Source organism: Rhyacophila brunnea, unplaced genomic scaffold (genome assembly GCF_057557595.1).
Source record: "Rhyacophila brunnea isolate RB1 unplaced genomic scaffold, BYU_Rbru_1.0 scaffold_2, whole genome shotgun sequence".
NCBI lineage: Eukaryota > Metazoa > Arthropoda > Insecta > Trichoptera > Rhyacophilidae > Rhyacophila > Rhyacophila brunnea.
Window position 1 is genome coordinate 49,095,111 of NW_028232859.1, and position 120,633 is coordinate 49,215,743.

At 34.8% G+C, this 120,633-nt stretch overlaps 2 protein-coding genes across 2 annotated transcripts; both read left to right on the top strand.

Moving 5' to 3' along the window:
• Positions 1-61,928: 61,928 nt before the first annotated feature.
• On the top strand, positions 61,929-69,231 carry LOC147072458 (uncharacterized). Its single transcript, XM_085947238.1, has 4 exons — positions 61,929-62,286; positions 65,117-65,304; positions 66,116-66,279; positions 67,169-69,231. Exons 1-4 carry the CDS (start codon positions 62,027-62,029, stop codon positions 67,451-67,453), a joined length of 897 nt encoding a protein of 298 aa, XP_085803364.1. The 5' UTR covers positions 61,929-62,026; the 3' UTR covers positions 67,454-69,231.
• An 8,139-nt stretch (positions 69,232-77,370) lies between these two features.
• Positions 77,371-117,912, top strand: Cand1 (Cullin-associated and neddylation-dissociated 1). The gene is made up of 20 exons (XM_085947228.1): positions 77,371-77,579; positions 77,703-77,872; positions 78,814-79,027; positions 81,747-81,881; positions 82,501-82,658; positions 86,818-86,980; positions 89,185-89,479; positions 90,467-90,770; positions 91,064-91,269; positions 91,346-91,512; positions 91,589-91,717; positions 91,810-92,110; positions 105,478-105,787; positions 105,900-106,098; positions 106,190-106,309; positions 109,175-109,312; positions 109,809-109,997; positions 112,455-112,698; positions 116,075-116,221; positions 116,557-117,912. Exons 1-20 carry the CDS (start codon positions 77,538-77,540, stop codon positions 116,685-116,687), a joined length of 3,762 nt encoding a protein of 1,253 aa, XP_085803354.1. The 5' UTR covers positions 77,371-77,537; the 3' UTR covers positions 116,688-117,912.
• The last annotated feature ends 2,721 nt before the right edge of the window (positions 117,913-120,633 follow it).

Here is a 120,633-nt window from a genome sequence, read left to right on the forward strand (position 1 = left end):
AAAAATATACCTGCAATACTCTCAGTCATGGAACACAGAAGATGGTAGCAAAACACCCAGTGATGTTCCTAAATTAAATGCCGCCCCAATTTTTCTACAGTATTTTAAATCTCCCTGTAACGACTCAAATACCTCTGTCATAAGGAATCTGTTCTATGAATATATAACAAAAAAGACCTTTACGATAATAGGTACATATGAAATTAAATTAAAAAAAAAAACTAATACATAATATTTATTCGCTTTTTATGTTACTATAATATAGAGTTTAGATGTATCTATAGTCTAAGGTTTAGACTTAAGACACTTACCCAAATCAGTGTAAGGATATATTCGATACCCAACTTCTATAGGGAAACAACTCAAAATAGCTTGTTCTAAGATTTCGTCGTTACCACTAAACTTGGCAATACCTACACAGTTTTGTTATTTTTACTCATGTGTACTCTGCTATTATTGTACAGTAGGTCTTCTTCTTCAACCATGTCCGATCCTAATAGGATCATATGGGCCTCCACAGAGTAGAGGTTTGTATTAACAGATTTTGTTTTTACGAGAAATGGATGTCAGCCACTTGCTCGACCTATTAGGTCTATACCCTGACCCACACACATATTGAAAAACAATATGTGTACTTGCCAGACCCAGGATTCGAACCTGGGATCCACGGCATGATAGTCCAACGCTTATGCCGCGCGGCCACCGTGGGCGCATGTAAAGTAGGTACCTATATCAAAATCCTTAGTATGTTCGTGGTTTGCATAGTATGCGACATGTTTCCCAATCACAAGACAAACAATTCAAAACACCAACAAAAGCTCACAATCAACACACAATCATTATTATGGTACCTACTTGATTTAGATGGGTATGCACTTTATAATTACTATGGTTTTATAAATAACTATACTAATAAAATAAACTAATATTTTGAAAATAAATTTATTCTTTCAAAGCCCTCAAATCAAAAATTACATGTGCTATTTATTAGCTATTGTTTATAAAACCTTTTTTGAGACAAAAAAATCTCTTCCTTGCGCAACAGTTTTGTGAATTTGAGAGCAATAAATCTTACTGACAATATTTTTTTCAATGCACAGTAGATAGGATTCATTGTATTATTATTCAATAGCAAACAGCTTTTCTTTGCAGAAGTTTTGTGAAACAAAAAATATGAACTAACTAGGTACTTACCTAAGCCTACCTATATTGATTTAGTTCAAAGGACCGTTTTACTGTGGTTATTTTAATATCCGCAACAATATATTTTTTTCCATTAGCTTTATTTTCTGTATAACATGAAGGATTGATATAGATATAGATATAGATATAGTTTAGGAAGGTAGGTACCTACATACGCGTATTTTTTCACTGCGAAGTATTTCTGTCGAACTAAAATCGAAATAAAAAATAAAAGTAGCTCCTCATAACATGGGTCTATGAACGTTTAAATTTGTTCGTTATCTCTGATGAAGATGCCCATAGACGCAAAAATTGTACAGAGACCACTGATACTTTAATTTACTTGCACAATAGCGATATAAAACCTCCTCGGATGTATATCGCTCCATACCCATGGGAAAACACCTCGTTGATTGCATACCATCTAATATCAACAGGTTGACTAATGAACGGCCTCGATTATCTTGTGATGTATTGTCAAAACTATTAATGCGCCAAGCCTACCTATGTAAAGTTAGCTATTCTATATTCTATATTTTACGCGATCGTCAATCGGAAAATTATGATTTTGTTTCTCCCATTCATTTCTTTCCCGTTTCATTCCATAAAATATTGTGACTTCCGCTCCCATATTGATTACAAATGTACTCAAAATCAAAACTATTTGGAAACCTTAGATTATAGAAAAAAAATTGGGAACCCACGATTTACACTCTTACCAATCTTATCCAAGTCAGCTAAGCTCTGTGGTTGATACCAAAGGGTCGAAAATCCAAGCCTTGGTAGATGGATACCTACACTGATATAATTTAATTATTCAAAAAAATTAATTAACAAATTAACTATTTTTCACTATAATATTATGTAGATATTTCATGTGTTTTCATTGAAAATCAAAATATAGCAGTGTATATTACAATTATTAGGTACGTAATAATTTTATGTTATTATCGTTATTATTAGTAGGTACCTACCCTAAATAAATGATGTATCTTGTGATTTTGTCTTCAAGCAAAAAAACTTGTTAAATATCACTATAGAATAGAATAATATAGGTACTATTATCTCATATTGTCTTGAAGAAAACGGAAGAGAGCAATAAATGTAAGGGTCAGGGAACTCAGAATTTTTTCTTTTCGGTGGTAAGGGTCCTTTCTTCAATAAAAACTGTATTTTTTATTATCAGACACATGGGTTGTCTAGAAATGCATTGTTAGGAAAAAATATACCTAGATGCATTTCTAAGAAGAAATTTGGCTTACTGTGGCACTCATTTGTATCGACATACGAACTATTGACAGGGGTAGTTAACGAGTAAAATCATTGTTTAATAGAAAGATTTTTTATATATTTATATACCTACTTACCAATTTATATTCTCAATTTCAACACATTCTGAACGCCATATTAAATATTCTGATGACGGTCGAGAATTTTACGAGCATCTCGCTTTCAGAATTCTACGAGAAGGAACGGTAGATTTGAGGATTCCACGAGACGGAACGGAATTGTCGAGGAATTCACGAACCGGAACGGCGCACCGGTGCGTTCCGCTCCATTCCGAGCGCTGTTAATAGTGCAATTGATGTTTTCTATGTAAATATTTATAGTGTATTTTCCAAGTCTTTTCCCATTAAGAAGTCTTCGGGTACTTCGCGCAGCTAACCTAAATGGTTCACTCATAGCATTATTAAATCCATTGACTTGAAAGCCATCTGTCATAAACGATGGAAGCGCTCGAAGTGCCTGAATGATTATGGTGCTTTCTCCGATATGCGCAGAAGAGTTCATCGCGCCATTGACGCTGCTCACAAAGCGTACATTGAGAAAATTTCCTTGAATTTAACCTCAGACCCGAAAACTTTTTGGACGTATGTTAGGAGCTTACGTAACTCTTCTGCACAGCTATCGTCTATGTCTTTTAGGGGTAGTGTATTGCATGGCTATAAATCCATCGCTGACGGTTTTGCTGAATATTTTAGGTCAGTTTATTCCACGATTCCACCAAAACTTCAACCTCAACCTGAATACTTTTCATCTTCTTGGCCCATACTAAATATTGGTCCTCTGGATGAGTCAGATATGAAATATGCTTTCTCTAGACTATATCCGAAATCCTCAGTAGGTCCAGATGGCATTCCTCCATGGCTATTAAAAGGATGCAAAAAAACTTTTAAGCGATCCTTTGTTGTATATTTTCAATCTATGTTTAAGTAAATCTACCTTCCCTGAATTTTGGAGCTTAACTCGTATACGACTGGTGTATAAAAATGGCTCGGTATCTGAAATAACTAACTTCCGACCAGTGGCTGTTCTCTCTGCACCGGTCAAACTATTTGAGTCCATTTTACATAAATATATATATACACATGTGGATGGTCAGCTGACTGACGCTCAACATGGTTTTCGATCTACTCGATCAACAGTTACCAACCTCATGGAGTACACTGAATACATATCTCGTTCACTAGACAATCATTGTCAAGTTGGTGCAATTTATACGGATATGTCAAAGGCTTTCGATCGAGTTGATCATGATATTCTTTTAACTAAACTGAGTGCAGTAGGCGGATCTATTAATTTTGTAAATTTTTTCAAATCTTATTTTTCGCATCGTTGTCAATATGTCGAGTACGCTGGGTGTGCATCTGAAGTCTTTCAAACTCTTTCAGGTGTTCCCCAAGGATCAAATCTTGGACCAATTATGTTCCTCATATTTATCAATGATATAGTTAAAGCCATGGATGGAGTAGAATTTTTACTTTTTGCGGATGATTTGAAATTATATGCACCAATTCGCAATGAGTTGGACTGTTGCATGTTACAGAGAAATCTCTGTTCAATTGAAAGTTGGTCAAAAAAGATTAAATTAGAATTTAATACTGAGAAATGCTTTTGTATTACTTTTTATAGGTCAAGAACTCCGATTAAATACAATTATATTATGTCAAAAAATTCTTTAAAACGTCAATCTGAGGCGAAAGATCTTGGGATAATTTTTGATTCTTCATTATCCTTTCACTCACATATAACTTCCACGGCTCTACGTGCGAGTAAGCTTCTAGGATTCATCATGCGACAATCCAAACCATTCAAGAATCCTAATGTATTACGTACACTCTACGTCTCATTAGTGCGTAGCATTCTTGAATATGGGTCGATTATCTGGTGTCCTTATGAGGTTTCCTATAAGCTTATTTTAGAACGCGTCCAGAAGAAATTTCTTCGATGTCTTTATTTTAAAAAAATTAACTATTTTCCTTTCGATAATTCATCAGATGATTGTTTTCCGACTGCCTTTCTACAAGGCATGCTTACTTTTCACTCTCTTGAATCTCGTCGGTCTCTTCTGCTGTTGAAACACTTTTGCCTGTTATCGCGTGGGATGGTTTCCAATCCTGGTGTCCTAATGAATTTGAATTTCCATGCGCCTGTCAATTACCTACGTGGTCGCAGTCATGATTTATTCTGGATTGGAACCGTTTCCTCGTGTCAAGCCTATCAGGCACCATTAGCGAGGGGTGCAAGACTAGTAAATGCGCTCCCTAAAGACATAGACATTTTCAATGATGTACTTTGCATTTTATTTTTGAAACTGTATTTTTCTGTATAAAATTGTATATTTTTCGTTCTCAAAAATTATATTTTTCTGTATTAAATTGTACTTAAGTATGTTTTGATTATTTATTTTTTTTTGTTATTATTATTGTTATTATATATATATTTATTTTTCTATATTCTCTTCTCTCTTGTGAGGGTAATGTTTGACTTATAATGTAAATCTCATGTTGTGTACGTCTTGAATTTAGATTTGTTATGTCCACAATGTTTTGTATTCTTAAATAAATAAATAAATAAATAAACATAGCGTACAATTTATATAGAATTTAGGTACTCGTAAGTAGATAAGTATCATGTCGTAACTGCGTTATTATCATATGTTTGATACCAATCAAAATCAAATTTATGTTCTTTTTTTTAATTTAATAAAATTGGAACATTACTATCTGCAATGCTCCATGGACGGGTCTAGGACGATTTGGCGCCGGAACAATTGGACGCCACACAATTCGAAAATAATTAGACGTTGAGTACTTATAGGTACTTTTAAAAATATATTTAATATTATTATTTATATTTAAATAATTATATTATGATTTAATAGTTGGTGAGAATTTAAATATGCACACGTAAACAATGATTTAATCGTGCATATGTTTAAGTTCCAACGAAAAAAGAGTTTTTTTTATTTTTATATAAAGCCTTAGGCATGGTAATTCTCAATCGGCAATAAAAAAAACATTATGTAAAGAGTAAAATGAATCAAAACTACTAAGTAGTATATAGAAACTGATTAAAATTCCTCGTCTACGTTCTGTATACGTGTCTACGACAATGCGGCGTCCAATTTTCCAGGCGTCCAGTTGTCCCATTCCCTCCACGGACAATGCTATTTGATCTCATTTCTACACGACCTTCTCTTTGCGGCAAAATGTAATAAATGTGCAATTATTTACATGTTACTCTAAAAAATACTTCACACTTGCGTTAATTAAAGCTTTAACGGCCCACATGCTCAGCGTACGTCAAAATGGAGCTTTTATGCTATTTTCAAAGCATGATCCTGGACATTTTAAACGTTGTAGATAATCTATTTACATAATTATGAAGCCTTATTATCGTTTATATTTATTTTAAACATTTGATGACTGCATAAAGTATTTTTATTACATAAAATAGTATTCTTTTAAACCTCTCGCTCTAATGTTTTAGAATATATTAGTCATATTTCAGTACGTACCTAAGCGATTTTTTTTTTAAAACGGTACATGTTTAAACACGCGTGTTACCATTATCTTACTCCCTACTTCATTTATCGTTTGTCAATTTATGGCTACGGCCGTATGTTGTAGCTTAGCCACTGGTAAATGCCAATAGAAATGGCGTATTTCAAAAAAATACTACCTTATTCTTAGGTCAATAATTATTATAAAGCAAACATTATTCGTAGAATGTTTATCACATTTAAATGGTCAAAGACATAGCTTATAATCAGTATCTTTAAACGTATCTTTAAATGTGTAAATCTTGCCCATTTTTTGAATAATATAATGCCTAATTCTTGTCAAATTTGGGATCACAGAGATTATCAATATAATTTTTATTGTAAACATTTCACTATAATAATGTCGACATACATTTTACTAATGGTTTTACAAATGCTTTTAAAAATTAATAAACATAAAAAATCATAACACCACTTCACATGGATAATATGACTATATTCTAAAACATTAGAGCGAGAGGTTTAAAAGAATACTATTTTATGTAATAAAAATACTTTGTGCAGTCATCAAATGTTAAAAATAAATATAAAGGATAATAAGGCTTCAAAATAATGTAAATAGATCATCTACAGCGGCTAAGGAATGTCCAGGATCATGCTTTGAAAATAGTATAAAAGCTCCATTTTTACGTACGCTAAGCATGTCTCCCCTTAAGGAAATTATATCATCAACCAACCTACAAAAATGAACGATAGATATTGAACAGTAAGTAATTATTAATAACTTGAGTTGATGATTTAGTTCACTAGTTAGAACATCAGTAACTACTCAATAAGCGCTGGATATACAAATTGATGATATTATTTGTTGTAATATAATATTGCAAAATGCACAATAAACAGTATTATGTGTTTTGCACAGCCTACCGCCATAATATGAAATTATCGATTTTTCATTAATCACAAGCTGAATAATTATCGCTGTAATATTGGTTAATTGGTACGTTTGAGTTGAGTTAGTTACTACCTAAATAAAATTCTGTATTTTTTTTAACTAATAAATGAAGCAAAACACAAATTGAGTAAATTATTTCCGCTTCTGCAGGATCGATGAGTGATGACTGATGTCACAAACAATCGACCGCTTGCCTCTCAGGTGTTCCGTAAAATATCTTTTGTGTAGGTCAACAGAATGCCTTGATACGTCCCTGACTCTGCTGTCTGCTGTCGGATGACGGTAGGCACTTCCGAAGGTGGAGACGACTGACGAGGTCTCTAATATTTTTTAACATTGTTACGTCTGGTAATAATGTTACCAGGCAACACCCTGCAACTTACACAACACCTAGGTACCTAGTGAAAAGGTTTAAGTCAGTGGTTTCCAAACATTATGTTACTACGCCTCCCTTTAAAAAAAATTTAATCTTGGCGCCTCCCCCCTTTATTTCATTAAATAATACAAACGCCCTTTTAAATAGTCAACAATGTACTAATACAAAAATGAAAAAAAAATAAACAAAGTTTTACTACTTTATATTAATTTTTAAATTAATTTGTTTTTCATGCGATGAATGTGCTTGTTTATTAGCACAATCAATTTCAATAATAGTCAATCCAAATTCATCATCGTTCATTGACAAATGGATACTATCATGGGCCCCACATCCTGAAGCGGGCCCACCTACCTATCGCTGAGGTTAAGGGCAGTGTGGTGCTCTAATGTAGTGTTTCCTAAATTATACACGGGGGTTATCATATAGTATATCAATCATCACATAGGTATCACATCAAATTGCAACGTCCAATTACACAGCAGCGCCGCAGGCGACTTTTTTCACTATTTATAAAATAATGTGAAAAGTGCATTAGCAAACTAGCCAAGAACTCAGTAAATAGATTTTTGTTTGCTTCAATATATCTGCTATCAATATTCAACATGGCGAACTTATTTTTTTTTGTAATTTTAATTTCCAAAGCTCCATTTTTTATGAATGCCTTCACTTTGTCTTTTTAAATCAGTGAATGCATTACTGGTCCTTGCATTGATTTATTCACTCATTTTTTTCAAAATTTCAATCAAATAGACAAGTTTAACCACAAAACTATCGTTCCTGAACAAATTTGGCAAATTTCAATATGATGATTTTACCCTTCTATTTAATTTTTTCACGAGATAGCCAGCGCGCTTCACAATAGTATAGAAGTGAGGTATTATAAAATTAGTTTCCATATTTTCAGACAGGTTTGCAAACAACCTTTTATTGGACTGTTTTTTTTATGTTGTTTATAATTAGCGGCCGTTTTATAAAATATACGTTTGCAAACTGAAAACCTGTGGCTACATTAATTGTGTTAAGCTTTTCGCGCCTCCCTTTGCAACACTCCGCGCCTCCCAGTTAGGAAATCGCTGGTTTAGTACATGAAAAAAAACGTGATTTTGACATGACAGTCGAAAAGTGTAGGCATGTAAAAGATGATAAAAACGTTCATTGAGTCATGCAGGTGTCGATGCAGTGCAGTTCAACGTGAGGCGACCTCGTTGTTGTTCTAGTGATTTCGGAAGATTTTGCTGACAATGTTCGTTTAAAGGTTCAAAATGTGCGACGGGATGGGAGCATCAGTCTGATAACATTTTAAACACCAAGAAAAACGACAGTAGGTACACACTTTTTACTGTGACGTCACGTGATAGTAGGCGACATGCACCTCAATTTGATCAGAACTTAACTGTCAGCGATTCCCAAAACCTACAAGTGGTTGAACGTAGAATCATGCGAAAGATGTTTGTCCCTATCTGCGAAAATATAATGGTAACTCGTGACGTCGCTATTATAATCATAAGCTCTAGAAGCTCTTTGAAAATCCAACGCCTGCAATGGGCCGGGTAAGCATCGAGAAAGCAAATCATGCTGATCTAGCTAGAATAACTGACATTCCGTAGAGGTAGGCAGGTCGAGAGACAAAAATTTACCTGCGGCGCTGGCTGACTTTGATTACCCCAATCGTTGATGGATGTATAGGTAGGTATATTAAAATTTAAAATATTTTCAATGTATCTAATCAAATCATAAACTGCAGTAGGTACATAGATAATAAATTTACATAAGTTGAAACTGAAAATGCTAGGGTGCGGTACTTTGAGGCTGTTTAAAGGTGGCACTGTCAAGAGCAGACATGGGCAACCTTTCTGGAGCCAAATTATCATTGTCTCTCTACTCTCCGAGACAAAGGCCAAACTGAATAGATTTTAGCAAACGCTACAGTACCTAGTGTAACGTTTCTTTTTTTGTAGGTACCTATAGCCGAATTCCTTTGAGATGGTAGTCATTCGTGGATCGTCCGCTAATGTGGAACTGTCATAGTTAAGTCGGCTTCAGGGAACTCAGAAATAGTGGGAACTGAAATACCTAACGGGTGTGGAGAAGCAGGCAACCAATCTCGAGTGCGGAAGAATACGGGATAAACTTAAACACGTATCAAGAATACGTGATATGTCGAATACTGGCAACTGCTCTCGGTTTATGCAATGACGCTCAATTAATAGTGGTCTATTGAAGGTTGCAACACATACGTCTATAATGAGTGGTTCATTTTGGTAGGACATTGGGATTTATAGCGTGTCGGAATTCTATTTATTAATCATTTCTGTGGTCGGCTTCGACATAATACTAAACGTGATTAGATTTTCAAATATATCTGAGATATTATGGAAAGGGCCCTCAAAAACTTATTGTACATAGTATTCCGAGGTGAGGGAGGCTCCAAAATAGAATGTGCCCAGAATGCTAAAGAGGCTCTGACACCAACAATTTCTCACTAAAAAATCTGCTACGATACCTTCACAATAGTAATAAATCTTCTCTATCATACAAAACGATAGGCTTAAATCAGTGCATCCATTCGACGTGAAGATCTCTTCACATAGTTTTGAATGTCCGTTTTGTTTTAGCTATACTACTTAAATATATTATTATATTTTTATGGAATTGGATCATTTGTTTTTTGTTAATTCGCCGTGCTCATCTCTCCCATGGGCATTTTTAGAAGTCTTTGTAAAATCGATCATCGCACGCTTGAGTGCGTGGCGACCCCAGTTTTAGGTATCTGCTCCTGAAACATTTCCAGGTGTAAAAAAACTGCTGATGCTTCACACCAAATATAAGGTTCCATCATAGGTACGCTCGATTAAGGCCGAGTGCGGTGCAGGCATGTTAGTTTGAATGAGTCTATGTTTGAGGTGTTCAAAAAGTTCGTTCCCTATTCTGACATTCGACTCAGATTTTAACAATAATTAAAGGATTTCCAAGGATTCCGACTCCACAGTGTGCCGCGCTTGCCTTCCCTGCATTGAACGCAATCAGGTTTCCGCGACGTGTTCGCTGCGGCGCACCGAGTCAAGTGTTGCCACATGACATTTTCAAAATACAGTGCATTTTTTGTTTTTTTTTTTCAAAAATACTATCAGTAGATGGTGTTACCAAAAGAAAAAGCAAGGCCCTGGTGCCCGACAGTTTCAAATTCCAGATCAGCAATTTAACAACAAAAATATCCAGCTCCCCTGTAGAATGTTTAGAACCGCTGACTTACACGAAAATATTACAAATAACATTTCGTAAACGGTCATTCAGAAAAGATACATCTTATTACCTGGCCCGCCCCGAAATGTTTTTCCCGTTAGTCAGTGACCTGCCCCTTTCTCTTCCCCTCCGTAGAATAGACCCGCCAAAATTAAAAGATGCTTTTGAAAAATAAAATCAGTTCGGACCTACCTACCAAAGCGATAACATGAAATAAGTTTCACGCCAGAGGGGCGCGAGGCGTGCCCTCGTGCAATTAATGGCGTTCCCGACCCATTTTTAAATCAATCGTTAATAGCCCGTAATCGTTGTAATACCAATCGGTGACTCGCGCAAAAATCCAACGAAAGTTAATCAATTCCCTAGTGAGGGAAAAAGTGAATCAGTGCTTAGTGCGCGGGATAATAATGATAAACCGACCCCTAATATACACAGTGCGGTGACTAATTTAAGACCTCTTTAGATGTAAAATGATGTAATATTATCAATATTTGCTTATGCCCTAGCGTAAATAAATGTAGTTCCACGTGGGACTGTCAAATCAAAGACGTGTTTTATCTTGGATTATGTATCCTGATGTCCACACATGACCTGCAACCCGAAGTGATGCCGGATCCGCACATCTACCCAGAAGACCTGTGAGTTCATCTTTCCCCCCGGTATCAATGGATTGATGAAAATATAAAAAATCGACAATCTTTCATAATTAATACAATATGTACCTTATATAATGACCTTTATTTAATGTAAATTTAAGATGATACATCAGTGAAATGGCAAATAATATTCAACTATAGGCGCGACAAAATTTTGGACTCGCTGGCATTCAGAGGGAGAACGTTGAGCTGGGAACACGTCAATTTGTTTCGTGATGGCAACGGTGGTATTAATTCTTAAATCGTGTAAAGATGACTAAAAACGTTACCCATTTACTTGAAAAAGAAAATATGTCAATGAATATATTATTATTGTTACTAATAGAACAATAAACAGAACATTAATGGACGCATGTTGGATTTATATGACAAATTATATTTCGTTCGGCATGCGTCATTTGCACCCGCGACCCGCAATTCGTGCATCGCCTAGCCACGATCTTTTTAGACCGTGCCTCAACTGAGGTATAGCCATAGTATATTTAATGAAAAATCATATAATTTTCTTATTGTCCTGACCGAAATATTAGTATAGATGGCAACACTGCGCCGAGTGCCAAATGCCGGCCACTTGTGCAAATTCAAATAATTAGCGCTGTCACTGTGGCCGTCGCTGCTAACCATATTTTATCAATTGAGTTGATGTTGATGAGTTCTGTGTATGAAATATTTATATTGGCACACACTTCTTCATATAATGTTCAATTGTTTAAATAATGATGCTTCAATCTGTTTGTCAGCATCCTATCTTTTGAAGCCATATTAAATATCAAATAATATTTTCTATTGTACCTACATATATTCTGAGAAGATATATTATTTTTTACAATCAGTCTGCGAGGTTTTAAAAATTGCATTTCTTCGTAAACTGACTCTACGCTCGAAATTACAATATATATTTTTGGATACTGCAGACGACGCAATCTAAGTTGCCAATATTGTTGTCTTAAATATAGTCGCGAATCTTACGCGGGCTTACGTTTCTAAGTATGGTTCTGCATCGCGGTCTTAGATTGGGTCGCCAACAGTGTCCATCGTGGCCCCCAAAAGGGGAGGTCTGCAGGGCTCTAGCCGGGGGGCCCGAGCTTAGGGGGGCCCGGCGTGGAGGTTCGACCAATTCAGTGAAATAAATAAGTACCACAAATTTCACGTGTAGAATTTTATTTTATAATAATGTGTATTTCTTGACCAATAAAAATGGCTATTTATCCAATATAGTGAATGTTTCTTGACTACCATAAAAGCGGATTGCGATCAGGGGCCCGATTTCCTAACTATCGTCTGGTGCCACACGAGACGATAGTTAGGAAATCGGGCTGCTGTGCTTTATCGTATATCGAGTGCCGACAACTCAATAATTCGAGGATTAATTGTAACCTTGCAGAACCATTGGTCCATGGCCTTCCGTGGAATACCATTTTGCGGAACTCTACTATAATATAACATCAAACTCACCGTAATCTTGTCGATAGGTAGGGGGCCCGCCAAACATCCTGGCCTGGGGGCACTCTTCAGGATGTGGGGGCCATGGTGTCCATACATACTAATACGTCATATTATTTATCAGGTAGTAAATCTACGGAAAAGGCAGAAAGCCCAGAACGAAACCATTTAAAATACGGTCAAGAAACGTCTAGCTAAGTCGATCTAAATTAGCTCTGGATACTTTGACCTCCGGATGTCCGGTCAGTGACCGATGAATGAATACAAATTTAATATTACAACTTTCGAGAGCAATAGCGGTTTTCTATGAACCAGACGATTCGATGTGATTGCTTCAATAGAAAGTATCCACATCAAAAATAATTGAAGCATGAAAGATCCTGATAACATTGGTGTATTGTGATAACTGATAACAATGTAATACGTCATATTATAATGGCGGTTTATCGTACAGGTGATACAGGTAACATTGTCACAGGAGTGCCTTCAAATCTGTCAGTGCCACAGACCTTCGCGTACCTAAAACTACCATTTTTTAGTAGATTTCGTGGAATATGCCTCATTCTCAGTAGATGACGAGTAGATATATCAATTCAGTGACGTCCCGTGGGGGTAGGCAGATTGAGCGTCGCTTGGGGCGGCAGTTACTCGAAGGGCGACAAAAGAATCATTAGGTATAAGTATATAGAAATAGGTACCTAAACTTATATCTTTCAATTAAAAAGTTCAGCTCACTGGTTGGAAACAAAATATATTAATAATTAACATAAAAGGTTTAACATGGCTGTATTTTTTTCGGGGTTGCGATGTCTAGTTTACTTCCTTGACGTCACGTCCTTGGTGACCAGCAATGACACGTGAAGATTTGCGAATTATATTTGAATTATAGGTAGTTGCATACTAACGTAATTAATGTATACACATATTTTTACCAGAAACTTGCGAGTTTCGAAAGTTGTCAGGAGTATTTTTAAATGTATCTGAAACCGTGGACTTGCAATATTGCCGATTGAAGTAGAGATGGCATTTAAATTAGATTTAATGTTAAGTATTTATTTTGTTAGTAATGTACCAATCCATACAACACATTTATTAGATATTGGAGTCATGCAAGGATGATAAAAAATACTGCATAAAAAAATTGGGCGGCATTTTGGCGCTGCCTAGGGACGTCACTGTATCAATTTAAAGATTTTTGGTGTATTTGTCTGTTTTATATAACCGAAAATAAATAATAAAATAGGTAAACAGGTAATTAACGAATTTCAGACAATTATTTGCAACAAAAAATGAAAGGGAGCGGCATTCTAAGTCTGCTTAATTTTCCTAGGGACGTCACTGCGTTGATGGTGTTTAAAACCATGTTAATTCAGATGGTTCCTTCTGCATTACGCTTACGTCACAGTTTACGTCATGTCGGTCAATTTCATTCCCAGTATCTAACCATTAGTAAAATTCACTATACAGATATGGAGCCTACCATATCAGTTAATCCTAATCATCGGTCTAGATTAAGTTATAACGACAAGTCCAGTGAAAACATCTCACAACAACATCATAATTTCAAATCGGCATTTTATTGTAATAATTCAGTTAGCCGATTATTGATAAACAATAAAGACCCCATAGAATTTAACAATACCTTGTATTTATAGATTACAGTCCAACAATTGTCCAAAATTTTACGTGGGGAAAACTACGAGGAAATTAAATATTGTAATTTCAGAGCACTTGACAGCCAAAGACTAGACGAGGCTACTCGTACCTACATCAACATATTATTTTGCGAACCATTTATTAAATGAAAATCATACATTTGAGATGTATTAAAAAAGGTGCAAAATTTTATTACTTTACAATCGTACGGGTGATTATAAATTATTCTACCAAGAAATATTAAAGATAATTAGAGCACAGTTGCAGAGTACCTATCCTGATCGACTAACCTTTCCCAATAGTCTATTGCGATATCCAATTTGAGTCTATACATGCGAGATATATGGTATTGATATATATAACTATATATATATATATATCATCATCAGCCTGTATCTATCCACTGCTGGAGGAAGGCCTATCCAAGCTGATTCCACTTCTCTCGGTCCTGTGCGTTGCGTTGCCACGTACTTCCGCAGAACTTTATCATTTCATCAATCCAGCGGCCTCTAGATCTACCTTGCGGACATTTGTACATCTCGAGTACCACTGGATGACTAGATTTGTCCAACGATTATCCCTTTATTTGTTTAACTAATACTTGTAACTTTTTTTAAAGCCTGACAAGAGCCTGACATTTTGGTAAAGCGATTGCTGCATTCAGTTTACCGATTATGGATTATTAATACCATTGCCGACTCAGGTAAGAGATGGCGCTGTTAAATATACCCATTGTTATTTTTTATCAGTAACTAGTTACTTATATTATTGATAATTATTCTCATTAGTTAACTCCATAAATTTCCAATACATTACCCAGTGCCGTTGTTTTCCCAGTTAGTGACGATTTATACACATATGTCCTATTGAATGTATTATTAGTAATTAGGTACTGATATATTAAGCTATTAGCTATGGTTTTTACAAACATTTCAATTACGTATTCATATATTTTTTTTTTAATTTTTAACCTAAGTACTAAAGTTTTTACATACTTTATTGTATACATCATATAAGTTAGAATTAACTGTATTCGTTGTCAGTGTGTATTTACCATTAGTGGTGTACGCGTAGTGCCCGAAGATGCCGAAAGGTGAAACCCGGGTCGTAAATATGTTTCAAATGGAATAGTACAAAACTTAAAATCCATTAGAATTATTAGAACTAGAAATCGTTCATATAAAAAGAGAATTGCAAAATGCAATCAATATTTTTTTTTACGTGGAAGCGAAAAAAAGCGTGTTACTCTGTTACCCAGTGTGCGACAGGTAGTCTGTAACACTGATAACTAAAGAAAACAATTTTTGCTAAGTGTGCGCGTAAATTTTGTGGAAGACGGTTTTTTGTCGAAGGTAAACATTTCTGATATAATGTCAGATCACGATATTTAATACGTTATTAGTTTGGTATTTTTGGTGATATATTTTTTAATTAAAATATTTTTAATTGCTCATTGTTTATAGTGGTGGTAAGTTACAAATTGATAAAGTTAAAAATGTAAGTACTTATCTATTATAAATTTCGATTGTCAACACTTTCAAAAAGATTGTGTTTTTGATTTTAATTCGAAAATAGTATGTTCTGTGCGCTATAAATTTTATATTTTCTGTTTTAAAAAATATGTTTTAATAATACTACACAGCAGTGGCGAAGGGTGACTTTTGGAAAGAGGTAGGCTGTGGAGATCTGATAAAAAGAACACACGTGTCAGATATACTTACGAGAAATAAGAAGATAATACAATATTACTATTAATGAATAGGTGCACCCTAATAACAACGACACACTAATTTAATGAAACTTCAAAAACTCACTGATGACATAAAATTAAGCAATCAGTTTAAATTAAGTACGTATTTTTTCAAAACATTTATACACATCAAAAATCATTAGAGAAAAGTTATTTTTAAACAGTCTATATCTATTAATATTCGATTAAACACCATAGAACTTTAATTTTTTAAATTATCTAAATATTAATTATTTAGTTTTAGGCTCTGCGATCGGAGCTTACGTTAGTTCATACAATTCGATAGACTGGGCGGGGGGCTACGTGACGTAAAGTACATATGAAAAAAATTGAGAACTATTTGAAACATAATCCGACTTCTAAAATCTTCTTCCGAAATCTTTATTTACGTCAAGACAGATGGCGCGCTGTGGTATATTTTTTAAAACCTTTGCAGATTGTTTTCATACATTCATACATTCCTACACATACGGCATCTCTCGTTGGCAAAATAAATTATTTTATAGAATATCTAATCAAGTGATTATATAAAAAGTCAATATGCAATTAAAACATAATTTTCTTATGAAGGTAGGCTTCAAATAATCGCCTAGTATGGAGTCTTCGCCACTGCTACACAGCCCACAAAACAATGAGTAAACAGAAAACAGTTTTTGATTTCATTTAGTCTTCTAAGAATCCCAATTCTACTCCAGAGAGCTCAAATAAAATTTTCAAACAATGGAGGAATCAAGCCGTGTCTTAAAAAGAGTTGCCAATTATCACGGCTCTCACAAGGAGGGGGGGGGGGACTGACAAAACTCTAGCCTGGGGGCCCGGTGTGACGAGTCGACCAGATAAGTGAGATGTGAACACATGCCACAAACTTCCTACACACTCCTTACACAAAAGTCGCCTGCCGCGCTATTTTACTATGACTTTTTAAAATGTGCGATGAAATTTTTGATTATTGTGTGTCTTAATAATTCCATAATTCAAGTAGATGTATTAAAAATACAAAAAATGCTAAAAATACACTGAATACCCTTTATTTTACCTCAATCACCATTTGGAAAATGCTACTCTAGACCTAAAGCATCACACTGCATTTATGCTTTGCGATAGGTAGGGGGGCCGCCAAAGATCCTAGCCTGGGAACCCGCTTCAGGATGTGGGGGCCATGCCAATAAGACAACTATGTCTAAATGTAAATTATGAAAATTTGATTAAAATTATAATCAATACGGATAAGATTGTATTGTGTTTGTGTTACAATCGATGAAATGCAAAGACCCCAATGTGTAATTTATGGTGAAGTTTTGACGAATGATTCATTAAAGCCTGCAAAATTAATTCATCATTTGGGATCAGAGAATCTAATCGTTAAAAACGAACCTATTAATTATTTTGAAAAATAATTACCAGCATTCGACGCACAAGAAAAGTATTGGAAGCTCCAAATGAATATAATTCCTCAATAAATGTCTACAATTTCAAAAGATTTAATTAAGCCTTAATTGTGGTTGGTGGCTGTATGCACTGACGAATTTCGAAGGTGAAACTGTTTCCATCGAAGTTCTGTGAGGAATTCCAATTTATTTTGCAGGTCTTCCGGGTATCCCGAGCGTGCCGAAGCACACGTCCGCCGATGCCAATAATGTTACCACAGAGTTATATCAGACACAATGATTCATGCTTGCTGTTAATCATGTTAATCACGACCTCAGAACAGATTAATACGATATAATTGGGAAAGCCAGTCGCCATGGATCAAGGCTCTCAAGTTTATTTCGGTTTACGATTTTGGTCTTCAAGCCATAAACCCTTAGGAATACAAAGCCCCCCGAATGTTCTCAAATATTACATATTTATATTGAATGCGCGTTTCGTTTATATGACAACCTGTGTTTAAGTATATCCCATATTTCCCCATAGTCGAGAATTTAAACGTGTTACAGCGTCACCCAGAAACAGTGACGTCCCTGGAAAAAATGCCGCCCCCAGGCAGTACCAAAATGCCGCCGCATTTTTTTATTAACTAGATACTTTTTATCGTCTTTTCATGACTCCAATATCTAAGAAATGTATTGTATGGATACATTACTAACAAGATATATAGGCACAACTAAATCTAATTAAAATGCCATCTCTGCTTCAAAAGACAATATTGCGAGTCATTTAAACATACACCTGACAACTTCATAAACTCGCGAGTGGCATATTTGGATAAATTTTAAATTAGGTGTGCACGTGTCATTGCTGTTCACGAAGAACGTGACGTCCAATGACAGCGGAAGTAAACAAGACATCGCGAACCCGACAAAAAAATAAAGCCCTGTTAAAACTTTTATATTACCTTTGTTTCCAACCAGTGAGCTTAGTTTTTTTAATGGAAAGATATTTCTTTTATTTTATATAGATTAATACAATGCGACTTTTTTTACTATCCATAATACATATTTGTCGTGTATAAAAATGTTACTTTTCATCATAATTTAAGAATAGGTAGTTGGAGACCCCCTAGATATCACACGACCCATGTGCTGGGAACCAATGATACAGTCTTTTATTATAGTGATCATAAAAATTACATTTCGTTTTGCTGTGCAGTAGGCAGTAACTATAAAGGGTTTTGAAAATAGACATGTCCGTAAAATGTTAATCATTAAAATAATTATATTATGTACTTACCTAAATATTGTATAATCGAACCTCGAGAAAAACAGTTTTATGGGTACTAATAGGTACATAATTTTAGCAAAAATCTTATTCATTAAGACGGTACTTCGGTGAAACGGCAAATAATTTTCAACTATAGGTGCGACGAAATTTTGGACTCGCTGGCAATCGGAGAGCGAACGTCGAGCTGTGAACACGCCAATTTGTTTCGTAATGGCGACGGGGCTATTAGTTCTTAAATCGTGTAAAGACTAAAAAACGTTACCCATTTACTTGAAAAAGAAAACATGTCAATGAATATATATTATTTTTACTAATAGAACAATAAACAGAACATTAAATGGACGCATGTTGGATTTATATGACAAATTATATTTCGTTCGGCACGCGTCATTTGCACAATCGATATAATACAAGGATTGTATTTCAAATCAATGTCTAATGACGATATGGTACAATAATTATTATGTTGCCTTTTGTCTTCAAATTATCTCACTTAGTTAGCCGATCCGCCACATCAGGTTCCCTTTAGCCACCCGCGCCCCCAAGCTAGAACCTTGTCAGCCCCCCCTCCACTTTGTGTGAGCCATGATTCATCCACTTACTACTAAATTACAGAAGAAAAAATAATGAAATATACTTATACAATTTTCAAATAGTTTCGCCAGCCAACTATCGGTTCGACATCACTGATATATAAAATCATAAAGAGGACATTATTTTTGATCATTTTTTTCTTTCACCGGCTGTTGTCAATACAATGTAAAGGCATATTTAGGGCCCGAAATGGGCCAAAGCACAGCGACAGTTTGTAAAATCCTCGAAACTATCGCTCCGTTTGGTGATTTTTTTTAAATGTCGGTCTAGTAGGTACGTAGATCACTCACGTATAATTTTTCAATACGAATTTCGTCCGATGCATGGAAAAATCATAATGTATTTATCAATAATACATTTTTGTGTTATTTTGCCGTAAAGATTTTTTGGTGGATTCCGTTTGTTCAACAAACATTGTCTTCGTTGTACGTTGCAACATTTAAAATAATAATGAATGGTTATTTAAAATAGTGAAGTTTTTTAGGTTCAAAGAGATTGAAGACCAGAGGAGTCCAATCTCTTTGTTTAGGTTGCTATTTTTCATTTTTTTTTAATATGCATCACTCTCTAATAAAAATACTTAACAAATTAATAATATATTATAATGGTCAAATATAATCGACTTAAAAAAGATGAAGCGCTTTTAATCTTAAACTAGGTTGCCAGTAAATCAACGCGTGGTAACCAAAGCGTTAGGCCCGTTTCAGACGGTGTCCGGTACACTTTTCCGTCGGCCGCTACATTCTCAAGCCGCCGATACACTTGTTTTTATTACCGCAGCCGGTTTTGTGTTCTAATTTATAACGCGAAATTATACATTGACGATTTATTGATTATGTTCATAAACATAATACAAAGGCCGTTTATTCGAATACAAAGGCCTCCTATAATATATCGAGCGCGACACCGGTGTCCCGTCTGAAACGGGCCTTACTCTTGTAATAATAAGTTAATCTATATTATATTTTTAATCACTACATTAGGTCATGCGGCTTGGTGCAGTAGTGTAGTGAAAACGGTATTGTAGTAGTTGGAGCGAAATCCCAGGCTTTGGGAAAATCACATAATAAATAAATTGTATTTAACCTCATCGAGAATCGTACCCAAGGCCCCCGGATGAAAAGCCAGTGTCTTATACCATATTAATTATTTAATTTTATAAATACGTACACGAATTCATGTTAGCATTAGTTGTTAAATTCATTAGGTATATAATATCTATCTTGATTTATATGTCTGTAACGTAGCATAGTTTAACACATTGAATGCATTGAACCACCGCCATCTTTAGATTAATAAAGCCTGAGCATAACTTTTTGCACAACCAACGAGTGGTCCACTTTTCAGCTGTCAAAATCAGATCCCAGATTGCTTGATATATTGATTCGCCATTTCTCGTTTCAAATTGAATTATAAAAAAATCTCAAATCAAGTATATTAACTATCGGTGTTATTAATAAATAAAATACATTCCTATTATTCATCAGCTGTCAAAGTCAGACTAGTCCTTCACACAAAAACCAGTGGTAATATCGATTTCAAAAAAATATGTAGCATTGATCTATGCATTACATTTGTAGAAGGTGTGTTCACGCTAGTGTATTATTTATCATGTAACTTATCTATTCAAACCAAACCATTCCCTGTGTGAACACGACAGACGCGTCAGTATGAGCACTGACAATGAACAATGACAGGTAATGACAGTTCATACTTAGACAACAACGGGAGAGGCGGAAAAAGTAGGACCAATCGTTGTGAATGTAACGGCTTTCTACTTCAGTCGGCAATGATTGAACACATTGACAAGAATGTTGACAACTTTTCTAGTAATCAATAATAATATAAATACTAATTATTGGGAAATTTCAATTGATGGCTACCTACTCACCAGGCAAGAATGTCGATTTTTGAGTAGGTTTGCTGAAATTTAATAAGCGTTCGTTGGTATCATATTATTATTTGTTAAAATTAAATAGTGTTTAATCAAATCACACATTTTGTGGAACGAACTGGTTTAAAAGAGTTTTATTACCACGCACGTAGTCCGTCTTCAATTTCATGGTCGTATTTTATTACACAATATGTCTTATATTTAGTGCATATATCCCTATCCAATTACCTGTACATATTCATTTATAAATACAATATAAACAAAGAGGTAGGTATGCTTTAAAATAATTTTTATTCTTGCCACCAGAGGTTGTGATTGTGATCGAGAAATCTCGACGAAACGAAGCTTCTTCAATTCGCCAGTAAAAAAAAAATTAGTTTTGAGTTTAAAAAAATTAAGATATTCATTGATTTTCTCAAGATATTTGAGAAATCATTAAGTACACCAATCTCGAATTCTCGAGAAAAAAAATATTCTCGAATCTCAAGAAACAAAAAAGGTTGCGAAATCGCAAGCTTTGCTTGCCTTGCCACATAGAGAGAGCGCGAATCAATGGCGTAGCTACTGTCCAACAAGAAGATTTAGGCAGCAGCCGGAAGGCGCTGTTGTCGACTAAATGGGAAGAGCTGGTTCGTTTATAATGGAAGTGCGATTAAAAATGGGAGGAGCTCGTTAATTCACAGTTTTAACCCGTAGCCAAGAAGATGTTGTTCGACAGTAATTAAGATAATTCTTTCTTCCGAAAAACCAATCTCCAGTGAAGTGAAGACAAAATATGTATGGCATAACTACCTATCTTATGTGAAATAAGAACCACTTCAGTGGGTCTATTCTATACCTATCGAACACTAACTTGATAAATAGTATCAAACTTAGGGTAGGTTTGTATCAAAATATTAGCACTTATTGTAACAATTACACGAAGCTGGTTTTTATTGTTGCAATAAGTGCGATATTTTAACAGCAGCAAGATAGGTGCTGTTAAAATATAGCACTTATTGCAACAATAAAAACCAACTTCGTGTAATTGTTACAATAAGTGCTAATATTTTGATACAAACCTACCCTAAGTTTGATAATATTTATCACTTTACACTTTAGCGGTCGATAAGCATAGAATAGACCCACAGCTCTGCATTTGAAAAAAACGGAATGAAATGTTTCAAAATGAATTAGGTAGGTATTCGTTAATTATTACTGATGAAATGTATAAAAACTGTCGAATGCAGTCTTCGTTTTTATGAAAAAGTGCTTACGGCGAATTCTTCACTGAGCCTTTTTTAAAGAGGCACCTAGCGGAAAAATACGAAGCTTGCAATTTGAGACATTTTTTTGATAATTTACAATTTCAACTGTATTAATGAATACATATGTATCTGAAAACATTAAAAATAAAAATATTTTTTATTTTAAGTCAAAGACAAACTTACAATTGTAAAAAATGTAATAAAATGTGAATTTGTTCTATCGGTCCGCACCCTATTATTACATATATTTTATGGTCATATTTATTATTAAAATTTAGTTTATTAAGTTTTCTAAGCATCACCTAAGCGATTTTTGACAAATTTATAGTTTTAATATTTTTTATATCTATTTTAAAAAACATCGATTTTTATAAAAAATATAAATGTGTATAACTTGAAATCCTTTTTATTTATATCAAATCAATTATTTTTATAAATATAAATAAAATATTTATATTAATATAAATAAAAAGGATTTCAAGTTATACACATTTATATTTTTTATAAAAATCGATGTTTTTTAAAATAGATATTAAAAATATTAAAACTATGAATTAGTCAAAAATCGCTTAGGTGATGCTTAGAAAACTTAATGAACTAAATTTTAATAATAAATATGACCATAAAATATATGTAATAATAGGGTGCGGACCGATAGAACAAATTCACATTTTATTACATTTTTTACAATTGTAAGTTTGTCTTTGACTTAAAATAAAAAATATTTTTATTTTTAATGTTTTCAGATACATATTTATTCATTAATACAGTTGAAATTGTAAATTATCAAAAAAATGTCTCAAATTGCAAGCTTCGTATTTTTCCGCTAGGTGCCTCTTTAAAAAAGGCTTAGTGAAGAATTCGCCTTAAGGCAAAAGTCTTTACCTACCAGAGGCACCTAGCGGAAAAATACGAAGATTGCAATTTGAGACATTTTTTTGATAATTTACAATTTCAACTGTATTAATAATTAATAAATAATATATAGTATCTACCTGTCTGAAAACATTAAAAAGAAAAATATTTTTTTTATTTTAAGTCTTATTTTAATAAACTTACAATTGTAAAAATAATTTGTCAAATGTAATGTAATGTCTTATTATTAAGTAGGTACATATATTTTACGGTCATATTTATTATTAAAATTTAGTTTATTAAATTTTCTATGTTTTGTCGTAGAGGTTTTTGACTAATTCATAGTTTTAACATTTTTTCAGTATTTCAGGTTATAGGTACCTACCTACCCATTTATATTTTTATAAAAATCGATGTTTTTTTTTAAATATTAAAACTATGCGTGAAATAAAATCTGGGTAACAAAAATGCTTCATTGGCGGTATTGCATTTTCACAGACGAAATTGCAACAATAACTATCTACGTAATCGATAATTATAGCCAATCATCGATTCTACGTATTATAGCTCTTCGTTGAATTGTTAATATAATTTAATTATATAACAACAGTAAGTTATAAAAATATTCTTTATTAAAACTAGTTGTGATTTGCTTAAACCATGCTGAAAAATCTTACCTATATAAAAAAAAAACAGTCGAAACAGGAGTTGCCAAACCGTCGCTCGAGAGCAATCGGTAGCTCCTACGTAATTGACGCATCTTATACAGTTATTGTAGTGCTGTAATTGGCCGCCGGGAGAATTGGACGCAGCATGGTTGAATTAAATGCGCAAAGGAATATACGTACGTAACGATTTATTGGAGTAAGTAAGCAAATCAGTTTAATATACTTCTATCTTCTCAGTAGTTGTACCTTATACATTTCGCGCTTGACACATTTTAAAATTATATATACATTTATTATTATTATTATTATACATTATATTTACATTTTAATAATTAATCAAGCCACTGATGCATTCAAAGTAGGTACAATATTATATTACTTACTATTCGTAATACAGGAGGACCTCGACTTTCGCACATAATTGGTTCCTGAAAAGGTGTGCGAATGTTGAATGTTCGAAAGTAGAGGGTAGTAAAAAAAAATTAAACTGTGTGTATTTTGAAATATATATTTATCAAGTAAATATAAGATGTTTAAGAGACATGTTTAAGTGGGGTTTGCGGGTGTTTCCCTTAAAAAGTTATCAAGAGTTAACTGTTTGCCACTCTTCTTTTTCTTATTTTAAATAAAATATTCTAAATGGTAAATCTGCAATATTGCTTAACTGCTGGCACGAAATGTAAAGTGAACCAATCTTTTAATATTAACGCAGTAAACCCAGGCTTTTTTATTTGATTACTGGAAGCAATTCTTTATCCTTCTTTTTCAATGCTCTGGGATTTTCTGGTTGGTAAATTAACATTGGCATCAATTTTAAATCACCAGCCAAGTTTCCACCAAGAAGCAATGTCAATCGGTTTTTAGAAGGTTTATGCCCAGGGGCAAGTGATTCTTCCTAAGATAAGAATGTACGACTAGGCATTTATTCCAAAATAAACCTGTGTCATCTACATTAAATATTTGGCTAGAGGAATATTCTGCATCTTCAATAATTTTGGATAATGAGGAAATAAATTCTTTTGCAGCATATTTATCCGCATCAACCGATTCTCCAGTGAATTTAATATAAACCAACCGTTACTTGCTTGAAAAATCGTGTAAGAATCTTCTTTTTCTAGCCTTCCAATCTTTGTACAAACTAAGAGCCTTTGCTTGAATAATTGAAATATTCTTTTTGATGTTGGTCGTCGATCCATGATGACAAAATATTTTTCCATTTCATCCATAACTATGCCGTGTCTTTTGGAAACAGCCTTTAAAGATAATGTATTTCCACAATTTTGAACGTATTCCTTAATTTTATTTTTCAAAATTGAACATATCGTAGCAGACCTGTTTGTATCATACGAACGTCCGATTGAAGCAAAAGATTCACCGCAATTAGAACGTCATGTGAAGTTTATAAGTCCTTGATTTCTTTTTGTTCGTATCAACACTGCAGTTTTTCCGTTTCTCACTCATGTTTATAAATTTTTAGGGTGAAATATTTCAAATGAAGAAAATTAGCAAAACGCACAACATGACACGCCCGCACGCGCTCCTGCGCAAGACTATATCAGCTATCCCAGCTAGCTCACAAGCAAAGTGACGGGTGCGAGCAGGATGCAGGTGACGCAAGAAATGCACTTGCTTGTGAGCGAGCGAGAAGGGGATATCTTAACCCCACGGCCAGCGCGACGTTTTAAAAAACGATTTTTTTTGAAATGTGCGAAATAGCGAATTGTGCGAAAATCGAACGTTCGTAAGTCGAGGTCCGCCTGTATAATAATAGTTAGTTTTATTTTTCTGTATAAAACTATAGTTATGTTTATTATCATTATTATTATATAAATCTCATATTGTGAACGTCTTGAATTTAGATTTGTTATGTGCACAATGTTCTGTTTTCTTAAAAAAATAAATATTATATTGAAGATACTTTTTTATTTATGTTAATACATACGTTTAACTGTGCTGTTTTAAACCTAGAAGACGCTGAAAGAATCAAATAGTTGTTGTAAATTTAATATAAAATCACGCAAATATTGATTGAATTGTAAAATATATTTAATTATAACGACGAAAAACTTCCTTTATTTTAATAAACATCGTAAGGCATAATAATTCTCAATCTACATCAATATTATAAAAATTGGGTAGGTAGGTACCTGTCAAGTAATTACCTAAGTAGTTTATCAATCAAACTTTTATACTTAGCAGATAGCTTACTAAATATTTTGTTTGTAATTTCAAATATCTTAAAATACGCATTTATGCATAATAATATACATGTTTAAGCTTTATTATAATATTAAGTCGATAAAACGCTGAAATATAATGTTATTTTCATTCTAACATCTAGCATTATTTTTAATATTTGTTGTAAATATAAATAAGTACCCATGTATAAACAATAAATTAATTGATTATGCACATCTTTAAGTTCTAACGAGGGAAGAATTATTTTCTTTTAATAAACATCAAAAGGCATAATAATTATTCTCAAACCATATTAAAAATGTGTCATGAAATGTAATGTCGGCGTAGATGTAGTGGCGTCCAATCTCCCGGCGGCCAATTGGGCCGGCGTCCGATTGTACCGGCGGCCAATTACCGGAGGCCAATCGCCCGAGGCCAGTTCGCGGTACCAAATCGTCCTAGACCTATTGTGAAGACTTCAGGGACGTATATTTTTTGTTCACTTTTCCCATAAACTTAACTCTACGATAAAAGATTCGTCTGCGGCGTATTGTTCTTCGGTTTTGATTAAAATAGTAATATTATCTTAATAAATAATATAGCCTCACATTTTTGATATATAAGTAGCTCTCAACACCATAACGTTGGACATTGAACACAAAGTTGGCATTATTTAAAGTCACATAGGTATTTTAATGTTATTACTTCCTACTACTGTATTGTTAACCAATTCATTGTATTATTCAGACATTGTATTAATTAAAATAAAATATAATAATGTGTACTTATTCCGTATCATTTAATAATGATCAAGACCGACTTCGTCCGCGTGAATTACGTTTTAACACCTTCGTCTTGGCTCCTTTGACCGGTCTGGTTCCTGTGTAGTGTGTACTGTGTATACCTATAATGTAAGCATAGCTTGCACGACAATTATTATTTATGATTTAAAAGTAGCTCGCATGCTTATTGAGTTTGGAGACCACTGGTCAAAAGAGTTTTAAATACTTCATGATTTCTCAAGGTAGTATACATGGGACAATATCTGCAATTTCGACTGATAATTTTGGTGATTAAACATGTTTAATAGTCATGAAAATTAAAATGAATATTGGTCGCAAATTGAACCGTGGGTTGAATCGAAACTAAAAGTTTGATTCTTTTGAAGTTTGGTATTGGTTTGTTACCAGTTATCATATAGGAAGAAAGTATCAATACTTACAACAAATAAGTCCAGGAATGCTGCTGCAGTATTTTGTTGAAAAACAATAATTATAATACGACAGTAAATTAATATTGTCGTGCAGTATGGTAAAAATCATGTATAAAATGAGTACTTATCGGAATAATTTATTTCAAAAATGTAATTTGCGTTACAAAAAAACCTCACATATAAATATAATAATGTCCTGTAATGTTTGAGACTTTCGCGGTTGTTTGTTATTGTATTTATAGATTTTTGTGTTTTCACCGGGTGTACTTCTTCCTTCTTTTCTCGATATTTCGGGCTGGTCGCAGATGCTATTATCAAAAGATAATATGTCAATATGCCAAATGAATATCAATAAAAACTCTTTACGATCAAGCATCACCGATGAATATTGTCAAAACGATTTTTTTCCGGTACGGTACATGTTCAAACACGCGCGTTAACATGATCTTACTCCCTACTACATGTATCGTTTGTCAATTTATGGCTACGGCCGTATGTTGTAGCTTAACCACTGGGAAATGCCAATAGAAATGGCGTATTTCAAAAAAATACTACCTTATTCTTAGGTCAATAATTATTATAAAACAATCATTATTGGAAGGATGTTTATTACATTTGAATGGTCAAAGACATAACTTATAATCAGTATCTTTAGAATAAGCTTTAAATGTGTGAATCGTGCCCATTTTTTGAATAATAAAATGACTAATTCTTGTGAAATTTGGGATCACAGAGATTATAAAATATAGTTTTTTATCGTAAATATTTCACTATATAATGTTAACGTTAATTTTACTAATGGTTTTATAAATGCGTTTAAAAATTTATAAATCTAAAAAATCTTACCACTAATCAACACCACTGCACATGGATGTACTTACTGAAATATGACTATATTCTAAAACATTAGAGCGAGAGGTTTAAAAGAATACTATTTTATGTAATAAAAATACTTTGTGCAGTCATCAAATGTTTAAAATAAATACAAAGGATAATAAGGCTTCAAAATTATATATATGGATTATCTACATTCTATAACGTTTAAGGAATGTCTAGGATCATGCTCTGAAAATACCATACAATCTCCATTTTGACCTACATGGCCCACGTGGACCCTTAACGGTCGAAATAATTATCTACATCATTAGTGTCCGTTCGTGTCGTCCACGCTGTCTCATCTTTTGACATGCCGCATCGGAATATTAGTGATAGGCCTGTCGTGTCTTACAATGCCGAGAGGAGTGGGGACAACCTGTTCAGAAGGCTGTTCAATAGCCAGATTATCCGGATCACGATCCTCAGCCATGAGGTCCTGACGAAGAAGTAATATTCCGTTTATCTAAATATATTGTATTGTTTCTGTTTCTGGGCGCGTCTGAGCCCGAAATACCTACTTCAAGAAACTACTCCAGTCTCCTCTGTCTCCAACAAACTCATCTTACTGCCTTAGCGTCAGGGATCCTGTCTCTCTTTCTACGCAGTCCAACCACCGCAGTCAAGGTCTTCCGACCCTCCTTTTCCCTTTTAGTTCAAAGATGCGCATATTATTTGGTAGTTCGTTGTCTTCCTTCAATCAGATATGGCCTCCCAACAAAGTTGCTCAAGTTACACGGTGGACGACGGCGAATCAGAATACAGCACATGCATATTATTATAGTTCATGGCAGTGCTTTCCTCACCAGGCGCTAGGTATATCCAGCTCTCTAATATTTGTTAGATAATTCCCAGAATTCCGATTTATATGTCAATATCGTTATGTGGATTATAGGTACTTATATATGTTTATTTTAGATATCTTTTAGAAGAATCTTGACCTGAAGTGTCTCTATAAAGTGTAAAATACAGTAGAATTTGTTTGCTGGAGTAATTCGTTTTCTAACTTATTGGTTGGGTTTTGCTTTGCCATTGATGAAATTTGCCATTGATTGTGAATAGTCAATCCAATCCCGAGTCAAAATTTTGGGATTATAATTTGACGATTCCGGGATTGACGTTTTTTTTCGATAGTTAATATTTTTTTATTTATACAAATAGCATTGATAAAATCGGTCAAAAATGCCTAGTATAATTTATATTATTTAAGATATTTAATGTTAATATTGTGTACGTTCAATCTTGGAAATACATGGGTTAAATGGAGTAAATAATATTGTAATATAGATAATAATGTGAAAGTAAAACAGTTTTTTTTATTTATTTAAAAAAGATAACATTCATAAAATTCGGCGTAGAAACAAGTACCTGCCTGCACATCCGTGGCACTGTCGGTTAGACGCCGTTTGCGTGCCAGAACGTCAGTGGCGTCTAGCTGGTTAAATGAACGAATTTATTATTTTTCTTATGTTCTTACGATTGCGTATGACAACAAAAATGGTTATTTATTATCCGTGAGCATCCGGCGATTCCCCCTGTGACATGTGGAGGTACATACATTTCACCGATATAATTTTGTACACATACTTATTGATTGTGATTGATAAAAAAATCAATCCCGAAGGTTTCGGGATTATGTTTACTAATCGCGGGATTCATATGTATCGAAAATTTTCCGGGATTGGAGTCCCTAATCGTGAGTGATGAGATTAGAGGAATCTCGCTAGCAGGCATGTAGGTACATATTTTATTTTTGTTTGATCGACTTGGAGTCATATTTCCTTGTCAGCTCTTTCCAATTTTGTAAAGGTATCTTTTAGGACGGGTTTCGATCTTGCCGCTACTATATCTTCGACATATCAGTGCGGATTGCGACGGTCTCCTCGCTCGAGCTACAAACAGTGGTGAGGCGCGACCCTGGCTGTGCACTCCCAAAATGGAAATAATAACGTCTAATAAATCAAACAATAAAAATGTTGCGCTCACTGAAAATAGGCGCTGTGGCGATTATCCTATTGATGGCAAGAGTGACGGCAAATCTGCGACCGACTCAAATTGGCGCTTCGCAGTTCGCTAAGCTAAAATGTTGACCTGTCACTGTCACCCTCTTGTCAGATGGTGCTCATTTCACTTACATTACAAGGCACACTATTTATTACAGTACACCCTCGGACCTACGTGACTGGAGTCATCTTTCATCTCTCGGCAAGGTATTGTGCCCACGTGGTACATACTTACTTATTATTTTGTCAACAAAGATTGAATGGAGCGTCAATCTATGTTTACTTTCAAGATGCTTCCAAAACAAAGGTCGGCAACCCTAGTGGCAAACGAGCATAATATTATTTTGGCTAACGGTACATATGCCATACATTATTGGTGTAAATTTCAGAAAGGAAACAAATTTAATCATTTCGTAATCGGTAAGCATAAAAAATCAATCAAACATTCATATAAATTGCATAATTGACTAAACAGCAATAATTCGCTACCTACCTCATTTCAATAAGAAAGCAACTCAAATTTTCAAAGTTTTGTGTCAATAATGCCATTCGATGTAGAAAGGTCTTCTCTTTATAATTCAGCAAAAAAAATCAAAAATTTCTTTAATTTGTCATAAAATCGTAAACCCTTTCTGAGGTTAATCTTTTTTTTTTAGAATTATGAATAACCATATCCTTGCTTTTTCATACAGTAATTTTTGAACAATCACAAACACCCAGGCTTTGAGAAAAACACATTAATGTTTTGTCATGACCGGGATCGAACCCAAAACTCTTGAGTGGAAGGCCAGCGCCTTACCCACTGTACCACGAGAGCCGATTTCGTTACACCTATTCTGAATTTTATAGGTTACTTCCTTAATAAACTGTAAAATTTCATTGAGCATTGCTGAATTCCACTAAACTTAATATTAAAAAACACACACTTTAGTGAAAATCAAGGTTTTAAAATCTGTACCCGAGAAGCATACGGATGCAAGTCCAAAATTTGGAGAAATGAGTTAATGATGACAACTTATAGTTAATGACCATGTTTATCAGTGGCAGAGAGATGCAAGTCCTATCTTAAAGAATAAAGGATTTTCAATGATGTATACGGATGCAACAACCATAAATCATTAGAAGCAGAAGGGTGTACATGGACTTGCATCCTTATGAATCAGTAAAATCAGTTGCATTCCGACTCAAGTCCAATGTACATCCGTCTGCTTCTATGGTAACTGTCTATGCTTTTGACTTACGCATCATTATTGATCATTATATTCTTGTTTCTTCTCAAAGAGGAAACGCAATAGGTACAAAACATGTCCCAGGGTGAGTACATTTTTCATTTATAAATTTTGGAAAAAAAACGATGTTGCCATATGTACTTAGATCTTTATACTGTTACACGTATAAATATAATATAATATATAACGTATAAATAAAATATACGTATAATGTACCGTAGCACGTACAATTTTCAATCCATGCAATACTAAAAATATTCTTATTTATGTACAGAATATTCTGACTGAAATTGAATTGCCTTCAACGTCGAAGAAATCCCCGGATCAAAATTCAGCAAGGCTTAAATTAGTTGATCCAATATACGACTCTGACTCTGATAAAGATCCTGAATAGACCATCAATAGCTCTACCAAGTCGGACAATAAACACTTTATTATTCCCCCGGTTCATTTAGAAGAAATCCCCACCCCCATTCGTTTAGAAGAGACTGACAATCTAATTTTGGAAGAATCATCAGCTCAAAAGAAATCAGTTGGGAGAAAACGTGTGATTAATCAGGCTAAATAGAAAAGACAGCGGGTAAAAACCAAACACCTTACAGGAGTTCAATACAAGTCTGCTGTTAGCAGTAAGTGGATACCGGCCAAAGCATTGAAAAGTAGATGCAATCAGCGTTGTCAGAGAGACTGTAATTTGATAACAAACAAATAAAGAATTAATGTACACGAGAGGTTTTGGAAAACGGAAAGTTGGGATTTACGTCGTCAACTTATTGTGTCATTGATAGATATTGAAATCATTGAACGATTACGGCCAAGGAATAATTTAAAGCCGATTATCAGAAAATACACAAGATGTTATTTTTTGGTTGTAGGGATGAATCAAAATAAGATAAGAGTATGCAAGACAATGTTTCTCAACACTTTTAATCTCAGTGACAAATTAGTCACCCTCGCAATAAATAAAAAGCTTCAGTGCACGGGCTCGGTTCTGCCTCCAGATGGTAGGGGTCGGCATCCCCCAGCAAATAAGCTGGATGATAATATTATCAAATCTTTAGTCAGTCATATCATATCATTTCCCAAAAATATATGGGCACTCATTTGAATGTAAGCGTGATTTGAATTTAACCAACTGTACACAGAAATGCATCTTGAAAATCATGCAAAAGAATGGCTCTACTGCAAAAATTTTAATGAAAAATTCAGGTTGAGTTTTAATCCACCAAGTAACGATACCTGTGATGTCTGTGACCAATTTGTCATAAATTAAAAAATGCAAGCGAGACGGACAAACCAAAGCTCGAGGAAGAAAAAAATTAACATATCAACGAAGCAAAATTACGATACGATTTGAAAAAGTTTCGAGCAAAGACTACATCTTCTGAAGTCATATTAATGGTTGATATGCAGAAATGTCTTCCCTGTCCGTTTTTTACAAATGCCCAATCATTTTATTTAAAAAAAATTGTGGGTTTTGAACAAAACTATTCTTGACAGCACAAATGAAAAGACATATTGCTGTATGTGGAATGAGACAGTTGGTGCCAGGGAGGCAAATTAAGTGGCGTCTTGTATCCTTAAATGGATATATGATGCCATGGGAGATGATGTGGAAGAAATAACTATCTGGTCTGATAACTGAATATGGCATCACTTTATACTGGTTCCCAATCACATTTTGTCGTACGAAAAAAGAATGTTAATGGTGAGGATTTCCTATTATACACAGTGGTGTAGCTGCGAGCTGACGCTAATATGCCGGGAGTATTATTATACAAAAACACTTTTCAGCTAAATTGTTTCAAACAACTTGCCGTAAGAAAAAAAAAGAGAGGTGTTTTGACTACTCCAAGTATAATATGTGAAGTGAATAACACCGCTTAGTTTGCAGATCTGCAAAAAATGTTGCAGTGGATCCCAGAACCACTGCACTTTTTTTTTACAAAAACTTAGCTCACAAAAATAATATGCCGGAGTATCCTCAATCGGGTGATGAAGACATTGAAAGTCAAATATTTGTTTATGAATTTTTTGATTTCTTAATGTTAATAAAAAAAACTTTATAATTGCATCGGAGTTCTTAATAACCTATAATGAAAGCTTTCTAACTTTTCATTAACATAACAGTATTATACACACATGGATCCTGTAGATCAGGATCTACAGGATCAGATCCTGTAGGCACACTAGTGTGCCGCGAGACGTTGCTGGCTGTGCCCCGGCACATTTTTCCGGTAGAAGAAAAAATCAAATGTTTTCTATAATATAGAATACTTTGTGCAAACGCAGACGCAGATAAGCAGAAATATTTTTTTTTTTGTAGAATATGTAATCGAAAAAATATTTATTTTTAAGCACCTTTATTTTCTACCTCTAAATGTATTCATCTTTTTGGTATCTGGATCGGCACCCAAGAACTCTTCGCACCAAATAATCGTTAAATGGTTAAGCAACTGCTACTAACAGTCATGTACTGCCAGTCAATTCAGTCAAATTTTCAATTTCATTTTCAAGCATAAGGACTCAAGTCCACTGAAGTCAATACCTATATTTTTAAATATTTTTTTTCTATGTCTTCTACATATAAAAAATCAAAAAAAAAACACAATTCTTATTCAAAATTAATTGATATTCATAACTTATTTTTTTTATCAATTTGTATAAATATTTCTAAAAGTTATAAGAGCTTAACATAAAATAAAATAGTTTTTTGGCTCTCCTGAACATTTCATGTTTTGGACTTGCATCCGTATGCTTCTCGGGTACAGAAATTAAAACGAGAATTTATGCAAAAAATTCAAACGCCATTATGTTGGAACAAGGTTTTATGAGTGGTTTCCCTATTGAACTATGGTATCGAATTATTATTATTGTACTGTCTCAAATAATTGAAGGGGGTGCAAAATCCTTCTGGTCGTCGTTTTTTTTCAAAAAGATTTTTTATTGTGGTTATATAATATTTTGTTCTCTGAGGTGTTTTCAAATTATTTATGTTCAATAAAGAATGTTAAATTATTAAGTCTTGTGAATTATTCGTTGAATAAAAAAATAGTTTAAATTCTTCATAAACACACTAGATTAACAACTATTATGAGTACCTGCGTACATCCGTGAATCAATAGAATTAAAAATAATAACTCTATATAATGAGTATGGGCTTGATCTGTATATAATTATTTATCTACATTAGGCTCTGTATTTATTTTTGCTCACTAGCTGCTCAACACCCCACTGTCTCTGGTGCCGCCAGCAACGACCAGCCTGGGAAACCATTGTTTGGACATGTCATAAGGAAGCCATCTTACTTATTAACTGAAAATTGACAATGTACCCCCGCCCTATATAATATGTTGCTCGAAATAAACGGCACAATCGGCTCTCAATGGATTATCATCTAGAAGTGGGACAAAACTATTATACCAGTAGGTATAATACTGCGGTAACAGAACTTATATAAGTCAATATTGTGTGTATCTACGTATAGATAGCAGTTTGGTATATGTACTTAACTAAAAACATGACCTAGGCACCTAGGGCAGTTTGTTCAAACGAATTAGGTTACAAATTAGTGTGCAATGTAGAACCCATACAATAAAATTTCCGTGCATCTACCAGCTAACTACCTACTAAATAATTACAAGATAAAAAGAACTTTTTATATAAGTACCACGTTTTTAAATTTCCTGTTGAGTCATATAAACTTGACAATTCTATGTATTAATAATTTAGGACAAATAAGGCAATTGTCAACAAATATTTTTTTTGCTATTTTGCAACAAACAAACAAATATAGAATACTGAAATGTCATTTTGATTTCCATAGTAACGCACGTATATATTAATAATTTACTTGCTAGGACCACCCCCTTAGCAACCAATAATAGTGGATTAGATTACGGATTTCTTCCGAAATAACTTTTCATACAAAACAGAATTAACTGAAAATGAATTCAATTCTACTTAAAGATGGCTAAAAGTATTAAAAGAATGCATTGGCATCGTGTTCTGATATATTATAAAAGTTTCAAATGTCTAGCTAGCCGGTAAGTTAGTTAAAAATCGATTGCAAGATTTTTACTGGATAAACAACCACCGGACAAACAAGAATACGAGCTAATAAAAACGTGGTAAAAATAACTGGTCAATAGATAATTATTTTACTTTCAGTGTTTCGATTTCACAAATTCGATGTACCTATAGGTATACTGGAAAGTCTGGAAGCCAGTGACGTCCCGTGGGTGTAGGCAGATTGAGCGTCGCTTGGGGGCGGCAGTTACTCGAAGGGCGGAAAATAGAGGAGAATTATAAGGAATATTTATATAAATAGCTGCCTAAACTTAGTAATAACGGGAATATCTTTAAAAAATCAGCTCACTGGTTGGAAACAAAATATATTAAGTAATTAACATACCTACAAGGTTTAACAGGACTGTATTTTTGTCGGGTTCGCGATGTCTAGTTTACTTCCGTTGTCCTTGAAGGTCACCTCCTTGATGACCAGCAATGATACGTGCAGATTTCTTAATTATAGATAGGTACATGCGTGCATAATTTAAAAATTTTCAAATATTTTTGCCAGTCATGAATTTTGGAAGTTGCCAGGCGTATTTTTAAATATATATGAAACCTAGGACTCACAATATTTCTATTGAAGCAGTGATTGCATTTAAATTAGATTTAGTAGTAAGGATACATTTGTCGTCTTAGATATATTAGTCATGAAAGGATAATGAAAAATACTGTATAAAAATAGGGCGGCCTTTTTTCGCTGCCTAGGGGCGGTATTTTGTCTGGGGACGTCACTGCTGGAAGCAGCACTAACGTTACACTATCATAATATTTCTAGTATACTACAATGGGAGGAATACATTACCATCACGCCACGTACGCTCACGTGCTGTCACGTGGAGAAATTTAGTCTATGGTTTCGTCATTCTGCAGAATATGTTGAATAACCACTATCTTCATAAATTAAATTATGTAAAATGCCAACTCGAGTAGTTCTTCGGGTAACGAAAAGGAGATCAAAACTGTTATGTAGAAGCTTTTGCAGTTATCGATCAACATAACAAAAAAGCAAAAAAAGCATGTTATAGATCCTAGAAGCATTGGGTGAAGCAATTATTGGCAGTCAAAATTACCAATACCCGTTCTTGCGCGCGTTTTTAGTAAACATACTTATACCTACTTAGTGATATTTAAACGTCTAACAATAAAATTCTTAAACATACTTAGATAATTTTGAAAACATTTCTGAAAACATATGTTATAACCAATAGAAAAAAACTAAAGTAAGACACCCCGCAGGAATCGAGCCTGCATCTCTCGGGTATCGCGCCCACACACATAGTCCACTAAGCTAAATGAGTCATACCTACTTAATTACGACAAATTTTAACTACCTATTGGTATTTTTATTTAAAACACTATTTAATTTTGTACTTATTTTTATTCCAATTGGTCCAGGAACATTTCTTATTTTAGCAGCAGTACCTATTGTTTAAAATACTAATTTGCTCCACTAGTGACTTTGTAGATGATTCTAACATTTCAATTGTGTTTACCAGATGCCCAAATTTTTGGGTTTTGAAATTGAAAATTGAAATCTATTCAAAATATGTGGTATATTAAACCTAGAATATGTAAAAATGTGTAATTATCAAAAAATATTTAAAAATAGGTGCTAACAAATAGTGCTTAAATGTTTCAAAATTGTCTGAAACAGATAGATATTTTGTTATATTGTTACAATGTTACAAAAATTGTTAAGCCTAGTTATAACCAATAGAATTTTTTTTTTTGAAAAAAGTAAGACATCCCGCAGGAATAGAACCTGTATCTCTCGGGTATACTTAATTACGGCAAATTAAAAAGGCATATAGTTAAAATTTGTCGTAAAAGTTAAGTATGACTCATTTAGCTTAGTGGACTATGTGTGTGGTCGCGATACCCGAGGTGTAAGTTTATTCCATATTTATCCTTACTGGAGATTTAAACCTTATTACAACACACCCATAAGGAAACTCACTTCCCATTATATCTGTGTTCCTTAGTTGAACCACCACATAAAAGACTAGGTCCAGACGGGTCTAGGACGATTTGGCGCCGGGACAACTGGACGCCACGAAATTTAAAAATAAATAGACGTTAGGTACTTATAGGTACTTTAAAAAATATATTTAATATTATAGTTGGTGAGAATTTAAATATGCACACGTAAATAATGATTTAATCGTGCATATGTTTAATTTCCATCGAAAAAAGGGTTTTTTATTTTATATAAAGCCTTAGGCATGGTAATTTACTATCCGCAAAGAAAAAATATTATATCAAGAGTAAAATGAATTAAAACTATTAAGTAGTAGATAGAAACTGATTAAAATTCCTCGTCTACGTTCTGTATACGTGTCTACGACAGTCCGGCGTCCAATTTTCCTGGCGTCCAGTTGTCCCATTCCCGTCCAGACACTTCGTGCAATTTCTTCGCCAACTTTCGATAGAATCAGACACGACAATGAGAAGAAGATAACGTCTTAATATTCTCAAATCACAATATTTAATTAATTGAAACTTGAAACGTATAATAGCACCTACTCATAAAGTAAATAATAATTTTTGTTCAGTGTTTGTCCCATTTTTTTTTAAATTAGGCTAAGCTATACTTGACCGAAGGACAACGTTCATTACGACCTACATTTTCGATTTAATTCTAGAACGAGAAAATTGCGGTTTACTTCATCGAATCATTCGAAACAAAATTTGTAGAGCTTATTGCAAATTGTTTCAAAGAATCGATGACTTTTATGTGTGCAATAAATAATTGTCAATGTTGAGAAAAGTAATAGGAACTACCTACTTGCATTAAGTGCAATTAATTATTAAGTGCTAGCTACCTCGTACTGGTATGAGCAGGTAGGTACATACTACAGGCCAGTAGCGTTACTAGGGCAAATGTCGTGGTGATTACTAATTTTCATAATATCCCAGTGTGAAGATAAAATGTAGATTTTTTTTTTATTTATTAAGACGATACATCAGTGAAGCGGCAAATAATTTTCAACTATAGGCGCGACGAAATTTTGGACTCGCTGGCATTCGGAGAGAGAACGTCGAGCTGGGAACACGTCAATTTGTTTCGTGATGGCGACGGGGGTATTAATTCTTAAATCGTGTAAAGATGACTAAAAACGTTACCCATTTACTTGAAAAAGAAAACATGTCAATGAATATATTATTATTGTTACTAATAGAACAATAAATAGAGCATTAAATGGACGCATGTTGGATTTATATGACAAATTATATTTCGTTCGGCATGCGTCATTTGCACCCGCGACTCGCAATCCGCGCATCGCCTAGCCACGATCTTTGTAGACCGTGCCTCAACTGAGGTATAGCCTTAAGGAAGCAAGCAGTTACATTTTGAATACAAAAATATGTTTAAAAAAGAATAGTGAAATTATATTACAACCAACAAAGTTTCCATGTATAAATTATTATATATTATATAATAACAAGAATAAAAAGTGAGAAAGTAAGAAGAGCATAAATATAACGAGATTACATATAAAAAATGAGGAATAATAAATTATAGACAAAAAAAGTTATATTATATAATAATTATATACATACATTTTAAATTTGGTTAATATCCATTATACAACATTTAGGAGATAGCGCGTTTAAACGAAACAGATGTATTATTGAAAGGATTATGACAATAAGATCAGAATCTAGATGGAAAGAAACACATTCCAATCGAAACATAGTCTGTGCATTCGATTGAGGAGGATCGGGTGTTACATTTTATGACGGGACTCTTTCCTGGTGGCCCGAACTTGGCTGGGGTTCGGCGTGGCGGGTCGACCATTTAACTGTGATAAACACATACCATTAATTCGCTTTAATATTTAAAAAAAATCACCCGCGGTGCTATTTAACTTGAAAAGTATTTACATTTTCAAATATTTGGCTGTGCGATGAAATTTGATGATTGATATGATTAAAGTAGATTTATTTAAAAATACAAAAATACACAGACTACAGCGATAGATAGGGGACCCACTTAAAGATATAGCGGTCATGGTTACATTATAATATCCGACATCTGCACTGGTCTACGAAATCGAGGAACGGACCATCTGGAGGAACTGGATGCTTCATTCTTCTATTCCAATTTCCGCAATGAGAAGTATGATTTACTTCAACTCATAATGTAGGAAAAGGTGGTGGGCACCAGAGGCGTGGATAGAATAAAATTAGATTGTCTACGCAGAATCCGTAAGTGGCTTAATATCCAAGGCATTTGTAGTCTGATACGACTGGCCCAGGATACGAAGATGTGCTGAATTTGATCGCCAGCCTTCGATTAAAGACGACACCGAAAAATGACAAAATGAGCATTACTTCTACAATCAGCTTGTATCCGGGTAGCTGCGGATGCTACATAGTACAGCATTTCCTCCATATCCTGAAGCGAGTTCCCAGACCAGGATCTGTGAAGGGCAGTGGCGAATTGTGGAGGTAGGCTGTGGAGATCCGACATAAGTAGTGCACAATAAACTTGGTCAGTCACACCATTGAACTAAGAATACAAATTGAAGATGGTGTTGATTAGTTAGTTAGTAAATTTGGCAGGAATGGTAGCTCTTCTTATTGACAAAAAAAGTCTCCGGCAATCCAAGTGGCTTTATTTACGAAATCTTTCCTGGCTCGGGCTCTAATTACCCGATATTCCTATAATATAGCAATCAACAGGTATATCAAATTAAAGCTAAAAGTTAATCGAAAACGAAAATAATACATACATTACACAATGGCACGCTTAATTTGCAAAATAAGCTGTTTATCATATAAAATAATAATTCCAATCGTGATTTCAGCAAATATATTAGCAAAGGTATGAAGCTGAAAATTTAAAAAATTAAGTGTACATTGATCCGATTTGCGCAAACCCATTTTAGGGGCGGTCCTGTTCCACATTTTGGAGATTACGTAATTTTTTCTAGCCTGGATTTTAATTATCCTAGAATAACAATTGACACACCACATTTTAGGGAATTAAATAAAAACTAGCTGAGCCAGCTGGCTCTCGCCAGTCTGTCTCGCTAGGTCTTGCAGACGGCTTGGCGGTAATGGGTATACATATAATTGTAAAGTATGCATATACGGCGCCATAGTTTTCCTTTCGGGATGGATTTTCATTCACCTCAGATAGTTTGACATTTCGCCGATTTGTCAGTTTCACGATTTGTAAGTCGACACTGCCAATATAAATTTGGTGTCATATGCATAGTCTATTCTGGAGTCTGGCCTCCATAATATCGTCTGACACCACCTCAGGCTGATAGGCCTAGCAGAACAGCTGGCAATCGCCGATTGCTACCACTGACATTTTAATAGAATATACCTAATATGTTTATATATTGCACTTTTTCATTCATACTTATTTGTTTTCATTGAACCAAGAAAACATATTACACATGTTGTTGGTTAGTTTTTTATAATTAATTAAGCCCTGCCTCAACTAAACAATAGTAGTAAACAATATTATTCTATCTATTAAAAAACCAAAATGATGTATGATTTAATGGCATAATTTTAAATATTTTATAAACAGGTGCGTATTATGGCTTGGTTTTCCCAGAATTTAATTGAATTTTAAAAACTAACCAACACCATCTGTAAATTGTAGTCTTAGTTCAATGTAAACAAGTACGTATAACTAACAACGTTTAGTCTGTACTATCTATGGTGGATCCACCCTACCTCCACCCATCGCCACTGCAGGATAGTCTTATTTTAGATACATTTATATTATTGCGTTATAACACGTTTAATTTTTTCAATGGGGGTAGATCCATTATTATCCACTATATATCATACATAATAAGTCTTTTAAGATACTCTTAATTACTAGTCTGAAGGGGTGTGTCCATAAATGCTTTGCTTAGGAGCAAAATGGTTAAATTTATTAGTTAACAAATTATCTGGGTGGAGAAATAGAAAAAATATTATTTGTATCATGTACAAAAATGGAAAAGGTAGCAGGTACTTACTTATTGTACCTAATTGTGTCGTAAAAAGGTCATAATTGTCTATATTTGACTATAAGTATATTATATTTCACTTAAAAGTTTAGTTATCAAAGAACAAACACATGCATAATGTCATTATTAAAAGAAAATTATTGGAATTAAACTTTTATTGAGTACTTATTAATAGTTACTAATGAAATAAAGAAGAAGAAAGGTTACTGTAATTTTATATAATAATTATTATTATATAATATATAAACATCATTAATTTTTAATTACTTGTATTAGCGTCACATAAATTTCATTACCTACCTAAATGTAAAAATATTAAAATTTTTACTGAATCAGGATAGTATGTGATACTTACTATTTATATTGAGAAGAACGTAGGTACATAATATGTATAATATAATGTAGTTTCTAATATTACACGTAAGTCTGAAATTATTCAATTTATTGATAGCAGTAGTAAAATTATCATCTTGCAATAATGTCTTGATTGAAATTGATTATTTATGATTGCTAATAGAAATGTCACATTTTTCGATTATTCCTGCAAACTCTGAATTTGAATTCTGACCCGTCAAATGAACTTGTTTTAGGTGGCTCGCGAAAGAAAACAAATGACAATCATTAGTCTATTAGTTTGACAGATAAAAGACAGTGACGTGGTTTTGGATTATATTTTTGTAGTAATTAGTGAGGAAATGTGTAATTATTTCTTGTCAAAACAATTAGTACGCCAAGGCGCCGCTTACAGATTTGAATAGTTTTGTGGAATATTAAGTTAGATTTGTGAAATATCGATTATATAGAAAGTATTAAGCGACATTATAATCAATTTACCGTAGACGGCCAGCAAGATGCGCAAATGTATGGTGACGGATATAAAACGCTATTTAAAAACGATATTATCTGTGATTGTATCGAGTTTTATCAGATTGTGCCGGATTCAAATGGAAGTAGATTCGGGACTCGAAAAATTGAAGTGAATTCCTTTAATAATCAACAAAATGGCATTTAAATAAAAAATATGGTGCGTTTTCCAAAATCTCTTAGGATAATAATATATAGGAGATATATAGGAGATGATAAAAATATTACACATGGAATAGGAATTACTATTTAAAATAGCGCTAATAATTTAAAAAAAAAAAAAACATAGGATTTTGGCCATTCGTGACTTCGGTCTTCGTGATTTCAACCCAAATATTATATGTTCCTGTGTGAAATGATTTAAAAAATTATTCCACCCGTCTGCGGTATTGCTGTCTCCTTTGTGTCACTGAGCAATTTTATTTTCGTTATAATAAATCATCAGCATGAGATTTTTACCAAAAAGGTTTGCTTTGGCAACACTTTTGTTCATCTCTTCTGCGCACTCAATGCCGCCAAGAAAATTAACTACTTAACAAAACCCATTCCATTTTCCAAATCCCTGGATATAGGTACTGAATTAAGTATATATATTCTTTTGATTAAACATTCTCCATCATTTTTGTTTGTTGTTTTGAAACTTTCAAATGGTGGCTTGGTTTGCAGAACAACTTCACTGTCGCTCACAGCATAGGTCACGGGTTCGACCCCGCGGCTGGCCACAAACAACGCATGTTGTTTTTACAACGTGTGTTTTAGTTCCCAACCGGGTTGGCCGAATGTAGTATAATGTGAGCGAACATGGCAATTTACTATTTACATACTTTGAAAATCTGGGAGTGTGCGAAATCCGGGACGGTCCCGGAAAGACTGAAACGTCTGACCAGTGTTGCCGTCTTTTAAAAGTGGAATTATAGTACAGAGCCTCCAAAATTATAGTATTTGGGGAAAAAATATAGTACTCGATGTCATCTGTTCAAATTGTATAGGTTTTTTGTTTCTCAGAGACCCTTTTTATTTAGGTACCTACCTCTTGCCACCAAGAATGCTTACCGAAGAATTTAAGCCAAAGTCAAGGGATTTTTTTACGTTTTTCGATCAATTTTTTTCCAAGTTCTCCAAATCTTCTTATATTGCGAAATTATAGTACTTTGCACCAATTTATCGAACGGAAATAGTATTAGTACTTTTTTAGTAATTTTAGTACTTTTTGGCTAGCGTTGCTTGGGGGCGGCAGTTACCCAAAGGGCGGCAAATCGAGGAGAATCACTAGGTATATATAGAAATAGCTACCTAGACTTAGTAATAACGGAAATATCTTTCCATTAAAAAATTCAGCTCACTGGTTGGAAACAAAATGTATTAATTAGATACTATAAAAGTTTTAAAAGGATTTTCTTGTCGGGTTCGCTATGTCAGCAATGACACGTGCATACCTAATTTAAAACGTATCCAAATATATTTGCCAGTCACTCACGAGTTTTGGAAGTTGTCAAGTGTATTTTTAAATGTACCTATCTGAAACCATAGACTCGCAATATTGTCTATTGAAGAAGAGATGGCATTTAAATTAGATTTAGTGGTATATAATAATATATTGTTAGTAATGTATCCATACAACACATTTCTTATATATTGGAGTCATGAAAGGATGATAATATATAAAGTACTGCATAAAAAATGTGGCGGCATTTTGGCACTGCCTAGGGGCGGCATACTGTCTAGGGACGTCACTGCATATCTTGCACGCTAGAAGAAATTTTGCCTCATTGTAGAAAGAGTTGTTTTATCAACGTCGCTAAATTTAACGTTGGCCGCGAGCTAGTGCATAAAACGGATGACTGATCAATGATCATTGATCACTTTTATGATTCGTAATTCCACCTCTACCTGCCTGACGTGTAGGTATGCAATTAACGGCATTAGTTACTTTTATAGATCGTCAGTTCTGGATCTGGATCGGACCGGATCAAGCATTGTATTCATTCATAAGTAACAATATCAGTACAGTGTAGTGTAGGTAGAGTGAAGGTATACTGTATAGCGTAGGGGTGGCGATTCTATGGCACGCGTGCCACTGGTAGCACGCGAGTTGATTTTGCATGGCACGCGTTTGAAGAGAAAAGAGTACCTATAATAATAATAAATGACAGATCGCATTGTATAAAAAAATAGTTGGCAAATACACTTCAAGAATAAGCATTACGTTTAATGTAAATATATAATTGCATAGGTCTTTCCTTAAACTTTATGTGCCACATATAATATTAACACACTAACCTCATCAGGCGGCGGGGGGTGCTGCGCCGTGAACCTCTAATTTTGATCGATTTACAATGCTTGAGACCACTGTAGCGAGAGAATGCCTCATCTGATCGGAGTAATTCTCGTATCAATTTGTACGATTAGAACCAAACTAATTACATAATACATTAACAAACAATTTCATTTATACTCACAAAAAATGACTGCACAAAAAAAAGAAATGAAAACTTGGTGAAGCTAGTAGTAGCTGGCAGACAGTTTGAAAGTTGGTGGACCGAAATGTATGGCGTAATTGAAAAAATGATAGAGCTATAAATGTGTGTTATGTTGTGTGAGTGGTATCTAGAACATCATCATTCTTAATTTTTAAAAACCATTTTTTCTTCATGAAAAACTGCTCGGCACGTCAGACAGTTAAAAAATAATATTAGGGAAAATTTGGCACGTACATAAAAAGGTTCGCCAACCCTGGTATAGTGTATATAGTATAGACTACAGTGGCGAAGGGTGGAGGTAGGCTGTTAAGATCCGACATAACTAGTGCACATTAAACGTTGTCAGTCATTCATATTTGTTTTTATTGAACTAAGACTACAATTTACAGATGGTATTGCTTAGTTTTTGAAAATCAATTAAACTCTGCGAAAACCAAGACATAATAGAGTTTAATAAACAAGTTAACAAGAGTTTAATAAACAATAAATAGTTTTAAAAAACTAACCAACACCATCTGTAAATTGTAGACTTAGTGCAATGAAAACAAATACGTATGACTGACAAAGTTTATTGTGGACTATTTATGTCAGATCTTAACAGCCTACCTCCACCATTCGCCACTGCTAGACTAGTAGAGTATTCGTTTTATAACTTTGCACTTTTCATTACACTGATACGCCTCTTTGCCTGATTAGTGATTACTTGATTAGTGATGACCTCGCATAAAATTAGATTAAATAATATTCACTTATTGTATTAATATATACGCATATGCGTTGGACTATAAAGCCGTGGGTCCCAGGTTCAAATCCTGGGTCTGGCAAGTACACATATTGTTTTTCAATTTGTGTGTGTCAGGGTAAGGACCTAATAGGTTGAGCAAGTGGCTGATATCCATTTCTCGTAAAAAACAAAATCTGTCAATACAAACCTCCACTCTGTGGAGGCCCGTATGATCCTATCAGGATCGGACATGGTCGAAAAAAAAATAGATAATATAAGTAAAACAAATATGTTTTGAATGTATTAAGGCTACACCTCAGCTGAGGCATGGTCTAAAAAGATCTAGGACTAGGCGATGCGCGGATTGCGGGTCGCGGGCGCAAATGACGCGAACCGAACGAAATATAATTTGTCATAAAATTCAACATGCGTCCTTTTTATGTTATGTTTATTATTATATTCGTAATAATAATAGTATATTCATTGACATGTTTTCTTTTTCAAGAACATTCGGAACGTTTTTAAGTCATCTTTACACGATTTAAGAATATATTCATCCGATTTCATCACAAAAGAAATTGACGTGCGAACAGGTCGACTATCCTCTCCGAATGGCAACACGCCTCAACGCGGCCGAAATTTCGTTACAGTGTTGAAAATTATTTGCCGTTTCACCATTTTCATCATAGAGCCGAAGTGCAATGTTGTGAAGCGTATTTATTATCCATCATACCCTTGTTACACCTGCGGATCGGTGAAATTATGATAGAACCGCTAACGCAGAAATGAAAACTATTATTTACATTTTTTTTTATATTATGACGGATGGACATAAAAATATTTTACTCTATTGTTGATTGAAATAATCAGAAACCGACCAGGAGATAAATATTTTTAATAATAAAACTTCTGGGATTTTAGCAAAGCAATATTTGTTTTTTTTTTTAAATAATGAGAAATCTGCTGCTACATCTTTAGTAGAATAATCGACGATTTGAGACTATTTTAGAGAGACGACGCGTTGCATTTACATTTTAAATCCATCCATTCGGTTCTCTGTTGCGTTTGTATTACTGACATGGCCGAAAAAGTCTAGTAACATTAATTAATAGCTACATAGTCGAAAATGCGGGCAATAATAATTTAATCGATTTGTATTCTTCTTTCAGTGACATTCAAAACTGAAGCAATGTTGGATCAAGGGTGACATCAAAAGAATTCGTTTACGTTTCCTTTTGCTGGAGTATTGTGTAAGTGCGTATGAATTAATACAAAGATTGTATTTACGAGATCCTTTAAGGCAGGGGGGGGCAAACTGTGGCCCGCGGGCTGCATGTGGCCCGCCGGGTATTTTTTTGCGGCCCGCCATCATTAATTGTAGTTCTGATCACGAAAATAACTTTTTTATAATTTTTAAAAAAAATATATTATATTAAAAAATATAATATTGAAGAATTTGTTGTTTCGTAAATGTATTATCTCAGTACGTCTTCCTAGCGTCTCGTCTCACACTATGTAACCACTATTTTCTACGTTGAACATCGTGACACATTTAAATACTTTTAACTCCGCGTTGCAAGGAAAAAAAATATATGCTCATGATATGGTAAAAAGTTTGAATGGATTTCAATTAAAACTCAAGTTATTCCTTCGACAAAATAAATATCGAATAACAACGTGGACCTCTTTCCAAGTTTGAAGTTGCTGAATATACCAGAATATAAATTTGAAGAATATCGTAAAATTATTAAAGCTCTGAATGACGATTTTTCACAAAGATTTGGTGACTTCCGAAAAATTTAGACAAGTTTAACAATAGTACGCGATCCATTTTCAATAGATATTGATAGTGTACCGACAGAGCTACAACTTGAGAGTATTGATCTGCAGTGTGACACTGATTTAAGAGAACTGCATCGTCGTGAAGAAATCTCCAAATTTTACAATGCCCTTAATTCAGACAAATTCGACCAACTTAAAGATTATGCAAGCAAAATGTTCGTTATTTTTGGATCAACCTATATATGTGAACAAACATTTTCGATCATGAACCTCAATAAAAAATCTTTACGATCAAATATCTCCGATGCCCATTTACAAGCAGTTTTGAGAATATCAACTACAAAATTAACACCTGAATTTAAAAAAAATGTACAACAGTTTCATTCATCTCAATTTTTTTTAATGTTTATTTTTCGAGTATATCGAAAAATGGTACTTTACTTGCGGCCCGCCGCTCATTTTAAATTCTTGAATTTGGCCCTCCATCCAAAAAGTTTGCCCCCCCCCCCCCTTGCTTTAGGGCAAGGCAATAGCGATTAAAGTTTTGAATTAATGCCCTCAAAGTTTGACTTATTACATTTAAAATTACTTACCGCTTAACGTCACCAATTTTTGAAAAGGTAGAAACATTTCTATACTATCTTCTTCTTGTCAGTGACTCTCACAAAGAGCCAGCATCATTTTAAACGGGTCCATGTTATTTCTCAGTATAAACATATATTAGTAAAAAAAATTATGGGGGGAAATATTAAATTATTCAATGAGAAGACAATATGTCCGCCATGTATTCAAGTTTAGCCATCGATTCCTCGTCAAATAAAGACTCTAATAGGGCCGAGTTCCGCTCTCTTAGAAACTGTTTTACTTCTTCTCTCAGTTCAAAAAGGCGTGAAAGAATCCTTCCTTTGGATAGCCATCACATTTGTGCATGGAGAAGGAGATGTTGGTGTTGCGAGTCCATACTCTGGCACGGTGTCATAACTTATGAACCGTCTGGAGCTCATGGCTCAACTATGAATTTTATTTATGATCTTCTTCAGTCATTCATCACTGTGTTTAGTTCAGAGAAACCTTATTTGCTGGATAATATTCTCAATGAAGCATACAGTGATTGGACAATAATTCGCAATGAGCATCATTTTTTATTTTTGCAACTACATCTGTGCGATATCCAGTCATGATTGCTGAGCAGCACCGTTTGTACACCATCCGACGCTTTTGCCCATGTCTAGCCATGTGCTTGTATGTACCTACTCATCAAGAAAACTAAATATCTTTGAACTAATGGTCCATCCTCATCCAGATAAATCAAAGCACTAAAGTCTTCAGCTTCACTATATCTCACCAAGCAAAGTAGAATTACTTACTATAGGTTACTCACGTTAGTCACGTTAGTTGATTCAAGTTGAATTTCAAAATCTTAATTTCTTTATCCCCTCTACAAGTTTCTCTTCAATTTTTATAGGAATTCTTCTCTGAATGGTATTGTTTGAAAGCTGCAAAGAGTTACTAACTCATCAGCAATAATGAACAGTTTTTTTTTGTTTTAAGTTACCCGAAAAGCAGCTAACTGATACGCTTGAAGCAACGTGTATAGTCTTTTTTAAAAATTCAGCACCTAGCTTATTTGCGAGATCGCCATCCTTCGAACGCAAATAACTAATAGGATTTATAGCGACATTTGATAAAATTACGTAACACATCACACACAAGGGCCGTCTAGCTCACTTCTAGAGGCTACAGTGAAATCAATATTTAAGCATATTGTACTCTTTATGATGATTCCCAGTGACGTCCCGTGGGGGTAGGCAGATTGAGCGTCGCTTGGGGGCGGCGGTTACTCGAAGGGCGGCATATTGAGGAGAATCATTTGGTAGGTATATATAGAAATAGCTACCTAAACTGAGTTTCTACTTAACTAACGAAAATATATTTCCTTTAAAAAAATCACCTCACTGGTTGGAAACAAAATGTATTAATGAACATAAAAGGTTTAACAGGACTGTAATTTTTTGTCGGGTTCGCGATGTCTAGTTTACTTCCGTTGCCCTTCGACGTCCTTGGTCACCAGAAACGGCACGAACACGGATGATAAAAAATATTGTAGGTAGGTACTTATACAAAAAATGGGGCGGCGTTTTGTCTTGGGACGTCACTGATGATGCCCAACAAAGTTTCCTTTTCTTTTTTTGGTTTTCCCTGGTCACCCGGCGCACAGTTTGAATACCACTGGACTAAGGAACTGATTTTGTTTAATTTATTTATAAGTGACCCCACGGGGACGATGTCGGAAGCAGACTTCCTGAAAGTAAAATAAAAACATGTTTTATCTCTGTGTTGTAATACAAAAGTATGAAATTGTCGATAAACTTGTTTTGCTTATCTTATCAGACATAATATTATTATTAATTATACTCTTGGCCGTGTAGGACTTTTTTAATAATTCTACATATCTATCTACAATGTTAATAACTAATGTAGGATTGTGCTATGCAATGGCAGATTATCCCACCTGCATGTATGTACTTAGCAGTGGCGCACCCAAGGGGGAGCCAAGGGGCCCTGGCACCTCCAAACATGAAAATTATCAGAATGATTTTAAACATTGAAATTGAAATTGTCTTAGACAAATAAAAACACGGCAAAAAATGATTTGTCATTCTCTAGCACTCTTTTAAGAAAAATTTCGAAACACTAATGTCGGGTATTTTTAGAAACCCAATCCCTAATGGAACTGCCAAAAAATTCTCGGTGTCCACCCGAATTCCGGAGTTGTGTAGGCCATGGGGGATTCTGGGGAGGGCTGACAGGGCTCTAGCCTGGGGGCCCGGGCTGTGGAGGGCCCGGCGTGTCGGGTTGACCAGATAAGTGAGATAAACACAAATCATAAATTATCATTAATAGTAAAGGAAGTCGCCTGCGCCGCTGTTATACTTCATGGCCATGAACATTTTCAATTAAGTATATAATATTGTGTAATATATTTTCTGATTATTATGTGTCGATACTCGACAGCTCCATTATTAAGTAGATGTATTGAAAATCGCCAATAATTCACTGTATATGTATCCTTTTGAACTAAAACAATTTGAAAAACGTTAATGTAGTGTTTCAAACTTAGCCCAAAATACTATAATTTTGAAAATTCGAAAAAAAAGATATAAAAAATAGCGCTAAAGCTGTTCGGGAGAACTAAAATACCTAACTTTTGTCTAAAAAACGAGACTTTAATCACCTTCTATTTGATTTTTTGTCTAAAAAAAGGAGATATTAATCACCTTACATCTGAATATTTTGCAAAAAAAAACCGAGACGCTAATCACCTTACATTTCAATTATTGTCTAAAAAACGAGACGTTAATCACCTTACAGTTGAATTTTTGTCTAAAAAAAATGAGACGTTAATTACTTTACATTTGAATTTTTGTCTAAAAAAAATGTGACGGTAATTAGGTACATTACGCGTAATTTTTGGAAAATGCAGAAAAGTATTCGTCATTCAACGCGTACTATACTTTTTGTCGAAATACTATAATTTTGGAGGCTCGGTACTATAATTCCACTTTGAAAATATGGCAACACTGCTAGGCGCACATGTCCAGCATGGTCGCTGTTAGTCACTTCAAAAGTATATTAGTCTATGGTCACTTCCAACCGCTGATGACACGCACAACGGTTACCGCCACTATGCCTCCAATTTAATAAAAACTATGAGAAACTGTACAAATATACCGCCGTATATTGTGAAAATATGTAAAAATAATATATGAAGAAGAAAAAGAGCCTATGGGACTAATTTACATTCTCCTCCTTGCCCCCCCCCCCCCCCATATTAAATCCTGAGTGCTCCACTGGTACCTAGTCTATAATCTATGCAAGTTCTATCAATATTGGTCCAGTAGTTTTTGAGTTATACGTTATAATAATTATAATAACATAAGAGACTGTTCAATTTTATTAAGTAATTTATAGTCAGTTTTATTGACGGAGATATTGTGTATCTGACCTGTTCAGTATCGTATTTGCTGTATGATAGATTTGGCGGCCTCCTTGCGAAATTGATCTTGATCAGCCGCCACTAAATACACACCAATATAGTTGACCTGACGTAGTGATATTTCACACTACGATTGTAAAAAATAAGTAAGTACCTACCTATATGTTAATGTTTTTGAAACTCGCTTCTGAGTTACAAGGGGAACCGCCAATACTTTCAAGATTTATATGGCGATGATAGCTGTTATGTTAAAGTTAAAGCAATGCAGGATTTAGGAATTTAGGTAGTACTTATAACAGTCTATCAGTGCAAAAGGAAAAAAGAAATATGTACCTTCTTAAGTCTTAAAATTTAAAAATCAGTTTAATATGCCAAATTCACCATAATACTTACAGGTATGCGTACATGAGAAAAAATATGAGTCGAAATTTCATATGGAAATAAAAAACGTCCACATACAAAGCTGTCTAACACTGAATCGTATTGTGTTGTGGCTCTCCTAAAAAGTAATGGTTTTATAATTATTTTCCCCTCTTTCCTTTACACGCAGAAATAGTCTTGTATCAAGAACCCAAGCTGGCAATAGATATAGATCCACCAGTATAAGTTGTCCGCTGAGTGATGGCGCCACATGCTTAGATTTGATATTATCATTCAATGCTTTTCAAAGTGTGATGAGCCTAGTTCTAAATTCGAACACCTGACGATTTATGATAACATATCTATACCAATGGCTTTATCCGACCGACTTTGTCTTAGGTATGCTCACGATGTTAAAGTTACGCGTCGGCTTATAATGTCGTTGGTCTCGGGTTAGAACCCTAGGTTTGGCAAAAAATGCACATTATTGTGTTTTAATTTGTATTTGAAGTCAGAGTATGGACATAGTAAGTTGAGCAAATGGCTAACATCCATTTCTCGTACAAACAAAAATCTGTTAATACAAACATCCACTCTGTGGAGGCCCAAATTATGATTCTATTAGGATCGGACATGGTCAAAAGAAAGAAAATGAAGTATAAATGAAAAACTCTTGGCAAGTGACAACTATCTTAGTTATCGAGAGCATCAGCAGCATGTTCTTTGATCTCCCAATTTGTAGAGCAAACCTATCATTAATAATGTTAGTTTAACGGGTTTCAAATCGTTTCAGACTTCACTGTTTCATAAACCCTTAAAATAGGGTATACTTTCTGTATTTTTTTTGTATTTAATATTCTGATTGCGCCGTGTTTTGTTAAAATATTTCTAAGACCGTTGGGTCACCATTTCTTTGATTTTTTCCCTCTGGTGTGTGTGTCATGTTGTGAACGCATTGAATTTATAATTTGTAAATATTTATTTTAAATAAATACGTAACTTTAAATACTGCGCCACTGAGAGTTTATTTTGGTAAGCCCTAGCCCTTACAACTTACCTACAGTATCTACATAAGTTATATATTATAAAACGTACCTATAGGTAGTTATATTATAAATTATAACTGTCACAGTTGACTGAGCAATTTCTTCGAAGCAGCGGGCACCGATTAGGTTAAATCTGGTTTCGATCAATTCGCTGACTCATCAGTCATCAACCAAGGAATAACTTCACTCGGTTTCTCGATTCCCCGCATTTGAAATTGACTCGTGCCGACGCCCACGTAGTCATTTCGACTCGAAAATCTTTCCACACGCGATAAAAGTATTTAACTAAAATGTAGCAAGCGCATAGGTAGCTGGTAGGCACCTATCTAAGTAAGTAGGTGCCTACATACTCAGTTTTTATCTATTTGACTGAAATGTATATCACTTTATCAGCTGTCAGTGTCAAGTTCAAAATAGAAAGTTCATTATTTGAATAGGCAATAGGTATCAGTCATAGTTTTAAAATTAGTATATAATACCACCAACCTATGTACAATAGTAAATATTGTTATTATGTTTAGTAATATAAAATTCAATAAAAATGACTTATTTTTACCTATACCTATACAGATTATACGGATACAAGGGATCTACGACTCTCCATAAAATTATCCACTTTTTGAGATGGATGGATCACCTGCAACGGATGGGCCGGAGAAAGCCGAGACCGTGACTTCGCTGGAGGGACAATGTGGGAGTGAACGCCAGGGGCCTTATGTTAGAACTTGCGAGTCCCAGTCGCCCGGTCGACATGACGTAATATGACATCATTGTGACGTACTACCGGAGTGATAATAGCATTCGAGAAAATAACGCTAGTCAAATGCTGGCGTTATTCATTGTCCCCATACACAAATATGTGTTTCAGCGTAATAATATCTATGGTGAGTATTGTGTGTTGGGCGGCTTGCCTCGAGCGTGTATTGGCTGACGTCACAATTACGTCATGTCGTCGGGTGACACACGAGTCGATAGTTAGGAAATCGCAGGCCGGGGCCTTATGTTAGAACTTGCGAGTCCCAGTCGCCCGGTCGACATGACGTCATATGACATCATTGTGACGTACTACCGGAGTGATAATAGCATTCGAGAAAATAACACTAGTCATATAGTGGCGTTATTCATTGTCCCCATACACAAATAGGTGTTTCATCATAATAATATCTATGGTGAGCAGTGTATATTGGGCGGCTTGCCTCGAGCGTGTATTGGCTTACGTCACAATTACGTCATGTCGTCGGGTGACACACGAGTCGACAGTTAGGAAATCGCAGGCCAGGGATCTCTCGCTGGTGGACGACTGAACGATAGCAGTGGAGGACTGAGTGTCGTGGAGGCGAAGTATTGAGGAGGTCAGAGCTTAATTTAGGATGTAGTTCTATCGAAGAAGAAGATTATTACCTCAGAATGAGAGAGCATATTATTATGTAATCATTGCCAGTGACGTTTTTATGTATGTGGATGCTCGAGGCATCGACAGGTATAGAGGCTCCAGAAAAGCTGATTTTTTTTTTTAAAGATATCTAAGTAATTATTTTATACTTTGCCGGAATTGTCTAAGAAACAGTTAACAATCATAAGGTAGGTACCTAAAAAAGATATTAACTACAAACCTTCAGTAAAAAATTAAATTCCATTGTTATTTTTCACACAATCCTTATTTGTAGGATATGGGATAAGGAGGAAGGCAGTGGCGCACTCAGGATTTAATATTGGGGGAGGGGCCCAAGGAGAATATAAATTAGTCCCATAGGCTCTTTTTCTTCTTCATATAATTATTTTTACATATTTTCACAATACACGGTGGTATATTTTTACAGTTTCTCCTAGTTTTTTTTTTAATTTGAGGCATAGTGGCGGTAACCGTTGAGCGTGCGAGATATTTGGCGGGCACCGTACCTACCGCTAAGATTAAAGACAGTGTGAAACACTCCATTAACGTTTTTCAAATTGTGTTTTAGTTCAAATTAAGGGTAGGTATCTACTTATACAGTGAATTATTGGCGATTTTTAATACATCTACTTTAATAATGGAGCTGTCGAGTATCGACACATAATAATCAGACAATATATTGCACAATTATAAAATTTAATATGGTTATGGCTATGAATTATAATAGCGCCGCAGGGGACTTTTTTTACTATTAAAGCTAATTTATGATGTGTATTTATCTCACTTATCTGGTCAACCCGACGCGCCGGGCCCCCCACAGCCCGGGCTTCCAGGCTAGAGCCCTGTCAGCCCTCCCCAGCCATGACCTATACCACTCCGGAATACGGGACGGGTGAACACCGAGTTTTTGACAGTTCCATTAGGGATTAGGTTTCTAAAAAAAACCGACATTAGTGTTTCGAAATTTTTCTAAGGTATAGTGCTTTTCAATTTCAAATCATTCTCATAATTTTCATGTTTGGGAGGTGCCAGGGCCCCTTGCCCCCCCCCCCCCCTGGGTGCGCCACTGGAGGAAGGCAAGAACATTAGACAGAACATAGAACTCTCAATCTTTAAATCAGAATACGTGTTTAATTTGAAAAAAAAAAACAATTAAGATATTTCCACATTTAGTGACGATGGATACACAATCACTGATTTAATTACTTAGTCGATACTCTGGTAAATACAAAATTAAAAACCTCTATCTAGGTAAATAACCAAACAATAATGTATCTACTTATATTATAATTATTATGTTTCTATTAAATTTATCACAATATTTCAGAGAAAATATCACACCATCGTAATTTTGGACTACAATAGGTAGGTAGTTCTACCTAGGTAGTAATAATTATATACACGTGCACGAAGAAATATTATAGCCGTCGATTGAAAATATTTTTCAGATTTCCTAGATATGCACTTAATGTACCGGAAGCCGTAAAAAAAATTGGCGTCGACAGTCTTTTAATGCTGGCACTTTTTGTAGTTTATTTAAAGTATTTTAAAGTGGAAAGCCTTCAAAGTAAAGGCTTAACATGCTAACAAAAAAGTTCGATTACAAAACATAATATCATAATATTTTAAACTAAGAGAATAAGAGTTGCGTAGCAGCCATTATTTTTGATAAAAACCTCAATTTGTTTGGAAAGGAAAACATAATTAAAGTTGACGATATTTTGAGTGAAGCAATACTTAAAATCTAAGGAATGGACATTGGGCAATGCCCAAGGTATACCTATATATCAGTAGCGAAGGGTGGAGATAGGCTGTTAATATCCGTCATAAATAGTGCACATTAAACTTTATTAGTCATACGTATTTTTTTTGTTTTTATTGAACGAAGACTAAGTCTTCCGGAAATCTTCGACTTCTGATTATTTTAGTAAAACAAAATGATTCAACCAATATAATTAGTAAAAAAAAACATTTCACCGCATTTGATGTAAAACGAATTAAGTGCCTGTTGCTGAGTATATAGATATCATGATATTACAATAAAATATGTAACCATTAATTTAGATAATAATATAGTGTGGTGCCTCAACATCAGTAGAAGTGGGGAAGTGAACATTACATTACATACCTAATCATAGTATTATTATATCAGAATAATGACCCCTACGAGGGAAGGGGCAATATGGCTCTATCCTGGGGATCGAATATTTCATTATGGGGAATAATCCGATAAGTATTTGTATTTATAGGCGTTAACTGTGAACTCTTGGTGTTAGGGCATTATAACACATTTAAAAAACACAATGATATAGTAGGTACTGTAACACCCATGATTATTGGGCCTCTCCCGATAGATAAAATTAATTATTAGGTATAACCATGTCACCTGACCTCCTAGTCAACAATGGGCGTACGTACTTCCAAAATTCCTTGATTAACTGTCAAAATATTCAACATGTACTTAGCACGGAAGAATTCTATCTTATTATAATAATAGGATATCAGAGAAGAATGTGATTTGCGAATAAAAGAGACGAAAGCCAAAGAAATTTAATAATAAGGAGTATGTAAGGGAAGGATGGCAACACTGTGCGTGAGAAAAAAGTCAGTAGAGGGTCGCCATTGAAAGAGGCAATATCGACCCCACGACTCGGAGAGTAAAAAGAAACGATATAACCACGCATGGACGTGAAAAATTAGTTAGAGAAACGGATATAGAGAATTAAGTTTAAAGTTAAAGCGAATTAGAGATTAAGCAATAATATTAAGTGATGGAAATATGTAAGAATAATATAGTGTATTGATGGTGTGTCGATGTAGCCAAAATATAAACACCACGTTGTCTGAACGAAACAATCAAGACTTTTTCATTTTACTGCTACCTATTTCTATTTATTATTTAATTTTTGTGAATCCCGGGTACTATAAACATCCCGAGCTAGCCACAGGACCCGGGATATCTCAGTACCCATTCCACATAAAAGATCAGGACCGGCTTCGTCCGCTTAGCATGACTCAGCTATGTCCTGCTAAATCTGAGCGGATCATATTTATTTTATTTAATTGCTTATGTGTACCTATAAGTAGACGCTATATTATATTGATTTTCGTTGTATTTGTAGTGAATAAGAAGGGTCCATATACAATTACCCTACCCTACGCACAATTTTATTGGGTACAGATAAACACCTAACTAAATGATACAATTTTAACTCTATGTATTTTGCTTAAATACGTTGAGATTTCTGCATTATTCAGGAATAGGTATATAAAAAGATACATCCGCTGGTCTAATTACAACGTTTTTATTATGTCGTATTCTTATTTGTCCGGTGGTTGTTTGTCCGGTACAAATCTTGCGATCGATTTTTAACTAACTTCCCGACTAGCTAGACATTTGAAACTTTTAAAATATATGAGAACACGATGCCAATGCATTGTTTAATACTTTTAGCCATCTTATCAATAGAATTCATTTTCAGTTAATTCTGTTTTGTATGAAAAGTTATTTCGACACCATTATTGGTTGCTAGGGGTCTGGGGTCCTGGCAACTAAATTATTAATATATACCTGCGTTACTATGGAAATCAACATGAGTGTCAAAATGACATTTCAGTATTATTTCTATCAAATACAATTTTTTTTGATCGTTTAAGCTAGTCAAGTCAAGTTTATATGATTCAACAGAAAATTTTAAAACGTTGTATATAAAAAGTTATTTTTATCTTGTAATTCTTAGCTGTGTTTAATTAATCAGAATTCTAAAGGAAACACCTCATTCCCGGTATCAAAGTTTACTTGTGATAAAATAAAGTCGCCAATATAATTTCTATAATATTGTTTCGTAAGTTCTTAGTGATTAGGATTACTCACATAATTCAATGTCGCAGTCAGTAGGTACCTAATTAGTTTCCGAATAATCTTGTGAAAACTGTTATCTATATTATAAAAGATAAAGTTTGTCTGCATTTAAAGACTTCTAAGGCTTAAAGAAAATAGCATGTAAATTTGATAGACGCGGAATTATAAGCCAACAAGTTACCGCTCGACCATCATGGTCATGAAAGATCGTCTATGTCAAATGCTGATAGGTATATTATCTTTGGGCAAAATAATTTAACTTTTAATTAACTGTACAATCAGAAGTTATAAAGTCGGACAAGAAAACTAACAATACATTCATCATCATTTATGGCACTACAACCCTTGGGAGGTCTTGGGAGGTCTTGGCCTCCTTCAAAAACTTCCTCCATCCTGGACGATCCAATGCCGACACTCTCCGGTTGCATTGACGGAGCATTTTTAAATCTCCCGTGGCGCAGTCCAGCCATCTCAATTTCGGCCGCCCAGGTCTTCTTTTGCCTTTGGGGGTTGCGTACATAACCCGCCTCGTCGGTACATCCTCCGGCATTCTATGCACATGGAATTCAGCGCAGTCTCTGTATTTTCATATGCCACGTGATCTTTTTGCCTCCTGGGTTTCTAATTGGGCTCGCACATCAGAACTCGCCGCATGCGTCTTACGACGAATTCGTCGATGTGACGTCATCGTAAACCAAGAAACAAACGTTATCAAATGGAGCTTCGCAGATTGGCCGATGCAACTGCGACTCTGCAACCCTGCGACATGCCTCGAGTTGCATTGGCCAAAGCCTGCATGTCGATCTCGAAAAATGTCGATTCCGCGCATGCGCACAGCCTGCGGCCATCGGCCATTTCTGTCTCTTTCTCTGTCTACACTGTCATTGCTCGCTCATCGCTGGTCACCGCGTTTGACGTTTGTTCATACAATCAACACAATAAAAATGGCAGACGAGAGACTTCTCCCTTTTCGCGTTTGACGTTTGCCGCTAGGCAGATGTGCGAGGTTGTAGCATGCTACATTCGCCGGCAGTCTCAGAAGTTTAGATTTATGGCCGTCAGGCACACAAGGCGAGTTGTGATGTGCGAGCCGGCTAAGGGATGCATGCGCATGTTACGATACAGTATCATCTGCTATCGCCCAGCCCCTCTCACCCAATTCCTGCCTTCACCTCCACGAGGTGATCTGGTAACTCGACCAGCCCTGGATATCGGGTAACCAACACCGGTGGATTAGGTAGTGGAGGGAGAAACGGTCCTCCTATATCAGGGGGTTGGGCGTAGGGCTAACGACATCACCCTGTAAAAACCCTACCAGAACAACACATTCATTACCTACCTATTTAGTTTTTCGTAGAGTAATATGAACAGTAAAATAATACACCAAGGAAAACTTCCAAGCGAGCTGGGTACGAACTCTAGTTTACATAAATATAATGGGTGCCTATATATTAAATAAACCAACGGTTCGCCACGATTTATTTTCAATATACTTACTTACCTATACAATTTTATGATAAGAGTCGGTACCTCAGAAGCTTAAAGGTGGAAACTTAATAAATACCTACATTATTTCAAGTGTATTGCATCTGAACCTCACGTAGAAAGCATTCGAGGTTTATTACAATAGTATTTTTGATTTCTCATAGACATATTAAAAAATTAAAAATATGTTTTACGGGCTAGAATCTATCAAAATAGGGTGGAGGACAATAGAGAATATTTTTAAGTTTTGGTAATGCCTCTTTCCATATCATAATCATCTCATTCACTCTCGATACACTGCTGGACGAATGCATCTCATTGATGTTTTCACTCTTCTCTTTCATAAATCTTTCGTTGACACGTAATTAAGCTAAACTTAATTATCTCATCGATTCTTCGGGTCTACTAATATCTCTCTACTGGATGAGAAGATTTGTCCATGGGTGTAAGGGAAGAGCTGCTCAAGTCGTTTCAACCACCTGTTGGCCACATCGGACCGTCCGACCTGGTCGCCACAAAGACGTTTGTTGCATTTAGAAAATTTGCGGCGTCATATTGCCAACGTGAAGATTGTTTGGCAGTTTTGTATTTGCTTTTTTACTTACTACAATTTTTAATTTTGCCTCTACATGCTTCTCCCATATTTACTCTTAACTTAATTAAAGTCATATAAATTCAGTAAAAGCACATTAGAATGCATGACGACCTCAGCCTTGGGTAATTGCTCTTGAGACATTCCCAGGCATTAAAAAAATGATGCTTCACATCAAACGTGGGGTTCCGTGACACGTCCGATTAACTTCAATGTCCACGGATGTAGTGGGGCTGACAAGGCTCTAGCCTGGGGGTCCTGCATCGCGGGTCTACCAGTTAAGAGAGATAAACGCACACCACAATGTTTCTCTAATTGCAAAAAAGCTATTTTACTTAAAGAATATTAACATTTTAGAATAATAATGTGGCTGTGTGATGCAATTTGATGTGTTATGATGATTGATATACTTAATTAAAAGTCATTGGACGCTAAAGACGCACCTAGCGCGTAACGATCAAGCGGCCGATCGATGTAATTAGCATGTTATTTAAATGTGATAAAAAAAGTAATTATCTACTCAGCAGTTAATGTGGTCGTAATTCGCGTGTACCTATACATTTATTGTATACTTAATTATTTCTAATCCATTTCCTGACTAATAATACCTATGGTTATTTATCCAATATACAGAAGGGTCGCATGTTACTTAACTATGTACCACAAAAGAGGGCCGCCATCAGTGCTTCAAATAATATTAGGATGCCGGCTGCCGACTCAATAACTCAAGTGGAATCATTCACGGAATAGCCGTAGGGAACACAGCTGTAGATCGTCACACTGCCCTTAGCGATATGTAGGGGTGGGGAGTCGTCAAACATCCTGGCCTGGGGGTTCAGGATGCGGGGGCCATGATGTAAGTAGTAAGTACTTATCCATCTTCACTTCGAAGTCTCTACACTTACCCATTTATTTATTGTTGGATCCACCCGTGTTACGCCCAACATGCATCTTTCCACACCCTACCTTTCTACCTGCCTTTAAAATAATATAGTAGTTATCCGACCATGTCCGATCCTAATAAGATCATAATAATGGGTCTCCACAGAGTGGAGGTTTGTATTAACAGATTTTGTTTTTACGAGATATGGATGTTAGCCACTTGCTTAAACTACTATGTCCATACTCTGACTTCAAATACAAATTGAAAAACAATAATGTGCATTTGCCAAACCCAGAATTATAACCCGACACCCACGACATTATAAGCCGACTCGTAAGCCGCGATATTTAGTCAAATTAATATGAATAGCTTTAACATCGTGAGCATATCTTTTAGACAAAGTCAGTCGGATAAAGCCTCCACAGAGTGAATTTTTTGTATTAACAGATTTTGTTTTTACGAGAAATGGATGTCAGCCACTTGCTTAACCTATTACGTCCATACTCTTGATTTATACACAAATTGAAAAACAATATGTGTATATGCCAGACCCAGGATTCGAACATGGGACCCACGTGCAGCCATTGTAAATATCAATAAACATTTGTTTATGTTATGTAGGCTGCCAATTATTGTCTTATTAATCCTGGAAGTCAGATGAAAGTTTGATTAGTGACTCATTATTGAGCCAAGTCAAATATTAGATGCATCTAGTAAGAAAATTGCTTTTCTTGAAATACGAGTACATAAGAATTGCATCATTATTTTGTCATTATCGCAAAGTCGTATTCTACAGCTGATACGGATTTTGACAGGCCCACTTAGCGACTGTCGTAGAGAGGGGAGCACACTGCGACCGCGGTACGACTTCTACCTAACTATGTACCTACCTACGTACACGTCACGGTTCGGTATATAAACTTAATACGAACGTCTGCCGGCCGTAGAGTTAATTTCTCATTATCACTGAGCGCGACTCGCGTGCGAGATAATATAATATCAATTCGTAAAATTGAAAACGCGCGTGAAATAGTTGTTAAAATGTGCGCAAGAGACAAAGCAAACGAAGGTTTGGCGACCACCAGCTTCCCCGAGGTGATGAATCCCATCGTGAATAAGAAAACTGCGAGGCTAATACAATATTACAGACTCAAACAAAAACATAATATCGAGAGCAAAATCGATGCGAAGAAGAACCAATATTCCCCGGATTGGATGGCTGTGACGACAACGTTCGGGAGGAAATGTTTACATTTCACATCAGAGTTATACTCCAAATTTCAAAAACGTGCGCCGAGCAGGTGATTGATTATTTTCTTGTGTATTTGTGAATCACTTCTCGTGTAATAATAATATAATCAATTATATATTAACTTTGTGAACCAGTGTTCTAACATGTAACGTAGAACATCATTGTAGCCTGTTATTATGTGAGACTTATTAGGTATATTTCACCGTCATTCATGCCAGTTAGAATCCTATCAGATTTTCTGAAAGAAAATTATAAGTTATTACTTAGGTACAGTTGCACTATGTATTATATCGTCAGTATTAATTGTGTTTCACAGCAGGACGTGTGCCATGTAATACTTTCCAAACAATTAATATTCGCGGTATTTTACAACGTTTTTCTTAGGTCGTATTCTTATTTGTCCGGTATAAATCTTGCAATCGATTTTTAACTAACTTCCTGACTAGATAGACATTTGAAACTTTTAGAATACATCAGAACACGATGCCAATGCATTTTTTTAAATACTTTTAGCCATCTTTAAGTAGAATTGAATTCATTTTTAGTTAATTCTGTTTTGTATGAAAAGTTATTTCGATACCATTATTGGTTGCTAGGGGGTCCTAGCAACTAAATTATTAAATAATATATACGTACGTTATTATGGAAATCAATATGAAATTACATTTCATTATTCAGTATTTCTATCAAGTACAATTTTTTTTGATCGTTTAAGCTAGTCAAGTCAAGTTTATAATATGATTCAACAGATAATTTAAAAACGTTGTATACCTATAATGAGTTCTTTTTATCTTGTACTTAATTATTTTGAACATATTTTTTGTTACCAAAATAATCAAATATATCTATTTATAAAACAAAAACAAACAAATTCTAAGTGGAAACATTCATGGTTGGTTGTTTTCGTAATAAACAAAAATATTTTGGTTAAACATCACTTATTAATCGTCTTTCTTCTGCAGTACCTACCAGTGGCGAAGGATGGAAGTAGGATGTTAAGTTCCGCCATAAATAGTGCACATTAAACTTTGTAAGTCATACCTACGTATTTGTTTCCATTGAAATAATACTACAATAATTTACAGATGGTGCTTGTTAGTTTATAAAATTCAATTAAACCCTGCGAAACCAAGCCATAATAGATAATAGTCAAAAAATACTCGTCTATCTATAAAATATCTAAAATTATGCAATTAAATCATATATAACTTTGGATATTTTATAGATAGAATAATATTTGTATCTATTATAATTTGGTTTAGGCAGGGCTTAATGAATATAAAAAAATGAACCAATACTATGTGCATAATGTATTCCTTATCCAACGAAAACAAATAAGTATGAATGAAAAAGTGTGCGCAATTTTGTCGTTTCGTCCAAAATATAGCAAAAGTACTATGGTTTGGTTTAATTGATTTCTAAAAACTAACCAACACCATCTGTAAATAATTGTAGTCTTGTTCATTAAAAACAAATACGTATGACTAACAAAGTTTAATGGGCACTATTTATTTATGGCATATCTTAACAGTCTACCTCCACCTTCGCTACTGGTACTTACTACCTATCTACGTTGTTAAGTTATTAGACAGGGAATGGGACAACTGGACGCCAGGATAATTGGACGCCGCACTGTCGTAGACACGTAAACAGAACGTAGACGATGAATTTTAATCAGTTTCTATCTACTACTTAGTAGTTTTAATTCATTTTACTCTAAACATAATGTTTTATTTATTGCGGATTGAGAATAACCATGCCTATGGCTTTATATAAAAAGAAAAAACTCTTTTCGTTGGAACTTAAACATATATGGACGATTAAATCAGTATTTACGTGTGCATATTTAAATTCTCGCCAACTATTAAATCATAATATAATAATTTAAATATAAATAATAATATTTTTTTTTAAGTACGTATAAGTACATAACGTCTATTTATTTTCGAATTGCGCGGCGTCCAGTTGTCCGGCGCCAAATCGTCCTAGACACTTAAGACATAAATTCAAGTGGAATATAAATACGAGGTCGAATATTTTTTTATATATAGGTTATAATATAGACACATTGTTATTTTTGATGGGAAACTATATAGAACGGTATTCCTAAATAATCGCGAATCCATCGGTAAACCGCGAACGTCTGAAATTTAACAAATAAATTGTAATAAAATGATAATGGATTTAACAAACAAAAAAACAAGAAGTTTTTTCAAAAATTATAACAAGTAGTAGCCCTGATCATGAGGCAGTGTAGGTACCGTGTTGAAATATGCTACGGAAGAAAATAGTATTCGGAATATTTGACTACTGTGAAAATACATACACACGTAAAATTAGTAAACGCGTCCCTCCTAGAAGCAGCGTGGTTTGTCGAAAGCGCGGGGCTCTACCTTGCATTTGCTCTGCCCTCACGCCCTCCTCAACATTCTACTCGGCTTTCAGTGGGCTTTGCGACTTACGTTATTAATAATTATTGATGCATTATTATTATTTACCAACACAAGACTACATGCATTTTTTTTTACAATGTACATATGAAGTGCTTTATCATGTTTTTAATGAAATCGATAATCATTAATTTTAAATAATACCTAATAATAAATTATTTTGTGTTGGTGATTGACTGATTACTGATTATATCAATATATTTTATTATCCAATATAAATCTTATCATTTTGTTGTTTTTGAAGTTGTAAGTGCTTTATTTTTAATTATCGTATCGAAAGTATGTACCCATCTACCATCTCCCTACCTTCTACCACCTAACCAAATATAAAATAATTTCGACTTAGCCATATTGTAGTTATTCCTGTCAAAATGCAGACAGAGCAATAAATTCAAAGTTATTAAAATTATGTTTTCTTTTATTCACCAGTTTAAAATCGAAAACGGTGGCCCACGTAACAGTTGTGATAATGTTATCCACAATATTGGCCATACTGATCTCCAAACAGACCGCGGCCACGGCTGTGATCACACAGAGGACCCAATTGTGGACATTTCTTTATCTAGCCAGTTTCGCCATTCATTTTGGAGCACTGGTGTGGATGTCATTTGTATCAGGTAATTAATTTATTTAAATGTTAATTTTATTTATTATTTTGTATATTTTATGTATTTTAGTAACAGTAGGTAATCAGATGAGGTGTCAGAAAGTGAATGGCATCTTTAGTACAGAGTAAGCCAGCGCTCGAAATGGTAAATTACACGAACCGGAGCGCTCGATAATTTTATGAAAATATTAACGTTGTTATCTAATTGTATATGTATTTTATAAAAAAATAAGTCTGTTAGATTTTTTATTATATGGCATATCTAGCTCATACGGTCAAATTAATATTTCCACGAGACGGAGCGACAATTTTGGAGATTTTATGAACCGGAACGGCGCTCCGGTGCGTTCCGGTCCATTTCGAGCCCTGGAGTAAGCCCAGTCTCACATTAAAAATCGTCTCGACTGGGATATAGCCATAAATCAAACTTGGCGCAATGTTGCATCTTTCTTCTGTGCGCATAGGCGATGCAATGTCGGGAAAGAGACATCATGCGGCTAGACAAAATGAATGAACATTGTGCGGCATTTCGGTATTATACATCTTGGGTGAAATTTGTTGCTCTCGACACCTGCTGTTTTTTTAAAACTAAAATGTCACTTTCAAGCTGTGTGCGGAGGTACATTAAATAAAATGTATTTTGTGAATACCAACAAACATATTTGACATGTTGCAGTCGAGACCAGTTTAGGTGTGACCCATCTAAGTGTTCATCATATCGACATTGCAACCATCTTGACTCATAAAGAATCATTTCTGGCACTTGTGCAGTAAACTTTTTAGGTATTTATAATAGAATATTTTTTTATATTTCATTACAGGTTTGGTGCTTTACTTCTCTCTACCTCGTCATGTGTTCGGATCAGTTCAAGAAAATTTATTCCCAGCATTTTTCACCCACAACTCTATCATGAGCTACATCATGATCCTTTCATTTATGCAAACACAATCTAGCATCCCCGTGGGGTCAAAATCTTTTGTGCAGGTAACTATCAAAAAAAGATTATAATTAGTATCTATGAATGTTTAAATTACAAAACAAATCCATCAACAGATTTGTTTTAGAGTTACGCATGAGAAATAATTATTTCACATATCAATGCCACAAATAAGACAATCATGCAATATAATGTCGTCCATAGACAACATGCAACTCTAATGCAAACTGGAAATGCCACTTCCTGTCATTCTATTTTAAAATTTGTGTAAATTGATTAACTGGGTACATTTTACTATTCCTATTTGGCTAAGCTCGGATGTGCATTAAAATTTTGAAATCCACATCCCTTGAGGCTGGAGGAGTGATGCTATATGACATTATTAGCGCTGCAGGCGAAAAATCTCATCGCCATGAAACTGTTGTGACATCTCATGCTCGGTTTCATTCTTTCCTTGGTTTGCTACCTTTTGTCATTACATACACCTATGCGACTTCACTATAATAATTGGTGTTGTATTTTTTTAAATCCATATAAGTACATACACTAAAATCTTATCCAAGTCAGTATCTTTTCTTATTTTTAAAAATATCTTTCAGTATACAGGTACCTACGTAATTGTATTTAATTAGATTTTACTAGAAGATTTATACAACAAAGATAATGTACAGATATATAATAATAACAAAAATTGATAAAATTCAAGAAATTTCAATATATTTTCTTATATAATATAAGAATCATAAAAAAGATAAGTATTCTTAAAGAAAATATTGAAATATTCGCTATGATATTGGTTATAGATAAGACGAAAATAATATTTACCTTCTAAAAGTTTAATAAAGATGACGCACAATTCAATATTATGCTTCACATGCTAAATAATAATGGAACTGTTTTTTATACAATAAATCAATAAATAAAACTTTATTTCAGGTGCTGGTAATGACGCTCACATTCACGATTGAGCTCCTCGTCAGGCTATATGTTGCACAAAAGATAGTGTCGTTGAAGCACATCAAGACGAGCATGGAAGCGGCGGCGGGATGCGGACAAGAGATCGGCAGGCACGAACTGGGAGACCTGGCGCACTGCCCCAGATACCTGGCCGTACTCAGAACTTTCCGAATGTTCCATTCTTTTACAGCGATCGGGACAATTATAACCGTCGTCTGTAGCGTTTACCATATCACATATCTGTCTGACAAACTTTGTATATGAATCAACCTTCGCGAGTGCATATTTCGCATTGATCGTTACAATGAAGATTAATCATCGGGTCGGTGTTTTAAGTATTAATAAAATTATTAAATAGATAGGTATTATAAAAATATGATACACTATGTTCCTAGAGAAATCTGCAACTGCGGTGCGGTACGGTGTAGATGTCATTGTGGAACTTTTTTGTTTCCGTGTAAATTATTATAATCGAATTATATTTTTTATATTTTGGACCTTTCGGCCTTTTTTATAAAAAGTTGCCGTAAAGAGTAAGTTTTCTTGCTATCGTTTGTAATTATTTATATTGATGTATTTAAAGTAATCGCTACAATTAATATTGTTATCCTATTAATTTATTACCCACCTAAAAAATTTTATAATTATTTGTGGTACCTACCCTACCCAGTAAGTCATTATCGCACCCCATCTTTTTTTGGAATTAGATAGCTCATCAGTGTTATAAAACAAATCAATTATTATTATCCAAATAGGTTCTTTTTTTATAAAGAACAGGGTGTGAAGAAAATATTAAGTCGGGAGGGGGAGTATACTTTATCAATATTCACTGACTGAACCATAGGGTGACTTTTGAATTGTTGAGCTCATAATAAACCGATCAGATAATAACTATGTTCTTCAGAGCAGCTCTTTTTAAAACGACAACGCATGATTATTATGTTCCATGGCCATGCCACGGTGAGACAATAACAAAATTTTGCTTATTTTACATTATTGCCTTACTTATTTTTATCCAAATGCAGAATCACATACGTTCATACTATTCTACCTAGTATGATATTAACATACCAAATATGTACCCAGTTCAATTATTAAGAAATTAATACAATTACATACCACATTACCACAATAAGTTCTATGAAGTGCATAGATAAATCATTTGGAATTCATAATATTGTGTACATTATTTTACTTTGCATCACCACATCAAATTACAGCAACTTTAATATATTTTGTTATTTCAAAATATTGCTTTAACAGCATATTATGTATGTCACTATTCATTAACATAAATTTAAAAATTATATGGGGATAAGTTGGTAACAAAAAAGACTTCTTTTGATTGGTTAAATGTCAAATTAAAAAGAGTTTGAATTACACGATACCAGTAAACAACCAGTGTTCGCGGTGTGGTATTCCAATTTATTTGCGTAGGTGTTGTTTTCTCAATGTGTTATTTATCCATAGCATGGACCTCATAGGTCGGGCCAATGGCTAGCAACCATTCCTAATAAAAAAGGGTGCCACTCAGGAGTAAAAATAATAATTTACATGTTTACAGAACAGCACAATATAATACTTACTGTGGTACTCTATGTTCGGTTGGGAATTTGTCATTCATTTTCAAACAATGATATGCCATCGTGAAAAATAGATTTTGTCACGGTCAACGCAACGCTCGAGGGTACCCAAGTGGCTCACGAATCATTTTTACAGTGACCACAACTGACTTTAAAATTCCTTTAAATCTTGTAAATTCCGACCAATTTTATTCGTATAAATTTCTTCCATGTACCATGTAATTTGGTTTAGTAGGTACATTTCAAAAAAATTGTGCTCTCAAAATATGGTCAAAAAATATATCTATATATTATTATCTGCCCGTGGTGATTTTCATAATTTATATTTTGCCCTAAGTACATGGTAAAAAGGTTTCTGACCTCCGCTTTAGGAATACTCTATTCTGTCTAGATATTTAAAAAATAAAAACAAGGTACTCACCTACCTAATTGAACAAACCAGTCATATATTAGCTTTATAAAAAAAAAAAAAAAAATATTAACTGAGGATAGTTGACAAACTTTAATTTTAATTATATTAATGAGAAGTTTGTACAATTCCATAGGAATATAATATTTAATGGATTTATAATATCTATCCGACACGGTGTTAAATGGAATAGTGAAAACCTTATTCCTCACTGTCTCAATGTAGTATTGGTAGTATACCTAATAGATATTACTAGACAATGAATGCTGATACATTAAATTGTTAGACATGTATTAAAAATATATTAAAATTATTGTTTCGATGAAACAGTTTGTGGGTCCTGTTCCTGTATTTTAGTTAAATTTAAAATTTGGCTCACCGAGCCGATCGATGCAACTCACTCGTTTTCAATCGACCTCATTAGATCCATGTTTGAAAAATTTACTTATTTTATTTTAAATGAATGTAGTCGATAATAATTTTATCTTTCTTATTTTACATACTCTTAGTATATAATTGAATCTCAGTATTATAATAAAGTACAATTGAATAATGTTATCATTTCATTAGTACATATTTATGGTACGTAATTAAAGTTTATGGTGCGAGTCACATGTTTGTTGTAGAATGTAATAAAATTTATTATGAATTATTACATACAAGATTCAATTGATTAAAAAAATGTGTTTTATTTTTAGAAAAATATGAGGCAGAGTAACCACCATACTTAAAATTACACTTTCAGTCGCTGCCGCGCATGGCCACCTGCAGGGCTATTTTAACGTATCACTTAACTCCGAAATCAATAAACAATGTGACAAATATGCTGTATCATATTCAGACAGTTAATTATCCCGGGGTGTAAACTGTCAAATATATCCGATTAGCATCTCCGATTGGATAAAAAGTCCCGTGAGGCTTACCCTGCTTATCACTGCGTTACCAAATATTGTAGATAAACGCCTTGTATACGGAATTGCCCCGATAGAAAAACCCTGTTATTTTGGATCAAGAAAAATAACGGAAGGGTGTTACCATGTTAACTTGTTAGAATAGTTCTATTGAGGACTTAATGTCATGGCAACGTATGGACACATTGCATTATATGTATTAGGATTAAACTGTCAACACACACTCTCACATGATGTCACACGATAGATGCGTATACAACTCCACAGTATACCACCTATAGTAGATTTCAGTGGCGAAGGGTGGATATAGGCTGTTAAGATCCGACATACATAGTGCACACTAAACTTTGTCAGTCATACTTATTTGTTTTTCATTGAACTACAAATACAAATTGCAGATGGTGCGTGTTAGTTTTTAAAATTCAATTGAACCCTACCTAAAACAAGCTATCATAGCGGAGGTAGGCTGTGGCGATCCGACAAAAATAGTGTACATTTTGTTAGTCATACTTAATTGTTTTAATTGAATTAAAAGTAGAAATTACAGATGGTATTGGTTAGTTTTTAAAAATCATGTTACCCTGCCTAAGCCAAACCATAAAAGATAAATGAATATTTTTTGACTATTATGGATTAGGTAGGGTTTAATTGAATTATAAAAACTAACAAAATATATTATCTACACATCATAGTCTTAGTTCATAGAAAACAGATACGTTTGACCTACAAACTTTGGTGTGCTCTATTTATATCGGATCTTAATAGCCTACCTCCACCCCCCTTTGCTACTGGTAGATGATTTACCATGGGTACTGATGGTAAATCTACTAATGGTTATCAATCGGATTAACCTTCTACCAGCAGTAAGTATACTCCAAAACCTAGAAACAGTGGATGAGGTTGTATATCTGAAATCAACCATTAGTGGAAAAGGCAAATGTGAAGCAAAGATAAGAAGGCACACACAGACAATGACACGTCTTACCGCTATATGGAAGGATTGGAGAATGTCAAATGCCACGAAAATGATACTTGTGCAAACATAAGAGTTCTCCATATTTTTTTACGGTGTTGAATCATGGACCCTGAGGGCAAGGGAGCGAAAGGCAATTGATGTCTTCAAAATGTGGTGTTGGCGGCGAATGCTTCATAATTCTTGGACAGAACACAGGACGAACCGGTCAATCATCCAGAGACTACAGATCTCGACAATATGTTTGAGACACTATTCTGGAGTTTTTTTAGACTTATTGTTCGGCGTGGGCCAGATAACCTGGAGTGGTGGTTTCGGGTTAGCCTCCGGGGACTGGGGCAGCCTTCACTCTGTCTTGAGAGAAGCAGAGGATCGAGAGGGGTGGAAAGTCTTGGTCGCTCAAAATATGACAGAATTTCAAGGTGGTCTGGTCACAATGCTCAGTCATGAGGGAACGACTGAGAAGAGAGATATTGATACCAATCAAAGTAATACGCCCTCTCGCTGGGCAAAACATTTTTTTTAATCAAACAAATATGTAGTTACTTACTCGTATTTGATAAATGTATTGAATTTCAAATAAAAGACAGTCAGAAAAAGGTGTTTCAAATTGATAAATAGCTAAGTCTACATCTAATCACTTCTTCAAATGAAAATTCCTGACAGTACTAAAAAAAAGTGAGTAAAACCAACATTTTTGTTCGGCATAATATTATGTATATATATTTAATATACAATCATACCACTCAGCATTACAAGGGTGACACACTTCAATATTTTTGTTTTGTTGTCAAAACCAATCAAAGTGGAGGAAGCGATTGTCAGCATTTCCTTAATCATAACCTAGATCAAAAGTATCTATTATGATTTATTTAATTGCGACAGTGTCTCTTGTAATGTATTGATTTCATCGATATAAATAACGAGGACAATCCATAACTAGCCACTCATCTCGAGTCCGGTCACTCGACACAGTCAACCGTCATTCCACTCGAGTCCAGTCTCGCAGTCCGATTAATCTGTCAATCACATCAGTACATCCGCACCCGCGATTATAACATTACTCTGTCATCTTTATCATCGTATTTATTTATTCTAGATCGATAAATAAACTCTCTCCTCGAAACTTCCAAACAACTTCCTAGATACGACTTTATCTCCACACACCTCATCATCCACAAATGTATAATTTCATGTTAAATTTATAAATATCAGATAACATAAATTCCTATATATATTTTCGGTAATTGTATAGTTAGTACTCCATATCGTCATTTTGGTTAAAGTGTTTCGAGACAAAAAACCAGACACTACCTACTTACTGAAAAAATAACCCAAAACATGACACAACCTACTTACTTATTTTTTGGTTATGGTAAGTTGTTAGGTTTTGGTTTGGTTTGGTTTTTGGTTTCAAAAAACCTCGATCACAAAAACGATATGGAGTACTATAAAATTACCATATTTTCAACAATATAAATAAAAAAAGTACGTATCTTAGGATAAAACAAGAACACAAAATGACATAGAACAACAATAATTTCAACAGTCGAAAAACAAAACGCTGTCAACATTTTTGACAGAGGAGAATTGCGAAATCATAATCAATGATGCCAGTCTACAAAATAATATTAGTTTATGATGGAAAAATAATTATAGGTAGGTACCTAGGTACTAACGCCACAAAATGCAGGCCTTTCTGTAATGTATTTTTTACGTCATAACTTATTTGGTCCGATCTTAGTACTTAATTCGTAAGAATAGAGAATAGTAAGAATAGCGTAAGCTCAGATGTGAACATCTACCCCACGACGAAGCTAAAAGAAACATATTGTAATGGGTCCCATAGTTCGATCTGATTAGCTTACAGCCACTCAGAGTGAACTGTAGATGAATTTTCAGGTTAACCAAATGGTCAATATTAAGTAGATAGTTTCTGTGACACATGAGAATACAATCTACATAGGAATTATTGAAAGTTGAAAAAGATAGGTAGATAATGCGATATTTGTGTACCATATTATTTTATGTAAATAAACACTTCACAATATCTTCGGATTGTCGGAAGACATTATATATTACCAAACAGTATGTTTAACTATCACAACTTTACTGTCAATTAATCAAAAAGATTGGTTAGGCACCAACAAAGCCTATTATTTTATCAACAGCAATCTGTAGAATGTAATGATTTCATTATGCCGGCGCTCCATTGGCACGCAAGTCAGACGATTTACAGTCTTCGGACTTTTTTTTCGCGTGGAGCACCCCAGGTCTGCGGACTTTTTAATCCGCAGACCAGGCTCGTTGGATTTCAAAGATGTTTGATATTTTACTCGCCGAGCCGCTGAAATTCGTACGTTCACCACGCTTTACCGTCACATTATTTATATCTATGCCGACGGACGACAGCGCCATCATTATTTTACTGTCATTCAAAGTGTTCGGACATCTCACATCGATAACAACAATGGTAGATCTACGAGTGCATTCGAAAAGTTTCTTGGAAGATTTTATTAGTTGTTTTAAAGACAACCCATCGTTGTGGAAGACGACCAGCCCACTATACAAGAATCGTGATGCCAAGTCCTTGGCGTATGCGGAACTTTTGGAGATTTTAATCAAGGTGGAGCCGCAGGCAAGGGTCGACGATGTTAAAAAGAAAATACAGACATTGAGGTCGGGTTACAGAAAGGAGAGAAATAAAGTAAGGACATCATATCGAAGCGGAGCCGGCACAGACGCAGTTTATCTACCCAAACTGTGGTACTATAAAAATTTGGAGTTCTTGAACGACCAAATGGAAGGTACGTAGGAATGCTTTAAAGCTATTTATTATACACGTGCAGATTATGAAATTGTCGTACCTAGCTCTGAAAGTGACATCGCATTAGATTAGCTACTATTAAGCAATTAAAACATACAGCTATGAATCATTTCTAATCACAATAAAATTTCTTATTCTTTGCCGAGGTAGGTAATAAATAATAATAATATATAGGTACGAGGGAATGCTTTAAAGCTATTTATTATACACGTGCAGACTATGACATTGTCGTATCTCTGAAAGTGACATCGCATTAGATTAGCTACTATTAAGCAATTAAAACATACAGCTATGAATCATTTCTAGTCACAATAAAATTATTTATTCTTTGCTGAGGTAGGTAAGAAATAATAATATATAGGTACGATCATGGCGGTGGAAGCGCGGCTTATTGAGTCGTGGTCGGGTCCCAGGTTCAAATCCTGGGTCTGACAAGTACACATTGAATTTCAATTTGTGTATGAGTCAGAGTATGGACCTAATATGTTGAGCAAGTGGCTGACATCCATTTCTCGTAAAAACAAAATCTGTCAATACAAACCTCCACTCCGTGGAGGTCCATATTATGATCGGACATGGTCGAAAGAAGAAGAAAAGAAATGATCATAAAATCAAAAATCGCTCGAGTTAGGTTCCTTCAGAGACAATCAATAAATCGTCAATCATCAATCAAAATTAATGGTACAGTTTGGTTATGAGGAATACAGCGGAAAACACATTTTGAAAATACCCGATATACTGGATTACACCAATTATACCAACATCAATATTAACCGTATGAAGGAATGGGTACTTAGGGGAGAGATAATAAAAAACAAGTTTGAGTATTATGTTGTATTTTAACAATTTACATTTTGTTTTACAGAATCGAGCTCAATATCCAGCATGGTGGACGATTTGGAAAACATGTCTCCTGATGAGAGTTACTCCAACTCGTTAAACAACGAAGATTGTATTGAGGTAAAACATTTTAACTAAATTGTTACATTGGTTTAATTTATCTATTGCTTATCATACTTTCTTGCCATGTGACAGCCCCGGTAGTATTAAAATATTTTTCGAAATCTCCTCGCGCTTTCTTAGCATTGGCAGTCGAGTTCCGATTAGTCGTTGCTTCCAAAGGCGCTAAGGTGTCCTGTGACCTCAGTCCGAGCTCTATTAAACCTGTCTCAGGATTTTCCCTATCAAGGTCATGAGAAGGAGTATAAGTATGTGTTGATTTGCGACGAAGAAAGTTGTGCAGCACACAGCAAGTTAATACAACTGTATTGATATTTTCAATTTTCATGTTTATTGGAGCTTGAAAAATGCGGAATCTAGCAGCTAAAATGCCAAAAACATTTTCTATAATTCGCCTGGCTCTGCATGTCCGATAATTATATATTCTTTTACTGTGATTTAATTGCCTTTGTGAATACGGCTTTATGAAATCGTTACGTAATGCAAAGGCTTCATCGCCAATATAAACAAATGGCAGTGCATCAGAATTAGCAGTAGGTTTTTTTGGTGCAGGTATTTTTAATCTGCCTTCGTCTAAACGTTTGAAAAAATCAGATTTTCTCAGTACGCCTCCATCAGAAATACGTCCATTTGTTCCAACATCAACATAAATAAATTCATAATTAGCATTTGCAATCGCCATCAAAACAATGCTGTGGAAATGTTTGTAATTATAAAAGTGGGAGCCGGCGCCTGCAGGTGGCACGATTGCAATGTGTTTCCCATCAACTGCGCCCAGGCAATTTGGAAATTGCCATTTACTATTAAATTGTTCTGCAATCGTCTCCATTTCTTCGTGCGTATCAGGGAACTGCAACAAAAAATAATCAACATTTTATTTACAGATAGAATATTCGCCTTCAACATCCACGTTGTCGACTACTCCAAGGTCGAATCTCAATATAGCACCAGAACCCCCATCGTTCAAACGAAAAAAATCGAATGATAGCGCCAACAAAGTGTTAGAATTAATCACCGACAAACTAAGCAAGACTGAAGATGAATTTGATGTTTTTGGCAAAATGATGGCCATGAAACTACGATCGATGTCACAGGGACAAAGATTGCTGGCCGAGAAGCTGATGCATGAAGTTGCCTTTATGGGACAAAGTGACAAAATAATGCCAGCAACTACTGTTCATACTCAACCAGTTTATCGTATATTAAGCAAAAATTTACAAAAGCCGGTATAATAAATTAATGTTTTTTGTATGAATAAATATCTTGTAAAAATATTTGTTTTTTTGTTTGTTTTTATGCCTATAAACCTTAGCTTAAGCGATACAACAAATGGTAAGTATTTGAGCTATGTTAGCAAACCTATATTATTATGTGGCCTCATTTAGAAATCAAATTCCATGCTTGCTTTTCGAAGAATATGACTAGTATTACAATACATTCAACAGGAATAATTAAGCAGCTTGCTTACAGCCTATATGGAGAGTCCTGGCTAGGTACAGCATTCTAATGGTCTATTGAATATTTAGCATGTCAACGATGGCCTTATTTGTGACTATATATATACCTATCTCAAATGCATCTTGTCTGCCATTCTTATGATGTTGCCGTCTATGATTTATATAGGTAAAACAATCCACTAAACGTTCACTTTATAAGACCAACCAATGTCTACTTGTTAATGATATATTTGTAAATTTGCCCAACTTTATTAGATGACGTATAATATAATACACACCTTGAAATATTCTCCTTTCAAAACGTCAATGATGACTTGGCAAGTTTCGGGAATTATCTTGCCCAGAGTTTGTCTTCCAATCGCAGTTCTATAATGCAAGTCAGTGAATGTTCCGCCGGCAGCCAAAAATCGCAGGGTTGCACATAATCTATCATGAGGAGAAATAGCTTCCCTCATCATAGTATTTTTTTTTTAATAAATGGGGAGACCAAATTATACAGTTCTGTGTATACATCCTCCGACATTCGCAAATAATTGCGGAAATCGCTCGGTTGCAAACGCAATTCTCGTATTAAATTTGTGTGGGATAATGTCGTTCGTTTCCTTATCCAATGTTTCACCCAGTATTTGTGTACCCTTTGCTTCGTTATTACATTAGGTATCTGCCACCCAATAACCCATAAAACGTCGGTATCATTTAACGCCATCACGATTTAACTGTCAGATATACGTATATTATCTATGCTGTCAAAGTCGACTGTTTTACTCGTCAAATTAATTATATACTCGTTTCGTTGAACGTCTGTTGGCCAGTAGCAGAACGTAGAAAAATCTGAAGACTTATTGTCGTCGGACTTTTGGCTCGCCAATGGAGCGCTGGCATTAGTTTCTTGGTCAGCAGCGTGCTAAAAAATTTTAGCACATCAATAAGGCATCTATGCAGTGTGCTTTTGATTAATAGTGAAGCTATTTTGACTGTTCGCGTGGAAATATTTTAGTTGCTGAAGATGTGACATGATATCAATGAAATATTTTTTAATATGGAAACATTGCGGCAACGCTGTCGCCGATTTATTGTCGTTGAAACAAAATATCATCCGTGAGTTTTGTACGTCTTTCTTTTATTTCATGTTTCACCGGCGATTTGATGAAGTATAAAATAGGGTGAATGTGTATATTTTTAATTTTTTCTATAATTATTCAACCGAGAAGACGATAAATCATCCACCATGGCGAGTGTTTCGTATCAAATAGCAAATTTGCTAGAAAAGGTAAATATAAAAAGTGTGCCTCGACGAAAACATCCTGCGATTTTATTTGTCGGGCACGTTAAAAGGTTACACGGAAAACTCAGAAATATACTTAAATGATTCACAAATGTTCACTTTTTGTAGATGACGTCGAACGACAAGGACTTTCGCTTCATGGCCACGAATGATTTAATGACTGAGCTGCAAAAAGATAGTATCAAACTCGACGATGATTCAGAAAGAAAAGTTGTCAAAATGCTGTTGAGACTTTTGGAAGACAAAAACGGAGAAGTTCAAAATTTAGCTGTCAAATGGTATGACTAGCCTTTCTAATATCACGATAGTGTACTTATAATAACTTTTTGAAATATGGATGTAATCCTATGTGTATATAGACTGCAATTCTCGATCCAATCCAAAGAATAAACAAATTATTATTACCACACTCACTAAACTATATAATTACTAGTCTTCGATATAAGTTGTCATACATACCTACTTATATTATAAAATCCTTATTTTTAGATATTTGTTTGACCCAAACAAATATCGACCTATGTACCTATTCAATACGTTTTGATAGAACTAAATTTTCAAATTCACTAGTTACGATATATGCTGGTCAATGACATTATTAGTGGACAACACACTCAATACAGTAGCTAGCAAGTAAATTCGTGCATAGCGATATTCGCACATGTATAGGTAGACGTCACGCAATTTCCATTATGCGATGTCACGCATCGGGAATTTATAGCAATATCATCTTTATTGTAATGGCGTTAGAACAGTGTTTCTAGTGTCAATGTTCATTTGAGTGAACGCGTTCAAACCGAACCATTCGGCAGACCCGACAAAAGCATCGAGAATTTATAGCAATATCACCTTTATTGTAATGGCGTTAGAACAGATTATGCCATTCGGCAGACCCAACAAAAAAGTGAGTGTCATTTTTTTCCCAGATACATCGTCCATATTAATGTCATTGTTGCTGGTATATTCTAGCAATCTAGCATCTTCATTTTTAGACGATGATATTATATTAATGACCTATTAATATATTTTAGCTGACATGTCACTTATAAAAGACACCTCCCGCCTTTTCATGTACATCTCCATGATTTAATTTCCATCTTTTCACACTACATACATCCATAAAAGATGTTGAATTTTAGTCGTGGGGATTCCAATAAACTTAATCACATTGCACACAAACTAATATGTTACTTTATATATAATATAATTTATGTTTCAGTCTGGGTCCTCTGGTAAATAAAGTAAAGGAATATCAGGTGGAGTCTATAGTGGAAGCTCTCTGCGTCAACATGCTCTCCGACAAAGAGCAGTTGAGAGATATCAGCAGCATCGGTCTCAAAACGGTTATATCTGAACTCCCTTTGAGTTCCAATGCCTTGGCTGCAAATGTCTGCAAAAAAATCACAGGGCGGCTTAGCAGCGCTATAGAAAAGGTGAGATGTTTGATTGATTGATGTTCGACAGTCCAAATATTGACAGCCTGCACTGAAAATTCACTCGTATTTTTATGATTTTCTCTTGATTTATGGGGTCGTGTTGAGGCCTACTATATTCAAGTTGCAGCATAAAACTGGAATTTTGATCTTAGTGCTAGTTATTGCTTATACATTGAATGCAATATAGAAAATGGTGTTTGTTTCATATTGAAAAAAATAGTAATTTGAAATTGAAAACCGTCATTCACCGCAAACAGCTTATCGTTTTGCATTTGAAGTTAAACAATAACTAGCACCACCATTCAGTGTCGCTGCCCAACTGTTGAAATGTAGATGACCTCGGATCGCGTTACGCGTTTGGGTTTGTGCATTAGTATAGTGGAAAAAATAATTATGCATTTGAATTAAATTTTGTCTGTGAAGTGATGATTATTTTTTATGGATCACTCGATGTTTGCGAGTACGATTGTGATCCATAATTATTGTTCAACACACGCAGTGAATTTGATTACGAAAGAATCCTATGATAGTTTTGAATAATGTCATTGCTGTTTTGGATTAACTGGGGATATGTTTCGTGGCTTAAGAACCTCCGTAATTGGTACGAGTGCAGGTCCACTGAACTGTTCCGGGTAGCAGACGATAAATATAAGATCGCCTTGATGGTGGCCGACCTCCGCTAGAGGATGGCACAATAAGAAGAATAATATGTTTCCATCTGCCTTCGTATATTGATGGTTAACTGTACTGATAAGATTGTATACTGTGTACTGATCAGCGTGAAGCCTCATAGGTTCAGTGCAGTGACTGCCTATTGGAGGTAGGGATATAGTAAGGGAGGTAGAAAACCGAAATAATATTCAAGGACAATTACACTTACTGGACTTAAACTTCAATTTTGTATTTTCAGTATTTTACTGATATAATTTAAGTACTAAATAAAGATAAAAGAAAAAAAATGATCAGCCCTTAGATCAAAGCCCGGCCGATGCCACGACTTCATCGATGGCAGTTTTATCCACGGTGCCATATATGGCTTGCAGAATGCGTGTAAAATAAATATGTATATAAAATAAACCAAAATAGACACCAGGCTTCCATCCATAATATCAGGAATATTTATTAATTGTGACGTCTGTTTGCTTTAGATTTTGAATGCGTGGAAATCTACGATAATTGAGGTTTCATTATTTTTCTACCTCTCATTGTATTTTAGTGGTGTTGATAAATTCTCATAATAAGTGAACATAATCTTTCATAAATTAAAAAAAATCATAATTTCTTTTTAACAATAAAACAGGCCATGAGCCCGATACAGTAGTGTAGTTAATAATCACCGACACCTAGACTTTGAGGATATCACAATATGAATATATTGTGATCTCACCGGAAATCGATCCGGAGCCCCCAGATGAAAGGCCAGCGCCTTACGCAGAGAGGCTTACCCTTACGAGAGCCCGGTCGCACATATCGTCGTTTTCATTCACAAAACTCATGTTACTTAATGTTTTGCCGGGCATAGCGTTGGGGTGACATTTTTGGTAGAATAGGAATCTGCTTGTCGCATGTGACAGATTTCACTCGACACGGACTGCATTATAGTATAGGAAAATGTTACATCGGCGCATGCGCAAAAGCCGAACAGGGTTGTAACATTGCCGGCAATATTGATTTATGACTGTGTCACAGTCGAGACGATTTTATATGCGTGACCTGACTAAATATTAAATAAATGTACATATTATGTTTTCTGGTGCCAATTCTAAAACCAAAATCAAGAATGCAAGAAATTAAATTTCATAAGTCCAAAGTTGGTCAGGTGCCAAATAGTTATGTCCAACAAATATTATGTGGTTGCACCGATCCAACAATGAAAATACAATTATTCTAGCGTCATTCGATGATTCTGCCACTTTAGGTTTGTTCCCACGCGCAAATCTGAAACCGGTATGGGCCGGTTGACACTTTTTGTATGCTTGCGTGAAACTGAAATAGTTTGAATAATACTAGCCGGAACGCAAATATGTTGCAATGTGGAAGATGAAGTCTTGTGTGGTTGCCTATTAAAATGGCTTTTGGTCATCGTTTAAAAACACAAATCCAAAATATGATTTTTCATGTACCTGCCTACTTTTTTGCACTACTTATATAAAACCATAATATTATTTATCGACCTACTTACTTTTTCACTTCTCATGCCATCTATCAAAAGTCAGCCACCATCAGGATGATCTTTGATTCATCGTCTGCTATCTGGAACAGTATGGTAGAGCTGCACTCATACCGAAGCCATAAAATACGGCATTGTCCTCTGTTACGTTAACCATTCATCTTTCCGTAGATAATGAATTGGAGATTATTGTACTTTTATCCTCTCACAATGTGGCCGACTACATACATAGAACTTCTCAGTCCTTTCCACATCTCGAAATTGTTTTTATGTCTGCAGCCCTGTTGAAAGAAAATTGCAAGATTCACTGCTAGCTAACTTCATTAGTAAACCAAGGGTCCTTTTTTCAGCTTCACTTTCATACAGTTAGGTTCCAGTTAACCTTGGCTATGGCTGACAGTCGGCTACATCACAAAAGAGTATTTTTAACAGACAAAAGTGACAGTGTATGCCTGGACAGTAGATAGTATTAGTGATCCATTTTGTCATGTGACGAGTGGAACACGGTAAAATCTGCATATGAATTTATATGTTCTGTTGTGGCAGCAAGAAGACGTGTCTGTACAGCTGGAGGCATTGGATATCCTGGCAGACCTGCTGAGCCGCTTCGGCGCCCTCATGACCTCCTTCCACCCCGTGCTGCTAGCCGCTCTCCTACCACAGCTCGCTTCTCCCAGACAGGTCATTCTTATACTGATATAATATTATTAAGAGTGCGCCTAATGTGCTACTGAATATCGTTTCTGATTTAACTTGTCAAGGGTTAATGAGTTAGAATCCCAGTGGCCGGGTTAAATTCTATTTTTTTTAATGAACATGCATTCGGATCAGGGCGGAGACGGCCACCTTTGACATCGGACAAGTGAACGATCATCGATTGAATCTTATCTCTCGGAAAATTCGAATTTTATTTATTTGTACATAATATCGTCTCTGTTCTGGCAGAACACCCTAACTGGAGAATACTAGTTTTGAGTAATTTGACTTTGAACTTGTTAAAAAGTTTAAAATAATGGTCTATCACGTGAGTTTATTAAGTAATCGTAAAAAGGATGACTTTAAAATAAAGACTGTTTATTTATTAAGAAGGTTTCCAGACGGTAAAGTTTGAAATAAGGAACATTTTGGTACTAACTCAATATGTAATTTTTTCGAATTAGTGTCTTCTGCCAGAACAATGACGATATATTGAACATTACAAATTATTAATTTAAGATGTTCACACATGACATTGGTGGGAACGGTAAGGGATGTCAAAATTGAGGTTATCTCACCGGGTGATGTTTATTTTGTGAATCAGGCGGTACGCAAACGGACTATCGTGGCGCTGTCGCACCTGGTGATGACCTGCAAGACGGTGCTGTATACCAAGCTCATCGACCACCTACTGGAGGGACTGGGAGCTGCGGCCGCGCCAGCCGTTCGCCGCACCCACATCCAGTGCATCGCTTCGATTTGGTGAATATTTTTTTTTAATTGAAACTTTCACGGGTACATACAGCAGAATCTTGAGTATGGTGAACCTGGCTGATGTATAATAGGGATACATCAAAGTGAAAATGAAATAATAAAATAAAACATACCCACTATTGCCGAATTGGTAGTGACCATCTATGAAGTTTTGGGTGAAAAAAGTGCACCTTTTTTATAATGTGTGTTTGACCCATTGCAAGAATCCACATGAGTCATGCTCCGCTTAATAGTATTTTCCTTATAATACGTAAGTTAAATGTTTTGATTTTATTAGGGGTTAATGTTCTCATGTTAATTTAGTTAGATGCCCTTTGTTTATGAGTTGAGACTGTAGAAATTAGAAGTACTAGCTGAGCCAGCTGGCTCTCGCCGTCTGTCTCGCTAGGTCTTGCAGACAGCTTTTCGTCATAGTGACTTGGTGTTGGATTTTAATATAATGATAATGGAAATATAAATAGATATAATATAATATCACCGATTTTGATAAATACAGCAATTCAAATGACAGAAAGGAGTAGAATCAGGCATGGGAGGCCTTTATCCAGCAGTAGATGGGTTCAGGTCAATGATGATAAGGACGATAGAAATAGGTATAATATAGTAGTAGAATCAGGTTACGGAACCCTGAATTGATCCTGGTTGATGATGATGACGATATGAATATGTAGATAAATGTAATATCACCGATTTTGATAAATACAGAAATTCATATCACAGAAAGGAGTAGAATCAGGCTAAGGAGGTCTTTATTAAGCAGTGGATTGGTTCAGGTCGATGATGGTGATGATAACAATATGAATATGTAAATAAATATAATATCACCGATTTTGATAAATACAAAAATTCATATGACAGAAAGGAGTAGAATCAGGCTAGCGAGGTCTTTATTAAGCAGTGGATTGGTTCAGGTCGATGATGATGACGATGATAATAATGACGATATGAATATGTAGATAAATATAATATCACCGATTTTGATAAATACAGCGATTCATATGATAGAAAGGAGAAAAATCAAGCTAGGGAGGTCTTTATTAAGCAGTGGATTGGTTCAGGTCGATGATGATGATGATGACGATATGAATATGTAGATAAATATAATATCACCGATTTTGATAAATACAGCAATTCATATGACAGAAAGGAGTAGAATCAGGCTAGGGAGGTCTTTATTAAGCAGTAAATTGGTTCAGGTCGATGATGATGATAATGATAATGACGATATGAATATGTAGATAAATATAATATCACCGATTTTGAGAAATACAGCAATTCAAATGACAGAAAGGAGTAGAACCAGGCTAGGGAGGTCTTTATTAAGTAGTGGATTAATCCTGGTTGATGATGATGATGATGATGATGATATGAATATGCTGATAAATATAATATCACCGATTTTTATAAATACAGGGATTCATATGACAGAACGGAGTAAAATCAGGCTAGGGAGGTCTTTATTAAGCAGTGTATTGGTTCAGGTCGGTGTGATGATGATGATGATGATGATGACGATATGATTATGTAGAAAAATATATTATAACCGATTTTGATAAATACAGAAATTCATATGACAAAAAGGAGTAGAATCAGTCTATGGAGGTCTTTATTAAGCAGAGGATTGATCCTGGTTGATGATGATGATGATAACAATATGAATTTGTAGATAAATATAGTATCACTTATTTTGATAAATAGAGCAATTCATATGACAGAAAGGAGTAGATTCGGGCTAGGGAGGCCATTATCCAGCAGTGGATTGGTTCAAGTCGATGATGATAAGATGGATAGAAATATGTATAATATCACAAATTCGTTAAACCAATAGTAGTAGAATCAGGTTGCGGAACTCTTCATCCAGCAGTGGATTGATCCTGGTTGATGATGATCATGATTATGATGACGATATGAATATGTAGATAAATAGCATTAGAAATTCAATACTGTCAAGAATACAATCAACGTAGAGAGGCCTTCATCCAGCAGTGGATTTATTGAGGCTCGTGATAATAATGGCATTATATATAGATAGGTAGATAATAATATAATATCACTGATTTTGATAAATATAACAATTCATGTGTAAGTAAGGAGTAGAATAAGGCTGAGGAGGCCTTCATCCAGCAATAGATAGGTCAAGATTGATGATGATAGGGACGATAAAAATAGGTAGATATTATACAATATCACACATTTTGATGACTATAACAATTCGTATTAATTTCTTTTATTGTTTGCAATGGCAACTTTGTTAGTTTAATATGACTATCTGATCTATGGAAATTAGTAGCCGTAGTAGTAGTGAACAGCCACAAAGTATTTTAAAAAAATCAAATTTGGAATATCACGTTATCTATGAAATGGCCGCCAGTGGCGTACCCCGCTGTCAAAAGATATTATACCTAGTAAATTGTACCAAGATTATGGTTTTTTCACCGGAAAAAAGTGCGCCAATGCCTACATTACGATATTTGAATAAAAATAATCGAATCCATTTGTCAAATAAAGGATTAGAAGGTCTTAAGCGACGAAGACGTCATTCTGCTGTATGTTAAAAGAAGTATGGCGAATTGTATACGCTATATGAGAAAATATCAGTTATAAACGTCACGTACCTGTAAAATCATTGAAAATTTCTGAAATGTGGTCAATTCAAACGGTAGATGAATCGGTAGCGCACATTTTGAAGTGAAGATGTAAAAATAACAATAAAATGTCGCTTAAATGAGCTGTTAGTGAATTTTCCAAAATCTCTTAGGATAATAATATATAGGAGATTATGTAAAACTTTCAAAATCAAGAAAACCATTTTTTTTTCATTACTAAAAAAAAAATATTACCTCAGAGGCGTATGCATAGAACAGCAAACTACATTCAAGCTATTTAATGCAAATTTGCATGCATAAACCTAAATAGAGTCCATTGGATAGTGACATCACGTCTCTGACGTAATATGCGTCATGATGAGACTAATGTTACCAACTTTTAAATTTCGATTCCCCGATAATTAATTTAAAATATTGAAATTGTGAATAGGTATAAAAATGTTCAAACGGTACCATTTTAATAATTATAAATGAATAATTATCATGAACTTTAAATAATTTATTAGTTATAAAATCATATTTATTTTATACTTCTAAAAATATAAATATTTATTTAGGAATCGAGTGGCCACATTTTTGTCTCGCAGCTAACTTCATTTCTGTTATGAGATGACGTGACTGCGAGAATTGCGTCCCTACGTACAATACGAGAAATGAAAAGGGATCTATACAGTAAAACCTCGTTAGTAAAAACACTGATAATTTGAAATTTTCCAAAAAAAAAAAGTCCCTTGAACATTATTTTCATATAAAACCATACCTTTAATTCGAATTTCGTAATTCGAAATGATTTTAGAGTCCCTGGCATATAAAAATATTCAATAAATCGTAATAAAGTACACTATTTCATGAGCTAGTCATCGAAAATTGTGACAGACTTTTCTTAAAACATCAAAAATTACTTATTTTATGATGGTAATAAAAATAATCCTGACATTATACGACCCAATTCGGTAGGCACGGCACATCTATGATCAGAAACGAAATTAATGAAAAGAAAATTTTTTTTTTTTTTCAAATTTCAATTTTTTTAACACAGGAGCATTGTATCTAGCTAGACTATGGATTAAAATTCATGATGTGTTTTTTAAACGGCACAATTACTGTTTAAAGTTCGCAAATGCTCTACCGAATCTACAAAGTTAATGGACTCTCAATTATAATTATATGTATTAGGTACATATATTATAGTAATGACGGTTCAAACCTTCAAGAAAACTTGTAATGAATTCATTTTTGCCGACTCTTTACGTATGTATATAATTATGCTCCTGTCATGTGTCAAACTGACAGGAGGTGGATGGCCAACATGTTTCATATTCGCCCGATAAACCACTAACTGCGTTGAGTGCGGTTCGAGACTATGAATACGGCTGTCAATCCGCAAACAGCATCTAACATCTAAAATGATTCCACTGACCGTCCATTGGGGACAAATATATAAATGTTATGTTCCACATTTTCATATGGTTAAATTGGATGTCAACCAAATTTGGGGTAAAATTGTCGGTGGCAATTGCAATAATGCGGCCATGTTACAGCCGGCAAGCGGGCCACCGGATGGGCTGCCAGCTGTGGCGGGTGGCGCCTCTAGTGCTGGCGCATTCGGGCGAAGCGGACGAGGAGCTGCGTGAGCACTCACTGCAGGCGCTGGAGGCCTTCGTCCTCAAGTGTCCCAAAGAAGTCACCCCACACATCCCGACTGTGAGTCACTTTTTACTTTCTATTGCGACTCCGAGTGCTGTTTATGCTCAACACCACAGCTGACTGTTATGTATGGAAAGTAGAGATGGAAAATTTATTTGTTAATTGAATTGTCATTTGCATGGTAGAACTCCATTATAATTGTTTCAAAACATGGTTTTTTTTTGTTGTTAATTCTATGATAATTGAGTTATTGATGTTGGCGACCTGTTTCGGGCTATAACAGCTATCTATATGGCCCACACAGGGGGGGGCTGACAGGTCTCTAGTCTGGGTACCCTGGTTTAGGGGTGGCGGGTCGGCTATTCCAGTGAGATGAATAGAAGGCAAAAAGTAAATTTTTCTAAAAAAAATATTCTACCATTTGAAATATAATTGTCATGTCTTCGCTCGACTAGTGAATCATGAGAACTTCATTAAATTTTATATGTCACGAGATGATTTGTAATTTAAGAGTTAGATCCGTTAAGTGGCAATGTGTGCTGGCTCAACGTTTAAAAAAAATAAATATATTTAACATTATTTATCAAAAATAGGTCTAAATTTGTAAAAAACAAATGAAATAATTAGTAGGTAAGTGAAAAAAACTTTTATCTTACAATATATCGGTAGGCACATTGATAGTCATACAAATACTTTTATCTCAATAATATAAAAAAATACCTAACTAAAAAGTTCTGGTTAAATATCCATACAAAAACATATTGAAATACTTTTAAATCGGGTCTAGACATTATTTTAAACATACAAATATGTTGAACACACAACGTCTTATATTGGGAATATCATCACATACTCGGAATTGAAACAGAATTCGTTTTTACCACTTGAAACGTAAATTGATTTTATTTTTTTTATTTTTGCAACAAAATTCGCAACATGCAAGGTACCGCCATACATACACCTACCGGCAGTAAAAAGGTTAAGTTCTTTATTATGTAATCTTAAAATTATGCTTAAGGGTTCGCGTCCGTTATAGGCAAATGATAGCTGACTTTTTGTGACCAGAATTGAATGATTTTGATTTGAAAAACACGCAGTTCCAACAGGATGGGACCACCTATCAGACAGCTTGTGAAACACTGGCTTTATTGCCTGTAAAAACAAATTTGTACCAGAACTCAGATAAGCCTGTATATAAAACTGTCATAAATATAATATAAAAGTTGTTTTTTTTTTAAAGTCTACTGTCATTATAATATCATACTGGTGCATTAATATTATAAAGACCTTCTTGAAACACGAGTGATTCTAAATTTTTATACAAACCCCGCAAATATGTGCGCCGATGACATTGGAAATTCAGAAGCGCACGTTATTCTCGGGGTCCATCACTGTCCCGAGACTCTTAGATTATCTTTGAATTGAAATTTTGTCCCGGATTCTTAATGAATTGCACCCGGAATTGCGGAACAGGAAATTTCCGAAAATGAACAATTCAAAATATGTAGTAAAAAAGCCCTTGCAGAATTTACTTGAGAAGCCTGCACCTGACAGTTACTTTTTCAGAATGCAATGGATACACAGGAGATGGATGATCCATGATCCATTACAGATCACTGATGTTGATGATAAAATATAATCATTTTCTTAAATGAAAAAATGCGCTGATTATTTTAGACTTTTAGATTTTCGATATTTTCTCATTGAAACATTGTCCTTTATATGCACCTTAACATATTCCGCCATCTCACTTTTAATGTGTCAGAAAAATAGTCTTATGACTCTTTGATACGTCTCCTTAAAAAAATTACACCTAATTTGTTAGGATACAGGTAATAATGATTATCGGTGGGAGGGACAACCCTTAAAATAGAATCTGTGTACAATTTAATTTATTGTACTGTCGACTATAACGAAAGTTGAAATTATAGCCCGAAACAGCTGTTGGCGTAAATGACACTTTTTTACAATCCTTATTTTTAGTTACCCATCTCTTCCATGGGTATTGTAGGTTTTACTGTGGTGAATTTAATAAGCGCTCTTTCCATAATGAATATTTAAAACTAACCGATACCGTTTGCAATTTATATCCTCAGTTAAAATAGTAATATAGCGACAGCAAAAGTTTTTGATACATAACCTCAATCGCCTGTCGAAGATACCGTTCCCTATTAAAAAATCCTACACTCGTGACTGTTTTCCGTGTGCGTTTTTAAAAATGCAAAAAGGTTCATTGAGCTCACCCGAATATTTGTTTACAGATCACGCAGCTGTGCTTAGATATGATAGTGTACGATCCAAACTACAATTATGAGGGGTCGGAGAGTGGCGCAGACGGCGACGGAGAGTCGGCTATGGAGGAGGAAGGAGGCGCGGATGACGAGGGGGGTGAGGAGGATGGGGCGGACAGTGAGGAGTACTCGGATGACGACGATATGTCATGGAAGGTGCGGCGCGCGGCCGCCAAGTGTCTGGAGTCAGTGATCGCTACGCGTCACGAGCTGTTGGCTGATTTCTACCGCAGCGTCTCCCCTGTGCTCATTGCCAGGTTTAAAGGTCAGCCGCTCCACTCTCATTTTTAAGACAGGTAAAAATAGCAATGGATCAGTAACAGCCATGGCCCCCACATCTTGAAGTGGGCCCCTAGACTAGAATATTCGGTGGGGCCCCCTACCTATCGCTAAGGTTAAAGTCAGTGTGACGATCTACAGTTGTGCAATACAGTGTTCAAGAATTTAGGGTGTTTTATAGAGATTTTTTGTATTTTTAATACACCCACTAGAATTGTGGAGTTATCAAATATCAACAAACAATAATCAAAAAATTCGCACAATTAGGTACATATTTTGAAATGTCAGTATGCTTGAAGTGGAATAGCGCCGCAAGCGACATTTTTTACTATTAGTGCAATTTTGTTTAATCCCGGGCCCCCAGGCTAGAGCCCTGTCAGCCCACCCCTTGGGGCCATGGTAACAGCCTTTGTTATTCCTTATTCTCTATCCGCAAAAGACGACAAATCATAATTTATTATTATCATTTCTAAAACCAATTATTTATTTATTTTTACCTTGTAACAGATTCATTCGGTTAAATTTTGATTAAGTTGGCAAGTTGAAGTTCGAATAAAGGTGTTGCAGTTTTAGAGACAAATAAAATTAAATATCGTATTCATTTTAGGTATTGCAACACTGTAATTTGTTGTTGAAAATTGTGTCCCACTACTATACGAAAACATCTTCTTGGCTACGTATTAAAACTGTGAACTAACATGCTCCGCCCATTTTTAACCGCAATTCCATTATAAACTAATAAGCTCCTCCCATGAAGTAAACAACAGCGCTTGGAGCGTAGCCAAGAAGATGTTTTCGTACAGTAGTTTGGTTTGAATGGTTTAGACCAGTTTGGTTTTTCTTGCAGGAACAGACGTTTAGTTTCTTTCTGACAATTTTCAAGGTAGGTCTTGCCAATAAGCGTATTCTATATTAAAAGTCACAATGGATCGGGCCTCAAAAACACATGTTTCATATTTGCGGTTTCTTTCAGAGCGAGAGGAGAATGTGAAGTGTGACATATTCAGCGCATACATTGCCCTGCTGCGTAGCACCCGGCCCGCCATATGTGCGCCCCCTGATGCCCCCGAAGCGCCCCTTCCGCCCGACTCACCCCTGGCCTTACTGCAAGAGCAGGTGGGCAGCGTTGTGAGAGGTGTGCTGGCCGTGTTGCGGGGGCGATGGCCGCGGGCGCGTCAGGAGGCGCTGCTCCTGCTCCGGGAGCTCCTGGCCGCCCGGCCCCGCGCCCTCGCTCCCCATGTACCCCGCCTTGTGCCCGCCCTGCACTACTCCCTCAGGTACTCTATTGTCTATTCGCCCTTACTCATCCTTTTCAATACTTCTTTATGTACTTTTTGTGAACCCTTTTGCGATTTATAGCATTTATTCCGACTGAAGCAAGAAAGCCCAGCCCGACTAAGGACACAACCATATAAATACTTCTCACTTATGTCAATTCACTTAAATTGAATTGAATTGACAATATTATGTAGGTGACTTTATTTTAAATATATTTATCTCAACATTTGTCACCTAGTCACGGAAATGTCATAATTTCCGGGTAATCATGATATTTTTTTTGCACATCCAGCGACAAGAATTCGTCATCCAACATGAAGATCGATACGCTGGTATTCGTGCAGTGGCTGGTAGCAGGGCCATGTGGTGCGGCGCTCCGTCCTCACGCAGCACACCTCCTCCCAGCTTTGCTGGCCTGTGTGGCCGACCCCTTTTACAAGATTACTGCTGAAGCTCTCCGCGTAATGCAGGCTCTCGTCAAAGTGATTCGACCATTTGGTGAGTAGTCCCCTTCCCACCTCCCTAACTTCCCCTGACGTTCACCCTCTGACAATCTGTTTTGTGAATCGCCAAGGAGCGGACGGTCCGTCGGAGCTACCCCCCGAGCTGGAAGAGTTTGTGCGGCCGATGTACACATGTACCATGGTGCGTCTCTGCGCCGCCGACATCGACCAGGAAGTCAAGGAGAGGGCCATCGCTGCAATGGGACAGCTGCTGTGCAGTCTCGGAGACCACTTGGAGGTAATTCACTCGTCCGTTTTGGCGTACCCCACCGCGATGCCTTTAATTGACCCACTGACGATCATTTCGATTGCAGGAAGCGCTCCCCGGTTGCCTTCCGATCTTTTTGGAAAGGCTGAAGAACGAGATAACCCGATTGACGACCGTGAAGGCCCTCACCAAGATTGCCGCTTCTCCGCTGCGAATCGATCTGAGGCTCATATTGGTATGTCATGCGTGTCTTCCCTTTTATTAATATCACAATAATCTAATGAAATGTCGAATGCGCTCTCTCGAATGTGAATGTTGGGTTTCCAGCCGGAGGCAGTACCGATCCTGGGATCATTTCTGCGCAAGAACCAGCGGGCTTTGAAACTGTCCACACTGGTGCTACTAGACACGCTGGTGAGGAACTACAGCGCAGGGATGAGCCCCGAGTTGGTGGACGGCGCACTTGCTGAGCTGCCGCCGCTGGTGGGCGAGGCTGACCTACATATCGCGCAGCTCACTCTCGGCCTGCTCTGCTCCGCCTGTCGTGCCCACCCCGCCTCCATGGCCCGCCTGCACCGCACCACCCTGCCCCAAGTACTTGCGCTCGCCAAGAGTCCCCTTCTACAAGGTACCTCTTCACTCACATTCACTTGCATCCTATCACATTCACCCATTGTGCCCAAACACGAAAAATTCTCATGTTAGAAAAGCTACTTGGTACAGTAAAACATCGTTAATACGAATTCCACAGGACCGAAAATCGAAAAAAAAATTCGAATTATGTAATGTATGGGGGGAAAATATAAAAATATTTTTTTTTTTTTTGATTTTCATCAATATTGTTTACGATCATAGATGTGCCTACCAAATTTCCGATTCTGTGTGTGTTAATGGGTCATAAAATGTCAGGATTATTTTTATTACCTTATAATAAGTAATTTATGATATTTTACGAAGTCTGTCACAATTTTCAATGACTGGCTTATGAAATAGTATACTTTATTATGATTTATTGAATATTTTTATATGCCAGGACTCTGAAATAATTTCGAATTACGAAATTCGAATTAAAGGTATGGTTTTATATGAAAATAATGTTCAAGAGACTTTTTTTCGCGAAAAATTCGAATTACGGCGAATTTCGAATTATCCGTGTTCTTATTAACGAGGTTCTACTGTATATATATTTTCAGCCGGGGTCGATCCACTGCTGGATGAAGGTCTCCCCCAGCTCCCTCCACTCTTCTCAGTTCCTTGCTTTTCTCTGCAACGTACTTCTACCAAACCTGATAAGTTCGTCAATCCAGTGGGTTTTGGGGAGCCCCTGTGGCCGCTTAGTGTCCCTCGGGTACCACTGAATGACTGTATTCGTCCAGCGGTTGTCTGTTCGCCGTGCGTTTCGGGCCCACCACCATTTCATCAATTTGGTTACCTCTATCACATCTCTCACTCTTGTTTGCTTCCTTTTCCATTGGTTTCTTCTGCGGTCCTTATGAGTTATGCCCAACATGCACCTTTCCATGCCACGTTGCGCAACTCTCAATTTTTGGATCTCTCGTGTGTTGAGAGTCCATGTTTCGCAAGCATACGTTAGCACTGGTAGCACACATTGGTTGAATACTTTACGCTTCAGGCATATTGGAAGGTCGCTCTTGAAGATATTACTTAAGCGCCCAAATGCACTCTCGTCATCTATGCCTCCATCTACATATATTTGTTGTCCGAGGTAGACATATCGTCGCTATAGTACTTGTTTTCCGAATAGACCAAATGTCGATTGTTCAGGAATCGAAAAACAAAGTTCCCTGTCTTATATTTAAATATCAATTTATATATCAAGCACTCTGTCTCCTTTTTATGATTGCCACATTATCCAAGAAGAGATTTGATGAATAATATATTAGTATAATTCATTAAACTAAGAGAAAATACGTTTTATTTACAAGTAAGCAATGTGGATATACGGATCATTCTCAGCGCTGGCTCCGAAAAGTGGATATTCGGAACAAAACAAGGACATTCGGAATGTAAGACCGTAGCGTATCGTTGCATGGACCACAGTATACCGTGTGGTCAAAAAGTACAAACTTAAAAACTTAATATTTATTTACGTAATTTTTAATAAATTTACTGAAAGGTACATGATTTTTTGTAAATAGGTGATCAAGTTGTATCAATGATCGTTTTTACCTAATTTCATAGGTAATTATAAAATATGCCATTCACCATTTTCTGTTTACAAAATTGGGAATCAACATAAAATTATATACCTAATTATAGTTATAAAAAATCTGTATCCATAGATTTACGTAATAATAGTGTAGGTAGTAAAATTTTCCTAATTTCTATATTAAAATGGTGGCAATGATATTTTTATTGGTCACAAATAATGCTTCATTATGGATTTTAATCGAACTTGATACAATTAAACTTATTACAAACCATATATTGCATATTAGGTATTATGTTTTATTGGCATGGAACAAAAAATAGGGGCATGTGTTATTTAATAACCATTGATTGCGAATATTCTATCCTGAGTATAATATTATTATATAAAATATTCACTCACGAAACTAGAATTAATCTTAATAGATCGTACATTTACTAAAATATCTTTTGGATAGCCAATAGTATTATAATTATACTTAATGAAAATACAATCAAATGTACTATTCAATGGAAATCCACGAAAAAAAAATAGGTATAAACATACATCTTATTATTAATGAGATTAAATATTCGCGTACATTTTAGCATGAATAGATATAAAGTAAATTAAAAACAGAAAAAGTTTTGATTATAGACATTAATAATAATTATTTTTTAAGACAGTAGTTACCGAGTCACACTGTACAATTCGTATGACCGTTGGGATATTATCTCTGTTTCTCAGTACAAAATACAGTAATTTAGGTTAAAATACTTACTTCCATAACACTGCTGTAAGTTCAGAGCGAACTGGTGATGTACCGGCCAAGATTGATAACTTTAAATTTGATAAATTCACTATTTAAACGATAGAAACTTAAAATAACACAATAGTAGTCAAAATCGCGCGCTTTGAAAGACGAAAAACAGACATCAGTCACATATGAAGTGAGCGACATTAGAAGTAGACAGCGCTATATGAAAGCGATATGCGAGAGTGAGACCGAGCTATTCTATTTGACATTCGGAAAATAAGCACAAAGCAATCGTTGCGAAACATGGCGTATTCGGAGTTTTTAAAAAAATATCTCTGTTTCTACATGAAAATATACAATTTTTATAAATGATTTCGGTGTAGTTAGACAAAAGAAATATAACTGCATTAAAATGTCAATTTTGACAAAAATGGATATTCGGAAAACAAGTACTATAGCGACGATATGTAGCTGTTGATCATCGATTAATTTGATCCTTGATTTATTTGCCATTGATGAAGATCGCTTTTGGATCAGCGAAGTGGTTTATCATTACTTTTGTCTTTGAGACATTAATCTTTAAACCTACTTTCAAGCTTTCATTTGCGAGCTCTTGCATCATGTCCTGGAGTTCTTCTTGAGTTTCGGCGAAGACAACAATGTCGTCTGCAAAGTGCGGGTGACTGAGGTATTCTCCGTTGATGAGGATTCCTCTTCTCTCCCAGTCGATGCGTCTAAATATATATTCTAGAGTGGATGTTAATAGTTTGGGTGTGATTGTGTCACCTTGGCGGACACCCTTGCTAATTGGAAATCTACAGGATGGTTTATGAAGCTTTACACTTGCTTTTGCATTACTATAAATGTTATTGAGGATGTTTATATAGCGTCTAGAAATTCCTTGGTTATATAAGGCATCGATAATAGAAGATTTTTTTATTGAATCAAATGCCTTCATTCGATTATAATTAATCGATTAACGATAATCGATTTTATTATATATTGTGGCGATGGCACAGATATAGTGATGACCAAAATTTGGGAATATCTGGTGCGGTGGTAACGACGTTATTAAATGATTATATCGGAAAAGGTCACACCTAGCGATTCCAATCCCGGGATCCCGAACTATTTTCGATACACATGAATCCCGGGATTGGTAAACATAATCCCGAAACTTTCGGGATTGGTTTTTTATCAATTTTTATGGAAAATAAAATAAAATACTTACTTACTAATAATACTTTTAATAACATAACTACATTAGAAAGTAGGAATAAAAACATTTTCCGACAAAGCCATCAAAACAAGCGGATCGGGTGACCAAAGTGCGGCGACGTATTTTCGACAGAAATCTTCGCCCTTAGTATTTTTTTTATTAGTTATTGTTATTATTATAATATGTTGTCCTTTGTCAGCTCTTATTCATTCGCTTGCGATTCATGATAATAATAATGAAATAATACAATATTTTATTATCTATCATTCTATCTGAATCATTTCTTTGGCGGCACATACTTACATTCTCAAATAATAATTATTTTAATATTATTACCAATTTGCAAAGACTTTGAAAATATTGTAAGCGTGCATGTTTTTTATGGATGTAATAAGCATTACAGTCGGAACTCTATCATAACATCCGGAAGTTAATGCATTTAAAAAAACAGCATCAATAAAAACATTATTTATTATCTCTCTTTTTAAAATAATAACAATTGAAATTATGACGAATCAACAAAAAATCACTCCTTTCAGATACTATATAAATAATCTGGCATCTTTTTTTATTTCAATCAGTTCTAAGATCGTATTTCAACAGGACACCTACAGAAAAATGAATAAACAATTAAAATATCGCATTCACAAGAAAGATGGTGATATCAATTCAATATGGAAATACGATTTGACATCAGTTGATGGAGCTACAGCTAAGTGTAAAACATGTAATGTGGTGTTAAAAACTGGCGGAGGAAGTACCAAAGGACTGCACACACATTTGTTTTCAATACACAAGATGAAAATTTATGATCCAACTTCTGTCAATAATTCTCTTCAATCAAGTACATTCAATCCTGTTACGAAAACCACCGAAACTCCTGAACGACCGCTGAAGTGAAAATTTATATCTGATTATTTTTTAACCAAAGAATATCAATCACTTGACGCTGTGCTGGCACGATGACATCGCGAGATGGTTTGCCATTCAGTGTTTTTACTACATCGATTGATTTGAGAGCAGCTCTGTTGGCTAAAGGATACCAGTCCCTCCCTTCTTCTGCTACTTCAATAAGAAACCGTGTAGTTTACAGCAAGAAAATTCGAAATAAAATTATCGAAGAAATTTATGAATATAAGAAAAACGGAAACCGTTTTAGTTTGACATTGGATGAGTGGACATCAGGGGCCAATAAACGCTACATGAACATTAATGTGCACAGTGAAAATGGTAAATTTTGGAATATTGGTTTATCTAGAGCAGGGGGGGGCAAACTTTTTGGATGGAGGGCCAAATTCAAGAATTTAAAATGAGCGGCGGGCCGCAAGTAAAATACCATTTTTAGATATACACTATTTATTATCACGAAAAAAAACATTACAAAAAAATTAATGAGAAGAATGAAACTGTCGTACATTTTTTTACATTTTTTTAAATTCAGGTGTTAATTTTGTAGTTGATATTCTCAAAACTAAATGGGCATTGGAGATATTTAATCGTAATTTTTTTTTATTGAGGTTCATGATCGAAAATGTTTGTTCACATATATAGGTTGATCCAAAAATAACGAACATTTTTCTTGCATAACCTTTAAGTTGGTCGAATTTGTCTGAATTAAGGACATTGTAAAATTTGGAGATTTCTTCACGACGATACAATTCTCTTAAATCTGTGTCACACTGCAGATCAATAATCTCAAGTTGTAGCTCTGTCGGTACACTTTATCAATATCTATTGAAAATGGAATGCGTACTATTGCTAAACTTGTCTCAATTTTTCGGATGTCACCAAATCTTTGTGTAAAATCGTCATTCAGAGCTTTAATAATTTTACCATATTCTTCAAATTTATATTCTGGTATAGTCAGCAACTTCAAAGTTGGAAAGTGGTTCACGTTCTTATTCGATATTTGTCAAAGGAATAACTTGAGTTTTAATTGAAATCCATTCAAACTTTTTACCATATTATGGGCATATATTTATTTTCCTTGCAACCTTGTTAAAAGTATTTAAATGTGTCACGATGTTCAACGTAGAAAATAGTGGTTACATAGTGTGAGACGAGATGCAAGGAAGACTTACTGAGATAATACATTTACGAAACAACAAATTCTTCAAATTTAATCTATTGTCAATATTTTTAAAAAAATTATATAAAAGTTATTCGTAATCAGAAGTACAATTAACGATGGCGGGCCATAAAAAATACCCGGCGGGCCGCAGTTTGCCGCCCCCTGATCTAGAGTGTATGGATCAATGCCAGCCGATGCTTGTGTAGAATTAATAAAGAAACGCCTAGAAAAACATTGGATAATGATATAGTTTCCATAGTAACCGACGGTGCAAGCGTTATGGTGCGCGTTGGAAAGCTTGTCATCTCAGAACACCAATTATGTATCGGTCATGGAATTCACCTTGCTATTTCTGAAGTCCTTTATAAAAAGATTCCAGCTCAATCCACAGAATCATGCTCTGAAGAAAATGATGAATTCACTGATGGCTATGAAGAAGGAGGATTTACCATAGCTCACTGTGAACCGGAAAATATTATTTTATCGGAAGAACACTGTATCAGCGATACAGTAAATAGAGTCAGAAAATTTGTAGCATTATTTAGAAGATCACCCTCTAAAAATGATGCTCATTTACAAAAATTCATTAGAGATGAACACGGAAAAGAACTGTCACTTATATTAGAATGTAAAACAAGGTGGAATAGTCTTTATAATATCGTCGGTGTTTTGTAAAAAGGGCGAATCAACCAAAATGCTACTTTACAGGAGGAGGATTTTTAACTTTTGACATTTATTTGTTTTTTACCTGTAGATGATTATAAATATCTAACAAGTTTATAATAAAGCTTAGAAAGAATACTGTCATTATAATAGGTATTATTATATAATATTTTAAAAGGCCTAATATGTCACATTTGCTTTTTATTTTGTAATTTTAATTAATTTAATTTAAGTCGATTATCGTTTTTAAGTACTTTCCTGTGGAGATAAAAATTCGCCGTTTTTACACAACAAAGCTAGTGGGGTACATATTGTATTTTCATTAAAAACTCGATTTCGCCAAAATGGTTGATTCGCCCTTTTTACAAAACACCGACGATATGCTGGAGCGATTTATATATTTGAAATCAAGTATACAAAAAACACTAATAGATTTGAGGAATTTTCCCGTGACATTTCATGAAAATGACTGGATGAAAATTGCAGAAATTATAGATGTCTTGTAACCCTTAAAATTAGCTGTCGAAGCATCTGCCGACGTGACTCCAACTTGTCCGCAGCCGACGCAATTTTAAATTTCAGTTTCAAGCTATTGACCGAGCTTAAATCTGCATTAAGCAAAGATATGTCAATTTCTCTAAAAAAACATATACAAAAACGAAGACGAACCGAATTAACTGATACACTTAAATATCTAATAAATCCTCAATCATTCGATGACAATGAAGATGACAAAATGTTTTCGACAGCAACTCCTAAAACTATGAGGGAAACAATTAAAAAATTAATTGAAAGATTAGCTGAAAAAAAGGAACAAGGTATGCTGCAAATACCAGAGCCACTCGATCATACAGCATCTATTGAACCCTCTTCAACACAGTCATCTCGTATAGAATCCTTATCAAGTGAACAAATAACGATGAAAGAACAGTTACAAGACGCAATAACAAAAAGCATGATGACACGTGCAAACCGAAAGTTCAAAATGATACTGGCCTCATGTCTGTAATAAAAAAAGAAATGGTATTATTTGAAAATGGGGGTTCTCTTGGTCATCAACTTGAATTGGTATATAAATATCTGATGACGATACCCCCAACGAGTGTGGAAGCTAAACGTGCTTTTTCAGCAGCAGGCTGCCTGGGTACCAAAATTAGATCGAGAATAAATGACGAAACACTTGATGCGTTGGTATTATTGCGGGCATATTATCGGGAATAATGTTTAATTTCTTAAATCTTAAATTTTTTTAAATTGTTATTGTCGACACAATATGTTATTTTTTATTTTAATTGAACTTGTATTTCTATTTGTTATATTTTCATAAATAAATACAATTTTTTTACTATGACATTATTATATTATTACAATATTATTTACTCCATTAAACCTATGTATTTCCAAGATTGAACCTACACAATATTAACAATAAATGTCTTATTAAATAGTATAATTGAGTCGTATAGTATCAAAAGTAGAACTGTCGCATATATGTCGAAATTGAACTAAGTATGCCACATTATTCTTCGGATCATAATGTATGACTAGCAATATAATATTCGAATTAAAATCATATCTGTGTGGTATAAAATCGTGAAAGAAAATAGGGCTTGGTATCAAAGTTAGAACTGTTCACGTCTTTGGAAACACAAGTAGAACTGTTCGGTTTCGACCAATCACAGAGTTGCCCTAAGTGACGTCACAATATGCCCGCTCATACATATCGTTCAGTTGTGACTGTTGACATGCCGTGTTAAAAGTTGAGTTTTTTATGGTTTTTTTTACCAAAACATATAAATACTGATGGCTAGTCCCCTCATGGAGTACCAACCAACACCAGTAATAATAAACAAAGGTCGCAAGAGAAGCAGAAATCCTGAAAAATGACAGGCAAAAATCGACAAAGTTGGCAGGTCAGTGCGTGTAAAATCCATAGGCGTACCTACATCAAATGTTTTTAAAATATTACTTATTAAATATTTAATTTTATTTATCCAAGTTTAAACTATTTCAAAAACATAGTGCTAATTCTTTTTCATCCTCGGACGAATGAAACCTCGGTTGAAAATTTTCCTATAAGGATAAACCGCTCCTGATTCATTAAATAAAGTGGATTTTAGTACAATTGTTTTTATGAAATTTTATTTATATTATTAAAACTAGATTAGAACACAATGTCTCCCCTCTCCACCAACAAGAATAGTTTCTATAATTATTGGGATTGTTTTTGTTCACTTTTTGTATGTGTTCTTAAATCTTTTATTTATTTTCTGTGAACTGCTTATTTCATTCCTTTTTTCTTATCGATGACATATTAAGTTTTCTGAGTCCAAAAGAAATATGAAGCGTTCAAAACGTTAGGGGAATGTTCAGGTAGAGAATTTATATCGATCAGACTACGGGAAACTAAAGAATATTATACAAGAAAAATAATAACATTGATACGATTCGTCCATTTACAGTTGCAAAAAGGTTGCCAAGTGAAAGAAGTTTTTGAATAAATTATTAACTAAGCATTATGGGCCACAATGATAAACTTTACCTAGGTACTCTCCAATTCTATAAAAAAAAACATTAGATGAAAATAACTCCCGGAATAATTTACGAGATTCAGGGGACGTGAACTTAGGTGAAATACAAGATGACATTCTAAATGAACTTATAGTATAGATTTTATTCCGTTATTATTCTTAATACCTAATACATTGGAAAATATGTCCTATTTTCTTTATTATAAAATATGTCATACAATAATATCTCTGTCTCCCTGTATGTTTATGGTTTCATGTTATTTTTTTAATACCCATAATATTTAATCAATTTAAAATTAAAGTATTATAAATTTTATGTAGGTACCTATTAAAATTGAAATCAATAAATAAAAAAAATACATTATTTTTATTATAATGATGTACTGCACTGGTAAATTTGAACTACTTCTTAGTGACGTCATCCACAATTGTTTGGAATCAAATACAGAACGTTACACAACCTTGGTAACAAAGACAGAACTGTATACTATGTGAGTATCAAATGTAGCACTCTTCACTTTTAAAACATGTATATTTAATTATTCACAACAATCAGAATTCTGACATACGTAAATTCTGTTGTGTATTTCTAATTTCTAAAAGTAGAAAAATATTTTATGCTTTTATAAAACTCAAAAATCCAACAAAACGTTTTTCGTCATTTTCTCGAAACGATGAATAGTGCACAGTTCTACATATGATTCTATACGACTCAATTTATACTAGATTTATTTTTGACCGATTTTATCAATGTTATTTGTACATATAAACATTTAATATTAACTATCGAAAAAAATGCCAATCCCGGGATCGTCAAATTGTAATCCCGAAATCCCGGGATCAAGATTTTGGCTCGGGATTGGATTCCCTAGTCACACCTTATGGTGTGATAATTGGTATTCCAGCCCAGCTCTTTAAATTCCTCCACACTAATAAAACCAATGCTTGTGGCACGGTTAGGAAGAACCGGAAGAAGATGCCGCGTTTTGAAAGTTAGAAAAAAGGAGAGACGAATGCCAAATCCAAAAGCCCTTAAATGGCACGATAGGAGGGATGTCCGTAAGTTAACCACGCTTCATGATGACTCGTTTGGACCAACGGGAAAAACTTATTTTAGGACAGAGGAACCCATCATGAAACAGTGTGTATTAAATTATAACACAAATATGGGGACGGTGGACAGAGTGGATATGATGCTCAGTAATCTTTCGTACATGCGAAAGTCTATTAACCACTTGACTGTTTATCCCGAGTGTGACTCGGGCACGAGTTTATTTCGCACACTGACTAGCCCGAGTCTCAGTCGGGCGTTTTTTTTATCAACTTGACAGGAATGTTTATCACGAGCTACATTCGGGAAGATCGTATTTCAACTTGTCACACAGTTTATTATTTGTTTTGACTGGTATTTGAGTGATATATGAGCCATATGACATCATAAAAGCTTTATTTACTGCCGGGCAGAGCGGGCCTGATTAGTCAATGAGTTCATTGTTCATTCATAGTTATTTTTGTGTTAGGTACGAGGGTGGGTCAATAAGTCCTTAGAAAAGCCGACAGGTGGCGCGACTAGTACTGTAAGCGGTTTGTTTTCATGCAGCGGCACTACCGATTCAGTATGCTGCGAAGTTTCAATCAGATTGGTCGGGTTGTTGTTTTTTATTTTCGTACATTTAAAAAAAAAATTTGCTTGTTTACAAAAATGGAGAAAATTGAGTTTAGAGCTGTTATTAAACATTTTAATATAAAAGGGTTAACAGCAAAGGAAATAAAAAATGAGTTGGATTTAGTTCACGGCATATCTGCTCCTTCACTTGCAACTATTTATAACTGGTTAAATGAATTTAAACGTGGTCGTACATCAACAAAGGATGAACCACGCTCAGGACGTCCTGTAGAGGTGACTACACCAGAAATGATCAATAAAATCCACGATATGGTGTTAAGTGACCGAAAATTAAAGTTGAGTGAGATAATTGAGGTTACAGGGATCTCAAAAGGTAGCGTCATTTCTATTTTACATGACAAATTGGGAATGAAAAAAGTTTTTGCAAGATGGGTGCCGCGTTTGCTCACAGTCGACAATAAACGCAATAGGGTGGTGGCCTCTAAAGCCCTGTTGTCGCTCATGCAACGCAATCCGGATGAATTTTTTCGTCGCTTTGTGACTGTAGATGAAATATGGATACACCACTATACTCCCGAGACGAAAGAACAGTCAAAGCAGTGGATTGCGAAAGGCGAACCATGTCCAAAGAAGGCGAAAACCGTAAAATCAGCTGGTAAGGTTATGGCTACTGTATTTTGGGATGCACGTGGAATTATTTTCGTTGACTATTTGAAAAAGGAAAAACAATAACAGGGGATTATTATGCATCTTTATTGGACCAGCTAAAAAACGAAATTGAAGAAAAACGGCCTCATTTAAACAGGAAAAAAATCCTCTTTCATCAGGACAATGCCCGTGTTCACACATGTTTACGATCAATGGCTAAAATTGAAGAATTGAAGTTCGAATTGGTCGACCACCCACCGTATTCGCCAGATTTAGCCCCCAGTGACTTTTTTCTTTTCCCAAACTTAAAAAAATGGCTAAGTGGACAACGTTTTTTTTCAAATGAAGAAGTCATCGATCGGACAAATGCTTATTTTGAGGACCTTCCGAAAACTTATTTCTCTGACGGTTTAAAAAAAATTGAGAAACGTCTAACCAAGTGTATTGAGCTCCAAGGAGATTATGTTGAGAAATAAAAAAAAAATACAAAAATAAAAACTGTTTTAATGCTTTTTTCTAAGGAATTATTGACCCACCCTCGTATGTCGCATGTTATTGTAATTTGAATTTAGTTACTTTTGTTATTTTTGTTATTTTTGAGCACATTTTAGAAGTGAGTTCGTAAAAAATAAGTATATATTATTTATACTTATTAGCTTCATTTTAGTTACCAACCAATACCATCTACGGCGAATAAAAAAGGCCTACTAGACGTGCAAAGTATGCTGCTCACATATGAATGAAAATGACAAACGAATACGGAAGGAGACGAGATTGTGATGTAGGGTTGTGTATTGAATTTTTAAAAATTTACCATACCAAAAAGACTTATTAAAATTATTTCCGTAAAATTTAAAACATAAACCTACATATCTGTTGTGATGAAATGTAGAAAAACATTAAAAAAAATTGACATTTTTCATAAAATTTTAAATATTGTAAAAAAGTGTTAATTTAATGTGAAAAAAAGTAAAACAAACGTAAAAATAAAATTTTTAATAAATTGTTTAAAAAATGTTTAAAAAAGTATCTGACAATTTTTAGACACTCTTTCTCACCAAAATATAACTGGGAAGTGGTTAAGTGGTATAAGAAGGTGGCTTTCCACATAATAGACTTACATTTATTGAATGCTTACTATTTATACAAATTTGTAACAGGTAGCAAAAAAATATAGTGTAAAAACTGTACATCCCCATAGGCCCACGGCATCAACTATTGATAATCTGGTTCATTTATTACCAAAATCCGCTACAGACCATTTGCCAGAGCACATACCTCCAACACCCAAAAATGCCAAGCCGCGCAGGAGTTGCCATGTCTGTGGCAATTCAAAAAAGGCAAAAAAATATACAAATTATCCCGTTTTATGTGTTCAACGTACCAAGTCGCCTTATGTTTATATCCATGTTAAAAAATTTACCATAGTTCAAAACATTTTTAAATGCGTTATCCTTTTTTTTTTTAAATGCAAGTTAAGTTTTGAGATTTATTTTTTTTGTGAAAATTTCGAATTACGGCGAATTTTGAATTATCCGTGTTCGTATTAACGAGGTTTTAATGGAATGATTTTTTTTGGGCATCTATTGAAAATAATTATATTGGGCAACTATTGAAAATTTCTGATATTAAATGTGCTTTGAAACAAATTCGCTACAGGATGAATACATTAGATAGTAGGGATTGTTACCAACCAGTATAAAATATTAAAATAAGTACTTAATTAAATTAAATAAAATAGTACTGCATTTTGAATATTTTTTTATTTTCCGTTTGTGACATCTGTTGATTGAATCATTTTGTAAACTAGTTCACTGCAAAGAATAAAATTAAGTATTTATATTTCCTTGTTAGAATATACTTAAAAATTAATGCAATCAAGGTTATTGACCTTTTTTATAGGCGTTAAAAATGAACACAACCTCGGAAGCGATTTTTGATACAGGATAATATCTGAACAATCCTTGGACTGTTGAAAAGATGTATAATATGTCATTATGATGTCCTTTCAACTTGGAAAACAACATTTCAATAAGTAAAATATTTGGCAGATTGGCAAATCACAGGCGTTTATGGAAAAATTGCAATGGATCAGAACTCAATTTTTTCAACTTCAATTTCATACATTTGGGCTTCATCTCTATAGAAGAAGATTTTCTTCAACATCATTGTTGAAAGACGGTTTTGTTTCTGGTTATAAAAATTTGATAAATATCAAATAATCTATCTCTTGAATTCATTATAATATTTTAGAAGATAAATAAGTAATCTGATTTAATTATGTATGTATGTATGTCATTGATTTGCGATTATGCGGGTTGGTATTACAGGCGCGGCCTTGGCATCCATGCTGGAGTTGTTCCGGGCGCTGGTGAAGACGGGACTGCCCGGTCTCGGGCACCGCGAACTGCTGGCACTGCTGGTGGCCCCCGTAAAGCAGCTGGGCGCACACAACGCACTGCCACACCTGCACAAACAGGCTTTCCATTCGCTGGCCAAATGCGTGTCGGCCCTCACGCAAGAGTCGCCCGCCGAGGCCGCCGCCGTGGTGCAGCAGTTCCTGCAGGACGCTCACGCCCCCGCCAGCGACGCCCACCATATGTTCGCCCTCCTCGGCATCGCAGAAATCGGCAGACACATGTCAGTCACCATTCCTCTCTCACAATATTGAAGAACATGTCGATATCCGGGACCGGAGAAAATCGACCATATTCGTCCGCACTGAAGATTAATCATTTTGTTCATTTCGCAGAGACCTCAGTCAGATCCCGAATCTGAAGCAAGTTCTGTTGGCTTCCTTCTCGCCTCCGTCGGAGGAGGTGAAGTCGGCGGCCAGCTACGCCCTGGGCTCGGTGGCCGTGGGAAACCTGCCAGAATTCTTACCCTTCATCCTAAAGGAGATCGAAGTCACCCCCAAGAGACAATACTTGTTGCTACACTCACTTAAAGAGGTACAATTGCTATTTATTCCCTTTACCTTTGTGTCGGTGCACCGCCCTGCTGATGTTTATTAATTTTTGACAATGGTTACTCATTTTTCAGATAATATCGTCCCAATCGTGCAGTCCCGCGGGGGTAGAAGCTCTTCGGCCTTTTGTGCCTTCCATTTGGAAACAGCTGGCGGGGCACTGCCAGTGCGCCGAGGAGGGGTCCAGGAATGTGGTAAGTGTTTCCGATAGCGCCCCATTCATCTTAATCTTTTGTCCCCAGGTTGTGTGCATTATTAATTAATAAGGTATTAATATTTTCATTGGCATCAAATAATTCCATTTAACAAAAGGGTTGGGTCCTGTAATTTTAGTACATACTATGTAGTAATGTAAGTTCAAACAGACACTTTATTTTGATAATTTAAATGTGAATTAAACACCAGCCATTCGGTGTCCGCCAAATTTTGGCAAAAGCATACTTGTACAGTAGAACCTCGTTAATAAGAACACGGATAATTCGAAATTCGCCGTAATTCGAAATTTTCACATAAAAAAAGTCCCTTCAACATTATTTTCATATAAAACTATACCTTTAATTCAAATTTCGTAATTTGAAATTATTTTTTAGAGTCCTTGGCATACAAAAATATTCAATAAATCGTAATAAAGTACACTATATCATGAGCCAGTCATTGAAAATTGTGACAGACTTTTCGTAAAACATAAATTACTTATTTTAAGAAGGTAATAAAAATAATCCTGACATTTTATGACCCATTAACACACAGAAAACCGGAAATTTGGTAGGCACATCTATGATCGTAAACAATATGGACGAAAATAAAAAAATTTTAAATTAATATTTTAAATACATACATTTCATAATTTGTAATTTGAATTTTTTTCGATTTTCGGTCCCATGGAATTCGTATTAACAAGGTTTTACTGTACTGTACTATATTTTTAAGTATTATTTTATATTACTATCCAACATTAATTGATATCATGACTTTTTGAACAAACGTAAAAAACAAGAAAATACTTGCATATGTAATAAAACGCAACTCGGTAACACTGAAAATAAATCTTTATATGTGATTAGGACCGCCTGTGCCATTGCATTATTGATACGAACATTACCAATGCGTTTTGTGATTTTTTGTCATCGCAGAACTGCCATACTTTTAGAATTATATCCCTGGAATTTCCACAATCTGTTTTAGAAATACTTCTTACTTTATTTCCTCTGTATTTTCAATCACAAAATTTTCCAATTGCTTCGGCTGCATTCTTTTTTTTGTGGAGATATTTTAATTCGTTGTTGATTTTTACCATCACTAGGTATATCAAAATATAACTTACTTGAAGTAATTAGCGCTAAACAGATATCTAAAAGTGTGAAATATTAAAAGGCCACCTTATATAATCTAATATTCTTTTTATTTTTTTAAGTGAACAAACATTAAAAAATTTTAGAGCAAGAAAATCAGGTGGATTAGCTACAAATAGTCCTTTGATTGTAAATTACTATATTAATACTTCAACATATCAAATTATGTATTACGTACATTTCTTATTTAAAAGAAAGAGCTTTTTGAATTGTTGATTTTCTTTTAAAATTTGCTTATTTTATTTATAATTTAATAATATATAATTGGATATTGACGCCATGAGAGCAAAATAAATGGCGTTTGTGACAAATTTATCCTCGATGGACAATTATTTAGTTTTGAACTCAGCCGTCTGACGATTTATGCTGGTATATCTTTATCTACTTATATTTTTTGTGAGAACAAATAGTAATCCAAATTACACTTGTTTAATTACAATATGTGTAATTAAGTAATTTGAAATCTTTCACCAATAAATACATTTGAAAATTACAAAATTAAAAAACTACCTAATATTATATTAATTGCTTTCAATTGTATAGGTACAATCAACAATAATTATTGCATTAATGTTATGTAATCCCTCAACATTCGAAAATCTCATGTTTACATTTTTTACAACCTGAATATAATATTTGTGTATTTGTTACGCCGAATGTGCGAAATTGACTATTACATGAAATGTGCAAAATTTTGCCAAAATCATGAAAAATGCAAGGCCGTTGCCTTATTCATGCATTAGACAAAATATCTGCCGAGTGCATGAATTCGGCAGTAATTTTTCTGCCTAGTTCATGCATTGGACAAATTAGATAGTAGCGCTACTGTGGTGTTTTTTGCAACTACACTAAATGTGTCAAATGCTCATGCATTGGTCAAAATTTACGTATATTATCTATGGTCAAAATAGATGGTCGCGCTCCGGTGGTATTTTTTGCAACTAATCAAACTAACCAAATGTGTCAAATGTCATTGATTATAATATAAAAATATACCAATCAATAGCTACAATAATGTTCATATCCATTTACTATGCGCAAAAAAATCTAGAACTATAATATGATAACGGAAGAATTTTATTAAAAGGTATTTTCGCGATTTGATTCGTGCTTGGGTATCAATCGTGCAATGGTCGATTGTATGTTTGTGATAGTTTGTTGATACTTGTTAGCTAACCTCAAAATGGACATTCAGTTGAATTCAGAATTACAAAACCTAACCTAACATAACCCAACCTAACCTAATAATAATAATATTATATTATGTCCAATTATAACTAATAAAACCATCCGTATTAAATTTACTTTTTCTACTGTCATGTTGACAGTTTAATAATTCAATACCCTGGCGAATTCACGTACTCAGCAGATAATTTATCTAATTCACGAATAAGGCAACGGGCTTGACTATTACATGAATTAGCCAAAATTTTGCCCATTTCATGTAATAGTTAATTTCGCACATTCGGCGTAACATATGCAATTTTCCTTCAGCCTCATTTACAGAATGTTGGAAACGGCCAAGTGTAATTTATGATTATTACATATTTAGCTATGAAGTCGATATATATACAGAACTGGGACTTGGACACTGGTGCACTTGTATTTGTTTTATAGCACCTCATTTATTCTAACCATTGTCATTCTGTTGTATAAAATAAAATTAATAGAAGTATTTAGTGACGACTAAAGTAAGAGCTTGCGTAGGTGTCAGAGTGTCTGGGTAAGCTGTGCCTGTTGGAGCCGCAGGTGCTGTTGCCGTGCCTTAGGGCATTCCTGCAAGCGGCTGAGCCCCTCGCTCGCACTACAGCCGTCACCGCTATCAAATTCACCATCTCCGACCAGGTGCGCCGTTTTTACATATTTATGCTTTTCCATTTGTTTCACTGTTCTACTGCTTCTTTTGAATAAGAAAGAATTGTCCAAACCGCAATAGAGTGACAATACGAATCTTGACAATACAGATTTTAATTTATAAAATGTTTTTATATCGGTAAAGAACAATTCTATATCCTTTTCAATCAAAGTAACAGCGGGTAAATTTACCACTTCCACTCCGATATGGTTTCATGAGGATCGGTTGTCAACCGTGTAAACAATTTGCACTGAGTTCGAACACACACAATAACATGCAAATTGGGCTCAGGCGAAAACCACGGAATCAGTAGTGAGAATTTCAGCCTCATTGGCTATACTGAAATTATCTGACCACGACCTTCTTAGAAAACTTGTTTTATTGTTCCGCATCACTCCTTTGAGCTGTGTCATCAGCGGGTGACCGACGAAAACTGCAATCTTGCCCTCAATTATATCGTAATGCTTCAATCGTAAAAATTTTCAGCCGCAAGCCATCGATCCGCTACTGCGAGAGTGTATGGGAGAATTTCTGTCGACCCTCCGTGACCCCGATTTGGGTGTGAGGCGAGTAGCGCTGGTCGCCTTCAACTCGGCCGCCCACAACAAGCCCTCGCTCATCAGAGACCTCTTGGATGACATCTTGCCGCAGCTATATGAAGAAACCAAAGTCAAGGTGAGCACCGTTGTCACCATAATATTAATATTATTCTACATTATTTCATGTTTGTACTCATTTGGTACTCGTATAAGCACAAAATTACCCTGAATTGGAGAACCCCATTGTGTGAGAGTGAACTGCGATGCAAAAAAACTCAGCATTTCGAGACCACTTTTTGTTTAATAAATAAAACAAAATGAGATCCTTTCGAAGATATTTTCATGACTACTAACTAAATATTTTTTGTCCAGTTTACAAATGTTTTGTTCAGAGATTTTTTCATAACATCTTTTTCTGTCTTCCTTTAGCTCGACGTCCCGCAATCTTGCTCTTGAATATTAATTGCAGTATCTTGTATGTATTACGACACAGGATATGCCTAAGGGCTTAAGGCCTCAGATGTTCATTATTATGGCAACTTATGATGATGCAAATCATCTGCACGCTTTCGCTTCATTTAATATTTGAGTCATTTAAATCTTTCAAGCCGGTTCATTGTGTTTGTTTTCAACCCCATAAACTGGCCAGATATTCAGTAGTGATTTTATAGAATATTATTTGTTTTATTTAATTTTCATAAAAACAACTTGTCAATTATGTACCTATGCGAGTAAAACATGAAGTTTAATAATCTTTAACCCTTTTACTCCCATTCGGCCGATATTTCGGCCCACCATACCTATGCGAAAACTCCATCTGGGCCGATCCATCGGCCGAAAGTTTGGATCCAAATTTACGATTTATTCCAATTTTTTTCCTGTCATATTTCTTCTCATGTAGACAAAACACTATATTCGGTATGTGTTAGGTGTGACTAATAGTTATTTTAGTGTCACACTTGATTATAATTGTGGCATACCCTAATAACTCACAAGTCATAATTGCTCTAGCTGTCGAATGCCAAGCCAAAGAGGGTCATAAAAATAATAAAACATTATTTTTATGACACATTTTAAGTTCTGAGATTTCTTTTAGTTGTTTTATGATTCATTTATCACATAATTATGAATTTTGTAATTTTAATGAACTATGACCGAACGAACAATGAATGCCCACTATTCTGTTGGTAGAATGGTGAAAAAATACATGAATAAATATTATTATAAAAGTTTTAGTGCTTTGAAACTTATTTTTTGAAATTTCTTCATTCCCATATCAGTTGGTCCTCAATACTGTATCGAATTCTCGTGCGATTTCGTGAATTGAATAATATTCTTGAATACCTTGACACTATACGATTTTTTTTTGATTACTTTATAAAAATTCTATTTCATAGAGAAATAATATGTTTATTTTTGTTTCTCTTACTAGATAAGAATAGATTATACTATACAATTTGTCGTATAAAAATGTCGTCACACTTGTTTTGTAGTTCAAACATAGTTTTATCCGTTCATTTCTAAATAAATATTGATACATTATTTTTTTCTTTTATTTTATTGGTGTAAACTATCAATATTATTACTTATTATTGCTTTATACACCATTGAGAACACACAAAAAAAGTTTCAAATTTTTAAAACATGTGTAGAATTATTTATTTAAAAAAAAACTAAATCAACGATTTTTTGACAAAAAACGCTTGGGAGTTTTCACATATGCTAGGCTAAATCACTTGGGAGTAAAAGGGTTAAATTAGTGGATACCAATGTACCTATGCGAGTAAAACATGAAATTTAATAATCTTTAAATTAGTGGATACCAAATGAAATGATACATACATTATATAAATAATTATTATGAATTATGTACCAACAGGTATAAAAATATTTAAATAAAATTGAACTATCTATGAAACTATTAGATCTTTATCATTCCATTTGATGGGATTAATTCCTCCCCGTGGGTTTTGTCAAATTTTTCAGTCATGCTGTTTCCGGCTCAAAGGCCGGCCATCGACACCGCGTTGCATTTTTACACGCCTTTTATAGGAAATATAGTAAAATTACATAAACGACTAAAAAACCCTACACTTGCTCTTGAAAAAGATAGCATTCCAATCAATCCCAGATTGAAAAAGGAAAGATAAATTGTTTAGTTTTAGTATAGGAAAATTCACTATTTTACACAGTGGTGCGGTTTTTTTGCGAGCAGAAGACCTACTACACACAGTAGGTATGTCAATTTTTGGCAATGTTCGATAAAAATCACCAAATTTTGATTGCAGAATTAAAAATAAATAACTTTTGAACCCGAATACGACTGGTCTCTTTCATATTTGCCAACCATTTATCATTTCAAAATGAAATCACATTTTTTTCAAATAAGCACACATTTGGCACCAAATAATTATAGCTCAAAACTAATTTTCAGATTCCATACTAAATGTCACCATATAATCATAATTTTGTAATTTTGGGGCCTTCAATTTCGTCTAACGCATCTCCCTCATATTCATAAAATATTATTTGAATGTTAATTGTGTCATGATATACTGTATCGACGAACCGGAGTGATCTTTTTCTTTTGCAGAAAGAACTGATAAGAGAAGTGGAGATGGGCCCCTTCAAGCACACGGTGGATGACGGATTGGACCTGCGCAAGGCGGCCTTCGAGTGCATGTACACTCTGCTAGGCAGCTGCCTGGACCGCCTCGATGTCTTCCTCTTTCTGCAGCATGTGGAAGGCGGTCTCCGAGACCACTACGACATCAAGATGCTCACTTACCTTATGGCGGCCCGACTCGCCACCCTCTGCCCCACCGTCGTCCTGCAGAGTAAGTCCACACTCCGATTATAAGAACGCTTCAATGGTATTATCAGTATACGTGTAGGTGCTTTATTTAGATCATTGATGCACAACCTTTATATCGGTACGGCTAATATATCCATTTTTTAATTGTTCGCTGGCTGCACGGGGGAATAAATGTCGCAGATAATGATATACTTGTCTGTTGTCTGTCTCGTGAGTCCTGCGTCTAGACATAAATTATATAGCTACATGCCAGATACTCGGCTCACTCCGCTCCACTTTGCATTATGTATATGCATATGAAATGGGAATGCATCAATACATTTTCTTTTGTCAATAATGGCCCGAACACATTACCATCACGTCACGTCACGCTGAGATAGAGGTATTGATTCACTATCTTAATCTCAACGTTTCTATCTCTATCTCAGCGTGACAGCATGTCACGTGTTGGTAATGTGTTCGGACTTGGGAGCATTTTGATTTCTTCTAAAAGTGACAAGTCAGATCTTTTACAACCAAATCTTGCTAGTGTATAATGCAATAAGTGTGTTGTCGTAGCTAAGTTCACGCAAATATTTTGTCACACACGTATATCGATGATATCTCTTGCAGCAACAATAAACTTTAACCAAAATTACAGTATGGGGTTGAAGCATTTTATAATGTTTCAATGAAAATCTAGTCGGTATAATGTAACTACATATCAGTGGCGAAGGGTAGAGGTAGGCTGTTAAGATCCGACATAAATAGTCCACAATAAACATTGTCAGGCATACGTCTTTGTTTTCATTGAACTAAGTCTACAATTTACAGATAGTGTTGGTTAGTTTATGAAAATAAATGAAACCCTGCCAAAATCAAACCATAATGGTTTTGGTATATTTTGGGCGATATGACAAAATTGTGCACAGTTTTTCATTCATACTTATTTATGTCGTTGGATTAAGAATACATATTACTCATATTATTGGTTCATTCCTTAAAATTCATTAAGCCCTGCCTAAACCAAACTATAATAGATAAAAAATATTATTTAATCTGTAAAATATACAAAGTTATGTATTATTTAATTGCATAATTTTAGATATTTTACAGATAGACGAGTATTTTTTGACTATTATCTATTATGGCGTGGTTTCGCGGGGTTTAATTGAATTTTAAAAACTAACTAACTTCATCTGTAATTTGTAGTCTTATTTCAATGAAAACAAATAAGTATGACTGACAAAGTTTAGTGTGCACTATTTATGGTGGATCTTAACAGCCTACCTCCACCTTTCACCACTGCCACATATTAGGATAATATGCCGGAGGCCAACTTTTATATCAAGTCTTCTACGACACAGCGCTGCATACTATTACGTCACATGTTCTTTGTGTGCTGCCTGTGTTGCAAATCTTCCTTAACTTATAAATATATATGTTAAAAAATTCGGTAAATTACCAAACTTCACAAAAAACAAAAATCCAAACCGGGTAACCGTGTGTTTCTAAAATAACCGAAAACCGGATAATTTTACAGTTAACCATCCAAATTTTTAGAGTAGGTAGACCATGGGTATATGGACCGAAGAGAAATAAAAATGTGTAAAAAGAAATATCTATAATTTACTTTGCAACGTGTCTTGACTATTGACAAAAACTAAAGTATTACAGTAAAACCTCGTTAGTAAGAACACTGATAATTCGAAATTCGCCATATTTCTAAATTTTTCCGAAAAAAAGTCCCTTGAACATTATTTTCATATAAAACCATACCTTTAATTCAAATTTCGTAATTCAAAATGATTTCAGAGTCCCTGGGATACAAAAATATTCAATAAATCGTAATAAAGTACACTATTTCATGAGCCAGTCATTGAAAATTGTGACAGACTTTTCTTAAAAAATCAAAAATTACTTATTTTAAGAAGGTAATAAAAATAATCCTGACATTTTATGACCCAATTCGGTATCCACATCTATGATCAGAAACGAAATTAATGAAAATCAAAAAAAAAAAATTTTTACTAAATTTTTATATTTTTCCCCCATACATTTCATAATTTGTAATTCGAATTTTTTTTCGACTTTCGGTCCCATGGAATTCGTGTTTACGAGGTTTTACTGTACCTTGTAATGGTTTTGAAACAAAGTTGTTTTTGTATATTCTATTCTTACTGAGTCATTTGTATTGACAGCTGTTTCGGGCTATAGACCTATAGAACGGTTGACTATAGTTATTGTCATTGTTGAAAACCAATAAAACCTATAGTGTGTAAGACTTTTCTCAAATGCTCTTTCCTCCCTTGATAATCCATGACCGCTTTTAATAGGTACTTCTTTAAGATTTACTTCTTCATCTCATAAAAAATCTTACTTTATTTCGTATGGCATACAGATCATAACTGTTGAATATAATATTTTTCAGCCTATTTTTGTTTTCTTCGGTGTTTGTAGCTTCCCATCACCAGTATGTACTACACAAATATAATGTATAATTCTTAGATTTAATAATTATGTTACATACATCTGTAACCGAAAATAAATAAAAAATATTGAAAACAAGTTTGCATAACACGATATTTAGCAACTTACGCAGAAGAAAAGCGATTATCACAATTTCCATTGTTTTATAATGGCTTTAGGTCATACTGAGCTTCAGGTTAATTTTACGTAAACTGAATGTACTGTCAAGGTGCAAATTATTTATGCAAAGATGATGCGTACTGTTTGTGCTATTGGCAATATTAGCATACATAAGAGTTTATGGCTTGCATTACAATTAGAGTGATAATATTGAAAACCTACGAATAAAAAATATTATTCATGGTGTTGAGTGATGTTTTAAACAAAGTTTAGTGTGCACTATTTATGTCGGATCTTAACATCCTACATCCACCCCTCACCACTACACTGCTCACAATATGTGCTTCAACTCTTTGTCTGCTTCCGTAATGGTTTAAGCATTTTAATGTTAAAAAAAACTCCACACGATATCGAACACACACTGAATTATGAGTGCAGGAAAAGTAAATGCGGACAGTGGGTTTTAGTTCCAGAAACGACCGTGGTGATGTAGATATAAAAGTTAGTGTGTAGGATTATTTTTTGCATACATATTTCATTTAGTCAGTGAACTCAATATATTATGGCAAAATCACATGGAGGGTTACGGGTTGTGTGTCGCTGCTTCAGATATATAATTATAACCTTCTGCCGAATATAATCTTTTTACTATTAAAATGATTTCAAAATTCAACTCTCTAACAGTTTTTGGACTTTTATTTGCAATTTTATTGCTCCTATCATAAAATTAAATGTTTATCACAGTTCATTTACTTGATTATGATATCTTCCATGTCAAATGTAATGTACAAGTCGTTGGCGCATGTTTAATGAAATATTGAATGTTGCAGGATTAGAAGGACTGGTGGAACCGCTGAGAATCACGTGCACCACAAAAGTAAAAGCCAATTCCGTGAAACAGGAATATGAGAAACAAGATGAACTCAAGCGCTCCGCGATGAGGGCGGCCGCGTCGCTTCTTCAGATACCCGAAGCAGGTTTGTCACCTTGCATTTTGTACTCATCATTGTGTCTCACCGGTCCCTGAACCTCTCGGGCCTTTGAAAATGACCTTTTCGGAAATAATTTCTTAAATAAAACGGATGACATTCTTACATGTCACCTGATGCAGAACTTTAAATGTTGTGCCTGCCTAACAAACTTACTCGGTGATTACTTTTTTCCCCCAAATAATCAACGATTATTGAAATCTTTCGACATCTGTCAGTTTATTGATCGAGTGATTCAGGCAGTCAATTTCAATGTCAAACACACAAAACAGATGACTGTTGTTACAATCTTATAAGATTTATGAAAGTTTTTATGTTTCCAGATAAGAATCCTCACTTGATGGAGTTTGTGAATCAAATCAAATCGTTCCCAGACCTGCAGCCCATTTTCGAATCCATCCTCAAAGACTCGAGCGGGACGAACGTCGATCCCAACATCATGGACCAGAGTTGAGGGCGTCGCCGTCTCCCCTGTTCACATTTCATTTTTTAAGACGAGCGGCTTCTCACAGCTGACCTGATCATAAATTTACGCAACATGCTGTTTAGGCGAAGAATTCTTATTAAAAATATCAAATATCTATTATGCAGTTTTGGTATTCTCATTTCAATTAGAAAACCTAAGATATCAGTCCGGTAAGATTTTAATTTGTTCATACTTTTAGCAACTTTGGTATCCATATCCCATGGTTTTCATTGTCCGAGATTGTCAAAGATCGAAACATTTTATTCCGACTGAGTAATATAATAAAGTGTTTGATAAAAATGTTACATTTGTCACCCATTTGCCTCGAGTGAAAATGGATTGAATACGGTGATTACAGGTGAAACGGAATTTCCATGTGGAGTTTGTTACTCTCCGCCGAATGTGAATATACCTACTACAAAATACACTCATGATGTACTTTTACCTCAAAGTGAGAAATCTCATTTACTATAAGTACTTGATTTAGTCACTGTAACAAATTTAATTATATAGCAAATATTTTATATTGCTTTTTGCATTTTTATTTTTCTGCCATTCAATAGGGTTATGTAATATAATATTTAAAAAAATTGGCTTATTAAATAATCGATATTTTAATTTAAAATTATGTTACAACTCGTTTCTGATAGGTTTTTTATAATAATATGTGAGATGTGCGGGTCACGTAGGGTGCTTCTGACTAAATTATTTTAAGAAATATTTGAAAAGCGAATGACGCATTGATTTTTTTATTTTTTCCCGTTTCATTGTATTTATATCAACCGTTCCTAGTTCCTATGAAAGTAATCGTACACAACAATAAGGTCATGATAACATGATTATAATTTATGTACCTACCATTAATTATTTTGTATCGAGATATCTACATTTTCGACTTCATTCATTTTGTGTAGGCAACAGCAGTCGCAGAGTGTAGTATTCTTTTATTTAATTTGCAGTATATTATAAGGAACAATGATTATTTGTACTTCCCATTAAATTTGACAATTTCCAAAACTAATATAATTCTATTTATCTGCAAGAAATTATGAAGATGCAGACAACGTTTTCATTTTAATATGTTATATAATTTATTGTCTGAAATTCTTCATGTGAACTGTTTTATTTTATTTCTTGGAAAGATGAATGCATGAGATTATATTTTCAGTTTGAAAGGCGTTCCATATTAAAGAAATAAAGATTTTTAAATAGTACTTGTATTCATTTAACTTTCTATCCTTTATTCCTTGCAACTTGCAACTGCATATTCTTATATTGTATTTTTACTCATTGCTAATAAATATTGGCATTATTATCCATTGTTCACCCAAGCGAAATTGCAAGCAGGAGGAGAGTGCAAACTAGCGTGAATGTATGTTACTAAAAGACATTGTGTTGTAATTCTACTAATTCTACTTATTTGCCACAGATGTCCAAATTTACCACCTACCGAGGGACATTTATTTCAAAAATGCATTTTATTGTATTTTTAACACAATCACTGCTAAAATTTTAATTACCACATTTAAATAACACGTTAATTATATCTAATGGCCCAAGTAAGTGGCGACTCCAAACGCGCCAGTCGCGGTGTTAGCACTAAATACACAATCTCCTAATGCACATGCCTGTAAATTTTAAATCATTCATTTTTGAGACATTCAACATTCAATAACCTACTATGCAGGCCATGCCACTGATTAACAAATTCTTTTCACGACCGACAAAACAAATTCCAAAACCAAGCAAGGGCACGCTGTCACTTGGATTGTGGTGTCCTTTTATATTCTGCATAGATAATGCTTACTCTTCCTGTTGAGCTGAGTATTGTACATGTTGATGCCCTTTGATATGCATAGAAAGACTTTATTTGATTTTCAGTATTCTACTAACCGATGAACATAATTATTGATACATAACTTCTTCTGGCTTAAAATTTGGTGCTTTTGTCTGGTGTGTCCACGTTTGCCTCAACTTCTTTGTTGAGCTACCTAACTATTTAAAACTATTGTAAGTACATTTAGTTACATATTAGTTGAGGGTTAAACTACCTTAACCCATTGGCACCCAAACACAAGAAATTCTCATGTTAGAAAAGGTACTTGGTAATGCTTTTTTTTTCACCATATTAGGTCATCTAGGGATTGGCAATACCGAATCAATATATCAATACCGGTACCTATTTCGGTATTTCTTATTGAATACCGGTATTCCTCAAAACTTATTATAGAAAAAAAGAAGTACCTATCAATAAATATAACTATTAACATCTATTTTTTGCAATCTACCTACATTTATTATGTTGACCTTAATAAATATGTATAGATGATAATATTTTAGAACTGTTAATTTTTACAAAATACATTCCTGGTACAGAAAAATCTCTCTAAAATACAACGTTGGATCAATATGATACCAGATGAAAGTCTCCCACAGGAGACTACCTCAAAGGGCGGACCGAACCATCATATTTCCCAAAATACCACAGCCTACGTCCACTCTTCGCGGTGATCGCAACCCTCGGCCGAGCGGAACCCGTCTCCTTGAAATTCAAATTCGTCAAAATCCCGCCAAAACAGACGCGGTCTATCAAAAACGGCCGCTCGCGCCGCCACTAGTCAATCCGTCGGTAAAACAGGGAGCTTCCCGACCGACGGATAAAACAGGACGCCGCGAATCTGGCAGTTGGATCTGGATGGGCGCGAAAGCTCTCTCTTGCCTGATACGTCGACCAGCCAGCATCTCTCTTACATCAACCGCCGAACCAACAGCATCAACCGCGAAATCTCTTCTCGCCTTCGCTCGCCTCGGACGCGAAGCCAAGCCAGCATTCCGGACAGCCCGCCAAAAAAGACCACATCTGACATCGGCAGATCGCCACGCCGCAAGCACTGACTCGCCTCGGATGCCAAGCAATCAATCAGCAGCCCAGCCGCGACACCACGTTGCAGCCCGTCAATTACCAACCGACCGCCAACGACGACAATAACCTGTATCGTATCTGTAACGACTACCCTGCAATACGATGAAATAAACCAGCCTTGACCAAATACCCCGTGCGTTTCTGTCCCCCACCCCCGCTTTGACCTTGACGTTATCACGGCCTGCCATCTCCGCTTCAGAGCGCGCAGAAGGCCGGTGATAAATAGTTATAGAATAATTGGAGACATTTGCCACGAATGTCTTCTTTTTCGAAATATGTTGATTCATCGCAACAATTCTATAAGTATATTTGAGGGATTTTGTTTTAATATTATGTAACTTTTGTATATATATTTGCGTTTTGGCGGCATAAAATTTATACACTATTTTTATACAAAAATAATGAAAAAATAACATTTATTCATTTTCGAATACATAAACGTGTATGCTTTCTTAATACCGGTATTTCGGATTTTTGAAACTGGTATTTCAGTATCGATAAATAATTGAATACCGGTATTGCAATCCCTAAGGTCTTCTACTGAAAAATTCTGGTATCAAATGTGTTTAGAATGAAATTCTCTACAGATTTAATATAATAAATAGCAGGAATTCTTACCAACCAGTATAAAATATTGGATTTTAGAAAGTAATACTGTATTTTAAACACTTTTTTAATTTTCAGTTGTGACATCTGTTGATTGAATCTTTAGTCCAATATTTATTAAAACTGCACTGCATATAAAAAAATTAAGTATCATGGTTCCAACCAATTTTTAAATGGAATGCACTAAAAATCTACGCTACCAAGGTTATTGACCTCTTTGATCAGCGTTGAGAATGAAAATATTTACAAACATTTGAAGCGATTTTAGATACAGAGAAACATTTGTATTTTGACATATCGTAACAAGAACTCGTAATTTTTGAAGCTTGGGAATACATTCGCAAAATTACACTTATTGGTAGAAATGCGAAAAGTATGACATTTGTCAATAATTTTCAGATATTT

What these genes read in the sequence shown, in the direction of transcription:
- LOC147072458 (XM_085947238.1), top strand. Translation starts at nt 62,027, where the DNA reads ATGTGCGCAAGAGACAAAGCAAACGAAGGTTTGGCGACCACCAGCTTC. An exon ending in CAAAAACGTGCGCCGAGCAG is followed by an intron (nt 62,287 to 65,116) that starts GTGATTGATTAT and finishes TTTATTCACCAG; the next exon opens with TTTAAAATCGAAAACGGTGG. An exon ending in GGTCAAAATCTTTTGTGCAG is followed by an intron (nt 66,280 to 67,168) that starts GTAACTATCAAA and finishes ACTTTATTTCAG; the next exon opens with GTGCTGGTAATGACGCTCAC.
- Cand1 (XM_085947228.1), top strand. Translation starts at nt 77,538, where the DNA reads ATGGCGAGTGTTTCGTATCAAATAGCAAATTTGCTAGAAAAG. An exon ending in CAAAGTGATTCGACCATTTG is followed by an intron (nt 91,270 to 91,345) that starts GTGAGTAGTCCC and finishes TGAATCGCCAAG; the next exon opens with GAGCGGACGGTCCGTCGGAG. An exon ending in GTCTCGGAGACCACTTGGAG is followed by an intron (nt 91,513 to 91,588) that starts GTAATTCACTCG and finishes TTTCGATTGCAG; the next exon opens with GAAGCGCTCCCCGGTTGCCT.